This window comes from Centroberyx affinis, unplaced genomic scaffold (genome assembly GCF_046629955.1).
Source record: "Centroberyx affinis isolate AG114_WGS23_722 - 3 ecotype Tasmania unplaced genomic scaffold, CSIRO-AGI_Caff_v1 ptg003533l_1, whole genome shotgun sequence".
Classification (NCBI taxonomy): Eukaryota; Metazoa; Chordata; class Actinopteri; order Beryciformes; family Berycidae; genus Centroberyx; species Centroberyx affinis.
Window position 1 is genome coordinate 237,031 of NW_027281476.1, and position 140,604 is coordinate 377,634.

The 140,604-nt window shown below is 44.1% G+C and overlaps 11 protein-coding genes and 1 non-coding gene across 13 annotated transcripts in view; 6 read left to right on the forward strand and 6 right to left on the reverse strand.

Moving 5' to 3' along the window:
* The first annotated feature begins 1,631 nt into the window (after window positions 1-1,631).
* On the forward strand, window positions 1,632-17,913 carry triobpb (TRIO and F-actin binding protein b). Its single transcript, XM_071539936.1, has 13 exons — window positions 1,632-1,996; window positions 4,427-4,483; window positions 5,023-5,091; window positions 5,373-5,462; window positions 5,759-5,868; window positions 6,641-7,091; window positions 7,748-7,991; window positions 9,122-9,233; window positions 10,739-10,898; window positions 13,169-13,282; window positions 14,512-14,598; window positions 15,714-15,914; window positions 16,872-17,913. Exons 1-12 carry the CDS (start codon window positions 1,991-1,993, stop codon window positions 15,873-15,875), a joined length of 1,662 nt encoding a protein of 553 aa, XP_071396037.1. The 5' UTR covers window positions 1,632-1,990; the 3' UTR covers window positions 15,876-15,914; window positions 16,872-17,913.
* Window positions 17,914-18,160: 247 nt separating this feature from the next.
* On the forward strand, window positions 18,161-19,823 carry ndufa6 (NADH:ubiquinone oxidoreductase subunit A6). Its single transcript, XM_071539961.1, has 3 exons — window positions 18,161-18,328; window positions 19,179-19,294; window positions 19,598-19,823. The coding sequence occupies exons 1-3, from the start codon at window positions 18,190-18,192 to the stop codon at window positions 19,727-19,729; spliced, it is 387 nt and encodes a 128-aa protein (XP_071396062.1). The 5' UTR covers window positions 18,161-18,189; the 3' UTR covers window positions 19,730-19,823.
* A 455-nt stretch (window positions 19,824-20,278) lies between these two features.
* On the reverse strand, window positions 20,279-21,614 carry LOC139661509 (essential MCU regulator, mitochondrial). Of its 2 annotated transcripts, none has more exons than XM_071539963.1 (3): window positions 21,456-21,614; window positions 20,912-21,076; window positions 20,279-20,505 (listed from the first exon to the last, which is right to left on the reverse strand). In XM_071539963.1, exons 1-2 carry the CDS (start codon window positions 21,606-21,608, stop codon window positions 20,939-20,941), a joined length of 291 nt encoding a protein of 96 aa, XP_071396064.1. In that variant the 5' UTR covers window positions 21,609-21,614; the 3' UTR covers window positions 20,279-20,505; window positions 20,912-20,938. The 2 variants fall into 2 exon arrangements, with proteins under 2 accessions (XP_071396064.1, XP_071396063.1); XM_071539962.1 differs by having other exon boundaries at window positions 20,936-21,076; window positions 21,456-21,608.
* Window positions 21,615-21,845: 231 nt separating this feature from the next.
* Window positions 21,846-31,831, reverse strand: fam234b (family with sequence similarity 234 member B). The gene is made up of 13 exons (XM_071539959.1): window positions 31,766-31,831; window positions 29,794-30,342; window positions 28,789-28,902; window positions 28,353-28,520; window positions 27,113-27,228; window positions 26,139-26,289; window positions 25,446-25,587; window positions 24,397-24,600; window positions 24,184-24,262; window positions 23,888-24,055; window positions 23,556-23,676; window positions 23,131-23,357; window positions 21,846-22,598 (listed from the first exon to the last, which is right to left on the reverse strand). Exons 1-13 carry the CDS (start codon window positions 31,800-31,802, stop codon window positions 22,596-22,598), a joined length of 2,079 nt encoding a protein of 692 aa, XP_071396060.1. The 5' UTR covers window positions 31,803-31,831; the 3' UTR covers window positions 21,846-22,595.
* Window positions 31,832-33,597: 1,766 nt separating this feature from the next.
* On the reverse strand, window positions 33,598-33,750 carry LOC139661511 (U12 minor spliceosomal RNA). The gene has a single exon (XR_011696595.1). It is a non-coding gene; the product is annotated as a U12 minor spliceosomal RNA (small nuclear RNA).
* Window positions 33,751-34,200: 450 nt separating this feature from the next.
* On the forward strand, window positions 34,201-41,443 carry poldip3 (polymerase (DNA-directed), delta interacting protein 3). The gene is made up of 10 exons (XM_071539943.1): window positions 34,201-34,342; window positions 35,434-35,534; window positions 35,719-36,173; window positions 37,134-37,178; window positions 37,392-37,469; window positions 37,608-37,829; window positions 38,879-38,956; window positions 39,091-39,220; window positions 39,485-39,551; window positions 40,177-41,443. The coding sequence occupies exons 1-10, from the start codon at window positions 34,275-34,277 to the stop codon at window positions 40,391-40,393; spliced, it is 1,461 nt and encodes a 486-aa protein (XP_071396044.1). The 5' UTR covers window positions 34,201-34,274; the 3' UTR covers window positions 40,394-41,443.
* A 671-nt stretch (window positions 41,444-42,114) lies between these two features.
* On the forward strand, window positions 42,115-44,336 carry rrp7a (ribosomal RNA processing 7 homolog A). Its single transcript, XM_071539960.1, has 7 exons — window positions 42,115-42,184; window positions 42,406-42,548; window positions 42,726-42,851; window positions 42,969-43,092; window positions 43,497-43,594; window positions 43,685-43,892; window positions 44,145-44,336. The coding sequence occupies exons 1-7, from the start codon at window positions 42,121-42,123 to the stop codon at window positions 44,228-44,230; spliced, it is 849 nt and encodes a 282-aa protein (XP_071396061.1). The 5' UTR covers window positions 42,115-42,120; the 3' UTR covers window positions 44,231-44,336.
* A 459-nt stretch (window positions 44,337-44,795) lies between these two features.
* LOC139661500 (zona pellucida sperm-binding protein 4-like) lies at window positions 44,796-50,897 on the reverse strand. The gene is made up of 13 exons (XM_071539951.1): window positions 50,820-50,897; window positions 49,346-49,487; window positions 49,038-49,162; window positions 48,223-48,343; window positions 47,772-47,906; window positions 47,408-47,580; window positions 46,946-47,025; window positions 46,647-46,780; window positions 46,333-46,516; window positions 45,613-45,757; window positions 45,392-45,461; window positions 45,147-45,281; window positions 44,796-44,944 (listed from the first exon to the last, which is right to left on the reverse strand). Exons 1-13 carry the CDS (start codon window positions 50,895-50,897, stop codon window positions 44,796-44,798), a joined length of 1,671 nt encoding a protein of 556 aa, XP_071396052.1.
* Window positions 50,841-55,457, forward strand: wbp2nl (WBP2 N-terminal like). Its single transcript, XM_071539938.1, has 8 exons — window positions 50,841-50,954; window positions 51,505-51,613; window positions 51,798-51,936; window positions 52,235-52,327; window positions 52,557-52,751; window positions 53,188-53,298; window positions 53,818-53,894; window positions 53,986-55,457. Exons 1-8 carry the CDS (start codon window positions 50,896-50,898, stop codon window positions 54,040-54,042), a joined length of 840 nt encoding a protein of 279 aa, XP_071396039.1. The 5' UTR covers window positions 50,841-50,895; the 3' UTR covers window positions 54,043-55,457.
* A 1,202-nt stretch (window positions 55,458-56,659) lies between these two features.
* On the reverse strand, window positions 56,660-61,731 carry LOC139661510 (heme-binding protein 1-like). The gene is made up of 4 exons (XM_071539964.1): window positions 61,592-61,731; window positions 58,275-58,413; window positions 57,248-57,428; window positions 56,660-56,837 (listed from the first exon to the last, which is right to left on the reverse strand). The coding sequence occupies exons 1-4, from the start codon at window positions 61,667-61,669 to the stop codon at window positions 56,660-56,662; spliced, it is 576 nt and encodes a 191-aa protein (XP_071396065.1). The 5' UTR covers window positions 61,670-61,731.
* Window positions 61,732-63,349: 1,618 nt separating this feature from the next.
* On the reverse strand, window positions 63,350-65,721 carry fmc1 (formation of mitochondrial complex V assembly factor 1 homolog). Its single transcript, XM_071539958.1, has 2 exons — window positions 65,554-65,721; window positions 63,350-64,054 (listed from the first exon to the last, which is right to left on the reverse strand). Exons 1-2 carry the CDS (start codon window positions 65,680-65,682, stop codon window positions 63,851-63,853), a joined length of 333 nt encoding a protein of 110 aa, XP_071396059.1. The 5' UTR covers window positions 65,683-65,721; the 3' UTR covers window positions 63,350-63,850.
* A 33,662-nt stretch (window positions 65,722-99,383) lies between these two features.
* The window catches only part of grin2ba (glutamate receptor, ionotropic, N-methyl D-aspartate 2B, genome duplicate a), a 77,972-nt gene continuing 36,751 nt past the window's right edge, over window positions 99,384-140,604 (forward strand). Inside the window, exons 1-4 of the mRNA XM_071539929.1 lie at window positions 99,384-99,578; window positions 133,766-133,909; window positions 134,716-134,986; window positions 140,295-140,487. Of these exons, the coding sequence (XP_071396030.1) occupies window positions 99,384-99,578; window positions 133,766-133,909; window positions 134,716-134,986; window positions 140,295-140,487 (803 nt within the window). The remainder of the gene's footprint in view (window positions 99,579-133,765; window positions 133,910-134,715; window positions 134,987-140,294; window positions 140,488-140,604) is intronic.

Consider the following 140,604-nt stretch of genomic DNA (forward strand, 5'->3'; position numbering starts at 1 on the left):
TTTTTTTTTTGAGCTGCATTTATTGATCTGAAATTGCTCTCAAAATCCATATTTTATAGGAGTAGCTTTGCACTAGAGAAAAAACAAAATCTCCAGAATATTTTATTGGATTTTTGAGAATATGAAGTGGAGAGAGACAGGAGTGGGAGTAGAAAGAGTAACAACAGTATAGCAGGAGCTGGGATATGAACTCATGCAGTGGTATGAGCATTGTATTTGCATTACATGATTTTGTGAGAGTTACCTCACAGTTACCCCTGTACAATTATTATAACAAAATGCATTCCAGTGGAATTAGGGCTTGTTCTTGTGGTTGCTGTCACCTGCACAATATGTTAATGTCTAACCACATCTTCCACATACCATACACCAGATTAAAGAAATCCTTTGTGGATGTGAAACTCAGGTGGTTTCTATATTTGCTCATTCAGACATTGAATATGTTCATAACTACAAGCTGTTTCTTTCCAGAGGTCTGGTAGTCCCACAGTAGAGGAGGGCGGCTCTTGGAAAGGTAATCATCACAGATCTGAACAAATGCAGGTATGTTATACAGCTGGTCTGTTTGTCTATGTGTGTTTACTCGCTGTGTGTGTGTGTGTGTGTGTGTGTGTGTGTGTGGGGAGATAGGGACAGAAAGTGAGAGTGAGAGAGTTTCCATATTTTCGCTTCCCATTCTGCCATGCGTAGGGTCACATTAAAGGCCTCTATACAGCAGATTTATCTGTTTAATGTAAATGAACATCATAAACCTGTAGCACAGATGTTGCATCACACACGCGTTCAAATAGGCAGTACAGCAATAAACATGTTTATTGCTGTACTGCCTATTTGAATGCTTCTGTTACATATTGACTAGACATGTTGGCAACATGTCCCGTCTACATACGAATCCCATCTATTAATTTCAAAACTAGCCTGCTGGCATACCTGACCTATATTCAACCTATACCTGTTTTTTTATTCTGTTTTAACAGCTGGTTGTTGTGTGTCTATAGACTTCACCTACACCCTAAAGGCATTTCATAAGACTGACTGAGCTTTGTCAATTGTGGTCTGCTGGGGCATGTGTTGAAATTCCTGAACTGAAACCAATAGCTACCAAGAGAGGATTTGGGGGGGGGGGGAGTGCCACTTTGTTTGCCAGCATAAAGATATTCAGTCATGAAAAATATTGTATTTTTGTTCTATATATTTATACTTGGGATCTTGTCAGTTTTGCTGTGCATATTTTTTTGCACTAAACATGAATATTTCACTATGATTTTTTGGGGTAATGACTGGTAGACTTAATGCAGGAGTTCCCAAACGTTTTTCATGTCAAGGAGCCCCCAAAATAGCTTTTAGAAAGGTTTTGTCCCAGGAAAGATCTTTGTTGTCTGCCTGTACTGTAGGTGTAGAGATAAAAGGAGAGAGTGACACCACTGTTCTGAAATGTCATTTTTACACATTTTCCCCTTGTGCTAACGTCTCGTGGGTGAAACTAAACGAGATTAAACTATTGCTCCTTTTGCTTCAACGACCCCTGGAGGTCCCTGGACCCCAGTTTGGGAAACAACCGTGCGGTTAGGTAGGCTTGTTTTCTCAAACGATCTTCGCGGATCCGCCCAGGAAGTGGCAGACAGGGCAGAAGAGAGCTGAGCGAGCTGCAGCACTCGCGACTTGTCAGAAAGTTGTGAAATTCGTTTTTTTTTAGTCCTACCGGCAGTTTATCTGTTAAAGGTTCAGTCGAGGGAAAACACTTTATGCTTAGGGCTTAATAGAAAAGCAGCTTTGAACGGCTGTTTGCGGTTCGCTGATTAAACATGGGGAGGAATGGCGGGGTTTTATCTAATTTTGCGTAACGTTAGTCTCCTGCGAGAAAGGGACGTTTTTTACCCGAAAGGATTAGCTAGATAGACAGTTTTGGGGCAAGAAGGCCTTGTCTTTGCGTAAGATAACTGTACTTTTCTCTTTGCCTTTATATTTTTGCACTCTGGATTCTGTTATCATGACGGTAAGTTGTAACGTTACCTACCTTGATAGCAGTTTGTTCTCCCTGACTCTCTGAAAAGTGTCTCTTCTTCCTGACTTTATCTCAAATGAACTCTGGTCCAGGAGACAGTCAATAATATAGCAGTTTGGTTGCAACGTTTAATAGTTATGAATGTGTTTCAGAGAAATATAGTGTTTTAACTGACTCTACCCCTGGTCTGTGTTGTTTTGGTACCAGGGTGTGTGGGCAGATTTGCTTGTGACTCAACCCTGAAATTTAAATATTTCTTTTGTTGGTTACCTTGTGTTGTGCTTATGCCCATGGCTATGATTTCTAAATTGCTTTTCGGTTGCTGTAACAAATCTAAAACTCCATGCTAGTTTCCAGGTTGGAGCTTCATTGTTTACCCACTGTTGTTTACAGTAGTGGGAAGTGTCATTAACCACTACGTGTCAGTTTTTACAGCCAGCATTGTCTTGCACATGTTCCGTGTTTGCACATGCATGCACACAGCCAAGACAACTAGAAATTATTTTTTAGACCAACCTGGAGATACCTGACTCACTAAACCACTGTAAACCAATAACGCTGATCTGACACAACCAGTACAATGCACACATGTATCATCTCACTCAAGGGATTCTCTGATTCACATTGTATAGTGAGCAATCCGTTTAAAAAAAAAGAAACAAGTAAAGATGAGGTTAAAACATGGCCCAACAGGCCTAAAGGACAAGGGAAGGAATACCAGACAATGCTTTGTTATAGTGATGGGTGACAGAAATGAAAAAATGTCGTCTCAAACTGTCCCTCTTTCCTCCAGGGTCACTGATCTCAAAGCACATGACAAGGAAACACACTGTTGCATTCGCATTTGGTTCATTGAGAATGCAATCCTTTATAGCCTACTTTTTTCCCCAGTGGCTGCTCCCTGACCTCGCACATGGGCACACAGTGACTGGATAAAATAAATGTATGAGGAAGTTGAAATATATAATAGACACTGTTAGCCACAGACATGGAAACTATGCCAGTCCTCCCAGTTTAGTGGAGGAAGGAAAATAAAGGAGGAAAAAGCAGTCACTGCTGATTAATGTTCTTAATCTCATCTTTCTCAAAAACAAAAAAGCCTCTCAAACAAAGTTTCCTATTGCATCTGTCACTGACGCTCTCTCTGATGATCCAGCTGTTAATTGTGCACAGGATTTGTGTGTGTGTATTTGTGTGTGCGTGCATACCAAATATTAATCAGAAATTCTCTGAGGTGTTTTCACATGCTATTATACAATTAGGTCTACACGATAAAATTAACGTTAAATGGCACATGGGGCTTATTAAATTCAACTGTGTTCACAGATACCGTCTTAATAAGGTTTTTGAAAACTCTGCACTCATTACATTATTCCCATTCCACAGTCTATTAGCAGTCTCCAGACCTTATAATGTGTTAGTTTGAGGAAGAAAGACCAGCAGCGTGGATAAGCTACACAGAGAAAGCTTAGGAGTTACTGTGGTTTACATTAAGAATACAACTGTGGTGCCAGTAAGAGAACAGAGATGGAGAAAAGGGCTAGTTGAAAATGAGAGAACAGACACAGAAATAAAGATGATCGGGAGAAAGCAGAATGAATGGACAGAGAAAAAAAAGACAAGGGACAGAGTTGCAAAAGAGAGAAAGGTGATGGGAATGAGAATCCAGAGAGAGAAAGGGATGAGGAAGAAAGAAAGAGGTTTAAAAGTGAGGAATGTGCATGTCAATGGAAGAGAGATAAGGGAGCAAACTGAGGAATGTACGGTGGGAAAAATTGCCTAATCTTAATCCGGGATCATCTCATCTTGAGGTACCGAGCTGCATGTTTTCCTCTTCCTGTCAAATCCGAAAACGCGCTATTCCTGGAAATGACGGTAGAGCAGTTACAGGTTTTCATTAATCTACCGCCTCGTTGACACACACAGTTGAGACACACAAGCTATTACACAATGTGAGAGTCTTGAGAGATGAACGGAGGAGGTAGTGTTACTGTAGACTCCACTGTTCCCACTGTAAATTTAATGAGTTTCCAAATCTTTCCTCCCATCTCTAAGGATGTGCTGCTCCAATTCCTAATCTCTCTCCCTCTCATTGCCTAGCTGTTTCTCTCTCTCTGTCTTGTCTTTTGACATGTTTTCTGTGCTCATCCTTCATACGCATACATATTATGTTTCCTGTTATTTTTCACACCTCATATGTGCCTTTCCATGCCATCATTGCTTTTTTTTTAGCATCTGTCTGGTATAGAACAGCCTGTCGAGGTAAATGTTGGTTTGCTGATGTGTGTGTGTGTGTAATGTGTATGTGATGTAAACATCACATACACATTGCTCCTTTGTTCAACTTTTGTACTTGTAACATTTCTTTTAAACCTTCAGACAAAGGTCAGTGAACATAAAACTGTCTTCTTTGCCTCACAGCCTGACCTCCTTAACTTCAAGAAGGGGTGGATGTCAAAGCTGGATGACAGCGGAGAGGTAAAAATCCTACAGGCTGTGTTCTTGTACAGTTAAGCAGCGTGTCTTACTCCAGTCAGAAGTCAGAGGCTATCCTCCTCTCCCTCCTCCCTCATTGGCCCTTCCCTCCATCCCACTTTCCTAATGAGAAAGGTTGTGTGTAAGGCGATAGCAGCAGATTATCCTTGTTATCACAGTAATAGCTTGGGGGCCGGAGACGCAACAGGTGGCTCCTCACTTGCATGATCCGCTTGACTGGATGAGCTTCTCGGTTCACACATCACATAAGTTTACAGTGCCATCCTTGAGGGGTTTTTTTTTTTTAGTTCACGCTGTGCAGTTGCATGCAGCCTTCCTGTTTCATTCTGACCTTTGTCATTGCTTTTGCAGATGTTTTATTCTGCAGAACAAATGTTTTTTCATGTTTTTCAAAATCATTGTCTCAGATATTGTAATCAAATACTGTCATTGCAATGTGTTTTAATGGTTGTTTGTGAGTGTGACTGGTTGTTGATCTGGGTTCAGTCCTGGTTTAACTGATGACCTGTGTGTTTCTTTAGTGGAAGAAGCATTGGTTTGTTCTGACCGATGCTGGGCTGAAGTACTACAGAGACTCGGGGGCAGAGGAGGTATATTCTTAACTAGACACATTCATTTTAAATAGTGACTAAACACACTCTTCCACTGTTCTGAATGGATGCTTGTTGTAATTTAATAGTCGGTAACATGATTTCTGGCTAATGTTATTTGAGAGTCTTTGTATTTTCCTAAACAAGGCATCCATTCAAACTCAAGCTTGTGTGTAAACATTTAACCTCCTATTAATACCACTGTTTAACAGAGTGGAACAGAAATCTATACTGTGTCTGATAGCTGTGTATGAATGGGTGTTCTTGTGTTTTCGGTACAGAAAGATGACATAGACGGGGAGATTGACCTAAAATCCTGTGTGAAGGTGTCCGAGTTTGATGTGGAGAAGAACTATGGATTTCAGATACAGGTGAATATCTCTTTCACGGGTCAAGTTCTCTCATAGATTGTGTCTGTGACTGATGATTTTCTTCTTTATATTCGTTCCTCCTTTTCCTTATCTGCCTTACCACACCCGCTCTCAATTTCTGCAGCATTTTCTTGTTATTCCAATATCATAACTCTCATCTGTGTCAGAATATCCTCTCACCTTTGTACAATATGTATTCAATACCTTGTCTTTTCCTTTGTCTCCTCCATCTTATCCCCATTCTACCGCATCTTTCTGTCTCTCCCCTTAACCTGTTTTTTTCCTCTGTTTTCCAGACACGGGAGGCGGTGGTCACTCTGTCTGCCATGACAGCAGGGATCAGGAGGAATTGGATCGAGGTTTTGAGGAAGAGCGTCCGGCCCAGCAGTTCTCCAGACCTCACACAGTGAGTTTTAGCCAGTAGGGAATTGTTCAAATGTAACAAGAGGGATTGTGGAAGGTAAAGCAGTGTTTTCCCTTCAAATTTATAGTTTACAAGTTGGATACATTTCAGAATTTGCTCTAGGAGTGCGATGGATCTTTTTTTTATAGCGTGTCCAGGCTACAATACTAAACCGTATCCTTTTCTCCAGACCTCACACACTGAGTTACAGAGCTAAATCTAACATTCATGCTCTTATGATCGTAAAAGAAAGCAGCATTAGGAGGTTGTACACTGCCATTCCAAAAGTTGTAATTTCATTTGCAGTACCATTTCAATAATGTTTGTGAAGACGTTCACCTACACTCACATGCTTTTAAAAGAGAGTTACCTCATTGCTCTTGAGGCTGTGCCTCAGCCTCGGCTAAATACAACCAGATAAGAGGTTCTGTTCCTCACATGCACCAGCAGCTTTGCCCTTGGAGAATTCCTGTAGCTGCATGCTTGGCCATTCAAAGATTACTCAAAGATTACTCAGTTTCACAAATTACTTGGAGGGTTACTGTATGCTCTGCTTACATAGTGACTCATTTCCAGCCATGCCTTGATTGCTCATGGTGAGGTTGTGTATGCTGCAGCTTCACTTGTTTCATCAACCTTGACGAATTTGTGTTTGATAAGTCAGTCCATGACTTGATAGCTTTATCTGGTCAATAGGGGATGCAAGAGGTTATCAGATAATAGTAGCAGAAATCACGGATTGATCAATCATTTCTTGGTCTCTCATTTTCTCTAGACTGCCTGACAGCAGTAGTGACAAAGAAAACTCCCACACTCGCTCCCTGTTGTCCTCCCGTCGGTCAGCTTCACGTCATGGCGATGCCCAATTAGAAGTTCCAACCTCCGCGCCTCCCACTCATCGCAGGTTTGACTACGTTGAGCTCTCCCCGGTTCCTGCTTCCTCCAGCCCTCTCCCAGCCAGTCAGAGAGAAGCAGGGGAGGGGCAGGGCAGGGAGCACAGCCAATGGCAGGAGGAGAGGAACAGAGATGCCACAAGTAGCCAATGGGAGGCTGTGCTGTCCAGGAAGGGGCCAGGCTTGGGATCGAACCAAAGGCACCGAACGGAGGATGAAATAGAGAAAAAGTGGGCGGAGTTTGAACGGATGCCATTAAAGGAGATGAGGTCCTTACCAACAATGGGATCACGGTCCTCCAGCCAGTCAGCCAATGAGGCGCTGCAGAGGGAGGTAGTGCGTGGAGATGATTTTCCAATTTGCAAAGTTAAAGAAATAAAATGCAAATTAACCCTTCATCTGTCCAGATGAAGTAATCCTGTTTCCTGCCTGTTAACACTTAAGTCTTGTTCTGGCATGCTTCTTGCTCTTCAACAATGATTTCCAACTAAAATACGCAGGTGGCAGATGTTATCTATATCTGTTCACCTGAGCAACACAATTAAGAAACACTAAAGATTCGCCTCTGGGGATGTAGATGGTGCTAGTGGAAATATTGCTGAAACTCCTGTTCTGTTCTTTGTGTATTGTGGTGTGTGTCTATGGTTGTGTCTGTGTGTGTAATCTCTAAAAGTGCCCCTATTGTATGACATGTTGGCATTGGGACACCTAAACTGATTCACTGTGTTGACTATAATGTTCCCTTAGTTTACTCTGTAATGAACTAAATGAGTCTAAATGAATTGCTCCTATTGTTGGTTAAGCACAGAATAATCCCTCACCAGTTGGCCATTCAAAGGCCTCCTGTTTCCTCATATCCTTATCCTCATTACTACTCAGTTCTCACTGCCAACACCAACACTCGTGTGCCATCACATTTAAACATCCCATTTTGTCACCCTCCCCCTCCCTCAGTGAGCTTTACCTCTGTCTTTCTCTTCCTTTCTCAGGTGGCGTCACTGAGGCAACAACTGGAGCAACTGCAACGAGGAGGAGGAGGAGGAGGGAGAGTGGGGGGTGGTGTAGCGGGTGGCTGTGGCCCTGAGGCCCCCTGCGGCCGTAGCCTGGCAGCCATGGAGCGTGCTCACCGGCAGGCGCTGGAAGAGCTGCAGAAGCAGCATGACCGCCAGACCAAGGAACTGGAGGCAGAGAGGGACAGGCTGCTGCTGGAGGAGACCAAGGCCACCGCACAAGGTCAGGAGACAGGACCGGCTATTGTAGAATAAGAGGATATAGTATACAAGAGTATGAAATTAATCATCCAGGGGGGTTTGTGGGAAATACGTCATAGGCCGCATATATTGAAAGAATTTTGCACGTCAGCAAATACTGAATATTGACACTGTCGGGTGAAAACCTTGTAGCTCTAATTTAGGTGATTTTCAAGTTTTAACATCAATTGAAGGATTCTATACTTCTCTATGGGTTGAGACAATTCTGCAACCCTTGGTGTTATGAAACCCTTTCAAAACCCACTGGATAAACTCAAAAATGCGTGGTGGTCAAGCTAAAAACAAGGCTGTTTTTCTTAGCTCCTTACAGTTGACATTTTGGAGATGTGAGGTTTTCACCTGACAACAGCGAAATGTTAGATGTCTAAAGAAACAGTGGGAGGTGAGGGTAGGTATAAGATAATTTGCTGTAGATGTAAAAAATAAGAGCAAAAGAACTCTGATTATACCATTTTGTTAATATGCCTTAATTTGACAAATGAAATGTGTAAAAAAACAAAACGAAAAAAACAAGTACAATAAAAAAAACAACAATACAAAATATAAGCTTTACTGAGCCATTTGAAGTTTGTCCAAATGGCTTAAATTGCCATAGGAAGGTCAGTCAATGAGAACGTGTCTCATCAACAGGGTTGACAGGGCTCACTGATCACTTGAGTATCAACATGAATTGTTATTGTTCTTCATGTTTTGTTTTTAGTCAAACTACGCCCTGAGCAAAAATGTATGAAAGCATTATACAAAACTATGTTCTAATGCAGGTTAAGGTTGAAAACTTTTGAGCTTGTTACTGAGTTGTAGTGGGTTATGGGTCACCATACTGTTGGTTCTGTTTCCAACTTGCCAATGCTGCAATAAACTTTGATGATTGACCACTCTTAAGATGTGTTTAATGTCAGGTCATGTGATCAGAAAAATCTTGTGGTCCTGTTTTAAGTTCATAGAGGTTTTGTCACAGCTGCTTGATTTACTGTTTAGCTGTGAGAGAGGTCAAAGGTCAATGTTTGCCAGCGTCATCGAGAGCAGCTCAGTGTTTGGTGTTGAGATAGTGTCTTGCCAGTTTGTAATGCTACTTGTGTGTTTATGTTTTAGTGATGGAGGCTTTAAAGAAGGCCCACAAGGAGGAGCTGGAGAGAGAGGTGGAGAAAGCCAAGAGGCTAAGCAGCGGGGTGGCGGACTCACAGACCTTGCGAGCCCAACAACAGTAAGTATTATAAGTTCAGTCTTTTCTAGTGTGGTAGATACACACAGGCCGTCTAGATACTTGTAGGTACAGGAGACTGGCTAGCAATGCTACCAGTCTGCCTTTATGCCTGTTAGCATGACAATTTTTAATTCTTAACTTTTTACTCAGCATTTTACTGTTGACACCAGAGACAGCCAACTATGAAAAGTTGACATCATGACTAACCAAAGTACAAAATAATGTTCCGAGTTGTTTCACTGACAATCTAAAAATATGTGGTTTGGATGGGAATCAGGGAGTAGGGGATGGGTGTGAACTGAGTAGCTTGGTGGTAGCTGGGCAGAAGAATGTGGGATGCACTGATGTCCACATAATATTATGTACACAAACAAACAGTGCATATTCATGTCTGCCTGATTTACATACAGGAGATCATCATCTAAAAGCTTTTATTTTACTCTTCTTCACTAAAGGCTGAATTACACATGGGTAACTTTCTGAAGTGAACAAGATTTTGACAGACATCAAGCTTTTTTCCCAAATAACAGAGTGTAAAATAACAATGGTTGCTGTCTGTCTTGGAGTGGCTGTTAACCACTACAAGGATTTTTATTATGAAAATTTCCACTGTTTGGACAAGTCTGTCTTGTGTGAGCCTTTGAAGAAATGGCATGCCACTCTATGTAGCCTACTTTCATTATTATTGGCAAAATTACCAATCCACATTGTCTGAAATATAGTGCTTGTTTGTGGCATGGCCCTCAAGTCTCTGTATAGAAAACATTGGTCATTTATGTGAATAGCTCTCTTGTGCTTTTAAGTGGGTGCTAGTTGGCCATAAAAGGGCTTTCTATGAAAAGAAAAGTAGAATTTGGAGACTCCACAACAATCCAGGATTCCTTGTGTAAGCCGGGCCATTACCGCAGAGGCTACTGGCTCTTGTTAGGCACTTTAGGAATGTACAAGAATTTGGTCATGGATTAGTTTTCCTTTGTCAGCTTCCCAAGGCCTTTGACACGGCGCTGTCTCAGTGGCAGCTACTGGAACCTGCATTTCAGAGTTCATCTGTCACCTGCTCTGCGTTTTTGCTCTTGTAGTGATTGGTCATGAGCAGAAAAAAGCCTCTGTTAACCGCAGTAGGAAATATTTGCCTCATCAAAACAGAAATAAACTCTCTCTTGCGCTTTCTATTTTAGAGCATGTCAGTGGTGTTAAGGGATGTAAACATGAATCACACCCACCTGTTGCTTTAGAAGTGCACAGTCAGTGCAGAGCAGAGGAGCATTTTCATTGGCTGTCTGCACATATTGTATAAGCAACAGTCATCCCTTCCAGAACAGTGCTGTGACATAGATGAAAGAGCTTGCATCTAAGCCTGCATTTGGTTACTTTGCATTTTAAATATTTGATGTTCTCACAGAACTTACAACATTGCAACTGTTTGGTCTGCAATTTAGCCCACCAAGCCACAAGACCATCAGTACTCATACAGATTTGTGAACGTCATGATGCCTTTTCCCCAGGGCAGAAACGCAGACCCTGCAGAGAGAGCTGGCCGGCTTGTCCGAGCGCTACTCTCAGAAGTGTCTGGAGCTGAACCGGGCCGAGCAGAACAACGCGGAGAGGGAGAGGGAGATCAGCCGCAAGGAGAGAGACATGGAGCAGCTGAGGAAGGAGAACCAGGTGAGCTATCAGTAGATTTTAAAAAAGGTACGCAGGGTAAGAAGACAAACAATGGAGTAGTCTTTCATCTTAAAGCCATAGTTAAGTCTAAATGAGTGATCGTTCCAGACGTTGACCAGTATATGCCATCAGACGTAACTCTCATATATAGCACAAGAGATAGTGACATTCTGTGTAATGGTAAATGTTTCACTCTGAGAAAACTTATATGGTCGAAGATCTTGTCTTAAACCATCACTTTATCCCTCATTTGATTGTTTTATATACGTAGGGAAATCTGAGAGGGCTTGATAGCTATTGGCAACATTACAGAAATTTCAGCTATTCCCTTAGAGGGGGAACTTTGATTGTTTCGGTAAAATCCTCTCATTGGGCCTCATTCACAAACAGTGCGTACGCACAAATCTGTGCTTAAACCATGCATACAAACGTTTTATGCACAAATCCGGGATTCATCAATATTTTCTTACTTGAATTTGTTCGTACTCGAACAAATTTAGAACTGCCTCAGACCATGCGTACGCACAAATGATGAAGGCCCGGCTGTCTTAGAAAATAGAAAACACACACCTTTTAACTAAATGCATAGCATTTTAAAACTGCATTCATTAAAAAAGGCTTTAATAGACAACAATATTTAAAACCGCTAATTTACTAATTCATTGGCCAAATGTATTAAATAACCATGAAATTGATGCCCTTTCATCCTCATCAATTATTGTCATAATTAAAATATTCAACTATAAAAACTGAATGTCCCAGTCCTAGCTTACAGTGGAGTATGAGAATGTCCATATTGAAATGTAACAGTTTTGGTTTTCATTGTTTTTATTGATTTTGGCCTATAATAATCGGCTACTCCTACCAATTTCTAGTGCCATGAAATTGGCATATGTAGCCATTGTTAATTGGTAGCCAACTGGTTAATTGGTAGCCTATTAAAAGGCATGCAGGGTATATAAAAGATTCCGATTTACCTCCAAGCAAGTGTTAAGATGGCATATCTAGCCTTGCTGGAAGATATTGCAGCCCGTGCCTTCAGGAGAGAGCGCATCTTCAGAGTCCCGCCTTGTCTCCTCCCAGAATTAACTACGCACATGACTATAAATACGCCCCTCTTGTCACCTTCTTGTCAAAAACGATGGTGAATGTGCCTGTGTTCAGTGCTTCCCTCTCCAAATATGTCCAATGTGCTTTTACGCATGCAGTGTTTTTGTAAATAACGGTAAAATTGCACAATTGAACTGATTCAAAGAGTAAAAACAAAACCGCTGCCGCTCCAAATATGGCAATGTGCTTTTCCATTTGTGGCATTTCTTTCTACACTATTTTTTTTTTTAGTTTCACGCACGGGTTGCCTTTCCTTTCTTACTGTTCAGTCTCGCGGTCAGCGCACAACTTTGGTTTGGTGGTTTGTGTGAGCAGGTACTACACACAAATCGTTTGGACATCACACAGTACTTATTCCGAGTGCATCTGCCCACCCGACACTGTGTTTTCTTCCCAGGAGAGATGGATCTGTGTGTCATGGATCTCTGTGCGCCTCGGCAACTGTACAGTCCCCTACGTGTGTTAACATCTCCATGTCACATAAACAAAGAAAACTGCCCATTTTACTGGTGATCTTGGTTTTGGCATTGCGAGTTAAGGCCTGTTATCATCACTTTCACCCTCATTTCTTGGAAGTATCCCACTTATGGATGCTTTCTCCATGATACACCTCTAGGCAAACGTATTTCCTTATATAGAGAAATGTGGGCGTGGCAGTATGCTGATTGCAAATAGCGGGCACGTGCCTGTCAATTTAGAATGATTCTGATTCACTAACATACGCACGGTGGTAAGATCAAAATTGACCGGTGCGCACGTGTCATGTATCCGATGGTAATTTTGCGTGCGCACTTATTTTGTTCGCAAAGTAAGAACATTTCTACGCACATATTAGTGAATGAGGCCCATTGTCTCTTGTCATTTTCCTACCACATAGGGGCTTATTTAGCTGTAAGGTTAAAAAGGCTGTAAAAAGTAAACCATTGGAGCTATTGGTTGTGTACTACTAATCTTGTCTACCACAAAACTTCAGTCTGGTCTGTCTGGTCTTCACTAACCCATCTCTAATTGGCCATATTTGTTATTGAAACAAATACCAAGGACATATACTGTATATTTTTAAATTTTATAGGAATCAACTAGGGTCTGTGATCCACCGTGTGTGAATTTATGTCAACTCATGAGATTCCATAGACATCATTGGATATTTCCCTCTTCAGGACTTACAGGCCCGTTTGATGGACGAGATCAGCCGCATCCGCTCTACCATCACAGGTCAGGGGTCAGAGGGCATCTCTAATGACAACAGAGACAGGACGTCCTGTGAACTAGAGGTAGGTCATGGAATGAGAAGAGATATTTTCACCTGTCAAGCCTCTCCAACCACACTGCTTTAACTAGACCACGAGTCATAAACTGAGTAATATGAGAGGTTTGAAAGTGAACTGGCGTCAGGTTGATATGTAGGGCACGACATATGAATTTGTATCCCAACAGCCTGTGAGCTTTGGCATAAATGTGCTGTATACTTCACCTTTATCTGAGAAGTCCGCCCTGTAGTGGGCTTCATATCCCCTGCCTGAAAAATGCTTATGATTAGGGCTGCAACTAACGATTATTTTCATTGTCGATTAATCTGTCTATTATTTTCTTGATTAATCGATTAGTTGTTTGGTCTATAAAATGTCAGAAAATGGTAAAAAATGTCGATCAGTGTTTCCCAAAGCCCAAGATGATGTCCTCAAATGTCTTGTTTTGTCCACAACCCAAAGATATTCAGTTTACTGTCACAGAGGAGTAAAAAAAACAGAAAATATTCACATTTAAGAAGCTAGAATTTTGACTTATTTTTCTTAAAAAATTACTCAAACCGATTAATCGATTATCAAAATAGTTGGCGATTAATTTAATAGTTGACAACTAAACGATTAATCGATTAATCGTTGCAGCTCTACTTATGATTTCCTTGATATAAATAGCTGCTTAACAACAGCAGAGCCAGTGGGTGTCAAAACAAAAATCCAGTCAGTGCTAGGAGTACAGTGCCTGAAACATCACCAGCAAGCCTGTTTTCATTCCTACAGTTGGAGTTACTCCTTTTTTAAAAATGTAATAATGATATAATACTTTATTGATCCCCTTAGGGAAAGGGTGGTCATGGTAAGCTCTTACATTTAGCAAAATATGATGATGTTTTAAGACGACTTTCTATTTACTGAGTTATTAGTAGCATGTATTGTAATATAGTTGTACATTAATAAAGAGAATGTCATCTTGAATCCAACTCTCTGCTTGCAAAACTGCATTTGGCTTAGAATCAGTGGGTGTAAATTGGCCACAAACCCAAGTTATGATTGCATAGAAAGCCCACTGTGTTTGTCGGTAATGAAGCACCAGGACACAATTACATTGACATCTTTAGTGGACAAGAGGTTGATTTTGTCCAGTTGTCTTTGTGCCTCAAATGTTAATTATAAGGATTTCGTTTAATTGCATGGAAGCTTAAATAGATGTGTTGCTTTTGGCAGCAAATGATGACCACCCTGTATTGTTTTTCTCCCAGGTTCTTCTCAGGGTGAAAGAGAACGAGGTGGAGTACTTACACAAAGAGATCAGCTGTCTAAGGAACGAGCTGCAGTTTCTTAACACGGTACTGTGTGTGTGTGTGTGTGTGTGTGTGTGTGTGTGTGTGCGCTTGTGTGTCTATTGATCCATTTTTGCCAGTGTGTGTGCTTTTTCTGTGAACCCTACACCATTAGATGAATAACTTGGAATGTTAATCCTCACATCTATGAACAATGTCTCCTTAAGTGTCTTATAGCCTGGAGGCTTTCAGAAAATGCAGTGCAACAAGTTCCCAGGATTTTCTGGATTATCATCAAAACATTGAAGTAATTAACGTTAAGTTCATTTGCCAGGTAACCAACATATAAACCGTGGGATAAATCTGTACCCTCTGTGCTTATTTGTGTTTGGCTTAGTTTTGGGTATTCTTGCAACATTGCTATAATTGAGGAGAAAACCTGACAAAGCCTGGTGGCACAACGCGTCATTTGCTTCAATGTACTTCGCTACAAAGAGATATTCAAGTAATGGAGCGGGTTTGAAGCCTTTCAGTGTGTGGTAGAATACTTAAATCACTGCATCAGTATTGCTGTTCAGACCAGCAGCTGAGAAGATCCTGTGATTACTATATGTGAATTTGACAAACTCCAGCTCTGCAAGTTGCTGTGCCATCTGTATAATGACTTTGTCCCATCTTAAAGGAAAAATCCACCATAAAACAACAGCGCAGCTACAATGGAGTTTGATAGCAGAACCATTCTCAACATCTAAAACATCAGTAAATGTCAGGTTTTGGTGTCAGTCCCTCAGAATCAACGAGAAAGGGCTTTCTAGACTCACCATTTAGCATTGAGGTTCAACAATCATACAGGGAGAAATCAACTGTGGAAGAGGAAGAGATACCAATTTCTCCACTGACAGTTGCCTTAAAAGACCAGAATGCAATACAGCCACAAGATGTGTTGAGTTTACTATTGCTCTCTCCACCTACATGTACTGAGTGCAACAAATTTGCTTACTGAAATAGAGGTAGATGAGGCAGGTTGAGGGAAAGTATATACACCAAAAATTACAACACATCACAAAATAACATCCTGGAATGCACTGACCATCACAGATTGATGATATATAAAAGTGTGAGAGTATCAAAGTGTGGATCTTTCTTTTTAATACTGCTCTCTACTACACCTCCTCCTGCAGGAGAAACGGCTGGCCTGCGAGCGATATAAGGAGGTGCACGAGGAGCTGAGCGGGATGAAGGGCCGGAGCGAGCGGGAGATCCAGAGTCTGAAGGAGCACCTGAGGCTCGCCATGGCTGCTCTGCAGGAGGGGCAGACGCTGGGCAACAGCCTGGACCACTGAGACCCAGCCGCTGGGGCTGATGCTCTGACACAGTGACAGGTAAGGGCTAATGGAAAACAGGCAGGGGGGGAGGGATGGAAGGAGGGAAAGACAGATTCTGGGCAACAGCCTTAACAACTGAGACCAGACACTGGGGCCAACGCTCAGATAGACACAGGAGAGGCAGAGAGGGATGGATGGATGGATGGATCGGTAGGAGGGATGGAAAAATAGATGCTGGACAAAAGCCTGTACCAAAGAAACCAGCCACTATTACTAAAAATCTGGTAGACACAGACATGTATTACCCTAATGAAGGGAAATTGTCTGTAAAGCCACATTTATGTCATATCAGATTTACTGTAAATATGAGCTGCTGACTGGGAAAAAATGTTGTCAGCCTCTGAGTAGTAAGTAGTACATGTGGGAATTTTTTCCAATATCTCCCACTTAGTGTCAGTGTGTCAACACAAGCAGCAAACACAGCAGCGAATCCACCAATGCCGGCAGTCCAAGGTAATACAAACCTAAATTAGCAGTTATATTAACACTAATAGAATCTACTACTTACAAAAAAGGGAGCAATATCTGCTGCAGTTAATTTGTGGACGATTTTAGATTCATAGATAAAAATGGATTTTGGATATGGGCGTTCCAAGGAGTTAAACATGTGAACGCTTCCAAGTTGTGGCAAGATGTCATTTTGTTCTACTTCTTCTTGTGATATGACGTTAATGCTGCATAAAGGAAAGGCAAAGGTGGGAGGGGCTTACTGTGTGAGAGAGATCTACGGAAAGCTGGAGGGAACAATTTAATGGACTGTGAATGAGAGGAGGCAAAGCTATCAGCATATGGTGTAATGCATGACTTGTTGTATTCAGTCTAACCTTGGTTTAACTGGGACACAGAGTAATACAAATAATTAATTAATTGTATCTTTTGGCAAACTTGTGTAATTGTATTTGTTGTAACTGTAATGTGTAATTGTTAATATAGCTGTATATGTTTGTTTTCCAGCTGTCTGCGGTATGGTGACTGAAACAGAGGAGGACACAGTGAGGCAGAAGAGACGATTGCTGGACTGGGATTAGTGGACATTTCTGGCTATTCGGGGACCATGATAGTGCCTTAGCTTTCAATCATTCTGCCAATGAGCAGCATAGACTAGCTATTAGCTGATCGGTTTAATTACACTGGGCCGCGCATGATATATGAAACTGCACTTTTTATTATGTTTTTTATTTTTTACTTTTGTGTGTGTAAGAGAGAGCGTGTGAGTGCACATTTGGTCTTAAAACTGGAATATTTGTTGAAAGACAAATTTTGTATTATCAGGTGTTGGCATGACATGAATCTTCACAGTCTGTACCGTATTTCTCTGCTTTTGTTTGCATAAACTGCTCCTATTCGCTGGTGTGTGCTGCCTGAGTGAGACAGCAGGAATGAATGCACCATTACAGAAGCAGAGCTACCGTCATCTCAGTTTTCCATTTTGTACGGCCTTGAGTCATGTTTACTCTGTGAAAATAACATACGTTTGTTCAGAAGTGGGAGCTTAAATCAATTGCTGTAATTATTTTTTACCCTGAAACGTATGTGCTTCATCTTGAATATGAAATACTGTATACAGACTCTTCATGGGGATCAATACAGCACAAAACAGCAAAAGTTTCTGATTCTTGGGGAGCTGAGTTGGAAATTGATCCATGATTGTATATAAAGAAATTTGGGATCAACTTTCGATGGGGACCCTCCTAAAAGCTGTTGATTGAAGGTTGTCTTACATCCAAGAATTATTCATTTTTTAAACCATGGCTCAGAAACTGGACCTCTATTGAAATCGAGCCCCCAGGCTCCCTTAAACATTATTTGGCATTTATGTGCCACTACCACAGCAAATGACAAGTGTTGCGTCAATGAGCCAATTTTTTTATATACCATGTGTATTGTGATAAAATGACAAACTTAGCTACCTGTCTTTTGACAATGTTTTCATATTTAATGTACTATAGAGCATGTGACATCTTTGTAAATTATCCACATTTTTGCAATCAATAAAATAAGGTTAATAGAAACACCTCCACGTGATTCACATGATGCAATGACACACACCTGCAGACTAGAATCACACATACTTAGAGGCTACACCAAGAAGGTTTTATATTAACACAGAACAATGGTGACAAGACTGTTCATGTGGGAACGGCCGTATTTTTGTGTCCTGTCATGAAACAGCCTCGACTCTAGGTGGCAGCACTATCTCTGCCAACATTAACGTCCCATGTAGTCACACTATCGAAGAAGTGCAAAGGAAACGGCAACAGGGGCAACAGTCATGGCGTCCACAGCGGCGAGCCGAGCGGCGGCTGGTGCTACGAAAGTTGTTAAACCGATTTTCAGCCGGGACCTGGATGAAGCCAAGCGCAGGGTGCGGGAGCTGTACCGGGCCTGGTACCGAGAGGTCCCCAACACAGGTATGGCGGTCTCCTGTTGCACGTGAAAGGTGCACAGAAAGGAGCGAGAGCGTCAAGGTCGCGTCTGTTGCTAACGTTAACTTGCATTAACCTCACCGGCCAGCTCATCTTGCATGATCATTTTTCATATTTAACACGATACTGTATCTTGCAAATCTATATATCAGTATCTACTGTGTCTAGCAAAGTATGTTTGTCCAACCAGATCCGTGGATAAACTGAAGTGTGACTATGTTTTGGTGTCAGATTAGCATAATATGACTTGCCCCAGCTACTAGTAGATAGTTGACTAACCTTCATTTACCAAACGTATTTCATAATTTGATGAAAACATCGATGTTGTCACTTGACTGCACACATGAGGAGCTACCTAACGAACAGACCTTAAATTGCAATATTTGCTCTATGCTAGCCAGTTGTTTTTCTGTGTGTTTATACCTTGAGTTGGCACGTCAGACTTTTTAACGAGATAGACATTGTGAAAGAAAACATTGACACCTGAAGTCACTCATGTAGCACACACACACACACACACACAGTCAAAGACCATGGACAATATGGATTTAATGGTGATTATTATGACATCTTTGATGTCTTTTGTCTTTCCTCATAGCTTGTGCTTCTGTCTACTGATGGTGAATATGTGTTTCTTCCACTTCTTTAAGGCACTGTCATAATTTGTTCCGACAGGGGGATGCCGTCCTCCTTCAACCCCCCTAATCACTTCCTGGATATATCATAACCCAGTGTAGCGGTCTAATACGTACTTACTAGCTTTGTAAACAATGTGAACGGGTCATGTTGACGTGCTGGAAACACAGAATGACATCATGTGTCTTTTCCTCTGCAGTGTCAACATTTCAGCTGGATATCACAGCGCGTCAGGGGAGAGACAAAGTGAGGGAGATGTTCGACAAAAACAAGCACGTCACCGACCCACGTGTGATCGACATGTTAGTCATCAAGGTAGAAACTTCATTCACTGCACCCTGAATCACATCAGCTATAAGCATGTTCACATCCCAGTTGAACTAACTAGTATTAAGTCTGCTTCTCTATTATGCTGCTCATGTAAACATGAAGGCACCTGTCTTTTGGGCCACTGCTCCTCAAGGACGGCTCATACCTGAAATGTTCCAATATAATTCCCAGGTTTCATGGATGGAAATAGACTTAGCTTATCTAGGCTGATGGATGTTGGCTATTGCTGTAGAGCCACATGTGTTATTTGTAATGAAACATTCTCCCTTTGTGTTATTCAACTCTCAGGGGAAAATGGAGCTCCAGGAAACGATCCACGTCTGGAAGCAGAAGACTCACATGATGCGCTATTTCCACGAGACCGAGGCACCTCGCCCCGCTGACTTCCTGTCCAAATTCTACCATGGTCACGACCCATGAACTCTGTATCTGCCCCCTTACCTCTGACCCTTCTCTGCTTGTGTCCAGTGTGGCAGATGTTCCCCTTAACTGTAAATACACACATTACACTCAAGTACCTAAGGTTGTGCCTAGTGATCATTTATTCCTTTTTAAAAACTTTTTGGGGGGTTAATGTAGGATGGTCTGGTTTGCCTTGAAGAAATACTGTCAGGTATTTCATGCACCTGCAAGCAAAGCCTGCACTGGTGGCTGACGATGCTCCAAGGCTTTTATCTCCATTCGCTCAACTTCAAATCGCTCTCAAAATCCAAGGCTCTTACAGCATGAGGAAGCTAAAGCCAGTATTTTCAAGGCCAACTCACAACCTGTGTATGTTTATTATTTATTCACTTTGGGAGTGAATAACTAAAAGTGACTTGTTTTCACTTTCCTATCGAAAATATATTTTATCTTAGTGGCGGTTCATACAAACTAAACCTTATACCGATATACCTCATTAGTCTAGGAGTATAACCAAGTTGCATCAAATTCCAATAACTGTGCTGCAGTTTGCAATTGACATTTGCTTTATTAAGACTTATCAGTGCATGCAAATACAGTACGAGATCACCAGTACAAGATTTTCTGTAGCGGGTCAGTTAAAACAGTTAAAACCCTGAATCCAAGGCAGGTAGAGGTGGCTGGAGAACACAGCAGAGGGAACTGCAGGAAGGCATAGCTGAGTAAAACATAATTGATTTGTCTGTTCAGAGGCTTGTGGATTCATCCCAGCGGTTTTGACAAGACAAGGTGATCTGTGGAGGAAAATAGAGGGTGAATGGTGCTTATGGAACATTTTATATTTTTAGCCTATTTTAAGTAGCATATCTTGCTCTCCAAAAAAGCCACAAACTATTTCTTAATCCTAACTCTAGAACCAGTTCCACAGCAGTTGTACAAATCATTAAATGAAGCATACAAGGGTGCTGGTAGGACTTCTAGGTCCCCTGATGTCACATTGGACCCCCCTAAACCCACCCCAGTGCATCTAATTTAGTACAGTATCACCTTGCCTGGTTAACGGCCCCCCCCTTGCTTGGAGCCCCCATTCCCCCCTTCGAGTGCCGCCCATGTACAATTATAACATTCTGCTCATTCTACATACTAGACTGAGCATCTGTGTGTGTGTTTGTCACAACTGAAACTGAACCACATTGGTACCTGATAACCAGAAAGCATACGGACCCTTCAGTCATCATCGTCATCGTCCTCGGGGACGAAGATGTCATGCTCCTCCAGCAGCGCAGCAAAGTTCTTGCTGATCTGAGTCCCCACATACAAGAAGGGCACCACTACCAGACCGATCCGGACAAGGCCGAAGGAGGTCTGCTCCCCAGCGTCACACACCCCACCATAGAGACAACTAAGTTAGTTCATGTGAAGAAGCCTAGCCATGGTTGTGTGTATATCTGTGAGAAAGACTGTAATAGAGCTGTTAAGATGAATCTAATATGCCTTTTACATCTTACACACAGATCAGTTAGGCTCTCATGTGTTGTAGTCTATTGTATCTATTATGTCAGTGTATGTGCAGTGCCTCTATTCATGATGGAGTGCAAGGTGCCGGATGCCTTCTGTGCCTGCCAGCTTATTCCTCAGAGGGAAAACTACAGCAGCAGCAGCAGCCCCCCCCCCCCCTCCCCCCTCCTGTTTCACTTCATAACGGACCTGTCGTCTTGTTCGACCGCACAAATTCAGCACTCACCTTCTTGGGTTTTGGCAGAATGGCACCGGACTGCTTGCACACGGCTGTCCGGCACGGCGTCACGGTGCCTGACCCGTGTGAGAGGGTCAGCTGGGAGATGCGAGCGCTTCTAAACGCCGAGCGCCCGGCCAGGCGACCGAGGGCCGACGCCATGTTTGCAGCGCGTGAATGCGGCAGCAATGCGGAAAACGGAGATAATTTTGGATTTAACTACGCCAGCGCCACCCTGCGCCGCTCCGACACCGGTCTGCTCACTATTTAGCTTCACTAATTAGCCGGCTATCCGTTACATGTCAATTAATATAAAACCTCGATAAAAGACACTTAATTCAAAGCTGAAATCGACAAATCACCACACAACACGTAGCAGTAACAATTCATTTTCATACTTTCATATTTCCCCTTGCAATATTTACAGTTGCCAGTACAGCCGCAGTTTACATTTAGATGCCATAACTTTTAGCAACCAATTCTGACAAAAACAAAAAACCAAGATAAAATCTAAATGTTAAAGCAAACCAATAAATACTGTACAGCCATAAAATATTTACAGACCTATACTACATGCCTTGGTAATGAGCAGAAAGGGCATTATTAGTGGCTTAATGACAAAATGCATGTGAAAGGGGAATGACACCACATTAATGAACTGGCCTTGTTATACTGGTACATTTGTATGAGAGTAATACAGATGCATAAACACAATTACATGTTCTTTCATCAGCATTATTGTGCTTCATTGTCAGAAGTAATAAACTGTGAAGTTATTCTGCTGCCATCAACCCCAAACAATTATAAACATTCAATTAAATATTGTAAAACCCTTTCAAAAAAATGCAAGTTAAATAATTTAAATAAACGCTTTCATTGTATAGACACAGTATAAAACAACCAGGAAAAACAAAACCAAAACAAAACACTTGAGCTACAAATAATCCTTTACAGAAAATAACTCTCAAGTAATGGAAATTAAATTCATACTTAGTGAACCAAACAGATGTAAACAGCTTCAAATGAATTCCCAGTGTCCTCTTGGTGCAGTGTTATCACCTTATCCTCAGGTTGTGTCCCTGTCATCCTCAGGCGGGTCCCTTCAGCTGCACCTCTTGTGACACAGGACATGGTAGTAGTGGTGGCTCCTCACTAAACAAAGGAACAACATGAAAGAGATATTTATCATTGACTGTCACAAATCAAACAACCGGCCAATCATCACTTCAGGTGTATATGCAAATTACAGTTACAATGTCCTAACATAAAGAGAAGACTGGAAAGGTACTAAACCAATGTTGATTTAGGATTTGCTTGTGCGATGGAAAAATTTGTTTTTATTTCGTAGAGTTTTGAAACAAGATAGGATTGTCAGCACTTTATTATGTACGCCTCCCTGTTTACGCAAACAGCTCGTTGGTTCCTGGAACATGAGTGACTTCAGTTTACTCTGATGGCCTGCAGTCCCCACATCTAAACCCAATAGAGCACCTTTGGGATGAGGTGGAACGGGAGGTTCTCAGCATGAATGTGCCACCGAAAAATCTGCAAGAACTCGGTGATCTATATGGAATGGTTTCAGCACCTTGTTGGATCCATGCCTCAAATACTTCAGGCTGTTCTCGAGGCAAAAGTGGGCCCTACCTGGTATTAGCTAGGTGTGCCTTATAAAGTGAATGCTCACCTGACGTTTGAAGGACAGACGCCTGAAGAACTTGTTGACCTCAAACACACCAGGTTTACCGGGTCCCCCAGCCTTGCTGCTTTCCCCCAGCCTCACGACTTGTCCTTTTGTGATAGCGGCCCTAAGGCTCAGGCTCTTGACTATCCGGGCCCCGGGCTCAGATTCAGGTCTAGGCCGGGATGACACAGTGATGTAGGAGGCATCCTTCTGATGCTCTTGGTAACTCACTGGGAGAGAGGACATATGAGAAAATAGGAGATAGAACTTAGTTATTTACTGTGTAATTACTATGGGAATCACATTATTCCTCAACTTATTTTATGATATATTGCAGTCCAGTTATTACTGTTTAATAAAGCAGATATTATTCTGTAGCATCTACAGCTACAAGATACTAAATGCATTTTAACTATGTTGACTTTTACCTGCAGAAGTGACAGCAGTGTCTGTGGTACTGGTGAGCTGCAGAAGGATTGTGGGATATTGAGGATGCAGCAGGAACAGTTTTCTGATGAGCGGCTCTGCTGCAGCAACACCCGGTGCCACCTGTAGTCAGTGTAGACAGTTTAGTGGCTCTAGGTTCGAGGGCAAACTCAGGGAAAGACAATGAAGTGACATAAGCTGTACACATGATACATACAGAACAGGAGTTTTCTTATATGGTATTCACTTACACACTATACTCAAAATAACAAAAAATCAACCGACCAGAACTGATTTCCCTCAAAATTCTTCCTGTACTCTACAGCAGACTCACAGTCGTCTTGGTGACGTTCTTCTGCGTTCTGACTGGCTCACTGGCCCAGAAGAGGAAAGCTGATAGGCCAGTAGAGGTGGAGATCGAGGAAGCGTCCAACACAAGACGAGGACACACGAACTCTGCTCTCCAGAGGTGGTGCCCAGTCGCCCCATCGACAACCTGCACCTGAGAGAGAAAAAACAGCAGTTTCATCAGCATTGTTGTGCAGCAAGTACGCCCTGTAGAAATGACTTAATGTAGGGTTTGCACTATTGTAAGCCTTGAACAGTGCATGAATGGATCATATATCTTACCTTTGTGATGCCATTTGCTGAATGCTGAATGAAAAGATCTGGGACTCCATCGTCATTAAAGTGTCCTGGGGCTGGTTGACTGTGACAGAAAAGGGATTGTTTAAGGTCAGTTTCACTAGATTAAGATATAACTTTCTCATGTCTTACGAACGTAATCTTTCTCTCTTTTAAATCAACGTAGTGCTATTGGTAATGGCTGGGGCACCACTGTACCTGTGAATGACAGCTGATTTGAAGGTCCATTCTTTGTGCGTGTCCCTCTCTCTTAAGACGGACAGCTGACTGACAGTGCTGGAGCCATACACCAGCACCCAGTCACTCTTGGTGGAGTTCAGGTTGGAAATGGTGTCCAGACTGTTATGATTGTTGCCAAAACCAGCCACAAGAGGGAGCAGGTATTCCGCGTGTTCAGTTCCACTAGGGAGAAGAGAATAGAGATGGGGATTTTGAATTATTTCAGAGCCTTCAATCTCATGTTATCTAACCGACTAGTGCAAAAATAGAGTGCCCCCCACAAGCAGATGTCATTGCCAGCTCTTTTATTATGTATGCCAAAAACAACCAACCCCTATACAACCCAGGCGGCGGATGATGATTTTTCCCCTGCAAGTTTAATAAAAATAAAACATGAACTGTTAGTTTGTATGTATATTGATTGATCATGGAGATTTAGTGCTTTGTTTTGGCAGTATGTATGGACACATAACATGGACATGGACACACATACCAGACGTTGGACCAATGGCAAAAGAAAATCAAAGCTATTTGATAAACATTGATTAAGAAATGTAAGAATATCTTCATAGGTGTTATATCAGTAAGGATCTTGTTAATATTCCATGTAATTTCTGTAAGCAGGATATTTCAAATCACTCCTAAAATATGACTAAGCATTTTAACAATGAAGTCAACTGTCAGACCAAACATCAGCAAACACTGACCTGACGACTGCTGTTAATGAGTAAACGTTTAAGTGATAAATTGTCTTTTTTTTTTAAAAAGCTTACATATTAAAGAAATCTAAACATCTGTGTTCAAGATTCAATTATGTTTAACAAGTCTAACATTTTTTATTTCACTTAAGCAGGAGTACAGAGCTAAAATAAATAAATAAATAACAGCATACATATTTCAAGTATCACCACTTCTAACAGGTTTTGTACCTGTGTCTCCTTTATGCCAACAGATGAAGTTAACTATTTAATAGACAAAGAAGCTTTGTAAAGTGTAACCAGAGCAACCTGCCAGTCACTGAAGCGCACCTGTAGATGTGTATGAGGGTGGAGTTGATGGTTTCCTTGCGTCCTTCCCAGCCAGGGTCCTTCTGTCTAAGTGCTTGGTTTAGGGGCCTTTTTCCAGTGGCACGAAAGTAGATATCATGCAGAGAGACAGCCTCTACATTGCCTTAGGGAACAATCACAGATACAAAGCATTGTAAGACTATAGGAAAGAAACATTTAGCTGTATGGAGAGAACAGAACCGGTCGCCTAATAAAGCTATTTATAAAGCTAATAAAGCTAACAATTTTTGAGGATAACATTCATCCATAGTTGCATGGTTGACATCTATTGGTTGAGGACATCGCAAATCTACAGAATATACTCAGAAGATACACGTGACAGCCTGAATGTTTGCTTTCTCAATTTTAAGCAACTATATGTGCCTCATCTATAGCTGCATCCATACTGTATGCCATGCTGCCTGAATACACGTGGTGATTGAATGTTCAATGTATGTTTTTAGTGATGTGTATAGTCTTCTGTTTATTGTATGTTTTGCGCTGAAGTCCTGTAGTCCCTGTACTGTATGTCAGTATGTGCTGTGCAACTAGATAAGGTGTCAATGTATCTGTGCACAAATGCCAACAGGACAAATTCCTGTACTTGGTGAATAAATTGACTGTGACTCTGATCATTGGCTCTACGACCTTCAGACCACGAGTTGATTCCTTTACCTAGTCCAAACAGGATGTAATACGCCCTTTGTTGTGTCTCATGCAGCAGGGGACCTATCAGCTTGCCCTGTCCAGTGAGGTTGAAAGGCACGGGATTTCCCAGCTTCGCCCCAGTCAGCCCAGAGATCAGGATCAGGGAGAGGTCCATAGCCTGGAAATGAATGAGAGAGAAAAAGGTATACAGTCACTGAATGTGAAGGCCTGGAAATATAATCTGTAAACCATCAGCTGGTAGTTACATCTTTGTTATGCACAACACAAGTGTACGCGTCATTATTTGAAATATAAACATTAATTTAGAAATTAGCTGGGCCATCATCACAGCTGGAGACATCATCAACATTCAGCTACTTTGTTGCCACTTGCAGAAGAAGAATCAGTTTGGATAGCTGTCCAATGTTATCACAACAGAAATCTAGAAACAGATTGTTTTGTCTTACTGCCGCCTTGTACAAAAAGCACTGTGGGGAAATGAGTTTATTCCAATTTATGAGTTTATCATTTTATTCTAAAATTATTCTGTTAATTTGATATAAGTTCCAAAAACAAAACAAGTGCTTGGGTGCACAAACATGCGTTAAAAAGCACCAGACGTTTCAAACTTTTTTGGCACTTATGTTGAATTAAAAGAGCATACATGCTGATTTATATAGCCTTTTTTGCCCAAAGTAGATGGTGTGCAGGTTGTTCTACTTTTGATTCCTATGATGGTCCCAAGTAAACCCCCTGAATTCTTATCACTACCATAGCCGCAGCATCAAAGTCTTTCTGCTACTTAAGCATCAGTGAATGCCATGCACGTATCTAAGGATGAGAGTTGTCTCCAAAACGAGTTCAGGAACATGCAGGTGAGGAATTGGCTTTCTTTGCATATTACTACTAGATGTTGTTGAACATACTGTACATACTGTGTATGTGCAATGACTGAACTTAAATTAATATATGGGAGGAGATTAAGCAGGTGGCTGCCATACCTCATCCGCCGGCAGAGTGGCAATCAGCAGATCTGGGACTTTGTCTCCCTGGAGGTCTGGAAGTGACACCGCCTGGGATTCAATGTTCTTAAGCAGAACCGACCACAATCTCTTCCCTGAGGAGTGAAAGAAAACCTTTTTTGACCCTCTTTTGAACACTTACAACTTTGTGTGCTTGGGGTGGGGTGGCCCTGACTGACTTGTTTCTACAGGCCAGAAGAATTGACCACACTGACTTGTCTTTCTTGTCTGGATGGAAAGTCAGAGGCTGTGAGAGGTGTAGCCTCACCAAAATGTAACATCTGTGTGCTAATGTACATGTCCCTCAGAACGTGTTTAGGAAGATGAATGTTAAAACTGTGGCCACAAGAAGGTTATGTTTGAACCCACACTCATTTAGGATATTATTTTACTGAGCTGAAAAGGAGGGGGAGGGGTTAGGCAAGGTCTACACCGCCACAACCTGAAACCTAACCCACCTTATTAACACCAGTGATGATGCAACATGCAACACCTGGAAGCTAGTCAGGACTTCCCTCATGCTTCCCTCATGCTACATTCATATTTAAACTGGAAATATTTAAATGTATGTTTGTGCACATAGGGGTGTCAAAATATAATATTTCAACTGTAGGCTAAATTCCACATTGGTCTAGCAGAATACATCACAATCTAGAACAACAACCATGTATCATCATCAGCCCTGGATTGAGAGCAAAGGAGAAAATTCAACAACTAACTTGTGTCAGTATTCTTTTTTTTTTTTAGGTAAATTATTGTTCTGGCAATCCCTGGCTGCTATATGAGTAGTCTCTTTCGTGTTTATACTAATAATAACATAATTACAACAAACATTATTTGTATAGCACTTTTTGTAAGAGAATGTGAGAGTCAAATATGGTAAAGGCATAGCATAAATACAAGTCTATAAAAATAGGTTTTAAGAAGTACTTTAAAAGATGATACTGAGTTATTCCAAAGCCTTGGGGCCCTGATGGCAAAAGCCCAGTCACCCCTCATCTAAAGCCTAGAAAGCCAGAGGGGTCCTTGTCTGAGGATCTGGGTCTGTGTGCTGGCTCATAGCGGACCTAACCAGTGAAGAGATGCCATAATTGGAGTGATGTGATTTTGCCTGTTTGTACCAGCTGGAGACGTCAAAGAGACTTTTGCCAGAATAAAGAGAGCCACAGTAGTCTAAATGTGAATAAATATTACTAAGCGAGACAAATGGTCTTCTGACCTGTGGTCCCGTTGACGGCCATGAGAACCGATTTCCCGATGAGGAGACACACAGGTGAGGGGGGGGTGTTGTACCGCAGACCGCACTGGATGTACATCACAGACTCCCGCATGACTTTCCTCCACAGCACCTGGCCACTGACCGCAGACAGGGCCACCGCACTGTAAACTGAGATAAGGAAGGAAAAAGGTAGAGGGAGAAACGGAGAGAGAAGGAGAGCAAGAGGAGCATTAAACAAGGAGGCAGGCGGCATATAAAAATTAGAAAGATTAAAGAGGCTGCAACAGGACGAGATAAAGTGAATTTGGGTTTCATTGCATATTTCAAATCAGTTGGCTCAGCAGTTTAGTGGGACTAGCAGGATTAGATATGTGGATTAATGTTACACTGATTCACTGATTGCTCTAGTCTCTCCAAAAATGGATTCCATACATACTTTTGTTCCCTTGTGTGGGATGGGTGTCGTTGGTCCACTCTGTGACGCCCAGCAACACATCTTCCACTGAATCACCATCAACGTCCCACAACGCCAACGCCGGGGGGGTGACACCTAGACGGAGAAATCAAAGCAACGATGGAAAATGAAAACCACACACCAGCAGAATGCCAGGAAACATTTGGCTGAGGCTTGTCAGTTTGACAACTATCATTTGAAGGTTGTTTTCTATTATGAAAATCAATTTGACTGGTAGAGTGATTGGATGATTAAAGTGTCTGGTGAGTAGTAGTTTGTTTCTTGCCCTGGACACCCAAACATTTGAAACTGTGGAGATGGGAACTGGTAACTGATAAAAAAATATGTCAATCATAAAAAGAAGTATAAAAGTGGTTTATGTGGTACATCTTTGTTTTCTCAAACTACTGCCTTTCTGCCATGGTCCTTACAGACACAATATAGTCCTTCATTTTGCTGCTAATCTGCAATACTTTAGCAATGCATGCTGGAGCAGAACATGTGGTACCGCGATACTAACAACCCTGTGTAATTACAGTTGGCTAATTAAAGGGTGAGTCGGAGTTGTCTAGCCACAGAGACTCCTAAGTAAGTCTGTTGAAGTCAGCATTATCGGTGGCGCCTCTTTTTAGTGCAGCACTCACTTGTACGCATCAACAAAGGAGTGTTGTGTGAGCTCATATTATGCATATCCTTGGCCAGTTTACAGTATCAACTATCTGCCATCATTCTTTTCCCTTATTTCCCTTTGAATTTCCCTTCCATTAAATGACAGGTTATTCAGAACCAGAGGCCTACCTGCAGTGAAAGTCCACTACAAATGCTTTTTGCCCTGAATACAGCTCTGCATGGTTGATAATCCTCAACCTCATCATTCATTTTGTCACTGAAAACGTAGCTGAGTGATGTCAGGAACCATCATAGACGTACTTGGTAAATTGAGGATTTGACTATAATGTGACAGTAGATTTTGATTTATTCTCTTACCTCCTGCATCTCCCAGCGCTCTCTCCCATTGTGGCCGCTTGTCCAGCTCCCCCTTCTGGCAAGGTATCAGAAATGCACACAGCAGCACAAGCATTGTGGCAGAGACCAGAGGCACGATGAAAAACGCAGTTCGGATGGCACTCCTCACCCTCATCCTCTTCTGATCGGCGTTGGTACCGTTACCCCCATGCCCGGTGCCCCCCGACGCCCCGGGACCCCCTCCGTCCTCCAACGCTCTGTCCCTTCCTGATTCCCTCTGGCTCCAGTACTGCATGCCTTTCATATCATCCCTGTCCTGCCTGGATTTGCTGGGCAGTCGCTCTCTCCACTCGTCCTCCTCTTCCTCCTCGTCCTCCTCCGCCTCGTCTTCACCCCCCACGAGTCTTCCGGATCTGCCGCCCCGCAGGTCTGAGGAGCCGGTGCCGAGGCAGTTGCCCCTGCCCAGGCCGTTTCGGGGATAGTTGAGCACCAGGTCATCCTCCTCGCTCTCGTCCTCACTGTCAGCCTGGGTGAGAGGGTCGTACTCCCCCAGCTCCGAGCCCTTCTTCCCTGTAGAGACACACAGACAGCTGATGAGGAATTTACAGCGATTTCAGTTGTCTTGTGCGTAACTAAGTCAGAACATCAAGGCCTAATCCCAAAACAGGAATATTCTTTGGGCCTATTTGCCTGGGAAAATCAATGACGGTTCCTGTTCACTTAACCTTGAAGAGACTCGTAGGAATTTAACTGTTTACAGCATGGTGTTGGCATATTGCAACAACTGCTTTCTTCAAGACAATTATTTTAGATTCTCATTAGATTATTCAAGTGTCCAATAATGTCCTTTACTTGATTCAGATCCCTTTCTTTAGCTATCTGCGGGGCCATTTTCCCTTTGCTGCAGAAATAGTGTTCTAAAAGTGCTTTGATAAAATAATACTCAAACATCTTTCCACAATAAAAATTCAAACTTAACTTTTTTGAAGTCAGGAATCTTAGCACCACTAAAACAAGTGTACGGGTTACCATACATGTTAGAAAACCTTTTTGGTACATGGAAACAATTGTTTCAATTGTACAGTTTTGACAGTTTACAGAATTACTGTAGTCTGTAATAAGATTAAAATTGCTTTTTGAAGTTATTTATTTAAGCCTGCAAGACCATGCATTAAAGATTTTGATCATTTTTGTATATGTACAGATCATAAATCCAGCTGGGTCCACTGATGCCTTTTGAAACTCACATGGTCAATTGACGTTTATGTTTTTTAAATGGTTGTCTCATCTTATATATAACATCACTGAGCTGCTCATATAGGTTAGCATGAGGAAGTACATTTGTGAATACCTTTTTCACTCACACTCAAAAAAACAAAACAACAAAATAAATGTACTGACAATTATTTTGTGACAAATTAATTTGATTAATGCGTATTTAATTAGCCTAGGCTAATTAAATACGCATTACAGATGCCCATCACTGGCTGTTTCATAAGCAGTGCAGAAATAAAAGGATTTCGCTGTGCTATAGGCTATAGACGGGTTATTATAAGGTGGCTATGTTTGCTGGGCTTGTTCAGGCTCCAGCAGGCCAGTCTGTGTTGATGAGGTTTTAACCGGACCAGGCTGCAGTTAGCCGGCTAGTCTAGCAGCTAGCTAATGGATAACACCAAGCTGAGCTGCTTTGGCTCTGGCAGCAGCATGTAAACATGTCACTCAAAAAACACAATAAAGCCACATATCCTCGCGCGACAAATGCTTTGGAATACATACAAATTACACTGGCATAATATGAGACAAACGCATCGGTATTTGTATAAATACAAAGTGTCAATTATGAGTAAGCTGAGCTACGACTGCAACAACCCAGTCACGGCTGATGATGTTTCAGCCAGTCGAGTCATTCAGTAAATGATCTGTAACACACTGACAGGAGATACTTCACATTTTCATCTATTCATCTAGTCGAAATATCTGTAGCGCATCTTACCGGGCAGTTTCAGAGCACGGGACAGAGCTGCAGCCATTACTAGTTCTAACGGTTCGCCCACGGACGGCGACGTGAGGCAGATGTGATGATGAAGAGCGCGAGGGCACCGACCCTGCAGGTTGGATCGGCTGCTGCAGAAATGCATTCTGGGACTTGGAGTTTGTTGGGCGCCGTTCCAATACATATCGTTTGTGGAGTGTTGCACGGTATTGCAAAACTAGATCGCCAGCGTTAACCTATGATACAATTTAGAGGAATAATACAGGCCTAATAGGCTACAAATATACGTTTTCTATTGATCAAGTGAGCGCCATCAAAACTCCGTTAAAACTAATTTCACGCGTATGATTACTTCCATACTTTTTTTCTGTGTTTCTCCTTGCGGTGTACGCCGGGGAAGGAAATCAAAATAATTTCATTTTTTGTGGATTGTTTTCCTGTCGCTGGTTTATCAAACAGTTAAACAACGTTTGAAAACATTTTACGGGATTACACAGAATGAAAGTCACAGTTCATTTGCAGTAGGCTACTGAAAGTAAACTGTGAGTTTCATTCTTTGTAATCCCTGCCTTTACTGTAGTGCCTTCCTAGTTTCCATAATGTATGGAGATCACACTTGTTTGTGATCTTATTATCGCAAACCACAAGCATGCAGTGGCACAGCAACAACAACACTGAGGACAAAATGAGGTCAAAACACATGGAAAACATACACATAGGTTTTTTCCAAGACTTGTTTACTGGACTATCCTCAATCCTATTATTTTATACTATACAATACTGCAAGGTAGCCAGTAAGAGGAAATGTGAGATGAGTGCGTGCATAAAAGCGCATCCCAGGAGTTCCATGCAGCAAATTCAAAATAATTGAAGAAATCGTCATGTTTATACTTCGTTGCTGTTTATTTTTTAGTTGTTTTTGGTGATGTGCCTGTAATAGTCTATATAATCAAGTAAGTATGCCTACTTTCCCACCATTGTTATATTTTAGAAATGAAAACACAGACACTGATTTGGTTGTGTTATTTTTTATTCAAATGATAAAGTTTTACAGCATGACGTTTTATTTCCTTTGCTTGAAGAGGGTTCACAAATCCAGTATCACATTTCTCTAGTATAGCTTTTGCACCTGAATTCTCCTATACAGGCATAACTATACAAAAATCACTAAAATAGTGAAATGATCATTTGGGCCTATATGAATGGGAAACTATTCAACTCTACATGGCTGTTGTTTTTGTTGCATGATAGACAAGGTTGTCTGGTTCCATGGTTCCAAACTTTGCCTTCGAGTTCAAATGTAGTTTTCAATTACTTTAGTGTTGCTAATATATATATTTATCAATATCTGATAGGGGAAATGTACAAAATAGGCATAAGTACCCATATCAAGACATATTTCAGTATCTGTGCATTCCGGGGCTAAAACGCAACCAGCGTGGTCACAAATGAAGATCTCGCGCGTTTTGCAGACGTACTGCTGGCGAGATGCAACTGTCATGGATGTGTACCTAGCCAACATACCGGCAAAACAAACAAACAAAAACATACATACTGGCACTGTCATATACAGTATATACGTATGTCTACGGGACCTCACAAATGAGGGCATGTAACAAACGCTAGACAATCCATGTCACTTTATATGTAGCTACATGCATTCAGCAGTGAACAGCAGCAGGTATGATGGTGGCTCACCTGGCTTTCGATATACAGGTGATGTGCTAGAAGAGAAACAGTGTCCAAGTAATCATACTTAAAATCAAAAGTTGTGGTAAAGCATATATAATGTCCAGCTGTTTACTATTTATTTTTCTTGGACAAATGAAGTCGGGGCAGATCCTAGTCCCACAAGGCATCTCACAAAGTAGGTGAGTCACCTTAGCAGGCGGACCTGTGCCCGTTCAAAAATTCATCTCGAAATTGAACGAGGACACGGGCGTCACCCCGCGTCGTTATTTTCCTTACTCATCAGTTTAAGGCATAACCTGTCGATCACCGAGGAAAAGGGTAGACACTGGGTGCAGGCGTTCACTATTAGGGTGCTCATTGTGGCGGCACTTCCAGAAATAGGGGACTTTATTTTTGATTTTCTACAATAATTACGTCAGTAGCAACATTTATTGAAACTAATATTATGTTAAACGGTGTTTTAAGTTAGCGTAAACACACTTTCTACGCAAAACAGCTGCATTTATGAACATGTTGTCGCAAAGGCTCATGGGAGTTTGGGTGACGTAACTTATTTACATTTGGCGAAGAGTAATCGATAGTAGATGGTTCAGCTATGGATAAGACAAACGATTGACTGTATTTAAAACGGCGAGTTATCTTACTATTTTCGTACGGCAAGTACTTGTAATAAGGGAAAAAGAACATCATGGAAGACACAGTTCATCCAATGCAGATGGTGTGACTGAGGGAGGATTGCATTTTGGCCCAAATCGGCAGCCGTAGTCACTGCTAAAGCAGCTCACACACGCACGCGCATGAGAGGCGGTGGAAGAAAATGGCAGACATTTCTTTGGATGAAGTGATACGACAACGCGGTATCAACACCAAAGTACCAGTTAAACGGTATTTAAACTATTGCTATACAGCGGGATGTGCATCTTATAAATAAAATAGTGACTCAGACTAACATTTTTGATTGACTACATTGAGAGAAACTAACCTAGCTGTTGTTGTTAGTTGGCTAACTAGATAACAAAGCTAACGTTAGCTAATGTAACGTTAGCCAGCCAATAAATCGGTTAGCTTTAGGCCTGTTCGTCCTTACTGAGCATTGCATCTAGGAAACCTATGTTTGCTGTTTAACTTCGTGTTTTGCATTTGTTATAATTTCCCTAGAGCTCAGGATATCGCATAAACTTAAACAGCTAACAACTGTTAACGTAGCTGGCTAACGTTGCTCCGTTCATTACAGCAAATACCATCGTCCAGTGTGGTCAGGTTATGGTAGCTAGCTAATATTTATGTTGGCAGCAAAAAATAGTTCTTCCATGCATTTATTGAATAGGCAGCGCGCTGGTATAACTAATTTATATAAACAGTAATGATTTCGCATTTGATTGTCTTTATTTATTGTTTTACTGTTAAAACGTGGATACTTGGCCGAGTTAGTAGCAGCGTTAAGTCGCTGCTGCTGCTAGTCTGGACCCCAGAAGACTGGTCTGGTTTATTACCGGGCCCTGCCGCAGACACTAGAAGACGCTACATTACTACTATCCGTAGTGTTGTTGCCGCTAACGTTGCCATAAAAAGTTGTTGGTTTTTGGCATTTAACTACGTCTACCTCAAGTAACTTCACTCACTTCTCTCTCAGGTATACAGCCCCGCTTTTACGTTTTTTACTTTGTGGTTGAGTATCCAGTATCCAAGATATTTGAAGGAAAGGAATGCTTGATCATACAGTAGGTACTCAGGAGGTGAATGGGGGGGGGGGGCTGATGGAGTGGAGTAGACCGAAGCAGTTGGCCGGGCAGGGGAGAGAGAGGCTTATAGAATTTCAGGTAGACATACATTTGAAGGACAGTCTATGGATATAACCCCGGCATCGGCCCAAATGTTGAACAGCCTGCTGGGAAAACTGCTGGTGCTCCAGATGGCCAGTCCGCTATTGGTAACTCTGATGAACTGATATAAACCTTGCTTTCTCTCTCTCTCAGACCAATGTTTGGACGGGGCGGTGGAGGGGTGGGGAGGGGCTTCGACGCCCGGCAGAAGATTGGGGCCAATGATGTCAGACAAAGGCTTGGAGGAGGAACAGGTAGGGGTCACCATCATTGCCCTGACAGCTTAAATGTATAAGCCTACACACCTATTGCACAATGATCGTATGTTGAATACTGAATAAAGACCAATAGTGCCGGCTACAAGAAATATGTTCAGAGAGTACTGTGCTTTGTGGATTAACGCTGTGTGCCCTCATTCCTCTACCCATCTCCCCTCAGGATTTCAAGTGAAAGATGCCAGAGAGAAGCTTGGCCAGAAAGATGCTCGCTTCAAAATCCGTGGCAGAGGAGGAGGAGGAGGGGGAGGAGGGGGAGCAGGAGGAGCGGTGCAGGATGCCCGACAGATGATCAACTCACGCAAACAGGGGCAGAATCAGTTCAGTGTCCCTTCACAGACCATACAGAAGACAGCAGTGACACACCACCTACAGAGCCAGACACATGTGCCGCAGATACAGATCCACACTAACAACACCACTGCCAGTGTGAACAATAGGCAGTTTACACCTAATATACAAGGACTGAGTATAAGGGGTGGGGCGATGCCGCAGCTGGGCGGTATTCCCAAGAGGATGATGGATGCTCGTGATCGACTGAGCCTCAAGAGAAGCATTGGAGGGACACCGACACAGGCAGCTGCTGCAGCACCTTTAAAAATAACCAAGACCATCCAGGTAAGGTTGAAAGAGGTTGCTGGCTCTGTTCTTAGAATTGGCCACGCAACCTGGATCTGTGCTCACGTATTAGGGATGGGACGATGTGCTTATCTCGCTGAACGATGCAATATGGGGTTCACAATTCGATACGGCCACAATACGATGTAATAAATTAAAGTTCAATGAACAAAGTATGACTGCAGATTTATGTTTATTTCTGAGACGCAGATCTTTCTAGTGATGGCATTAGCTTGCTCAAATTTAAAGCACAATTTAAAAAAATGTCATTACAAAGTACAAATAATATAATTTTGATGGAGAGTAGGGCTGAACGATTTTGAAAAAATATCTAATTGTGATTATTTTGACTGATATTGCAATTGTGATATCATTTGCGATATTAGAGGGAATGATAATTTTTACATCATTATTCTCATTTTCATTGAAAAACGTATTAAAATGATTATGGTGTGATTTTTTTTTTGCGGGGATCTGTACCAAACAAAGATGTTTTCTTAAGTCTGTAGGATATGATTTGTAGGCCAGGACATCTCTGCAGCATGACAGTATTTAATTTAAAATGGTATTTTGACACACATTTCGCCTTTAACAAATATTGCGCCTCCTGCGATTTGAAAATTGCAGTAGGCCATATTGCGATTTCGATAAAATTTCGATTAATTGTTCAGCCCTAAGGGAGAGCTTGTGAAACTGTGATGGACAAGCTGTCTCATTTGTGATTACTACAGCAGAATAAATTGTAGCCAATATTGAGACTCATTTTCTGCCCCACGATACATATTGTCACGTTTTTGTATTGCAATATATTGAAGTTTGATATATCGTCCCACCCCTATTGCATTAAAGCATATTTAGTTTCATATGTATTTCTGGCTGCTTGTGAATTTACACATTAAAATATTTCATTGCTTACAGTTTGCTAACCATACTCTGATGTATCAACATGTCTTTTCACAGCAACGTCCAGTAGGGATGTCAAGTGGGATACGTTTGGCTTCACAGGTAGAGGCATTTTTCCTATGCATATCTTAACATGTTGAGCGATAAAGAGCAATTTAGGGGTGTGTTTTTGGGGACACCCCTAGAGCAATTCTTCTGTGTAGCCAAAAATGTTTCTTTTAAAGCAGACCACTGTGTTGTTTCCCTTGTATTACAGCTTTGTCATACAATGAAACTGATATTTAAGTGCTAAATTTACTATTTTGTCTCCCGCAGTCTGTCTCAGATGGGCATGATGGCATCCCCAATAAACAAATGAAGATCACTACCAGTAACAGTATGCTACAGTCACGGGTAAGCCATGCCTGAGTGTCCTGAGTCACATAGGACTGACACAAAGGCTCAAACAATGTTCTCACGTATCAAGTGCCTATTATATTCCCTCTGATTAAATTTAACCATCTTTCTCTTCCCTTCCATTGTCTCTTACAGCCTGGCACCATGGGCTCCCCATTCTCCATGTCAGCCCCAATCACAAAGGTGGTTAAAAACGATGCTTACACAGCCCCACGTCCCCCTGTCCCTGTGGCCCCCACCAGGCCCAACCCCAGTACGGCAGCCCCCCGGTCCTCCACTGCAGCCTTACAGCCCGTCTCCAGGACTCTCCAGCAGGCCACAGCAGAAACCAGTACAACACCTCTCACTCCCCCTCAGGTTGGCATCCTGACTTGCATCTACAGTTCAATATTCACTCCTTTCCTCCCTTTCTAACGAAGTCCTAAGTTCCTGTCTGTTACTATACAATGAGATGTGTATTTTATGAAGGATATAGTGACTCAGAGTAACATTGGTAGTTGAGCATATTGAGAGAAACCAACCAAGCCACGGTTAACCAGTGTTCTATTAGCAAGCCAGTTAATTATAGCCACTTAGCTTTAGGTATATTTGTCTTTACTGGCTGTTGAATTTAGGAAACCCAAGTAAGCTACATAACAATGTGTTTTCTCTTTATTAAGATATTGTATAAGCTTAGAAAGCTTCTAATCATTTAGTGAACAGCTAGCTGGCTAACATTACTGGGCTCCTAACTGCAAATAATCACTGACGAGTAGTCAGGGTTAATGTTTACATGAGCAATACAATTAGCTCTTGCATCCATTTATTGAGTAGGTAACTTTAGCCAAAGGACCAGTTACAATTTTTAAAATGATTATGTCTTAATCAAACTTTTACTGTTAAAACTTGATAACACATCATTAACAAACCAAAACAATGCCACATTTATCTCTTCCCTCCTTTCGTCCTTTTACACTCACATGCCTCCTTCCTGCCTCAATCCCTTATGCAAATAAGATAAAATTGCTTCTAGATGCTGATCTAATAAGTTTTGTTATTTAGCCTGAAAGTTAAATGTCAGTATTTGGTACAGGTAGGCTGATCCCTGTTCAGAGCTCAAAGGAAACTTTAACCCAGACTCATGATGCTGCCCAGTACTGGAGGGCTGCATTACATAAAGTCATTGCCAGAGGATTGTGTTGGTAGTGAGGCCTGGAGAGCCTCAAGTGGTTTCAGGTGGGAAGCAAACACTTCATGGTGGTGACAGGATTGGAATAGCTGCGTATGTTAGGAATGCAAAAAATTTGTCAGGTTGGGATATTTGTCACCAATGTTTTGCCTTACCATCTCAATTGTACATGCATTTTTGTACACCTCATTTTCATTGCATATATTTGATCTTGTGGTCTTGTCACACTGCTTTATAGCCTGCTTTCAGTCCTTTGGAGGGGACGAAGATAACGGTGAACAACCTGCATCCCCGGGTCACAGAGGAAGACATAGTGGTGAGTAAATCACACTGCTGTTGCTGTTTGCTAATATCCTTTTATGCTTATGTTTGAGATTCAAACCATGAGCTGTGTGCTGTTCTGCCTATGATGACTCATTGTGTGTGTGTGTGTGTGTATCTCGTCCACAGGAACTGTTCTGTGTGTGTGGTGCCTTGAAGCGAGCGCGGCTGGTGAAGGTGGGGGTGGCTGAAGTGGTGTTTGTTCGTAAAGAGGATGCTGTGAGCGCCTACAGGAAGTACAACAACCGCTGCCTGGACGGTAAGCGCCACTGGCAAGGACGCACACATCAGATGGTTCCCTGGGTTTTGGGCACTGGGTTCTGTTTTGCATGCGGCTCACTGACTATGATACTGATGATATGATGGTTGGGTACATCTTTCTCTCTTTGTGCTGAAACAAAGTGTATTTGTATCATTTGAGTAAAAGGGTCGTCCAATAGGATTTGATGAGCATCAGTGAGATCGTCAGTAACCGGAGTTGTTTCTCATGTCTTAATTGTCTTTTCCTCTCCTCTGCCCCCAGGCCAACCCATGAAGTGTAACCTTCACATTCAGGGCAATGTCATCACTTCTGATCAGCCCATTCTATTGTAAGTGAGCCTGCAGCGTTTCATTCCCTCCATTTCAAACTGATATGTAGTTGACTGCATTTACATGCACTTACTTTTATTTTGAATAATTCCAATAAGCTGTTTATATACATGGCAAATAAGTAATATACAGTAATACTGTATATTCCCATTTTCATGGGGTCTCACACTGATTATTAATATGTAATTTGCCCCCCTCCTTCTTGACTACAAATGATGTTAGCCATTTATTTCTCTTTTCATTTTGTGAAGTGCTGACTCTTGAGGCATGAAATTTGTTCATTATCATTTTTTTATCAACCAGTCAAGTGTTTGTCAAGCTACTTGGTGGTACATTGAGCTACCTTTTGAAGTAGCAGTAACCCAAATAACAAATTTTGTGATTCAACAAGTTCCAAGAGATATTTGTAGCTAGCCAACACAAGATGTTGGTCGTCCGAATCAGCTATTCAGCAAAAAACATGGTGACATTTGAACATTGACACGATCCAATATTGGTAATGGAAATTGCTCCGTGTCATGGGAAAGTCATGGAATTGGATCACCAAGCAGTGTTGGGACCCTGCGTGTGGGTCTATTGCTCTGTGGCCTTGTGAAAACGTGTCGCTCCTCTCTCTTGTCACAGGAGGCTCAGCGACACTCCCGGTGCAGGCAGCGGCTCAAAGAAAGACGGCCTGCCTCCCTCCTTGTCTCGCCCCGCCGGTCAGCGCGCCTCGTCTCAGCCCACCCCAGAGGTGGACCCCCAGACCATCCTGAAAGCTCTGTTCAAGTCCACCGCACAGTCCACCTCAACCACTGAGCCCTCCAGCTCACAGGCCACTGCCTTCCGCATCAAGATATAACTCATCTCCTGTGTACGCGCACACTCAGTTCATAGTCAGTTCATACACATACTACTGCACTCTCAGCGTTCGCATACAAACTCCGGTCTTCACCTTGTCGGCAGGCGGCCCACGTTCTCGTATATGAGGCAGGTTTTTACACATTTGACATGCGTGACTAATCTGAACGTCAATAAATGAATGGATACTTGCCATCTTGTTTTTTAAAAGGAAAACGTCTGATTTTGTGGCATCCAAATGTCATCCATGTGTTTCCGAGATGGACCAATGGAAAGAAGTTTGATGTGTGTATTTGTTGTTTTAATCATATATGGTAGGGGAAAGAAATTCAAACTGGACATATAGGGATTTCTTTTTTTCTTTTTTTTTGCTCTACTGAATGCCAACCCATTTGGACATGTTTAGTGTTTGTTTTTTGTTTTCTGTTTATTTACCCTTCATGAAAACTGAGACTCACTTAACGACTGATGATGTTAATACACTGAATTACAGGCTACATTCTCATTATTCAGTGATACTGTGAGTTAATAACAGTTATAATTTCAGTAAACCGATTTACAGTCATATTCCATTGACGCATTTTTGCCAGTGTGGCATTCAGATTGTTCTGTGCTATTTTTGTGACTGGTTTTACTTGGTTATCCAGTTTTGAAGTAGTGTATGTTCAAGCCATTCTAGTTTACTAGTCACTCAATTTATGTTTAAGGACTTTAAATGACTCTTTCTATTGCTCTCTGGTATGCCAGTCAAGAAGACAGTAGTGAGGTGAGATCTGTCTGTGAAATCCCGCCATTAAATATTTAGCTTTGTAGATGTTGTTTGAGATTCGTCTTTCCTATCTGCCACACACTGTATTTATTTTCTGTTGCAATTGGCAAAGCAGCCCTGTCTTTCTCATCACCTCAGTTCTAGATTTATCAAACATTAGTGCAGAAGAAGTAGGTTACTGATCAAAGGTGGATCATTGGCCAAGTCAGATGACCAGACAGATTTCTCTCAGACCAGCTTTTCTTAGAAACTTCATGCTCATGAGGATCAGTGGTCAGAACACATGACAAATAAAAATACAATTTGCACATCTCTGTTTTTGAGCAGTTTATATAAGAATGAGTCTTTCCCAGAGCAAAAAGCAAGAGGGCCAAGACCGCCAGCTCTGTATTAAGATGATGGGTTCTGTTTTAGATTTAATTTTACTTCCAAGAGTCAAAATAGTCTGAAATCAGCAGTCCTATTTTAAGATACTATTACATATACAGTAGGATCCCATTTTTCAAGTCCATACCGGACAGGTGTTAATTAGGATAGAATATTCTTGCAATTTAGTCCATTGTATTTACAAAACATTATGGTATATTTTTGTATAATTATACAGCCATAGTTTTAAAATTATATATAAATACTAACAGTTAAAACAGTTAAAATTTGCCTAGGTTTTCGTACGGAAGCGTAATGCATTCACTTGAGAAAAAAGATTGCCCTGTTTTTCTGAATTAACGAGATCATTATCTCAGAAAAACAGCAGAATTATTTTTTTTTCTATGAAAACTCTTCTCAGAATTCTGAGATAATTATCTCGTTAATTCAGAAAAACAGGGCTTTTTTTCTCAAGTGAATGCATTACGCTTCCGTAATTTCGTGCTTAATTACTGACTCTGTAAAAAAACCGTCAAAACTACCGGACGACATTCCGTTCTAGTTCTACTTCCGCTGTGAAAGGTCACATCAAAATGGCGCCGTCCAAGAAGAAACATGCCAGCGGCCAGACTTGCATTATTCCTGGAGGTTTTACAGGTAATAAAACACGAAATAAGTAATATTATTATCTACATTTTGCTTGCACACTGACCTTTCATCGGATAGAAATAACGTTTTTGGTCACTTTGCTTGATCTTTATCGTAGTCTCATCTAAATGTCTTATGTCAACAAGATGTGCGGTAAAGAGAGAGCTCGTGAAAGTATCTATAACTGGTTATGTTGTTGGCTTCATGTTTGTACCTGTCTCTCTTCGCAGTGCTGTCCTTACAGTTTAGCTCCGACAGTGTCGCGCAGCACAAGTTGTGTGTGAAAGAGCATAAAGTGCGAGCAGAGAAAACTTCACACAGACCCCTGGACAGAACTTTATTTGTCCTCAACATTCCTCCTTACTGCTCAGAGGTACACTTTGTTTATTCCTCCATTAATTAAAACACACCTAGCTGTTAATTTACCTAATGGTTGACGTCACGGTCCGAGTGGTCTCACGGGAGAGATACAGACTACAGACTCTTTCTCAAAGGTTTGTCCTATGTGTGTTATCTGTTGTCATACCTGACGTCATTTGTTTTGTTTCAGGGTGTGGTAAAGGAGTTATTCTCACAGTTCGGCACTGTTCAGTCAGTGGAGCTGAGAGACCACCCAGGGGCCTTTCAGCACTCTGGACCCCAGTTGGGCAAGTTCTTCAGACCAGCTGAAAAACAGGTTGGCCTGCATTGCTTACAGAGTATGATTAAACCTTTCTGCTACTTGTTAAATATATTTCAGGTCACAGACTTCATCAGTATTTACCCCCCCTGTGTCTATATCTGTCTATTCCAGGGTTTCAAAGTGGGCTACATCGTGTTCCAAAAGTCCTCCAGTATTACAGCAGCGAAGTCCCACCCCCATGATGTCCCTTTGGTGGTCTCCACAGAGAAGCGTCCAGTGGTCACAGGTGTACAGAGTGAGTGAAGCCTGTAGTAAGGCCAGTGAACTCCTATTAATACAGGATCTCTCCACTTTCTTCCCATTCACTTGGCTGTTCTCTATGTTGCTTAATACTGCATTTACTCTTGTAAGTCAGTGACTGAATTTCAGTGGAAGCCAGGTGTTTCTGTTATGCATAATCGAACACAGAACAATATATTTTACAACACTTGTCTCTTATAAAATGCATTTTCCCTCAGTTTCAATATTGTATGGAGCCCATGTTGTTTTTCATTGTGTCAGAGATTACAACACCGATTTGAGAGGATATTACTGGTTATCCTGTTGAGAAATGCATTACAGTGTAGACATACTGTAGCCCAGGCTCTGAACTAAAACACATAGGAATGACCCTGACAGTTTCTTGATTTCTTCTGCCAGAATGGATTCAGCAGTACAGAGACTCATTTATTCAGCCGGACAAACTGCAGCAAACAGTTGACGCCTTCATGCAAGACTATGACAAGCGGAAAGAAGAGGTGAGATTTCAGTAACTCTCCCTCCAGCCTCACCAACTCGACTTGTTTCCTACCTACAGTTCAAACTTGGATTTGTCTTCTTTGCCACAGGAAGCAGAGCAGCAGAAGAGGGAGGCGGAGGAGCAGCAGGAGGATGAAGAGGGCTGGGTGAAGGTCACGAGAGGAAACAAGGGCACCAAGGCCCGCCCCCACAGTGAGGCAGCCAACAAGAAGACTCTACAGAAGGAGATCGGGAAGAAGAAGAGGAAGGAGCTCATGAACTTCTACACCTGGCAGCACAGAAACACACAGAAAGAACGTAAGTTACCATGGAAACATTTAATTAAAACAGCACTGGTAGTGAGCCAATGGAAAAACTTTTTAGACAAATGATTTATTGTACTTTTAGTTTCTTCTTGCCACCCTCTTATCCATGGGCTGGAACCTCAGATTTGCTCTGAATTAGTTTGAAGGAGAATGAAAAGGGAGAATACTGCCATGAAAGCTTTGTAGAGCCTGAATGTTTCTATTATGGCTGAACCTGTAAACTGTATTTTTTTTTCTCTTTCAGACATTGCTGAACTAAGGAAAAAGTTCGAGGAGGATAAACAGAGAATAGCTTTGCTGAGAGCACAGAGGAAGTTCCGACCTTACTGAGTCAACAGCTACCCAGATTCTCCTTCGCTCACCCCATTGCTTTTTTTGTTGTCAGCTACAGTATAAACCTATCTGAACATTTTTGCCTTAATAAAACTATTATTCTGATTTGCATAATTTTTCTCAATTATTATCAAATCATCAGCGTTTGAGTGATCAGAGTCTCTAAATGTGAGATGTATGACATTGTACGTGGGAAATTACTACTGTTGGTAGTCGGAAATGGTGGATTCCCAGCAAGCTTTTGACAGATGGCGACATGCAGGAGGTGGCCCAGTTCAATGTCAACCCAAACATGCACCACATTTTCACAACATGATATTATGCCATGGCAATAATTCATACTAAACTAGCTTTGGAAACGGTTAACTGATATCATATATATATTTAGTCTGATGCATGTGGCAGCTAAAAAACAATTCCGTACATCAGCTCAACTTAAAACATTTTGGTGCTATATTTATTACAATATGAAGTGATGTTTGGGTCAGGACCCACTCATGGTCCTGAAATAAATTACAAAAGTATAAGAAATTCAAATACACATTGCAGTAGGTGAAATGCTTTATTGAGATGGATCACTGTCAGCTGGTGTGTCACAAGCTGGCTCTGCTGCTGGCTGACAGGTTCTGATGCTCGACCAGACGGTCAACAGCAGGATCAACAGCAGGGCGGTGCTGACAGCAGAGAGAGTGTACAACGTCACCTGAAACACTGACAAACAGACAGAAATGGGAATTTACAGCGATAATCCTATGCAAAAACAATTGTACCTTATACCTTTATTTTTGCGCTGCATCTCACATTTTCTGTATGATGCTTTTTAGATGCATACTGAACAGCCTTGCCATTGCTGATCTGCTATGTATGGATATTTTAGCACTGTGCTGGGGGAACATTATCCTGAGCAGCTTACTTGTATTCTGTTGAACACATGGATTCTCCTCCAGTTCGGTGCCGTTTTGTCCCAGCAGCAGAGGTCCTAAGGAGATCAGCTGGACCTGGCTGGACCCAGTCAGAGCCTCTCTCCTCTGCCTCTCACCCTCAGATGCTGTGGGAGGAAAGGGAAAGGTTTCGCAACACCGCTAGTCTACAAAGTCACGGCACACAAACACACAGATATACATTGTAGAGTGAAACATGAGAACATAATACACTCACAGATGAAGGAGCAACGCTGTGCACACTCAACATCCTCTGTGCAGATTTCCACCCAGCAGTAGAAGTACATCTAAGTGAAAGGTTAAGCAATTAACTTCTGAAAGCAAACATCCTGCTTTTAGGTTGGAAACTAAGCAGAACGTGTCCTGTTACACCACACCCTGTATATACAATTCTACAGTCTCTTGGATTACTTAAATATGCTGATGTGATAACCTTACTTCTTCCGCACTTGGATGGCCAGTGTGAGGGTCCAAGAAGGCGAAGGCCTTGACATCGAACCTCCTGACCTGGGAGTGGGCAGTGGTCTTCCCCTGGGTGTCCACAGGGAGGGAGCTCCTCATGTTATCCAGTGGGTTGGGACATCTGTCAGGGCCGAAAGGGGAGGAGAAATTAAACCAGTCAGTGGTTTGAGCATCTTTAAAATCAGCAAGAAGGGCATTAAGTAATCTATCATTTTTATCCACTTCTATCGGCGACCAAGAAATTGCAACAACAGGTCTCTGGCACTGCTTATGAGGGTCTATAATTGACACAAATAATAAAGCCGCATATTCAGAATAAAGACAGGTAAACTACAGCAGAGATCCAAGAGAAACGTCTAGTGAAGAGGTAATATATCACCAGGCTAAGTACTGCAATAATAATACTGCTTTGTCATCTGCTTTTTTGGCTTGAGAATGAAATGTTTTGCACCGTCCTCCAACACTGAGCAATTAAAAATATGAATAAATGAGATTGCCAGTTTGGAAGAGATTGGAAGTTTCTTGATATTCCCTATCAACCCCCCCATATGTATATTATGATCATGTTGTACTATGGGAGCGTAAAAATCTTACTTATTGCACCTTTAATATGCTCTCATTTGCATTCCCTAGATTAATTTGTGAACCACTTGGAAAACTATACAGGTTTTTCATCATCTAGTCCCTCCACCTCACCCGTCATAGAGAAGTGTCCACACAGAGTGTCTGGAGGCTGGGTAGGCGAAGCAGTCCCGCACACGCAGGGAAAGGCCGGGGTCTGGGGAGGGCTGGCCGATGGAAACCTCCACATACACAGCTTTACGCAGGGGGAAGGTCAGTGGAAGCTGGTCCTCAGGGAAGAAGGATGAGAAGGACGCATCTGGAGAAACACACAAGATCAGCAACACTTGGCACCAAGATGTTTTCACATGTTCCAAGAATGTTTAGAATATCCCTATTCTTGGGTAATTAACATAAAATAAAGCACATATTGCTCTCTATTTTCGTACCTGTGGCTATTTTCATCTGCACTCGGACGGTACCCAGTGCAGTCACAGGCGGTGGGTTGGTGGCTCCATATAAGGACCGCAAGTCTGCTGCATGCATTAGATCTGATGCCTCATACTCACACTGGACCTGCAGACTACAAAACCCAGCTTCAAGTAGCTGCACAAACCCTGATCAGTATGTTCTTCACCACCAGTGTGAAATAAAGCATTTCTCTCACCAGTACCCACTCTACTCTGATAATATGGCTTGTCAGATGGAAACAGCTCTACAGTAGTGTACAGAAGATGCGATATGGTACCTGAACGGAGAATGTTTGGTCACAGTCTTAGTCTGCAGCTCCTCCACCTCGACCTCATAGCTCATCACATCACCGTCTACCTAAAAGCAAGGCAGAGGACAGATTCAGATTCAGGCAAAAAGCATGTGATAAATTATTTACTGATATTCAAAATGTATGAAAGAGAGAGAGAGTCAAGGACATGATAGAATTCACGGTGGAATAGAGGAACAACATTTCAGTGGGGCAGTTAGAGCACTATAATGCAGGGTTTCATTCCAAAATGCTATGTATCAATTTTGGACTTCTTTATCCTATCTGAAATTCAGCCAATATTTAAAAACACATGACTTCATCCACAAAAACCTCAATATTTTGTAAGCGAAGGTTGTGCGATGACTCATAAATCTGATAGTAATCCCTCATGTGATTCAGTTCCATGCCAGCAATCACTTTGTAAGAGTAAGTATATTATTTTTATACCTTCATCTTTGCCCCACAGTCCATGACACCAATCTTGAAGACAGCGGTGTCTGCAGTGGTGATCACAGGTGAGCAGTGCGGCTGATCCTTCACTATGAGGCTGCTGGGACTGAGAGGAGGATCTGTGTCCGTTGCCTTTACAGAGAACACAAAGTGTCCATCCAAGGAGCAGGCTGGAGGGAAAAAATCAAACATTTTCTAACACCTAACCAGGCAAGCTGACCAACACATTCTTATTTGGAGCTAAGGCTGGGGAAGAAGTTGCAAATATACATCAAGTCATCTCAAATCTCTCATGTTTTGTTTCTTAACACCTTAACGCCATCTGTCACTGATATGGAGATAACACAAATACCAATCTCACCGTTGAGTCTGTAGTAGCAGGTTAGATCATGAGTATCGTAGCAGCATCCCAGTTTGTGGCAGGCATCACTAGAAATACCTTGGGGGCCACAGTCCACTCGCAGAGCTCTCTGGGTGCCACAGTTTCCAGGGAGTGCTGGAAACAAGCCATGTTTTTAGTGTCCTACATTGGCAAATAAGTAAATTGTGTCCTGCAGAAACCCTCTTATCTATTTTTTTTTGTTGTATATGACAGATGACATCACCTTCTATGTGTAAAAATGTTTCATGACTCTGGGATAAACCTGAATCATTTAAGATATTTCATAAAATGTCAAAAATACATGGATGCCAAAGGGAAAATGTGCCAATTCCTGAAAGCTTGACTTTGGTGAAATGAGGTATTTGCAAGACACTGATTCGGACAATATTGTGTGTATTGTGTATTGTCTCAGTAAGCTCTCTCCACTCACGTGTTGGGATGAGGCGGGTCCTCTCACTGTATCTCTTTATCAGAGGACAGCTGATGTTTACCCTGAACCACCGATCCTCCCCAGTCAGCTGGACCAGCAGAGGCACGACCACTGTGCTGCCCTGAGGATCAAAGGCTCATCACAACATGCATGTTAACAAGCCATGCATCCTATTCACATTAACAAGTCTACAGGAGGCCATTCAGACATGCATTATAGAGATAAATAAATAGACTTGTTAATGTGAATAGGATGCACATTTGCACATCATGTACAGGCAATTGCTGCAAACTCATATCTGCTTCCTCAGATTCACACGTTGCTGTATTTATATTTACTTTTCCATAATGGTGCCACTATTTCATACTGTATAAATATTGATATTTTTTTGACACTGTGTTTGTCCATACTTATATTTCTACATATATAGCAAATGTATTTATACATACTTTTATACACTACTTATTTGCCACCTTAAATATACAACATAATGTTTCATATTTAGTAATCCATATTTAAGCACCCAACTGAGACTTAACATCTCTAACTACTGTGAGTAAATACTCAGTAATCCATTTCTTTCCCCCTACAACTTTTACACTTAATGTGTTGAAATTACTGCATTATGTTTACACAGCCACAACTGATTATTCTATTTTATTGCTTTTATTGTTTTACTATTGTCTACTGCTTTGCATATTTTTACATTCTAGTAGTGTGCTTATATTCTACTTCCTTTTCCTTGCTGAGTCCTGCTACTGCAACAACCTAATTAAACAACCTAAACACACACACACACGCACACGTTATTTTACCTCAATCTGAGTATAGCAGCTGTCATATCTGCTGAGGAACGAGAGGCTGTGGTTCTTCTCTCTGCCCATTCTCACTCCGCAGGGCCCCTCAGCTTCAGGCACTGGCACCTTGGCCCCTGATCTGTCTGGGAAAACAATAACGCACACATCATTTCCATCTTCCATCTTCTTATTTTATCATTTCAGTAAAGTAGTAGATGTTGATAGACTATACTGGAAGAGAAGGATCGAGCGAACACATTCTCCTGCGCTCCTGTCAGTGGAAGAAATGTATTGGTTGTTAATTACAACAAACAAACCGGCCTTACCCTTAACATGTAGATTGCTTTGGACTAGCGGGCCGAACACAGCTCGGATCCGCCGGGCAGAGCAGGTGACCCTCGGCAGGGCTTGTTGTGTCCTCTGCTCCGGTGTTTTCCCCCTCTGGACGAGCGAGACGCACCGACAGGACTGACCCGTGAGGACAAAAATTAAAGAAATCAACCAGAGTTTTGCAGAATGATTATTCATTTCCTTATAGTTTGAATGTTTTGACTGATAGGGTCTTGGGCCAAGCAACACTCCAACCCTTTTTTTGAGTAACGTTTTTTTTTTTTTGACGCACCATAGGGGGTCACGTGACTTGTATTAATTAGTGTTAATTAGTTTGAAGCTTGCTGCCTCCTCTACCAGAGAGTGATACACTGACCTCTTGAATACATGTGTGCCTTTATTGGCTTCAGTGTGATTCAAAAGTTTAAATCACATCACCAAATTGCTCTGTATTTTCCACTTATGCACTTTTATTTTTTTTTTAAATATGTGTTTGTTTCGCAAGTTCTACGCAGAAGCTGATAGGAAAAGTAGGGCAAAATAAGCTGTTAATTAATCAAAAGGTCAAAGTTTAAATAATAGCCTACTCATGCTGTGTTTTTCCAGACGGCATGGCCCATTCTCTCCCCAGGGAGCCAGTAAATGAAATCATTGCATAACTCAAAGGCCTAGCCAACCTCCCCCTCTCTCTGTTATCCCTATGGCAATGCTTGTACCCACCTAATTATTACATAACCAATCATATAACCTTATTCTTCACTATTGCCTTGGTCACTCCGTCACGAATTAGTGTTCTTTCCTGTTTAATCTATTTAATGGCATTAAAAGGGCATCATGCCATCATTTTAGGCTGCAAATATTACCTTAATAGACCTCTGCTAACCATTAGAAGTCCATTATCATCATTAATTCCTCAAGGGCAGAGGTTTGGAATTAATGATATGATGAATTATTTATCAGCTGAGTCCTGTGACGAGGCTTGTTCTCATTAATTCTATAATTTCACCTGCTTGATACATGTAACTTGGTTTAGTGCAGAAAATGGATTTAATCAAATGAGGATTAGCAGTCTTTTCCATGACACATATTCTGGCTGGACATAATGAATTTCTGTACCACTCCCACTGCCTCCCACTCCCAAAGGATAGTACTGGAACATTAAACAAATGTCTGTCACTAAAACGACTCGGTTAAAACTATGATTGGACTAAAACTATTCTATTTATTTGGTCTATTTATTTTACTTGGTCTATTTATTTGACTATTATTTCCACCCAGTCAGGTTTCTTCCCATTTTCCAACCCAGTTATCCCAGCATACAGCATTTAATTACCCTAGTTTGGATGTCAAATGATCACAGACTTGTTGACAGGATTCTTATTGGAAACGGTTTCAGCAAAACAATTCTTTTTGCATGCTGATGTTTACTGTTGATCACGAGATGTCAAACAGCTTGTGTCGTGACGTAACGCTCTGACGTTTCTGGGGCATCCCCGTCGGGTTGACAGACTTGAGCTCAGGCAGAGCGAGAAGACGTCTGGTAAACATGGCTCTTAATCGAAACCATTCGCAAAACGGTGGCGTTTTGATAAACAACGGAGAAAGGTATGTGAACGACATAATGACACCTCGGTATCTGAACTGTCTAGCTAGCTGTTTCCCTTCGGTTTGCTTACCTAAATACTTTCTAGCCAACGTAAGCTAGCCGCTAGCTACCCTTAGCTGGCCTGCTTAGCATTAGCATAACACACCTGAGCCATTGCTAATGTTAGCTAGCTACGTAGATCATCTCAAGGCAAATCAGCATTTTATTTACTGATCCAGATTGGGGCTAACGTAATATTAATGTTGACTTAATAGCTGCCACGTAACTTAAACTTGCCGTTTACTCTAAATGAGATGGCTAACCTGTAGCTGGCCACCAAAACAGGAAGTAACGGTGCACTTTGGTTCCTGGATGTTGACAACTTGCAATCATCTTGGAATAATGCAATCAGTGGGTTACACTTTGTATCACACACACACACACACACACACACACACACACACACACACACACACAGAGAGAGACACAGACAGTGTGTGTGCATATCAGTTCACGTAACTTCATTGCCAGCCGTAATATGCTGTTTTGACCTGCCTCTCCTTTCCCCAGTGTGTTAAGGGAGTGCAAGAATGTGGAGCTGTCATTCAGTGATGTCGCCGGCAAGGCAGACCTACTGAGGGGGACCAAGAAGGGCACTGTTTACCTCACACCATACAGGGTACAGCCGAATCTACCACAAATGGATTTACATTGCTATTGGTGTCTTGTTGCCTGAAAAGTTGACAACATCCATACTCTCGCAGATCTTCTCATAACTCTCCCCACACAGTGTCTTTCTTACTACCTCTTGTTATTCATCTGTATCTCTCTGTCTCTATCTCTTACCTCATTGTCCGGTTCAGTTGGTGTTTGTGTCCAGTAATACCAAGGACTGCATGGGGTCGGCCATGTTCCCCTACTATCTGATGAAGGGCTGCAGCATCGAGCAGCCAGTCTTTGCAGCCAACTACATTAAAGGGACAGTGTCAGCCGAGCCTGGCGGTAGGTGGCCCTTTGTTCTCCCACTACTACAGTTTGGTGGAGTCAGCCTCTTGCCGCCTCCATTTTTTGTCTGTATTAATAGTAGCAAAAATGACAAATGTCAGGTATTGGACATATGAAAAGATAGAATAGCAGGCAGGTGGGTTATCTTTTCCAGAATAAGGGAATAGGGGTAAGCTTTACCTGCCGTTTCTGCTGACATATCCACAGTTAGAAGAGGATCTATCTTTCTGAGGTTGTTCTGAATGTATTCAAACTGTTGATTTCCTATCTCCTGTCTCGTCTCATCTCTCATCAGGTGGCTGGGAGGGCCAGGCCAGCTTCAAGATGTCCTTCACCAGTGGGGGAGCCATAGAGCTGGGCCAGCATCTCTTCAAACTGGCCACAAATGGTTAGCATGCTTGTTGTTTCCTTACTCATTGTGTCGCACATTCTATAGTGATAAATATACCTTTGAATGAACACTCCTTTGTATTCATCATATGCACAAATTCATGCATTACCAAGCTTTGATCAAATCCAGAATCCAAAATATATCTCTGAGTGATTGCACCGTTGTATAAGTTATATTGGAAAGTCATGCATTGTTGTGAGGGATCTTTTCTCTCGCTGTGTCTCAGCATCCCGTGCTGCTCCTGCCCAAAACGGCGCCGCCTCTTACGGCTATCCTTCACCTGGAATGATGAATGGCTACGGCCCTCCACCGGCTCCTCAGAACTATCCCTATGCTCCCCCTCCCCAGCAGAATGGGTTTTACCAGGGCCCTCCCCCTCCCGCAGCCAACATGGGATACCCCTATCCAACAGCTGCCGCAGGTATTGAATTCAGTAACTTGATATGTTACATTTGTACGTAGGATTCCAATGAAGGCATCAATGACCTAAGTGTAGTGTGTTTAAGTTGGTAAAACAATAAAGGTTGTTAAGTCGAGAAAGCCACTATAAATGCTGTCTACAGACTTTTTAAAATTATTTTTGAATTTCTATTGTATTGTTTTCCTGCATGTACAGTATTATGAGTGCACATATTCTCATATTTGTCAAATCTTCTCATCCTACACAAGTAAAAATGTTTACCTTGAAGTGGAGATGATGCTGCGATCTCTCTCCCTCTGTCAGCATTTTTTGTCTTTTGTCTTGCATTTTTTTTTAATCTTTGCTGTGTAACTAATTGCCCACACAGACTGGAACCTCCTTTGACCTTGAGCCTTTCTCTCTCACTCTCTCGCTCTCTCTTTCTCGCGTGTTCCAGGAATGTACCCGTCTGCCCCTGCGTACATGGCCCCACCTCCCCCGTACCCTGGGCCACCCCAAAATTGGGCTGCACCCCCCCAGAACTGGACCGCGCCACCACCCCCTCCAGGTCTGTTTCTGTCTCCGTCTCTCTGTCTCTTTGTCTCTCTCTCTGTTTTTCTCTCTGTACGTCTGTGTCACTGCACCTGTCAGATCTGATCAGTCCGCCTCAAAGTGAATCACATCGAAAGTGCGCCACTAAAAAAAGGGGTGCCGATGTCTCATCCACTACACATCAAAATTAGAAAGGATAAACAATCCCCCTCTTCCTCTCCCTCCCCATACCCTTTTGTACCACCTCTGGATTTCGGTGAAAACAGTCTCATCCTGCAGATGGGGTGAGCTGGGTACACTGTGCTGAAATGTCAGTTTGGTACGGCTCTATTTTAGGAAGAGCCTGAGCAGGAATTTTGCCTCTGTGCACGGTATATTTTGTCTTGAGGATTCCTGGCACTGTCAGTTTTTGTGCTTCGCATGACTAATGCTGCGCTCCTTACAGTATTACGAGCTGTAGCGTCTGTTCCTAAATATGTTTATCATTCATCACTGTCTGTCTCTCTCTCTCTGTCTTGTCTCCCTTCATGCTCAGGTAACTCCAAGGCAGCTGAAGCAGCAGGCAGCGCCTATTACAACCCCAACAATCCACACAACGTCTACATGCCCATGGTAAGCCGCCTTGTGTTCTCCTTAACAAGGTGACATGTGAGTTCTCCCGTGTCGGTGCTTACACAGTATCTCTCTCTTTATTCCCGTGCAGGAGCAGCCTCCTCCATATGCACCTTACCCCAACTCCCCTGAGAAGAAAAACAACTGAGGCTCAGGCACCATCACTTTAATTACCCCGTTCTCTCCTCTCTATCTGAAATATATTCTAAAGCAAGAAGGAATGATGTCGGATATGATTCTTATCATATGAAATGGTTTGTAATTGACAGAGGGTTCGAGGATGTCAGTGAAAATTCACAAATGAATGAATGATATTTTGGATACTGGAATGTCTTGCAAAGCAATCAGATCTTTTCAGTAATAGTTTGTTTTCCCTTTTTCCTGAAGTTCATTTTTAACTGTATTGCCAACTTGCTATTTTGTGACTTTTTTGAGACTCGTTATTAACATTCTCAGCGATGGGATTCATTTTCATTCTGTTTGAATTTGCAGTTGCCCGATAGTTAGGTAAGGGCATCTTGAAGAGTTGAAATGAAAAAGGCAGTATGGGGAATGTATTTTTTAAGACAGAGGTTTATTACCAAAACATTTTGTAGTGATTTATTGATTGCAATTCCTACAGTTATTAACAATAGCAAATTCTATTTTAACAGGCATTGTAAAGTATTTTTGCAGTCTCACTGCAAGTACTATATGTGCTTCCTTATACATTTCCACATTAGCTGTTTGTTATTTAGAGATTAGAGATGAATTATGATTCCATATACAATACCAGAACTGTGTTGAATAGTGTTATATCATAGCGCTATATCATTTCAGGTACATTGATTGACTCATTGAGCATGTCTAGTAAAATGGATAGCGTTTCCTTTTTTATGACCAACATGGTCATAAAAAAAACTCAACATCAGTTGAGTTTCATTAAGCTCTGCTAAGTAATTTGAGCCACTGTATGACCCAGATCTCACAATGTCCAGCATAATCTATATTAGAGTTATTGTTTTTGATTGAAGGGAGCAGCATAGTGTCTGAGAAAGAGGATCAGAAAGATTTCTTACATAATAAGTCTGTGCAATATTTCAACATCACGTAACACGCTTGTGGGTGAAAAGATAGCTGTGGTTACCTGAATAACCCTCTGTCCTAGTCCTAGCTTTTATTGTATTCATGTATGCAAAGCCAAGCTGAAACCGGAACTCTCCTCTCTCTGTAATTACACTAGTATGGGGTTACAAGGCCACACCATTATATCAAGGCCCATCAGTGTTTTGCCTGCAGTTGTACCCTCTGAATGCAAACCATTTATTCCTGATTAAACCGGGGCGAGGTGACTAACAGACCGTATAATTGCATCCCTTTGTGTGTGCATCGATTAAGACCTGTTTGAAGGACTTTTTGCACTAGTTTTAGTGGATTGCTGGGTTTGGGTTTTAGTTTGCTTGAATTAATCAAATGTCTGTATATTAATATCTTGTTTGCAATTCTTATTCCGTATATTGAATTCCGTCTATATCAATTAAAAGTTCTAATAAATGTCTATGTAAAAAGTCCAGCTGGTTTTCAGTTTTTGGAACCGTTTTGACTGATCTGATACCATCCATAACAGTATTTCATTAAATGTTTGAAAAATAGACAGATAAACAATTAGAATTATCTGTACTCAAATCATTTCTTAAGACGAATAACATATTTATTATGATATGAAACACTATCAAATATCAACAATATCTTCACTCTGTATTTTCACAGAAAATCACACTCTGTACAGAGGTATCTCAACACAGTTTCAAGAATCATAATAAATAACGATGACATTTTCAAAGACTCAAAGCACTAGAACACAAATTACTCACTACACACAAATGCTCTCTGGATCAACATGATATCATAATCACAAAGTTCATGATCAGACATTTTTTTTTTAGAATAACACCAATAAATATCTACCTAATATCCACTTACAGCTGTCCACCCATTAATTGATAAATAAAGACTAATTCTACTTTATGGCTCAAGTCCTATTTCTTTCCAGTTCCTTATTCAGGAAAAAGGATTTGTGCTTTTTACTGTCAATTATCTAATGTTAATTTTACAACTATACTGTAATAAATAAATTTAGTTGAAGATGTGCAAACTCCTACTTGATTTTCTTCAGGGCAGTAAGAGCTCTACAGGGAATGTACCAAGCCTTAAGGATAAACATTATGTAATTCTAAGTGGAATGAACAGTGAAATGGATTTAAAGTCAGATTAATGTGACGTTACTCCTAGAGCAAAAGGCTTCAACAGTTACTCTCTATTGAACTCTAGTCTAAACCACAAAGTATTAAGTTACCAGCGACTGACCTTTCTATTGCACGTCCTTAAGCCAGCAGCAGCAGCAGCGCAATGACTGGGCTTCCACCTTCCACTGAACCAACCTTTCTTCTTACACTAGTCATATGTATTTCAAAGTTGTATTAGATGAGCGGCAAACTAGAAAAACATGATAGCAGAAAGAGAAACCGCTACTGTACTGATGCTGAATTCTAAACTGACCCATCACCTGACTACTTTACCACAAGCGTTGCTATGTCTGAGAAGCAGAACATCAGATAGGTAAAGGCAACATGGGTAATCTCTAGGTTTAAAGGTCTAGCAAGTCACCATATTGCTCTTACCATTCAAATTCTGCTAGATCGACAGGACTATCAGTATTGTAAGGGTAACTGAGACTGAATGAGGAATTCATCATGATATTTGAGTGGGATGTGGTGGAGTGTAAGCTATGGCTCTTCCTGTAGAAACCACACCTCGTTGCGGCGTCCGTAAGGTTTGAGCGGTGGGTCGAAGCTGCAGCAGAAGTACTGTTTGCGTTGGTAGGGGGCCGTCTCACCCAGGGTTTTTGTCAAACGCAAGGCCTCCGCTCGGTACTCGCTCTCCCCGGCGAAGCCTCCGAACTGCCTGTGAACACAAAGAAGAAACAGAGGAAATAAAAACCAGTCCTACCCATAGACTGTAAAAAAAGGTCCTACCTACAGGAGCTCAAGAACACATTGCCAGGAGCTTTCTGTGCGTTAACAGACTAAACAGATTGAAACCCAATAGCTGCGACTGCTCACGGAGATATTTGAGATTCTTGGGCTCCTTTAGGCTTTTGTTTGGGTGTCAGATGAGGCAACTCTGTTACACACGGGGTTAAAAGTTTGGATTAAATAATGAGCATTGCAGTAGGACGCCCATGGAGAGACTTGGGCACAATATCCTAAATCACCCTAGCTTTCTCTCGTACACCGGGAGATATCGTTGACTATTGCTCGTTGTGCATCTCTGCCTGAAAAAACAACTGTAACTGAAACCAGGAGGACACCCACAGCGCGTAGACCGTCATGCCGGGCCGCTCTTCAATCCTGATGGCACTGTCGGTGGGAGGAGGGGGGCTCTGCTGGTAGAGGGTGGGGATGCGGATGGCCACTACCAAGCGGCGAGACAACACGCCGTCGTCCCGCGGGTACACTGTGATGGTGATGGGAGACGCCGTGCCCATCGCCTCGCCTTCAGAGACGGAGAGGGTGGGAGAGACAGAGGCAGAGTCAAAAAAAAAGAGAGTGGGAACGTAGAGGAGATGCAGTGCTGAAGCTCTGCTAACTCTAACCCCTAAAGCAAACGACCCAAATCTAAAGGTCAGGACTTGTGTGACAGCTGTGTTGAGGAGTATACATAATTTTGTATTATTTATATATTTATCCAGACACTGCAAAATAGGCCATGAATGAACCTTTTAAGTTCATTCATTCAGCTTTAGAGCCTCCTAAGATTGGCAACTATTCATATGATTATTAGCAGAGAACCAAACTAAGGATTCTGATTCCAAATGGACCATAGAGACTACTCTCAGGCCAAAGAAGCGTGTAACTCGTGAAAAAAAAATCACATAAACCAAAAACTAAATTCGGTTAAAAAAACGGGAAGCCTGTCACCAAGATGCTTTGAGAAAATCTGATAAAACAGATTAACTTCTAAAATGGCTGGGTGCTTTCTGGATAAAGACTGTGAGCGAAAAGATGGGTGCAAAAGCCTCTCGTCTAATGGCTTATCATAAATTTAATTTAAAATAGAGCCCAGTGTGTTCTGTTCCATGGCCTTCATCAGTGTATGAAAATCTCTCTATTATGACCATGTTCTCAAAGTGCTTTGGGTTCATGTTTTTGCTTATGCATGTGACTCAGTGACTTTTTAAAAAAAACAAAAAACATTTTGTGGCATTTATTAGATAGTGTTCTTGGGAGAGAAACAGGGAAGAGTCACGAGCCAGATTTGGACCTGTGATGTCATCAGGACAGGCTGTACGTATCTCGGCCCGCTGATCCACCTGGAAGCGTTGTTTTCTGGTTGGCTTACCTGGTTCGTTGCTCCCACCGATGTACATGAGCAGCCTCCTCACCAGCTCCCCTGTCACTTGGTCAAAGGTCCGCCCCTCGGACGGGATGGCGGCGTATTTGGCAGCATCGTACCTCCGTACCTCGTAGCCGACCCCGTCCTAAGGAGGGAAAGGCGGAGGGGAGGTCTTTGGCATCAACCACAGCCACCACCTACCCCCATCTACACACATGCAGGCACGCACCAACGGCCAAATGTAGCAATTGCTTTTGTGCACGCACCCACACACACCCACACACACACACACACACACACACACACAGAGTCGTTCTCATCCTGGGGACGAGCACAGGAGAGAGGTCAGGCTCGGCTGTGATTCACCTCTGACACATTCATGTTGACAATCTGCTCCTAGGGACAAAAGCCCTGAACTAACGTGGTTTACACTCCTTGGGGTTCAGCGTGTGTGTGTATGTGTGTGTGTGTGTGTTGGCGTGTGCATGTGCACACGTGTGTGAAACCGCAGTGGGCAGCCACATGACCCCGCTCTGGAAGAAGATGCAGATCAAACATATTTACGCTGATTTGATTTCCTCTTCTGCTCTGCTCTCTGAGCCCTGCAGGGTTCAATCAGCCTACAGAGAATAATGGGCCAGAGAGGCATGTTCTTACGTAACCGCATAAAAGGCAAAAACGCACACACACACACACACACACACACACACACACACACACACACACACACACACACACACAGGGTTAATATGATGCAACACTTTTACATTTATTCTGATTTAGTGGGGTTAATGTGGAGTGCAGTCACTCAACTATGCTGCAACAACAACCTTAATAGGTTTTGAAGGAATCTGGTCACTGTAGGGATCTCAGTGCAGAATGCAGGTTTCCTCCTCATTCTTGTATTGTGACTGTGTGTGCAGGCTTATTTCATAAGGTCAGTCAAGCCATTGTTATCCCCACTCCTATAGGTCACATCCACATTTTCAACTGACTACAAAGAATCACTTGTTGCTGAGGGTGTGAGATACATTATTTTGTAGTTTTTCTCAGCATGTTCCCCGCAGCAGAACAGGCCAGAATGGAAATACGCTGTGGACTGGGTTTTCACTGCATATTACAGTCTTAGTGTTTTCTTTCTTCCCTGAAGGAGAATTTGAACCCCGGGAAATATCAAACAAACGATTTTATGCCTTTTCCTTGTATTTCAGTAAGTTCTCTTGGTGCATTTTACTGTCTTTGGGTTCTTGAATGCCTTCCAATAGTCATAATTGAGTGTGTAATCCACAGAAAAAACATTTTAGACCTGTATGTTCACATGCTAGATAATAGTATGTTATCTTGAAGTTCTAACTTGTGACAGGTAACCAGGCGACTTCATAATTACAATGCTGTTGCTCTATAGGACTTGTCAGTGGGACCACCATTAACGTTGCATATGGGTGGCATACCGAGACAGCAGAGCCTGAGTTCAGTTAAAAAGTGCAATTAATCTGTCTGTGATGTATGTGTGTTTGTGTGTGTTTAGTAGCTGTCTTATACCATCTTATATAGCAATAATTACTCTGTTCCTGAACGGGCTACACAAAAGGTATTATCAACATGGTGACTATTAAATTACCTTGTCACTTCATTTTCTGTTCTAATAACCAACTGTTACAATCACTAACAAACTTCTGAACTATTGTTTTGCTTGTCCGTGTGTGCGTGTGTGTGTGTATGCGTGCGTGTATATCCTGCCAGGCAGTTCCTCTGTATTTTGTGTCAGTTTTAATTAAGAGTGTAGGGTGTCAGAGCCAGGCGGGCGCGCCGCAGATCGGGTGACACGCTCTGATTTCAATACCTGCCGTTTAGACATCAGTCAAGTCCAGAGATTTGACAAACCTTCAACTCTGACTTCTCCAGGCTGCTTAATGAACACTTAAGGCTGATGTAGTGAGTATCCAGTACCAGAGACTGTATTATTCATTCTGATCCTCTTTCTCCACCTTACAAACAGATCTCATTTAAATGTTAACCTTTTTGCACACTGAGCCCCGTAATAAAACACTTTATACAAGTAAATGTGAGGTTTAATTATTGACACTGTCATTTCTCTGGCTGAAAATCTGTTGTTGTACATGGAGCGCCGGCTGCAACAGTCTATTTTTGCTTTTCAGCTTCAGACAACAGTTGTTCGTATGCGGTGTCAGAACAGATCTGCCTTTCTGTGGCTGTGTGGATAAATGTGTCACTTTGGGTCACTTGATTCCCTGATTGTCTGGTCAGTTGAGCTGGAAGTCCTCTTTGTCTCTGGCTGCCTGCCTTTGTCTCCTGTCAAAAGTTAGCTGCTGTTCTAGGGATAAACACACAAAGCCACTTTCAAAGCCTGCCAGTGTGCTGTGACATTACATGGCTGTACGCATATTTACAGTAGTGTACTGTAGGTCAAGAGAGCACATGAGAATAACTTTGAAATGACCATTAGGCATTGCTTCGGTTAACGGCACACATCGCTGGCTTCACTGGCGCCCTCCCAAAGCGCATATATTGACTATACATAAGCATAGAGGAAAATGCATGCATGTAATACACACACACACACACACACACAAACACACACACACACACACACACATGGGGGTGTAGAGAAAGGGCATGCCCTTCCTTTTCAGTGAGGTCAGTTCTCCATATCACTCTCCTAATCACCAGTGGTCAGTGTATCAGAATACACCCTGAGGCCATAGCTGAGCTCATGGGTTAACCACAAACACGGACACACACGCACACACGGACACACACACACACACACACACCAATGCAGAATACAACGAACTGAAAACCATAAAAACTGGCAGGCATACTGTGCGTGTCAGGGCTGTATAGGATAGCAGTTAAAGCCTATAGACTCCTCAGCATCCACATCATGTCAGTCTTGCTGAGTGTCTGCAGAAGGCAGAGGGCCCCCGGCTGATTTGCCCCTTTGCCCCACACTGCGGCACAGCAGGCGCCTTATAGGTCACAAGCAATTAGCTGTCAGACTGTCAATCAAGGTTATAGAGAAACAGGGTCAGGACCATGTTGAATAAGAAAACCGCCATAACTTTAAGTCCTAAGCGCTGGATGAAATATTCATTAAGACGCTGCTAACGGGAGGGAAACCTTGCACCTTGACCGGACGGCAGGATTACGCACAGGTCAAGAGCGATTAACGCGGGAAATATCAACAATTTCCCATGGAGAGACGCGCAGTGGGGGAAAAAAAAACCTGCATCCGCTTTACAGCCATCAGAATGATAGTATATCTATAAGTTGCCCCCGACAGGTGTGCGCACATTGCCTACCTTTGTTTCAGTGCTGAGCAATTTATATTCCGTCTCCTCGGTGTTTCCGAAGAGCGAGTTCTTTATCATGCCAAACATGTCGCTCCGGCCGGGTCACCTCTCCTCGCTCCTCTCCTTTTATAACACACCTTTCAGGCTGCTGTTTCTCTCTCTCGTCCCCTTTTCGTCCCAAACAACTTGCGCTCGGCTGACAGCTCCCCTATTCAGTCGCCCAACTCCTGGTGAAACCTTGAGAAACAAATGGGACTATCCAGATGTTTCCGAGCGCTAGTTACTCCTCCAGAGAACGGCGCGCGCTTCGTTCTAGTAAAGATAAACCTGCTGTATCTCTATTTCTTCTATTGAATAAATAGACTGTATGCTAAGACAGAAGTGAAGTTGCAACTGCCGACTCCTCCGCTCCTTTGCCGATCCGAGGAATAAAACAGCATCCAGTGCGAGCAGCGGCGTGTCTCCGCCCTCCGCTTCCCCTCCTCCGCTCTTGCTTCTCTCTTTCATCCACTTCGCAGTCACATATGTCACCACCTGTCACTGGTAAAACTGTATAGCGCACACAGTATGGAGCATCATGGTGACAGCAGAATTTTTCCACGGCTTAGTGCATTTAATTGGCTTTAATTGATCCCCAATGAGTTCAGGTTGCACTGGCATTAAAAATACATTCACTTGAATAGGTAATGCAGCGCCTTGGTATGCGACGCAGGATGATGCTCCCTCTTTAAAATGTCCCAAAAAAATACAGAGAGTAACCTTCAGCGCCACTCGGCTCTTGTTCGGGTGTCTCTCTCACCCTGTTTGTCATAGCATGTCTGTTCTGGGATGCAGGAAACAGCGGGGTGTGGAGAAGCACGTTTACATTCTGCTTCTTTTTTTTGCAATATAAATTTTGGCACTAGCCCTTGGTTTGTCAGTATGCATTGGATTTTCTTCCCAGGGCTCTGAGTGTGTTTGTTAGTTCAGAGCTGCTGCATGGGTGCATGTCTTCCTCTATGTGTCACAGCGTGTTGCTTTGCTTTAGGGTAAGTCTATTTAAATTCGCACTGAAGGCAATGTTACTCACCACTGGAAATCAGGAGGAAACGGGGAGATTTAATGAGAAAAAAAGTGGGATGGATAACACTGGGGCGGTGATGCTACTGCATGAGAGGGAGCGGTGGATGAAGAGGATGCAGGATGTTGTGCGGTCCCTCCAGACAGACTGACAGGCTCTGCACCACACACACACACACTCACACACAAATAGGGTAATAGAAGAGTTTCCAGTAAGGCATCATGTGGCTCAGATGATTTACAATGGGAGAAGCTGTAAGGAATCTCACAGTTGCTTGTGGGATCTGCTTATGACATAAATTCAGCATTTTAAAGGTTTTGACCCATTTTGGCTTAATAATTTGATTAGAAATAACTTCCCTAATAAGTTGACTTACTACATTACTGTTTTATGTGCTATTTCTCCAAGACACTTTCCCTGTTGACAGCATTCAACCTCTGGCTAAAAGGCACAAGCCGCGAGGCAAGCTTTTTTGTTCTAAAGGTCAAAAAGCCACTCAATGAGCTCACATGGACACTAAATCTTTTAAATACCCGCACAAACTGCTTGATCCTTTCCATGACATCATCTGTCTGGCAACCTCAGAAACATGCCTGGTTGGATTTAATTATCCATTTCGCTGATGCATGAGCAGGATGTTTGGTAATGTTCAATTAGAACATCATTCTCAGAAGAGAAGAAACATGACAGAAATCCTAACAGTGATTCATACTTTAATGGGACAAACGAGTCAGAATGAAAATGTATTTACAATCCTTTTCAATCGTTGCTGCATTATAGCAGTTGGGGGGGCGGCGGCGGCAACCACACAGACAAAAGCAAGTGCGGATAGCCAGTACGACATGGTACATTTACAGCTTTAATCATAACTTATATTTTCACAGTTGTTGACACACTCTTACGGTCAGACCAGATCTTCCACATATCTTTTCCATGAATAATGGTAGAAGAATAAAACATTAGAAATGGCTCGACTTCTCTCAAAGCAGTCCATGATGAACCTCCAGTCTTCCACCGCCAGACGCAAGTCAAATATTTATCCTTTCAACCCCTTCTAGTGTTTATTTCAGATGAGGCTTAGGTGTTGCAGTTTTGGGACAAACCCACTGGTGCCACTGCATCAGGCCAGATGAACCAATCACAGTCATTCCTAAATCTGCACCCCACCGTTTTCCTCCCACTCTCCTCCTCCGCCCTCCTTCTGGTCCTCACTTCTCCCAGCCTTTGCCTCCCGGCTGAGTGGGCAGCCTGAGCCCCACTAAGCCGGCCACCTCTTCCGGGGCGCGCTCTCCCTTGCCGTGGTAGAGGTTGTGCAGGGCCAGGTGGTTCCTGGTGGAAGCCAGCAGACACAGGTAAGTGTGTGAGGCATGGAGCGCCTCCTGCTGGGCACGGCAGTACCTCTCCCCTGTCACCTGAGGGAGGGATGAGAGAGGAGAACAGAAGAATAATGAACCAGATGATAACATAATCAGATGACACTGACGATTGCAACCATTTTGTCATGTTTTTTTTAATATCTTAAATATTTCATTACACCGGAGTCATGACTGTGATCTTTTTTATTCTTCAATTAATCAGCAGAGAGAGTGATGAGTTTAGGATAATTTTATGCAGAAACTCCTCAAGGTCTAGCTGGTGGAGGACAGTGGAAGACAGTGATGAGTCCAGTGGTGCAGATGTAATAATCACACAACACATAAATAAATGCACATATATCACATGCTTTTCCACACTAAAGATGCTTTTTTCTCCATCAGCCATAGAGGCTACATGGACACTAAGCATTTGGTTCAGCCCCTATAGATTTTGACATATATAATGCCGCTGGGTCTTTTCTACGCTGGGAGAAACACAGACTGGTAAGCGAGAGTTCCTCCTAGCTATTTTGCTTCAGTGGCTGCACATGCGTTCAATCGCCCTGGTGAAGCATGTTCTCTGAAGCATAAAGAGTAAAGGCTGCAGCCTACATGTTTAAAACCCCAGGCCTTAATTTCAACAGACAGCCCTACCACTTTGTTTGGGTAAGCGAGCAACAGACAGATAAATAAATAAACAGACAGAGAGAAAGACAGACACACAAATAAACAGACAGGACCATAAGTAAACAGACATATATATAATACTATAATACAATACCCAGAGGTTAAAGGAAAATTAGTCAAACACATTAATTAGTATGGATATAGTTAGCACAATCCAAGGAATCGATAGATAGGCAATACATCTATATCTATCCATCTATCTCTATAAGTGTATATATCCATCTATATATATATATATATATAAAGATTTTTAGAGCTTCCTTGGTACAATCAACCCGAGATTCGTTGTAACATGATATAGAATTTATATCAACTCAGGGAAGCATTAGTGACAGCTGATGCTATCAATTAATTGGATTAGGGTCACCAATTGTTAACGTTGAAGCCAATCAACTGGGAATTTCACACAATTAAACTAGAAACAATAGGCTTAGCGTTGCGCATCATGTTGTATTCCGTTGTGTCTATGTTCGACAAAAGTGCATTATCAGGTTGAGTGGGCAGCTTTAATCTGCGACTCAACACTGTTAAATCAGCTAACTAGCTGCTTGCTAACGCTAGCTAAGCGTTAGCAGCACCATGCCTGTTATCACGGTCACCTTGCGTTGTACTGTCTTGAAACTATTACTAAGCTTACGTTACCTGCAACAGTTGATAAAAACAACATAATGTAACGTTGGCTCAACTTCCCACAAGCTTCATGAATGGCTTTAGTGAGGAACAACTGCTTTTATAAGCAAGTGAAATCAGTCAACATTTGCCTGGTTAGCTAAAGTTCTCATGCAGACTGCTACTACGTTAGTACTTCTGGGGGTTAGCTAGCTGCCACAGGCTAGGTCCAGAAGACACGCAGCCGGTTAGCAACTCACCTCATTTTTACGAAACTGATCCATAACATAGTTGTACGCCAATGATTTATTGTAACTTGGTCCTTGGATCGCACGCAATTCTTTCAATATTCCTCGGCAGACGCGGAGGGGCGATGACAGCGCCGCCATCTTTGAATGTTGTTGTGATTGCTGGCGCAGGCCAAAAGAGCTAGACACGCTCAATCCAACCTCGGATAATCGATCAAGTCATTCAATGACCACGAGGCGGCGACGTGACACTCACAACCATCTTGTCAGATATGTTGTCATCTCAAAATTGGTAACGCTGGCCATGCGGACCTAGCTTTCTCCCCATTGAAATTCTCGTACAGCAGTTTAGTGTAATGGAGATTTAAAATGTACAGAGAATCAATCAATGCATGTATCCGTAAATGAATGTGTTCATCATGCATAGCTACTGTACCACTCTCCTCACTGTCTACTTAACTTTGGACGAATCACTTGTGTTTTACTTAAAGAGATATTGTTTGATTTCTATTTTTAATCTTTTTTTAATCTACTTTTTTCATTTAGCTTCTGTTAACATGGTGGAACGTGACCCTCTACAGGTGAGATATATAGATACACCATAAGCATATGTCACTAGTTCATATAGGGAAGAGAGACCGTGCTTGCACTGACTTTGATGGGTGGGAAGTTACATTTTGTTTATGTCTGTACACCATCCAGGATTCATCCAACTTATCTCACCTTTCTCATCAGGTTCATACAGTGAGGTTCTGCATCATGCTGTCTCTGGAGGTGGGGGCGCCTGGGAGCCCAAGCTTAGAAAACAGGTAACAGGTGCTTTCCCTTCTCTCTATAATACTGTCAAAGTGTTCCAACCCACAGCTGCTCAGTGGCCATTAGGAGAGGGTAGTGGTTGTACTGGCAGCTCCCAGGTGTGAAGTTGTGTAAAAGGAGTAATGTGTAGCAGGACTGTGCTGGAAAAGAGCATGTGTGCTCAGCAACTTCCCTGGATAAATAAAGGCTAAAAAATGTTTACTGTAGACATTTGTCAGCCATATTGTCTGCTATTTTTTCTTCATTCATTGTTTAATTTCCTATGTGTTTGTCTGAAAATTAAAGGCCAGAGCACAGACTCTTGATTTGCCTGTATTAGTGGGTCCATCTGAAATAATCCTAGATGAGGGGAAAGATGTAATACCTGTGGGAGTCCTTGGCCACAGTGGGGCCTCATTCATTTGGATTCCATCCTCAGCTTCATTGTAAGGTAATTTCTCAATGGGCTTATGCATTATTCATGAATTCAGCAGCACTTGTCCAAAATTGTGCACCACTCAGTCTTACAGTACATAGCCTACCTGTCATTGCAAACAAAATTGAGTTTGAGTTTGATTGTGAGTTAAACAATTACCGCCTGATAAACGGGCCAGCAGAGGAGACAGCAGGGACTGTGGAGACTCCTAATCTTATTCCCTCTGTCAGCATCTCTCTCTCTCTCTCTCTCTCTCTTCTCTCTTTCCCTCTCTCTCTCTACTTAAAATAACTACGCTTTAACGTAGATGGAACATACATACACACCAGTACATACATGCATACATGGATGGACACGCAAATTGACTAATGGAATTCATAACAAAACAGCATGGTGTACCTCAGATTTCTAAATAACTACCCTAATGTAAATGTCTTTGTTTCTATGTCAATACAGTGAAATTGAATCATATGCATTTCCATAAATATTGGTTCACATCATTCCTGAAAGCAGAAACCGGGTCAACTGGATAGAAGCTTCTGTGGTTTTAGTATTTAAACCGATCCACAATGTACCTTTTGAAAGTGCTTTTGATGACTTATCTCTGCCTGCTATTAGCTTTGACTTGGCCACTTGGGAGCGGTGTTGTGTCACCATAGCAACGCTGAGTTTGGCTCAGGACAAAAACGCAGGAGGAGAGGATCAGTCCGTCTTCACCATTGAAATTCCTTTAATGCTTTGCCTGATTCCTTCACAAAATGGAGAGGGTAGAGTAAAAAAAAAAATAAAGCGGAGGAATGATCACAACATTTTATCACATACAGATAAAAAAAAAATACTGCTTTCAAATCAAACCAAAGCTCAAGTTATTCCATTTTACCAGTAAAAGAGAATATTTAATAAATCTCATAGGTATTGTAAATAGATTAAAGTAATACCATGCAGGGACTAACATTTTGCAGTGCCTTAAATATGTGAGCTGTGAATTCCTGATTGATAATTCAAAGTCTTTGTGTTTTGATTCACTTTCATACCTTCCTTATTGAAGGCAGTAATAAGTCAATCAACTGGCTTATTTATTACATTATTTTCCCAGTGTTTCCAGTGATCTGAACTGGGCCTAATAGTTATATATTGATGATTGACTCTAGGGGGAGCCAGTCTCTTATCAGTTTCACACACCGGTTTGGTTCCTCGACATTTGTTGGAGAGGCACCCCCCCCCTCTCTCCTCCTCCTCCTCCCTCTCTCTCTCTCTCTCTCTCTCTCTCTCTCTCACTCTCTCAATGAATACTAATGCAGTGAGTGGGCCCACCTCCCTTCCTCCCATCTTTTTCTCAGGGATGGGCGGGAGAGGGGAGGTAGAGAGAGAGAGAGAGAGAGAGAGAGAGAGAGAGAGAGAGCAATTCCAGCTCAGTATCCTTTCTCATGAGGCAGGCAGTGCTTGTCTAGCAGCAGCCCCATGCCTTTTTTTTTTCTCCACTGAGCAATATTGATGATACTGTGCACTGCTGCAACAATGTCTAACCTGTGCGAGTGGCATGTGAGAGCAGACCTGAGTTGAGAGAGAGAGAGAGAGAGAGAGAGAGAGGGAGGAAAGGACATCTGGCTCCTGCTTTTTTTTTGTCATCTGGATGGGAAGTCTTTTTTGGGAGGAGGAAAAGAAGAAAGCAGCAGGCAGCCGGGGAGGGGGAACAACTGGCAATTGCCAATCCCCCCTTCCACACATAGACTGGAGACAACGGAGGCCACTGGAGTATTTGCTTTTTTCTTTCGTTTTTTGTTCTTTTTCTTCCTCATCGCGCTGCTCGGAGGCGCCCTGTCCTTTCATTTGCTCGCTCTCTCGGTCCTCTGCCTCCTCATCTATTTCTCCATCTACCTGGTCTACAATTTCTTCTATTTATGAGCCAGACAAGCAAGGAGAGAGAGGCAGAGAGAGAGACAGAGAGAGAGAAAGAGAGAGAGAGGGAACGAGAGAGGAGGGGGATTTTTTGTTCCTTTTTTTTCGTTTTCTCTTTTACCCTTTTTATTTGTCTCATTCCCCTCATCCATTCTCCCTTCCCTCTCCATTGCTCTCACTTCCAGCCCTTTCCGTCCCTGTGCAGCCCACGCTCCCTCCTCCCTTTATTCGCCGCCTCCCCCCCTCCTCCTCCACCTCCACCTCCTCCTCCTCCTCCTCCCCCCCCCACCGCCACTCCACTCACTGTCCACCCTTAACTTTGGCTACTTTTTGAATCCACCAGTGTTTTGATTACCTTACTTTTTTTTTTTTTTTTTTTTTTTTTTTTAATTCTTATTTTTTTTAAAAACCCGAATAGACAAATTAGAATCGGCTTGTTCCTATTTTTCCATTTATGCCTTTTTCATTTTTGTACCTTTTCCTATTTTCCCCCTTCTCTTTTCTCCTCCTACCATCCTATGCATCTTTTTGGGGCGATTCTTAATGCTAACCATAGGTAGGTCGACTTAGTGTTTAGTGTCTGTCTCAAAGTCTTTGTTCCTTTTTCTCTGTGTACGCGTGTGTTCCGTGTGGGTGTGTGTTGCACATTCATCGAGCACACCTTGACACACATACACACACACATCTACACACACACACACACACACACACACACACACACACACACTAGCCTACAGTCTAGCTTGGTACAGGCATGGCTCCCCTCCCATCATGCTCTCTCTCAGCTGATTCTCGCCTTATGCCATGTCATCCTCACGTCACTCCCCCCTCACACACACTTCGGTCTGTGTTTTGTTGTGTCGCGTCCCGTCCGCCGCCAAGACCGCGGCGGCCCATCGAGCGAAGTCTTCTTCATGGATCCGCATTCTGACTGTCTGCCATTCCCCCATGTTGTTGCACAACAGTCTGTTCTCCTTATCCTGCCATTAAAACGTCTGAAACCTCCCCTCCCGTCCCTCCCCTCCCTCTCGTCTCATGTTCTTTCATTTACTTCCATGCACAGCAAGAGGCACACAGACATGCATAGAGGTGTGCCTAGCTTTCCTTTGTTCCGTGCATATCAGGTGGAGGTAAAACCGAGCGAGGCCTGATTTCTGAGCTAAACCACAATCTGATTTCTCAGCCGGCACTCGTCCATTCCACTGTCACCTGTGTCTGTACACTTCTCTCCCTCCCTCTGTTCCTCTGCCCTCTTTCTCTCGCTCTCTCCCTCTCTCTCTCTCCCCCCCCTTCTCTCTCTATCCTTCTGCTCTTACTCTCATTCCCTCAGACATACACACACAAGCACTCAAACAGAATGGACTAAAAAAAAACCCAAAAATCTGGCTTTACCTTCCAAAGGATTTTTTTTCCCCACTTTTTGTTTTTTTTTCTCCTCCACCATAATTTTCACTCGCTCCGTCGCTCCGCTCGGAGCTTTAATCTCTTTAATGATCTCGTACCTCATCTTTTTTTCCACCACCTCCACCCCCCTCACCCTTCACAATTGATCCACTTATTGATTTGTTCGTTGTTCCATTTTGTTTTTCATTTGCCATTTGGAAATTTCACGTCCCGCTACTCACTCCTCACTGACCTGCTTGCATTAGAGTGGAGCTGCTGTTCGTTTTAAGACCTTCCATGTTGGTGGAATCATTTTGCGTTTCATCCAATGGACTGCTGTCATTTACTGAATTACCTGGGGAAGATTATTCATGAATAATCTTTGGCATTTTAGAGAAATGGAAGATGAGGGGTTGCGAAGAATTAAGCTGATTGCAAACTAACAGGAGAAGTTGGTGTGTGTGTGTGTGTGTGTGTGTGTGTGTGGGCAACAGAGAGGCACAGCACTAGACAGATGCATAGCAAAGTGAAGCAAACCACACAACTCATTTCCTTGTCCATCTCATTTTTTTTTATATTTTCCCTTTTTTTCTTGAAGGAGATTTAATGCCTCTCCTCTGCATTACATGAAGATAATGGGAAGTGGGATTTTTGAGCAATCGTCACCATGGTAAAGGCGCTCTGGATATAGCTGTTTTCCTGTGGAATTACCCTTTAAATCCTGGATTGGATTCCAAATGAACAAAAAAAAAATTCAATTAACAATTATCAAAAACTGTGCTAAAATTCAGGACTCTTTTTTGATCTTTTTCTAACGGACTAAAGCTGATTTTAATATTTCTTTTTCAACTATTGAATCTTAATGGGATTTTACTGAAGGATTAAAGACTCAAGCAACATCTTTGTCTGTTAGTTGATGTAATAGTCGCGATTCTTACAATTTCTCCAGCCAACAAAATCAATTAGATTTAGTATTTCTCAGTATTGAGGGTTAAATAGGTGAGTACAGTGCTTTGGCTGCACACATGCTATCTCTGTTGCTTGTTTGGTTGTTAATGATATATGTGTATGTCATATATGTACATTCATCTAAATAGTTTTTATCTGTCTGTATGTGTGTGTGTGTATGTGTCTGTGTGTACGGGTGTGCATTCACACCATGTATGTGTGTGTTCAGTAAGAGAGGAAGAATTTGAATGGATATTGGCGGATTATCAGAGATCAGTAATTTCCCTCGCACTTCACCTCCATTTATCCTTTTGTATTTTTTTCCCCATGAGCCTTTAATTCTGTTCGCCGTTGGTTTTACTCCCATACATTGAGTCATGCTGCTTGAATCTGTGATAAAAACCTCATTCGCACGCTCACATCTAATGATAAAAATATACTTCACATGTTCAAAATTAATCTCCATACTTCCATCGACCTTCCATCTCCGGTGTTGGACTTGCCGCTCTCCACTCCTGCCTCTCATACCTCCTATCTGCTCACTGTTGTTCTAGACGCTTCTTTTAAAGCACGGAAGTGTGTGTGTGTGTGTGTTCCCTTGAGAGGAATGCATACATAGATCAATTAAGTAATCTATATATAGAGAGAGAGACTACAATGCCCTTTATTTTTATCCGTTGTTATTCCAAGTAACACAATGGTGTGTTGCAACGCACGCCGCTTCACAGTGAGTGGATGACAGTATAGAGCCTGTGTCTCATCCCGCTCTCCTGGTGGAGTGTGTTGGGATGAAATCCTTGAGTGTGTCTGCAGCAAGATCACTCACACTTTCTCTCTCGCTCTCTCTCTCTCTCTCTCTCTCTCTCTCTCTCTCTCTCTCTCTCACAGACACTCTTGTCCATCCATCCATCCATCACAGGTGCTGTGGCGATTGACCCCTTTTCTCTGATTAACTTTTCTATCATTTGGCTGACAGCGGTTTGGATTTATACGGTGTGTGTGTGTGTGTGTGTGTGTGCGCGGTCAAGGTTACAGCTCCATACGGGCGAAACCCACCTGGGACTCGCTCCCCTAACCCTGGGCCATTACCCATTCTGCTGTGTGTTCTTGCCACACATGTGACCCCTGCAGCCTACCTACAGATGGGCACTTAAGCCCAGGTAGTCTGTCAAAGCTGTCAGAACTGCCACGTAGCAAAATGGAGGTCCGGAGCGCGAACTCAGGCTCAGCGCTATCTTTTTTTTTTTTTTTTTACTGTAGTGATTACAGCAGAAAACAAACAGAAATGTCAGCTGAACAATGAGCAGGTGAAACATCCCCTCCGCTGTAATCGGTCTGATTGTTATTTTGCGGGACAGCGGGACTCGTGGGGGGATAGTGGCAAAATGGACGGTGATGTGAGCGCCGTGTCCCACTTAGCTGGGAAATTGCAGTTGATACAGCTGATTTCACTGGTATTACGCAGATGGTGCTGGATGCGTTTGCACCGGTCCTTTAGAGCGTAGCTGGGTGGTAGAGTGAGCAATCGCTGTCCAAATGAACAGTTAGGATGATGGATACAGTTGAGCATTGCTTCCATGCAAATCTAGAGGTGGTTTGTTGGGGAGCGCAGCGGGACACGGTGCTTTTTTTTTTTTTTGTCACGTTCTGGATTGGATGCATCGTTCATCGGGATCCTCTCCAAAGCTCAAAGTACTGATCCCTCTTGTCCCATACGCAAGAGCGATGAACTTTGCCTGATTTGCTTTTTCACATTTCTGATTACATTTTCCCAGCCAATTTATATTTCCCACTATTTGTCCTGCGATGAAAGTGTACCCACAACTTTGGTGCAGATGTTTCCACCAAATTCTATTGATGTTTTTCATGATTCGGGGGCACTAAGGCGTATTCCAAGCGTCCCGTCCAGTTTTTAGTACGACTTTAACTGTCGCAAACGAGAAGCCTACGTGAAGAAGAAGTCTGCCAAAAGAAATCTTCATACACAGCTTAAGAAAATGAATAGGCGTTGTGTTTGCAGTCATTAATGACCTGATAAATGGGCCAGGAGAGGAGACAGCAGGGGCTACGGAGATGCATAAGCTTATTCTCATTCAGGATCTCTCAGCATCTCTTTCTCTCTCTCTCTCTCTCTCTCTCTCTCTCCCTCTCTCTCCATGTGCTAGGCTACCTAATGAGAAGATAATACAACTCCTATGTCTGGGTCTGAGGGCTGCATCTGCCTTAATGAAACCGGCGATAACACTCCACTAGACAACTTATCTCTCAACTAATTTCTGCTCCGTGTCATCTAGGGATCGCCGAACATCGCCGTGTGCATCAGAATGTGAATATCAAACCGCGAAACGTTTTTCCGGCTTATGAAATCACTTTGCCCTCTCAACACTCTCGGAGTCACGTTCTTACGCTTCTCCGCCGTGACCTCGCTCCCGCCTCCTTTTCGAATCGGTCAGAGCCGAGCGTCCGTCTGAGCCTCGTCAAAATTCCCGCGCCGCGTCCGGATCCCGTTCGACCGTTAGAGCGCGGGGCAGGCTATGTGGGACGAGGAGACGACTTAAAAGTAGATCTCGATTTTATTGGCAGCGCGTTCACTTCAAGGGAGCGGAATATGGGTCATGATCTGATATAAAAAGGCTATTCAATAATTCATGGGAGCTGATTAAGAGGGGCCTCGTATCGAACACAGACGCCGGCCATGTGAGGGGAGAGCGGAACACAGAGTCTACACAAATGCAACATTTATGCCCCTTTTGTGGGATTAGGATGAACCAGGGAAGGAGCTAGAAGAGCCGGGGCGTTCCAGTCTGTGGTTCTTCTTTGATGTTTTAATCTATGTTCGCCCAGCTGGCTCGCGTGTCAACCGCGAGGCGACGCGTGTACGTGTGACGGGGCGGGTTGGCCTGTGATTACATGCTACATGTGTGTGTGTGTACATGTGTTTGTGTGAGGCCCATCGATCTATTAAATATAGAAAACTACAATCTGTTACCCCGCAGAGACTGGTTTATTATTCATCGACATATTTGAATTAATCATTTATTTACCTAAAGTATGGCCCCCTCTACCCCCCGAATAGAGAAATTCATATGCACTCATTTAGGGAATGCATTCATGGTATGTGAGTAATGTATAATAAGGATTAATAGAAGCTATTTATTATTCTTCTGATCTAGTGTATAGTTGGAGGGGGGGTGGGGAGGGGGGGGGGGGTGGAGGCAGAGACAATTTAGTACTACAGTACATTTGGAGGAAATGTATAATTTATCATATTGGGCTGGGGCTGATGTGGAAAGTTCTCCTCAAATCAGGGTGTTTTATGGCTCAAGTGCACACACTCTCACACACACACACACACACACACACACACACAGAGTTCACAAAGGGGAGGTGTGAGATGCATTTAGACAGATGAACGAGAGAGACACATTGTTTTTACAGAAGGGAAATGGCCTTCGAAATGGATTCGGACGGTAAACAATAGTACAGAACGAGCGAGAGAGAGAGAGAGAGAGAGAGGTAACCTTATTAAGTGTTCAACTGTGCATTATAAACTCTAAGGGGGAGAAGGTTGGAGGTTGCGTTAGGTTCACGGCCGTGCACGAACCCACAGTAGGTTTTATTCGTGTGTTGCAGATGGTGACCTGCTTCTAACCCCGCTCTCCTCCCTGTCCCCTCTGCACCCACAGCCTCGCAGACGTCAGACAGACGAGCGGCGTCAGGCATCTCCTCGGAGGAGAGAAGGGGAAAACAGACGTGAAGCTGCTCCTGTGGAGTGCAATTACCTCGAAATTGCTGCTTTACCCTCTCGACCCATTGAGGATTTTCCCTAAAACTGCTGTGAGTTTTTGGTGCCAAAAAAAAACAAAAAAACCCCACAAACCCTCATTCTCAATCAACGGTGAAAGGATTATGATGTGGAGAGGAGATAAATACTCCAGAACGCTGCCTCATTTTTAATCTCACCTCTCCATTCATGCACATCTGTATTTGCAGCAACAAACCCCTCGCACCTAATGAGGTGTCCTGGTAAAGAGGTGTAATTCAATTATTCAGCAACGCTAAAACATATTTATTTGATAAGATGCAGCTGGTTAGTGCAAACACACCTGAAAACGTTAAAGGGCTAGTTCACTTCCGCAACCGTTTGATTCTCCGATGTTTCCCCTTTCTGGGTTAATTAAACTCATCTTTCTATTAATGGACTAATGATGTTGGCAGATGGAATCATCCCCGCTGATTAAGTCTGCGTCTCCTCACATAAAATATGCCTCTAAATTTTAATATGTAATTATCACGATAAACCATATATCAGATTGGTGTGACTGCTTTGTGAGATTGCTTTGTGCGCACTATAGAACACGGATTCCAGCGAGGTTTTTAGTGGAATAATTCGGTTTAGAATGATTTTTTTTCAATTGGATAACTCTTTTGCTCATTTTCCTCCTAGTCTGAGAGATTGAGGTTCTGCCCATTTCAGTTCTTCTCATCATCTGTTGCCTTACAACTATTCAAAATGATTCTGAGGTGTGACAGCATAGTCTGAGAAACGAACTGATCTCCAGAAAACCTTGAAAGAAAATAGGTTCAACATTACACTAGCAATGGCTCTCCCTCAGGTACAAGCTAAAGAACAATACATGTGTTCAGCTGCACTGTTGAGTCCGTATAATGTCCTTCAATTATACAAGAACACAAATTAGAAAATATTTAGCTGTGTGTAATTACTAACCGTATTGACTTTTCTCTTGTGCTGGTCCCAGTTCACCCTCCCTCAGTCTGAGGCTATGAGAGGGAGAGAGGAGTCCCAGGCCACACCATCATGCTACTTCTGAGAAGCTGGGATGAGACTTTGGCTGGCAAAACACAAGGTAAGACAATATTGATGCATGGGCTCGCTCTACAACTCGAGGTGTTCTTACAGTTTTCGAGTGTTGTCCCTATGGAGAACTACCGAGACGACCTATCTTATCTCACCTGTGTGTGTTTGTGTGTGTTTGTGTGTGTGTGTGTGTGTGTGTGTGTGTGTGTGCGTCCACAGGCTCGCATGCCTTTCCTCAAGCTCGGTGATGGATGATCTAAAAGTCCCGAAGCCTTTTTTGCTTTGTATCTCACGCCAGGTTTGCTTGAGGGTCAGGATGATGGTTCAAGGTGGAGCCTACAGACGAATGGTTTAATCCTGGGTTTTAAGCACAATGTGCACTTTGATCAATGGCGTGCGTCAGCGCCTGGATGTTCAACCTGACCCAGCCCCTATTGACTATCGGGTTCATTTGCATGGCTCTACGAGTATTGATCAGGCAATTAAAGGATTTGTTGAATGCGATTTTGTGGCGAGAGCGTCTGACCGTTTGGACGTGTTTGCATAAGCGTGGCAGCCGCTCATTAGGTGTGTGCATGTGTGTATGAAAGAGGGAGAGGGTCGAACTGAGAGAGAGAGAGAGAGAAAGTATGTGTCATGCGATAAGATAAAGGAAGACATAATTCTCTCTTGTCCCAGGACCAAATTACACAGAGCAAATGTATTTGCCACAAGGGCCCATGAAGGGCCATTATCATATCAGCACATTCCATCGTCGACGCTTTCCCATGCAGTCGTCTCCTCGCTCGCTTCTGCCCTCGGTGCTAACTCTTTTTTTCCCCCTTTAATTCTTCCTCTTTTCCTGACTTTGGGCATACGCTCCCCCCCCCCCAACGACAAACCCCTCTGTCACCTTTCTCTCCTTCTTTTCTCTGCCTCTCTTTGTCTACCTCTTCTCCCCCCCTCCTTCTCTCTCTCTCTCTCTGTCCCATGCACTATTAATCAGCCGTGACGTTTAAGAGACTGAGCCGCGGTGCAGAGGAGCGAGAGCGAGAAACTAAATTCGTTCTCCTCTTTTTTTCTTCTTCTTTTTTTGGGGTGTTGATGATGGTGTAGGGGTGTTGGGGTTTGGGGGGGGGTGATGGACTCTGATGTGAGGAGCCGTACGCCGCGAACCGCCTCAGCCTTCTGTCGTTAGCTGAAAGTCACACAGCTGCCTCGGCGGATGCTGATGCTGCAGATTGCCTACTATCGCCCTACGTCATGATCCATTACCATATAGATGAATTAACGGTGCTGTTGAATCTAATTAACGGTACCAGCACCCCTAGCACCACCCCACCTTCTGCAAGAAACATTTAGCATTCATACTTTAACTCTTTTTCTTCTTTGATGATGAGTCTATTAGGCCTAATATTCATTTAACATTTCTACTCTTATATAAAGCTTTTTAGAGAACACGCCGGTTGGAATAATGGCTGGAATGAGGACATATCAGTCTAAATGCTGCAGCTCATGGATCTTTTTAAAGCCTTTTTCACTGCCCCTGTGTACCTATTCTAAAAGGGATTTTGGCCCCTCTCATTGTATCATGGCGGCTTTTATCGTTGCACCGCTCAGTGCCACGAATTAAGTGCAGCAGGGCTCGGCTTTCCAGTGTTTTGTCGTTTTTCCCTTTGAGTGACAGGAGAGAGAGCGGGGTGGTCTAAACAGAATCGAGAGCAGAACGGCAATTTGAACAGGCGCAGAAGACAACCTTTTTTTTTTAAATTGCATTTTTCTTTTTTCTTTTACCAAGTCATCAAAGCGGTTCAAAAATAGACTCTCGCATAGATTCCTGCGAGCCCACGTCATCAGTCACACCACACGCACAATATAGCCTACAATGCATGCAGCTACAACCTTTGATCTGTGAAAGTATAGTCTGAAATATTTTAGGATCACCATCATCACCCTCCGCCCCCCCCCCCTCCTGTAGAGAATCGAATTAATGGGAGATGAGAAAGAGTTACAGCTGCTTTTTTTTTTTTTTTTCCCTTGCCACTTTCTTGTTCTGCAACAATGAGAGGACCGAGGATCTCTCCGTGTGTGTCTGCCTTCCTCACACTGTGTTTCCTAGGTGTGGTGTTGCGTTCTGCCGCCGAACAGGCCGGCATGCTTATTTTTGGGAGGATATTCAATAATTGACACCGTTCTTCTTTCATGCCTTTGTTTTTTTTTTTTTTTAGTGAAGTGGAGTGGATAGAGGGAGAGTGTGTTTTTTTTCTCCCCCCTCTCTTTTCTTACTTTGAACGTGTCTTCATAAATTGGAGCAAATTCAAGAGCCCGGGAGTTAGGAGGCTTTTGATGAAGAAAAGGGATAGGAGAGAGAGAGAGAGAGAGAGAGGAAATAAGGAGAGAGGAAGAGAGAGATGTTTTGGTAGTTGTTTCTGGGGACATGGAGTAGTGGGTAGAAAGAGTGCAGCTGTGTGTTTTCTTAGGAAGACAATGACTTCTGATGTGCCTGTACTCCTGTCTCTTCTATTTTGTCACCATATGCAAGATTACACTGCGGCGTGTGGGCATATAGCTCATTAATTCAATAACTCAGTCTTACTCGAAGAAACTATTCAGGCACGGCAAACTCACTCCGCCACATTTTTTTTCCCTGCGTAATGAATTCTATTGATATTGTTTAACCTAGGCTTTACTGATGTTCAATTATCTCGTAATTGAATAAATTGGTAAGATGCAGCGGCACAATCGCACGGGGCGTCACGCAAGTTATTTATCGCGGAGTAATGCTATCAGTGAATATTAATTGGATCGGCGCCGCGGGATCACGTTTTTCAGCTTGACCCGAAAACACACGGCCGGGATCCCGTGTGGCAGCATCGATTGGGGGGGGTGGGGGGGGGGGGGGGGGGGGGTTGCGAAACAGCGGATCAATGCGGCTTCAGTCATCCTTGTCTCCAGCAGCGGGGCAGTAACATAAGTCACCTGGAAAACGGCCTGCAGATCCAGTCATTAGCTGAGCGCTGCACTTCCAACATTTGCTTTGGTGGCATCTGTTATTTTTTTTCTGGCGTGTCCTCTGACGCTGCTGTGAGGAGTCTTCAGGTGCTGCCAGTGTGCATGCTCCAGTTGTCAGATAGATCAATGTGTGTGTGTGTGTGTGTGTGTATCATGGTATGTTTCATGTATATGTTCATAATTATGTTTATGGACATTGTGTGTGTGTCTTGTGTGTGACTATTTATGTAGATCTGTATGTATGTCTGTGTCTGTGTGTGTGAATGCCTATACACAGTAGATATATACAGTATATATGCACATGCCTGCACAATACACACAACACCATGAGCATGTATATGTGCAGCTGTGTGTGCAGCTGACTTGTTGTTTTCTGGCCTCACCTAGAGGTTGTGTTATTTCACCGGGTGAATGATTTGTTTCGCTGTATGCCACAAGGAAACAGGTCAGCATCTTTACACGGCCACAATCGTCAGGGAACGACTCGTGCTCGTGCCTAGTGGGCTAATAATGCACAGTGTCAGTGGCTTTTACTGTATAGCTGGAGGAGATGATGAATGCATTTGAATGATAAACCGAACCAAATCTTCAGTTATATACTGTGCAGTCAATAGCAGAAGCAGAGGGGCAGTGAGCTTACGTCGCTCTTTTTAGCTGTCATTAAAGACCAGAAGGTGACAGTTTTCTTTTGTCTCATATTCGTCTGTGAAATCTATATTACCGAGCTCAGCAAAACAGACCCCAAACCTTCTATATGGGCTGTGTTACTCAGCCTAACTCTGTACGACATACTGCATGTTACCGCTGTCACCCTTGATTTACTGACAAATCCACAGATCCAGCTTTAATTCCATATAATAACACCTGTTTCATAGCCAGTGATTAATGATATACTTGCTGAATTTGATTAATGTCTTGTTGTGCAGAAGCTGCAGCTAAGTAATGTTATTTAAACTTCTTTTTTTTTTTTTTTTTTTTTAATCTCCGCTCGACCAAGCTATGTTTTTCTTACCCATTATGAAAGCTGCGGTGGACGATAAATCAGTCTGTACCGGCAGAGGGATTGTTTTCCCAGACGCAGCATTCTACCAGCAGCGAGTTAACGCCCCTTTTAGCGTGAGATCGGCCCGGCGTAGCGCATCATCAACTGAGCGAGAGCAAGGGAAATAAATCTCTACAAAAAAAAGAGCCTGTTTTGCGATGTTGCAAAGTTGAAACGGTCAAGTATGGGCAGTGACCCTCGGCAGTGACCCCCGGGTGCGCTGTCTCATTCGAGTACGAGTGGAGACCACCCGGCCTCGCTGCAGCCTCTCCCGGCCCCGCCGCTGTTGAAATGTCATAGCTAATGTGCACCTCGCTTCGCTGACCCCCCTCCGAAGCGGCCACACAGCCGACCCGACTCCTCAGCCCGCCCGCCAGCCCGCCCCGGCCTCTCAGGGGCCTCGGTCTGGCCTACAGGCTCCCGCTGCCTTTGCTGTGACTCTATTTGCCAGTAGATAATATTAGAAGTTATTGATTGGGTTGTGTTAAGGAAAAATGCCCGCCAGGAGTTCAGCAGAAGAAGTCCCAATAGGGAGCTAATGCCCCCCTGAGGGACTTCCATCCACATGCTGTCAAAATCTGTGATATGTGGCAAGCAGAGAAAGAGAGAGAGAGGGGGAGAGGGAGAGAGTGAAATAAGGAGAAAGAGAGAGCGAGGGGGAGAGAGAGGGAGAGGAAGACAGGGGCGGAATAAGAGAATAGGTTGTATGTGCCAATCTATCACACAGATGAAAGGAGAACAGGAAGACGCTGTAATGCTTCCCTCTACACCGAGCAACATGAGCGAGGGAGACAGAAACAGAGAGAGAGAGGGGAAGAGGGGAGAGATGTGATGTGAGCTATTGTAAGGGATACAAACATAATAGGTTTGTCAAAGTCTGACTGATTAAACTCAATACACCTGAAGACGGTGCAGCTCTCATACAACCGTTTAACCTCTCCTGTGTATTCAATCAATTGTTCCTCTTTGCAACTCGCATTGATTTCCAAAGCCAGAACCAGAGTTTCAGAACTATTGAAAATGATTTAAGCACCAGGCTGTTAAATTGTGAAAAGACTTGACAAAAATGTCTTGGCATGAGATGTTTCGCACTTATGGATTAATTAGCGGTGGCTAGTTAGTAGTTTAGTGGAACTGCAGTGCTTTATAGGGAATACGCTGTTACTTGTGTCATTGTCCACCATGATGAACTTGGTGGGAAAGAACTGGTGGATCTTCTTATGTTCGTTTGTCTGTTCATTCTTTTGTTCGGTTGTTTGCTGTTAATTTTTCTGACTTCTTCTATCTGTGACAGTGCTGACTGGATTTTGACAAAACTTGGGGGAATGATGCATCTCACCATTGCATTGTGATTTTTAAAATGACTGTGATTGGGCCAAATGGGGCTCTGCATCGTTTCTTTGTTTTTATTTCTCACATGATATCTCAGACACAGCAGATAGGATTTTGATGAAACTTGGGGGAATGATGCATCTCACCATTGCATTTTGGCATTTTCAAAATTACGGGGGGTGCTACAGTGTTACAGTTGTTTGTTTGTTCATTTGTCCATGTGTCATGCACAGTATCTCAGACACCACTGATCATATTTTGATGAAACTTGGGGAAATGATGCATCTCACTACTACATTCCAATATTTTCAAATTTACACTGATGTGCTCAAGGGGGACGTTATAATTACAGGTCAAAACAACATGACATATTTGTTACTGATTGGATGTGAATGGGATTGCAATTTGTGGAAGACAATATATTTACTGTTGATTTATTTCTTATTTAGTTACACCCTCACCCCCCCTACACCACCAACTTTGAATGCCACGCAATTTCAAACTCTGGGTTGATTTTACAATACTTTCAGTATTCGATTCAGACTTTATTCCGTTCTCCTGCCGTGTTTGTGGGAAAGGAAACTTAATAATTGTCAGGACATTTTTAGAATATCACCTCTTAAATCGCTTCCGCTCAGCTGCCAAAACAGTGAATTCCAAGCACATCAGTTGGATGCACTCAAACATTTTCTGGTGCAAAATCTCCCAAATTAGGCTAGGTGGAGCTGCCAAGAGATGAATATAGGTGACCTGCTTCACTGTTTTCGAGACAGTCTCCTCTTCCATGAGGCGCAGACAGAGGAAGCCATGATTCAGCCAACCCGAACATCGTCATTAGTATCTTCTGACACTTAACTCTTTGGACCCTTGTCGCTGTAGGTCTGAGGCGTGCGCTGCGTGGCTGTGTACATAAAGGGAATAACAAGGGGATCAATGAGTGTTTGTCTCCGATACAATTGGCAGCGTATGACAACAGCTTGCCAATTAATTAACCATGACCAGAGATCGGGCGTTAGGGGCTGAGGGGGCGAGATGGGAAGGATGACAGGAGGAGAGATAGTCAAAGGGTAGTGGGTGTGGCTCAAGGATACTTTTGGGGAGGCGAGTTCTGTAAATAACAGCCCTAGAGGAGGACCGAGTGTTAAATTAAGCCTCGGCCCAAGAATGTGCCACCTCGAAAGATGAGACAATTAGGACACGGTCACCCAGCCGGACCCTGATGACACCCTCATTAAGTTTGTGTGTGAGTGTGTGTGTGTGTGGGTCTGTGTGTGTGTATGAGAGAGACAGAGAGAGAGGGGGAGACGGATTGCCTCCTCTGTTTGAATAGTTTCCGATACTCATGCTGAATGATGATCAATAGGCCTTATCGGGCTTGCCACCATCTTGAAATTGTAAATGAAGCTGGGTTGAGAGAAACCAGGAAGTGCTCCAAAGCCTTTATGTTGTGACTCATGAGAACTGTCATTTCAAAATAAAGTGTCAAAACCATAAAAATGACACAGTAAATGACAAACATCTTCAGGCCCCAATAAAAGTTATAACAGGGTGAATGAGTTCCACCAACCAATCACATAGAGTCATGTGTCATGTGAATGTCATGTGTGTGACTCGTAAACCCCGGTGTTGCAAATACATGGTATGCACCCCAGCCTGTGGAGTCACCGAGATGCTCCATTAAACTATAGTTAACAGTATTATAAGATTCAATGGAGGGTAGAGAGGCAATTGGGCTTAAAATGTCCCGCACTAGTAGGCCTATAGGATGTGTACACTCTATTAATAATCAACTCCGAGCAAAGATTCAACATCTTTTTGGTTCTTAGGTCTCTCACAAGTTGTAAACATAACTATAAATCCTTATAAGGGTTTATCTCAGGTTTACAACTTGTATTATGCTGCGCTGTTTTGGTCATTATGTTGATAGTGGTTGTGATTAAGCTAAGTATGGGTGAAGATACATGGGCAAGTGTTTGAGGCAACAAGGATGGGCAAAATTGCCTTCAGCAGGCATGGGAAATGGCAATATGGAACCAAATCATTGTGGATAACATTGTAAAAATAAAATGGAAACAAAAATGGAAACAACAATTGGAGACACAAGTTACAATTGAAAACAGTCTAAACAGTGTTATTATTAGCAATCATGCAACTTTTAGTAGTTGTGAAATATGTAAAAAAAATATGCTAAAAAAGCATATGTGGTTTTTTGGATACGTGTTGGTTTTCATATGTGACCATGTGAAATTACCCATTTCCTATGTGAAAATGACATTTTCACCTGTGAGTTGTCTCTTTGCATGTGAAATTATGTTTTCACATGTGAAACAAATATTGTCATATGTTATGGTAGGTTTAAACATGTGAAACAAATGTTCACATGTGGGGAAAAAACACTTTTCACATATGAATTAAATTTTCATCACATGTGATGTCAGAATACAACATGAAAAAAATTGTTCACATATGAAAACCAACATGTGTCCAAGAAGCCCATGTGCCCTGAATTCGCATGGGGGGTTTCATATGTGACTTATTTGTTAGGGTTGAAAGTCTTGTTTTGACATCATGATAGCTTGTCTTCAGTTTTGTAATATACTCCCTGCCATGACTGTTAGCAAAATCGCCCTCTGACATTATCTGTAACTGTCAAGGTGGGGAGAGCCAGCCAGGCACCTTTCATCTTCACAGTGATTGGGCTTCTTTGAGGAGCAGCACTGGTATCTCCTCTGAAGCAGGGAAACCCTCAGGGTGACATGAGATACTTTCTCCCCTGTGGCTCTGTGGGCCACGAGCTGCCAAGCCCCTCATCTACATACCATGTTCTGCTGTAAGTGTGTCTGCTGTGTGTGTGTGTGTGTGTGTGTGTGCATATAAGCGAAAGAGAGTGAGAGAAAGAGAAGTGTGACTGATACAGTGTGTGTCTGTGTGAGTTAGAGAGAAAAGAAGGAAGACAAGGTGAGGATTTTGCATTGATGTGTGTTTGTATACACACAATTGTGTATCATGTGGTATAGACACATTATTGAAGATTGCCTATACTTACACATGGACCATCTTGGAGCTGGTAGGATGCTTAATTCTTATTATTTTACACTCTGCTGACAGTGGAGATAGACAAATATGAAAATGGATAAAAAATAAATAAATGCTTAGATTTGAGTCAGTCTAAAAATAGGCAGTTTGGATGGTTATAAGCGAGGGAAAGCAGTATATCCAACTAGTATATTATTCTTCCTGCTTAGCTGTGCCTCTCTCTGTGTCTCCAAGTGTATATCATCTGAGAGAGATCAGTTGTGTAATTGAAGAGGTGGTATGGTTATGGTTGAATGGATAAGGTTGAGAGACAGTGTCTGCATGTTCATTACTTAAGATTGAGGCCTTGTGTGCCTCATACATAAATGGATTAATTCATAGTATGTGTATGCATCATTGAAATTGATGTAGCCTTCTCTCTATGCGCTTGGGTGTATGTGTGTGTGTACGCGTGTGTGTGAGTGTGTGTGTGTGCTTTCACCGTGGTTTGTATCGTGATTGCGAGTGTGCCAGACCTTAAAAAATCAATCAGTGAGAGTGACAAAGAATGGGAGATGCGGAGCACAGAAGGAGGCAAACACAGATGCACACACACACACACACACACACACACACACTCACACACTCTCACACACCACACACACGCACACCTACAGAGTGAAGCAGGAGAAAGTCCTAGAACACTGCAGTGAGCCATTGAAAATAAACCCAGGCATAAGGAAAATAGAAACACACTGTACTTTTCCATTTTCACACTGCAGAATGAGCTCTTAGGTTCCACTTATTTCCCTCTCACTCCTGTAATCACTCTTCCCCTCATTCTGTCCCTCCTGTTTCTTTTTTTTTCTATTCTCGCCTCCTTTCCTCTCTGCATCATTGTTCTGATCTAAAGCTCCTTCTCTCTCTCTCTCTCTCTCTCTCTCTCTCTGTCTGTATTTATCTCTCCTTTCTCTCTCTCTCTCTCTTCCACCATTTTTAATTAAAATCTCTCTGTATCGAGGGATTCCGTTATGCCGGTGATTTAAATGGAGGGGCTGACATAAACTTAACATTACTGTCAGACTAAAGCAAATTCCATCAGCCTGGTGAAATTTGCTGCGCTGGCCGTTTACCAAAAGCCTGTCTATTCTATACAGCCAATATCCATACAACCACCTTTTTTTTTTTTCCTCCACGCTATCTTTCATTTTTTCGCTTATCTGCCCTTGTCCTATCTTTCCTTTTAATGTATCTGGCCAAAGGCATGAAGTGTTACTGTTCACACACACACACACACACACACACACACACACGCGCACACACACACAGTTGTACGCACACAGTACCGACCACCTTGCTGTGAGAAACGAAACACTTTCCTTCCTCATGAGTGTTTGACCCCCCCCTCTCCCTCTTCTCCCCACCCCTCCTCTACAGTAGACTCACTCTCTCCCTGGTGGATGGGAGCCTATGGTCGGGTCTTCATAAATCAAGATGTTACCACCGGCGCTATAAGGCTACTTTTTAATTAAAACTGTGAATCAGTCGGCCCTGATTATGAATTGTACTCCGCTGCCACTGAATAAAATATACAGGGCTCACTTCTTCTCCCCCTCTGTCTCTTCCTCTCTCTGTCTCTTTCTGTCTTTCTCTGTCTGCTGCTCTCTCTCTCTCTCTCTCTCTCTCTTTCTTTCCCTCTCTTGGTCTCTGCTCAATTTTCCACCAGAAATTGAGAATGTCCAAAGCAGGCCGAGCCGGGCAGCCATGCAGAGCTACTGTGGGCTGACAGCGTTGTGAAATAGTTGAGGAGCTTAGCGGTTGCATAAATATAATAACTCAACATGGAGGGGTCTGGCGCCACTGGGGTCAACACCATTATATCACACAAAACAGCCAGGAGGACACAAACGCACCACTACAGCTACTAGACCAGTCGGCCCTGTTTACCGCACACTGCTACTTTAATTATATCATCCTAACGGAGATTTGTTGTTGTTGTTGTTGGGTTGGTTGACCGTATCAAAGCACAGAGTGGAGAGATAGCAGCCACTATTATGATGGTAACAAGAGGAAGCTTTGTCCACCGGTCATGTTGGATGAATGATGAATGCATTTGTGCTCGGATATACAATAAAAATGGGGCTTGTTTCTCTGCCATTCATGAGCAGAGCGATGGCAGGCAGAGCGGGGCCAGAGAGGGAGCAGCGCAGCTTTTCTGCTTTTCACTGTCAAGGGGGCAGCGGCAACAGCAGCACTACTGTCAAATGAAATAAATAAAACCCAAATCTATGAATATATTTATATGCAAAACAGTGTGTCTTTAAAAGCTCCTCTTAGGAGTACCACCAGGTTGGGGCTTAACAGCATGTCTCCTTCAAGGGGCCCTATTGCTAATTTATGACCTTTTCGTGTCTTGCAAGTACAACTGACACCGTCCCAGGGAGATATGGGGATGAGCTGGGCCTCCGCAGAGCAGAAATTAGCCCAATGGAGCGCGGCGGCGAAGCCGGAACGGAGCGCGCAACGCTTTTCCGCCGCGCCGCCGCCTCCGCTGCCTCTCTTTACTTTATATCAGCAGGCGAGTGCAGGGAGGAAGGACTAACTGGAATTCAATCTTACAGCTTTGCACAAACAAACTCATGAATGATAATAGGTTGCTAATTGAAGGTACTGGAGCGATTCACTCCGCTGACTGTGGCGCTGCAAATGGAGTCCTCCGGGTAGTCATGGCGACAGGCACAGAGAGGCTCTGGAGGCTCCCGACCCGAGCTGGAGTCAGATCACCTTTTACACGCGCTCCCCGTAGTCAGTGCCACCATTTGGTTACATTTGCATTCATGAATATTTATAACTAAAGTGTTTGGCAGTTGGTGCGTCACTGAACTATTTGAAAAGTTAGTGCATCTGTTGGGTCGCCTTTGTATGGCTGCATTTCAGATGCAAATACCTCAGAAGAGTTCAGTCACTCTCCATGTAATTGCATGTAAATTCAGGTGTTACTGCACACTAATAACAACTTATTACAATGACAAGCATAATGGCGAAAAAAAAATCACCAAGGCATATTCCATGTAGAGCTAGACATTTTATAGTATTGTGGATTCAGTGGCAAGATGATACCTAATCATGTTACCAATGATTGGGTATCATCCCTTGGTTAGTGCGTATTGGATATAGCAGTCAGTCAGTCTGTTTGGTGCTGGATATCTACTGGTGTTTCAGACTGTATTTTTGTCTACCTGGTGGTCTCTATTGAAGTCCGTACCAGCTACGTTTCACTGATGATGAGCAACTTAACCGAACATGACATGATGTGACAGCAGGCTGGCACAGTAGGGACTGAGGAGACTGTCCTTCAACTTGAAGACCAGGGTTCAAGCTCCTGTGACAGTGAGCATCTGCCCTGCTGAAGTGTCCTTGAGCAAGAAGACACTCAATCCCTACCAGCTTCAGGGCTGCTGACCAGTCGCTCTGACCTCCCAGTGGAGAATTTCCATACCAGTATCACAAAAAAGAAGCAAAAATGTCCTTTGGTAGATACTTTTATCCAAAGTGCCTTACAGTACAGTGTGCACACATTTTCAGCATAGGCGGCTAAATGGGAACTTCCAGCATCGCCAAAGCATGCTTATGTATATTATAATAACAGCAGACATCCTATCCTACTGTCCTAAGATTAAGAAAATAATCTTAGTTTAGTGGCTGCCTGGTTTGTTCAGGTGTAACAGTGTGTTTGTGCCTGTCTGTTTCTGTTGCTGCTGGATATTTATTGGTGAGTTGGCCGGTCTGACTACCTGTCTCTCTGTGTATCTCAGCCGTTGCTGCCTGTCTGTTGGTATCTGTGTGTAATGTTGCGGCTCCTCTCCGCGGCGCGCGTCTCTCTCAGGCTGCGAGTGCTGGGTGGGATTAAATCTGGGGGACATCCGTTGGAGAGACGCTCTTAGATGTCATTATCCCTGTGGGGAGTCTCATCATCATCCCGCAGCAGAGAGACGCTCGGCACGCCAGCCCGGGAAGACTGCTAGAGAGACAGCCGTGACAGCCTTACGTCTGCAAGAAAATTGTGATGATCATGCGAAAAAACAACACCCGAAAAGAAGGAGATATGCAGAGCCTCTCTGTGTGTGTGTGTGTGTCTGTGAGTGCATTATGGGCTCCTACTGAAACCACTGAAAATGTCAGTATCATAGCCTCAAATAGCGAAATCCTTCTAACTACACCTTCTAATCATGGCACGCCCTGTGAAAGGATACCTGGAATTAATTGAAATGTGTAAAATTAGAAGCAGAATTGATAGCTGAAAATGAAACTCATCAGTCAATATTCAGCCTAAGGGGAGATTGAGGAGATAGCTTTCCTACAGTGTGTTCGCTGAGGTAATATGAATAAGAGGCGTCTGGGTAACTAAGGATGGGTGATTTTACACCCCTTTGTATTCTTACATGTGGACTCAGTGATACAATATTTTACCTATAAGTATTTTATTATTTAGGGAGAAAACCGACAGGGAGCTAGATATTCAATTCATATCTGTGATATGTAAAAAAACAAAAATTATTTTGTGAAGTCCTACGCTATGAGTGCCACCTTCCCTCCAAAATGTAATTATTGAGCAGCGGTCAAACACTAGAAAAGCTAGGATCAAGGAGGGTCAAGAATGACACTTGAATTATTCAAAACGTAACCATATCCACCATGTGGTTCTCTAAGTTGTTTTTTCTGTAAAAGTTCCTTGAATTTAATAGTGAATGAATTTTATTTACTTTTCCTACACTGGGACTTTTTCCACGCTCTCTTTGTCCCGCGCCTTGTGCCGGGTTAGTGTTGTATGTGCATTGTATTGGCAGACACGGGCGCCACAGTACAGTAGCGGATTAGGCCGTGTTCTTGCCTAAGCATATTTCAGGGCTTGGGTTTTGATGTATCCAACCATACCCATGAGATGTTGATTTTCACTTGAAGAGGCAGATTTTGAGCATGCAGCCACACTGTATTCCAATATCTTCCTTTAAGAAACCAATGTGGCACAACATCCAGTTGAGACTATTTTCCCCCCACAATGGAATTGAGCAAATACTGTGCTACAACCTTGTTGTTTCTTACTAACACATACACACAAACACACACACAAACAGACAGCCACACACAGCCACATAAAGGGAAAAAAACTCTGCACACCTACTAATCCAAAAAGGCAGAATCCTGGTGCCAAAAATAACAGCTTGGAATGAGATGGATGGAGGAGGACAGATTATTGTGGCTCTAATCTGTGAAAAGCTGACAATAAAACACATTTAAAGTGATTACAGCGCTGTTATTGGCACGAGGGTCACTCAATGCGCCGTGCTCTCGTCTCCCTGGCTTTACCTATCAAAAGATAGTGTAGCCCGCTGCATAACGCTGCACATATAAACACACCCCTGTAAAGGTCTTTCACAATGACACATAGACTGAAGCGCTATTGTTGATGTAAGGCAGCAGAGCAGAGAGAAGGAAAGGACACACAATAAAAAGAAAGGAAAGGAAAGGAAAGAAAGAGAAGTACTGAGAGAAGGGAAAGAAAGAAAAAGAGAGGGAGAGAGGGATTTGGGTGTTGAAGCCACAAATCACGGGGAAGATTAAGCGTCTCCTCTCCGAGGCAGAGTAGGTGTAAATAGATACGTGTCCCTGGGAGAGATCCTAGAGACCAAGTGCTTATCTCCATGACTGGTGTCAAAACACATTTGTCAACCTGAAGTGTTTAAGTGCCTTTTTTGTCTATAGGAGGCTTGATATGCAAAAATAAACAGCTGTTATCAGATGGTAGATGGTTGGCGAACCGATATGCAAACACACACACACACCATCTGAGCACAGACAGAACATTTTCTTCTCCGGTGTGACCCGTGGCTTGGTGATACTCCCTCCCCACTGCTTGGGAATGAGGGCGTGGAGGAACAAGTTGATCAGGCATTATCCCACTGTCTGGCTCCCTCAGCTGCTGGACCACCACATCATCAACCAGCCGCAGGCGGTCTTACTTGTTCAACAGCTGCCACATCGGAGGTGAGAAAACATTTCACATCGTGATGTGGCAGCTCACCTGTTTCGACCCGCTAGAGGTTGCCTTGCAGAGGATGATTCGGCGGGGCAGCAATCTTCGAGAACTCCGGGACAAACATCCGATGGTAGAAAGAGAGTAACCTAAGAGAAGAGTTACCCAAGAGTAGACAATGACGTCATCTTGGTAAAGAAGTAGATATTCGTGTACCTTATCCCCTAGGCAGTGCTGCATTAGCTTCAGGGGCGATGCACAGCCCAAAGGTCAACCTGAAGAACTCATAGAGGCCTGGTGGCTTGGTGAATGCCGTCTTTTTCTTGACCAGCGGGAGCCACTTTGACTTTCCAGCAGCCACTCGCAAAGTTCAAGGTAGAATACCTCTCTACTGGCTGCAACCCACTCAGGGACTTTTATGTCTTAAGCATGGGGAAAGAATCCTTATGAGTAACAGCAGTCAAGGCTTTTTGCTGCTTTCAGAGTGAGTCAGGGTATCTCCATGGGGTCCTCCGTTTGATTCTCTCCAAACCAGTGCTGAAAGAGTTTAAGTTCACAGGGTTACTTGAGAGCCAGTTTCCAAAACAAAGGGATTTTTAGTCCTGCTCACCATTACCTCCACTTCAGGACACCGACCAACAAAAGAGGGCATATCTGGGACACTCTGGGGCCCACCATCACCAGTCACTTGCAGTGGTCGGGAAGCTGGAAAACATGTGCCTTAGCTTGTTGTCGAGGGCAGTCATGCTGTATATGCCCAGTTTTACTACAATCCCGGCATATAGGGCAGCCCTGCTTATCCCATTGAAAGGGTCGTGCCATGGGGGGCAGATGAAAAGGCCTGTTGCATGGCAGGCAGTGGGAAGCAGATATCCTGCATGATGGATTTACCTATCTGAGCCAAATGGTCCTTGATTTAGTTCAGCGTGAAGAGACTCTTTGTTGTGTCCGGCAATGCTTGATTAGTTGAGAGTGCTGTGTAAGCCTGGCAGGTCCATGCCCCCCTGCAGTTGCCTTCACTCTCCAGAGCCTTGGCCTCTACTACCAAACAGCGTCAAATGTGGCCTCTGGGGTTCGGTGTAGGTGGTGCTCCAACTCCAGTTTTAACAGGCTATCATATAGGCCCTAAGTAAACTGGGCCTTCAAAACTTTTCTTGAAGAATTACAGGATCACTGCTGCACCATCTTGAAAATAACTCACACTGACAGAGAACTAAGGCCTCACCTCCCTCCCCTGCTTCCTGCATAGTCAAAGAACTTTGACTGGAGGCCAGCTGCAGTTTTATGATCCTCATAATTTTGTCAATTCATCAAGGATGGCCACTTCAGACTGTCTTCTAGATGGGGGGGGGAGCAGAAAGATTTCTCTATGGACATACCTTCCAAAGCATCTAATAATCTACAGTGTTGGGGCTTGGGCCTTGTGTTGGCAAGTATGACTCAACTTTGTCTCGCCATATACTGAAGTCAGTTCCTAACCCCTATACTGTAAATGTTGGGACCATGACGCACTCATGAACAATAGTATCATAACTGTGCTCACTGCTTGCCCATGACTTCTATTCTCTTGGTTTCTTCCTGCATACACTGTGCTCTGTTGGTTACACTCTTCCTGGGGTTTCTCTTCTGTACAAATACTATTGTGCTTATTGGGAGCCCTGCCAACAACACCAGATCAAACCACAGGTTCTTTGGATCCCCAGTATCACCACAGCAGACAGTTATATAAAAGAGAATACCTTTATTACAGAAGATTCCTAATATATCATTCCTTAAAAGCAGAGGTAAGAGACAAGGGGGTCCACTAAGGAGAGTCCAGGCTGCATAGGGGCATATTACAAATCGTGGCTTACAGTGCTGAAACCTGGCAACCCAGTGAATGCTCAACACCAGCAAACAAAATATGAATATAGGATCCAGGCAGGATTTAACCATATATATTCACTAGTGATCTCAATCCACAACAGTGATCCATAGCAACCCCTCCTACAAATTAGGAAAAAAAACACCAAACAAAATAAACAAAACAAAATAACTGATATAAAAAAATAGGCCTAAATGGATGGATAAATAGCAAGAAGAAACAGATCGAAAATTATTCAAAATCAATTGTCCGTCCCAACTCACGCCTGAAGCGCATGTTGCTCTTCTGCCAGGGTGAATTGGAAAATTAAGTATAAATAGACCCGTGGATAATATTGATGAGCGGTCCCGAGCGTCTCAGTCCGGGTCCTCTCACCGGGCCGCAGCAGCTGGAGAGGCAGACGGATGAGAGATTCACTTTTAATGGGAACTCACACACACCTTGCCCTGTCAAAAATGGATTAACATAACTTTAAGGCAGGGTTGAGAGCGGTGGGTAAATAGGCTATCTCAGCGGGTCGGCGACGAATCCTGTTCTAGTTTAGTCAGGCCGGGTCTTGTCCCGTTCAGATGCAGCGGGGCCACAGCAGCGGGACAGACAGCCAGGAGAGCGGCAGAACACCAGCTGGACAGCGACTGGAGGACACTACAGAGCAGATCAGGTTACACACACACACACACACACACACACACACACACACACACACACACACACGCAATGACTCTCGCACCGCAAAGTGAGTAACAAATGACCGTCCCTGTCCTGGGGAGCAGCGCACGTTGTTGTGTGCAGGGGTGTAGCTAATAATTATGGGCCCTGTGCACAGGAGGTGACTCTGGTCCCCACAGCACCATTATTCCATCTATGACAAAACATCTTTGTCTACCCATCCACAACTTAAACGCACCTCCACACTTTCATGTACTGATCAATTATCGGACATATCCCCAATTGAAATGATGGTTTTTTTTAATTTTGGGGTTTTGAATTTTATTTTAGTGTGCACAGGAAAAACACAACAGTTGATGTATTTCAATTTTATTTGGCAGTTTTGTAGATTTCAACCGAACCCTGCTTCAAAACCAGGACAATGTGAAAAGTATAAAATATTTGTAAATGTACGCTTGAGGACCACAAAAGGCATTTTAGTCCAGACACTTTAAGGGCCCTCTCTCTGCTTGGGACCCTGGGTAGTCAATACCTCTATTTCCCCCCCCCCCACTACGGTGCCATAGGTTGTGTGTGTGATCAGCCATCTTCATCTCGCTGCTGTCTGGTCAGAGAGATTGTCCAGGTAGCGTCTCCTTTTAACACCCGTCACCACCTGAGGGTGCAGCCCTGAAACACAAAGAGCACACAAAGTGGTCGAGCATAGATACTAGTCAATAGCTGTAGGTGACAATGGTTTTACGTAATGCACAATTTCTCCAACTCGTGCTCCTTATTCTGCTGCGGCTGCTGATACATGATCCCCTCCTCATGACATTCTCATTTCAATTAAAAGGAGAAATGAAGCCACTGCAGCACGCCTGACTTACCGGTTAAGATAATGTACATTCACCATAGACAATTTCAAGTCATCCAGAGAGATAGAGCGCGATTGTCTCTCCATGCCATCCTCTGCCGTCCCCCTAAATATCAAACCAGGCAATAAATGTGAAAGATTGCCAGTCGCCTTTGTCCTCCAGTTTTCATGCAAATAACACCATTGACAAACCTGACACTTACCACATAATGAGAAGAGAGAGAGAGTGCAAGAGAGAAGTGGGAGAAGAGAGAGAGAGTATTGTTCGAACAGAAAAATTGATACAACGGAAAGAGAACGAGATAAACAGAGGGAAAGTGAAAGGAAGACGGGAGAAGGAAGGGGGGGAGGAAGAGAGCGATGAGCGCTTCAGTGTCCCCTTCTCTCTGGAAATAGACACCGTTATGCCAGTAGACGGGTCCTGGAGCCTCAGTGAACATGTGATCGTAATGCCTGGCTGGCCCGCTTTGGTGAGGGGGCTGTGAGTGGCTGCTGCAGAACATCACGTACAGACACAGGTCTAAACACACACACACACACACATCACCAACACTCACACACACACACCTTCCACCCCCACGGCAGGCAGCACAGACAGGGTATGTGAATATTTATCGCAGCGGTTTATAATAAGTTCACACATTAGACCAGCGTGTCTTTCATATTCTCACATACCATATCTTTGGCGGCAATTCCAATATCCAACTGATTTCTGCTCTAATCAGTATGCAGTGTGGTGACCTGCTCTGCGGCCCGGTCACATCCCCGGGGCAGAGGACCAAGGACTGAAAAATTTGTTTCATATTTTCATGTGCCGTCCTCCATCGAATCAATTTTACGTCAAAAGAAAAAAAAAACAACCATCTTATTGCAAAGATTTAGCACTGAGGTCACAGTTTTTTCTATTGGCTTGCTTTGAACAAAAAAGATTATGTCAGTACTAAAATGCTTTTGGGGCGGTGTGACCAAGCCAAAGCTAGTACAGTTCCCAACCTTACAAATCAAATTCATCAATTACACACACATACACACACACACACACATATACACACACGCACACACACACAAACCATTTTCGGCAGTAATGCATCCTGTCCTGTATGGATTTATTCCTCCAGAGCAGAATATGTTGTCACTGGAACGGAGCGTTGTTCAGTCACATATTTCAAATAGAAAACTGGAGCAACAAGGGGCCTGTTTGTTCACCTGTAAGTGCAAGCAAGGTATTTTGATTGACTGGATAGCCAATTTTCCTTTGTGATTGTGTGTGTGTGTGTGTGTGTGTGTATGCGTGAGCGTGTGCAGTTAGTGTTTGTTCCATGCGAGGCTACAACATGACTTACCCTCTAATAGCTGGTCTGCATTTGACACATGCAGAGATCCGCCCTGGACTCCCTGCCAGTTATAATTGCGTGATTTATAGCTGACAAAAAAAGAGAGAGAGGGGGCCCAATTACAGGGCTTTAATGCCTGCGCCATGCCTCATATCCCCTGCTCTGCCGACTCTCCACTGCAGCCATATGAGCCATGGTAACCCCGACGTCCATTAATGACTATTACCCCGTTTATCGTCCATTTGGGCCCACTTAGTACCTGGTTTTGTTTGGTTGAGGTGGGTAACCACCTGAAGCACTGTGTTCCTTCCTAATTGGCCGCTGCCTTGTTGAGTCTGTACAGTAACAGAGGCTGAGGTAGTCGAAACTCTCTGCAAGGAGGGATGAAGTACCGCAACTATTAGAGCATAGAAATGTAATTTGCATAGAAGGCATGTCTAAAAGAAGGAATTCATTCTCACAGTAGCTACTTCCTAATGCTTGCTGTATTAGTAAGGAAGAGTGGTTAATAAAGGTGGCTATATCTCTAAAGAAGTAATAAATTGTAATATCTCTAAGTACTCATTTCATCCCATTCACCACATGCTGTAAAATTAGTTTCACTGGGTCAGACTGAGCAGATCAATTCACTGCTATGGATGAATATCCTATATAGTTTGACAATGAGACACATTTTTATTGTCATCAATAATTACTCCAGAGATGTGCTACCAGTGTGTGTGTGTGTGTGTGTGTATGGCAGGTGAAACAATTAGCATGGACTGAGGAAAGTTACCACATCACACCTGTGACCTGAAAGTCTCCCTTTTAAATGTTCTATGGGTGAACCTCATGCTATAATGCAGCTAATATGAGTAACACGCTCCCCACCTTCAACTGTAGCCATTGTGGTGCCTTTGAGCAATGCACTCAAATAGCAGAAAACTGTGGTGTGTGGAACTGTGTGAATGTGAAGCAGAGTGTTGCTGAAATAGGAGCATGTACAATCAGCCGAATTCGCCTGGATAAATAAAGGTTTTTTTTTTAAAACTCTGCGTATAGGGGGTTTGGACCTCGGGGGTATTGGGCTGGTAGAGGCTATCTGCGGTCCACCCGTGTGTAACTGATACGGCTGCTGTGTGCGCTGGTGTGGCTAATAGAGCAAATGGTGGGTGAGACGCTTCCTCAGGGGCTGGCTGATGGGGAAATGGGGTCATTTAGTGTCATAACCTAGCTTGTGTAATCTACAATTTAATACACCCTTTTGTGTTCTTTATGAGACATGCTTTGAATCACTATGGGACTTTTTAATGGCCTCGTCTTCCTGAATGATCGTGGGAGTTACAGTGTGTTGGCTAATATAATCTGTATCCCGGGGGTGGGCGCGTCGTGTGCCCCTGTGTGTGTGTGTGTGTGTGTGTGTATGTGAATTATGTGAGGCTGGAGGCTACTGTGTGTGTGCGTGTGTTCGTGTGAGAGGGAGAGCGAGATTGTTAGTGAGTGTGTGTGAGAGAGAGAGCGAGTGCATGTTGGGTGTGTTAGTGTGTCAGAGGTTTCTATGCTAATTTGTGCATGAAAGGAATTGGTGTGTAAAGGATACATGGATTGCATAGTAGAGTGAACGGTGCGCTAGAGTACGTCCCTCTGCGTTTAAATGGTCAATGCTTATCGCAAAACCTAAGTGTGTGTGTGTGTGCGTGTGTGTGTGTGTGTGTATGTGTGTGTGTGTACTGGTGTGTGTGTGCTTGTGTATCTCTGTGTCCATCAACTGAGTTTGTGCGTGTGTGCGTGTAGGCCTATTTTAATTGTTGCCATGGAAACAGAGTGCTGCTAGAGAAGTCCAGATTCAAAGAGAGCATCTCTCTCTCTCTCTCTCTCTCTCTCTCTCTCTCTCTCTTCCTGTGCCTCCCCTCCTTCTGCACTTTGTCGGCTGTCGCTCCTCTCTTCCTCTCCTCGCCTTTACTCCTCGTCTTGTTCTTCATCTTACTTTTTTCCCCCTCCTGTCTGTCTCTCATCTTTCTTGCTTTTCATCAAGGTCCTCCTCAGTTCACACTTTCCATCTCTCTCTCTCTCCTCTCCTGCCGCTTTCTCTCCCGCCTCCCTTTTCTCTCTCTCTCTCTCTCTGTATCTCCACAAGCTTCTTATCTCTTACCTCCCTCCCTTCCTCCCTCCCTCCCTCCCTCCCTCCCTCCCTCCCACCTCGCCATCCTTCCCGGAGAGGAGTGTGCAATTCACTATTAACACAGGGACCTGTAATTAGAGCTGACGAACCTCCAGCAATTAGTTTCCCCTAAAGAAGTTGTTTTGTCATCTCCGTGCACCTCCCTTTATCCCTCACTCAATCTCTTCCTCGCTCTTTCTTCCTCTCTGTCGCTCCCTCGCTTATTAACTGTCAGTTTCCTCGGGTGTTTATTGTTTTGTGTCTTTGTTCTTCTTTGTTCCTTCCATCTGCCTTTTTTTTAAGTACAGACATGTACAATCACATGCAGAGACGCACACACACACACACACACACACACACACACACATACATTACTCACAATAGTTTATAAGCTACTGCAACTGCACCCCCACCGTCCTGGGTGCCTTACACCCACAAAAACAGAGCGAACATCTATTCCCACTGACTATACACCTACACCGACTATATGTGGTTAAACACAGAGAACACATGCCCTCCCACACACTCTGATGCAAACACACACACACAGAACACACACCACGTCTTTCTCAGAGGCGACGGCAGCTGCTCTTTTCAATTCCATATCTGTCTGTGTCTGTCATCCCACCTTTCCTGTCTCACTCCCGCTGTCTCGTTGCCTCTGTCTCAGTCTTTCTCTCTCTCTCTTTGTCTGTCTGTCTCTCGTCCGTTGTCCCTCTCTCCCTCTTTCTTTTTCCCTTTTTTCGCCGTCCCACCTGGTGCTCTTGCCCCTCTGCATCCCCGCTAATGAAAAGCTCTATAAATAAGCACGGAGAAGAGGGAGAGAGAGAGAGAGAGAGAGAGAGAAAGAGAGAGAGAGATGTGGTCAAGTAGAGCGTAGGAGGGAGGTGGATGGATGGAGGGATAGACAGCAAATGAGTGTGAGTGGTAAACTAGGCCAATGGGGTTGCAGAGAGAGAGGCGGGGAGTGTGTGTGTGTGTGTGTGTGTGTGTGTGTGTGTGTCGGGGAGGGGAGGGGGGGGTATCATATCAAAGCCTTGTCAGTTGTTCTGAGCGCCTCTGCCGTCAATCAGTTAATCAATTTCAGAGCCAGTCATCTCACTCCAGACAGTTTGTCAGTCAGAGTTCACGTACGGCCGTCTTTCTCTCTCTCTCTTCCCTCTCTCTCTGCCTCTCTCTCTTTTGCATTCCCTACATAACTTGCTCCTCGTCTCCCTCCTTTCCTCCCTCCTTTCCTTCCTTCTCCCTGTCACTCCCTTCCTCCCTCTCTCTCCCTGCCCTCCCTGTCAAGAAGCCAGTCTCCCATCCGGAGGGAGAGTTTATGTCCTCCATAATAAATACCATTATGCTGCTTCAGAACATTTCACATGAATTATTGATCCATGTGAGGTTATATGTATACTATACGCCATCATACCCCGTATTCATGTGTGTGTGTGTGTGTGTGTGTGTTTATGCACTATTTATGTGTGTCAAGTGCAACCTCTTCTCCCATCCCTCTTCATGTGCTTAGAGCCTCCTTTTCCGCAAGGTTTCCCTCTTTATGTTGTTAACTCTCTCTCTCTCTCTCTCCCTCCCTCTTTCTCTCCTTCCATTGCCCCATTTCTGTGGACTGACATTGATATGCACTGATTCATGTTATACATGTAGCCTCTTGGCAATTCACGTTAGGCAGTCAATGTTGCACAGGGCTATGTTAACCTCTTTATCTCCGTCTCTCTATCTCCCACTTTCTCTGCCTTTCTTTATTTTCTCTCTCTGCTTTATTGACTCTCTGCTCTCTCTTTCTTTGTTCTGTCCCTCCTCTTTCACTATCTCTCTCTCTCCAGGTGTTACTCTCCCACTCCTCCACCATGCCTGTCTGCGGCCGCCGCGGCCCCTCCTCCCCCCCTCCTCGCGACCGTCCCGGGGCCTCCTCCTCCTCCTCCGCCGCCCCCTCGGCCCCCCCGGAGAAAGAGAGACGGGTGCGACCCCTGCATCCGCCCCCGCCGCCGTCGCTCCACCGGCCCACCAGCGCCTCGCTCTGCCTCTCCCTGCTGCTCCTGCTGCTCTGCCTGCTCCACCTGCCGCCGGCCTGCCACTCGCGGAGAGACAAGGGCGGGGGAGGCGGCGGCCACTACGTCCCCATCCCGCAGCCCCCCCCCCACCACCTGGCCCTGCCCAACATGCTGCGCGGCCTCAGCATCGCCGTGGTGCTGGTGGGCAACTCTAGCGAGGTGGCGCTGGCCGGGGCCCGGGAGAAGGACGACTTCCTGCACATGGCGCCCAACGTGGAGGTGCTGACCATGAACGAGACGGACCCGAAGAGCATCATCAAGAGCATCTGCGACCTGATGACGGAGCACTGGCTGCAGGGCGTGGTGTTCGGGGACGACACCGACCAGGAGGCCATCGCCCAGATCCTGGACTTCATCTCGGCCCAGACCCACATCCCCATCCTGGGGGTGCGTGGGGGCTCCTCCATGATCATGGCTGCCAAGGTAGGACGCACAAAGTCTTCTGTTCTTAGTTACACTTTGAAACAGTATTAGTTCTGTGAAAACAGATGTTGTCCCCATTTGCAGTAATTGTGTGTGTGTGCAGGGAGGTACAGTGTGTGTGGGTGTCTGAGTGTTATATTATGAAGAGGGGTTCACCTTGGTAGTGGCAGCCAAGTGTTGGTCAGCACAAGAGTGTACTACACTTCTATGTGATCGCTGCCAGTGTAGGAAAATGTAATTTGAAGGTTGTCGCAAAAAAATAAGCCAATACTGATTGTGCATTTTTCCACTCAGAACGTCAATCTGGATGTGTGTATGTGTCATTATTGCATTTTTCACAAAATCAAACCAAACCACACTTGTACTTTTAATTCATTCAATTTAATTCATTCATTAGTTCAGTCTCATTATTAATTTCACCATAGTTTGTCATAAGAACTGGGCCGAGTTATATCATCGCAGCAGTAGCTGTTTGGGTTTTGGTTTGGATTCAGCATGGCTCACCTTCATGGTGGCAGCCAAATAAAAGCATGTTTCAGTCTGTGGTACATTTGTGTGTGTGTTTGAAAGCGAGAAAAATGCGCTTTAGAAGTGCCTTGCATATTTAACTCCAACCGCTCTCTGTTGCATTGTCTCCTTGAAAACAATAGTCTGCTAAAAAAAAAAAGAAGTAATTTTGAGTTGTTTGGGTGCAACAAAGGCTCTCTCATCTCATTTCTTACCACCATACTGCATCAGTATTAAGTCTGGGTGCAGACAGACAGGCGGGCTAAGCTGGGGCAGCTGGCTTGGAAGACAAAAATGCCAGCAGTGGTGGCGCCAGAGACTGGATCAGTAGGAGATAGCACCAGAACAAGAGCTCGGTCTGCGCCTATTCACTCCCAGCCTTGCCTAATGGGATAAAGCAATCTGCTCTTGCTTTATCTGCGTCCGCCTGGGATCCAGGCTTGGACTCCATACCGCTAACTCTGCCCACTGCTGCTGCTGCTGGACTTTGGACCCACTTCCGGTTTATTTATTTACAGGATAATCATCTTTTTTATTTGGTAGGCTACTTGTGAACTTGTGAATAAATCCAGCTGCATTAAAAAAAGATAAATGAAAGAAAAACTCACTACTACTCACTTCGGCTTCGAACGCCAAACTCTAACGAAGTCGCTGACGACAGCGGCCGGGCCCCCGCTGTCGGGAACCGGCTCGTCGCGGTTTGATTAGGGGCCTCGGCGGGATCGGCCTTATCTCAGCTATCCCTGTCTCCGCGTCATCCTCGGCCGCCCGTTCGTCCGCCGACCTTCTGTGTCAACAGGTCGCTGTACCAGCAGAGACGTGAGTCGCAGTGACACGGCGGGGCCAGCGGCCACCACTAAAGCTCTTCTCCCTGTTCCTTCTCATTAGCGCGCCGAGGAGAGAAATGGCAGGGAACCGTCCAATCCCATTTAGACTCGCTCCTCCAAGCGGGCGCACACACACACACACACACACACACACACACACAGACAGACACCCATGCACAATGGCGTATACATGTGCACACACAGATACACACACACAAACACTCCTTCTTTTCCACTTCCTCCAATTTCCATTCCCTCTGCCCCGGCGCTGCGGCCACACATGTGTCACTGACCCCCCCCGCCGCCATATATCTTAAAAGCATATAAATCTTTTACGGCACTCCAACTGCCCTCCTGGCGTATGGCTACGCTACATGTGAAAATTTATGTTTGTGTTTTATTGCTCATAAAGATGCAGGGATGTGGGGTGGAGGGAGGAGGAGGAGGAGAGGAAGGGAAGGGAAGGGAGGAGAGAAGGGCCAGAGGGGGGTGGTGGTGAGGAATGTGTGTGTGTCTCTGCGTGTGTTTGTGTGTGTGAGTGCATGCAGGGAGGCATCATTCATTAAGCGCGCGTGCCCCAGAGTGCACCAGAGTGCACCGGGAGTGCGGCGGGAAAAAAGAGAGCGCCGTTTTGTGGCAGAGGTTTAAATGGATTTCCCAGGCCACAAGCCAGAGTCTCGCCTCTCCTGAGAGCCTCCTCCTGGCTGCACCGAGGGCCCAGGAGAGAGAGAGAGAGAGAGAGAGAGAGAGAGAGGGAGAGAGACAGAGAGAGAGAGAGGGAGGACGGATGGGGCTGCACTGAGGCTCTGTCTCCAAACGGATTTGTGTCTGCCTAATGGGCTGAGACAATGGAGCGGCGGAAACACGTTAGAGGAGGATCAGAGGGAGGGAGGAAGAGAGAGAGAGAGAGAGAGAGATGGTGAGAATGTGATCGGGAGGAAGAGGCTCAGCCGTGAGTGAAAGAGTGGCAGGGAGGAGAGGGTGAAAAAAAAAAAAAAAAAAGACTGGACCAGTCGTTCAGGCAGGGGGTGTTTGAAGGGTTTCTGGCAGGGCAAGGGGCGGGTCAGGTGCGCTGGGGTTCAGGCGAGGCTGCCTAGGGTTGACGGACAGATGAGGGTAGAGGACGAGAAGTTCCAGGGCTGAGTCAACGGAAGCTGAGCAGACAGAGTTTGACACAGTTCAGACTGGGAGGGAGAGAGAGAGAGAGAGGGAGAGAGAGAGAGAAGAAAGCAAGGAGAGAGAGTTTAAGAGTGAGACAGAGAGAAGAAAGAAGAAAAACTTCTCTGAATGCGAGAGAGAGATACAGAGAGAAAGAGAGGAAGGAGAAACCTCTCTGATACTGAGAGCGGAGATAGAGAGAAAGAGAGAGAGAGTAATTGTGGAAGATAAAATGAAAGGTCGGGTTAGAGAGCTTAAGGAAAATTGAGGTATAGCGGGATGTATTTTTTATTTTATTTTTTTTATTTTTATTTTTTTCAGACTGCGCGGCTCAAGGAAATGGACAGACAGAGATGGGGGAATAGGGATTGCAATATGAGGTGTTTATCTTTCCGCTCGCTCCATCACACACACACGCATACACGCACAAACACACACGCGCTCACACATTCATACGCACGCACGCATACACGCATATACAAACCGAAGGCCAAACACTGCCATTGCAGTTGGCAAGGCAACCCTTCCCTTTTCATTACACATACAGAGGGGGATGATAACGGAGAGAGACACAGAGGGAGGAGAATACAGCATTTTGATTTCTGGTGCGGGCTGAATGGAACGGAAATAGGAGGAACGGTACAAGATAATTCCATAAAATGTACCCTCTGGAGTGGACGAGTGCAGTGTGAAGAGTCAAGTTGAATCAGAATCAGAATAAAAAAAATGTTCTCCTCACATACGCATCTACAAGGAGTTTGACTCGGTATTTATGGTGATGAGACAGCAGTACTGTAGTTATCGCTGGTGGGAGATGCGTCTGCAGTGGTAGCCATTGCAAAAAGTCCGCTTCATGCATTTATCCTGTATCTATCCGGCTTTAATATTGCAGACCACTCTTTCTTTAATGGCGTACAGCAGGAGCGAAGCAGAATATCGCAACGCAAAATGTCTCTCATGTCAATCAGACCGCTCCGTGTAGCTTCTGACATCTGCAAGGAGAACAAAACGGGCCTTTTCTGAACAGTTTCTCTTGGGGATGGAGCAACGCCGCAGCAGTTGCTCAGCAGTAAAAAAGTGGGACTTCTACAGCGGCGGCATCTGTACCAGTCCTGCTAGTGGGAGACAGCTATATAGTTACTGCTAGTGTGGAGAAAAAGTGGACTATGGGTGAGAGGAAGGGTGGTAAATGGATGAAGGGATGGGAAGCCAGGTGGCTCCGGCATTAACAAGGAATGAAGAAGAAGGTGGAGGGCGAGGAGAGGGAGAGGAGAGAGAGATGGATGGAGGGAAAGGGCACTCGCATCTATATCAATGAGCGAGATTGGTGAGGGGAGGTTGGGGCGGTAAGTAAGAGGATGAGTGCATTGAGTGCATAGGCCGCACGGCGGAGAGAGAGAGAGAGCGACGGAGGGAGAGAGAGAGACAGAGTGATGGAGAGAGCGGCGGCGGGTGGGTCGGCATCTATCCGCCGTAGCCGCCGTTACGTGAAAAGGAGAAGCTGCCTCTTTGCTCGGGGGGGGGGGGGGGGGGGGGGGGGGACCGCGGCGTAAAACGGAGGAGGAACGGGGAGCGAAGGAGGAGAGGAAAGATGGATAGAGCGCAGCTGTAGCCACATCTGTGAAAGACAGAGCGAGATAAAGGAGGAGGAGAGCGAGACGAGAGAGGGAAGGCGTCCAACAATTTCATGGGGTGTGTGTGTGTGTGTGTGTGTGTGTGTGCGTATATGCGTGTGTGTGTGTGTTGTTACCTAGCCAACATGGCCGTAGCTGCCAGTCTTTTGTCTGTAGTGGTTTCCAGCACCACCCTGATTGTTGCCTCTCATCATGTCTGTTGGACCACAGCAATCAGTGCGATCTAAAGCTTTGGCTAATGTTCATATTACGGAGACACGGCGAGCTGTTTCCCCCGGCTTGTCTGGAAGGTGTGGCTTTGTAGTGGTACAAATAGCTGTGTGTTGTCGCCGATCACCCCTGGGCCCCCCCGCACAATATGAACAGCGAGCTCATCTGTGTGTGTGTGTGTGTGTGGAGGCCGCCGCTAGACTGGGAGGGAGATAGCATCCCTTCCCGCATAGGGTTTAAATGTAAGAGCGTCAGCAATTAATGCAAACAGGAAAAAGCAGCCAACCCTGATGACCCGAGGCAAACTAATCCGATATGAATCACGTTTTGCACTCTCTCTCTCTCTCTCTCTCTCACACACACACACACACACACAGGCATAAACGCACACGTACCCATGCATTCTCATAAACGTATGACATGTGGTACAAGGACAATTAGCCTAATGTGTGAATATTAAATAGATGGCACTGTTATATAAACAAAGCTTAACAAGATCCATAATGAATTGCTATTGCAGCAACAACACCTCCCTCTGCCCTTCTCTGCGGATGCCAAAGCTCTCACTGTAACATCACACATGCACATGCAGATACATGCTAAGGTGAACACACACACACACGCACACACACACACACACACACACACACACAAATAAGGCCGCTCTCTGCCATCTTCTCTCCAGGCTTCACGAGGAGCAAAACAACAGGATGTGATCAATTAACTTTTGCCCGAATAATTCAGGCTTTCATTGTTTTAGATGTGTGTGTGTGTGTGTTTGCACGTGGGTGTCTAAGCCTATTGTAGAGAGCGAGAGAGAGAGTTTTTGTGTCGGAGCACAAGTGTTCCTTTGTATGTGTGTGTGTGTGTGTGTGTGTGTGTGTGTGTGTGTGGTCATGTTTATGTGTACACGTGTGCTAATTCTTCAGAGGAAATGGGCCCAATGATAGTGTTGAATTGGTGTTGAACGGTGTCCAGGGATAACTGTTGTGGAGGTGTATGTGTGTATGAGTGTGTATTCGTGCGTCGATGTGTGTGTGTGTGTGTGTGTGTGTGTGTGTGTGTGTGTTTTCGTGAAGCGAGCCAATTGAACCATTTAATCACGGCGCAGGGGTGAATTCGCCGGAGCAATTTACGGCCCGTGCCTCATTTTCCCGAAGAAGCATGTTCCCCCTGCATTCACGCTTCCCCTAATTTCAGGGGGTGGGGGGTGGAACGGGCCTTTTTTTTTTCTCGCTCTCACGAGACTCGTCAATTTTGGGTCCGAAAAGAAAAAAAAAATAAAGACTCGTTCAGGCATCGTTTCCTGTGTACGGAACACTCCCTTCCTCCTCTAAGGGGGTTTTGGAATCCAGTGAGTTGAACATAAATGTGCCTGCATTTATATTCCCAATTAATGTCCTACAATAGCACCTATTGTTGTACTAATCACCGAGGTCCTGTACTCTATTAATGTAATGTGCTGTTCAGCTTGGCAGCACCGCGTCCGCGCTAAAACATAGACGCAATTAGGAGCATTTGTAAACGATAAGAGAATTAAACGAGAGCGCCCGATGTTTCCTCTCTTTCTGTCCCTTTCTCTCTGTGTGTTTGGCTCGGCCTCTCTCTTTGTGTCTCTGTCTCTCTCGCCTTTTTGTTCCCCTCTCTCTCCCCCGATTGTTTAGTTGGTTCATGGATTTTGTTGTGTCCGGTAAAGGGCACTAAACCCCCGGTAACAGCTCTCTGATCCATCCTTTCATCTCTGATTTGTTCTCTTTGCTTTTTTTCTTTTTTTTTTTAAACTTTCCTCGCTTCCTTTGTTCATTTTTTCCCCCTGTATGCTTCCTTCTATCTGTCTGTCCCTCTCTCTCTCTTATTATGAAAAGTGTATTATTTTCTTTAAAGGACGGAGAAATTATCTTTGTGGATGTAATGGCTTAATTTATATTCAGTGATTTATTGAATTGATTTCGATTTGTGGTTGTCTTTGATGTAAACAATAAACAGTGTTGTAAACAGTCGATGTAAAATGTATGTATTCTCTCTCTCTCTCTCTCTCTCTCATAGTAGTTCCTTCTTACCTTCTTATTGTCCTGGTTTAGAAAATGTGACTGTGTGTGTTCCCCTTTTCTTAAGAGAGCGACAGAGAGAGAAAGAGAGAGAGAGAGAGAGAGAGAGAGAGAGAGAGAGAGAGAGAGAGAGAGAGAGAGAGAGAGAGAGAGGATGTAGTGAAAAATATCGAGAGTCCTAAATTTATGTGTCCTATTTTCCACCCCCGTCGGTCTCAATTTACTCTGCCCATTTAGAATGTGGACATTTTTAAACTCACCCCCGTAACTTTCTCTATACCTCAACCTCCCCCAACTCCCTCACTTTCCCTCCCTCCGTCTCAAATTCAGTCTCTCTCATTTTGCCCTGTTGCTCTCCCATTTTACCCTCATTCACTCCATCCCTCCGTCCTGATCTTTTATGCTTCGTCACGTTCATAACACCGCCTGTTGGCTCGGCTTTTTTGTTTGTGCCATAATACTGTTATCCAAATTGGAAAATAAATGTTCTTAATACTTTCCGTGTCTAGACACTGTTATGCATTCCTATGGACATTTTAACATACGCTGTTTATGAGCTTTTTTCCCCAGAATGAAAAAATACGTTTTTTGTTCCAAATGAAATAACCTGTCATTTGGAAAAAGTGACACCTATTTACAAAATGATTGATAACACAAAATGAAAACAAATTATGCCGCTTTTTAAAGGGTATTAGTTCACTGAAGTCCTTGGCTGACACTTTTACCCACTGCATTCTCTATATTCTATAGATATTAGATAATGAACAGCAAATAATGCTATTTTTCCCAAATGGATATATTTTGGAATAGAACAATTCAAATTCATTGCCTTTCGGTTATCTCCTGCCCTCTTTCGTTCCCTCATATCATCCTGCCATGCTGTCACACTCTCTACTTTGCCCTGTTGCTTCTCTTCCTTTCACCGCCTCTCTCTCTCTCTCTCCCTCCATCGCTCATCCCCTTGCTCTGTTTTGTTTGGTTTCCCTATCATTTCATTCTCCTCCTCCCTCCATCCACCCGTTCCTTTTGCTCCACTTCTCATATCCCCAATTTGTCCTGTCTCTCCCTGTCTTTCCTTCTCTCTTTCTCCCCCTCCCTCCTTTCCTCCTTCCGTCCCTCTCTCTCTCTCATTACGAATGTGGCTGGCGAGGTCTGGTTCATCCTGGTGGCAGCTCATGGGGGGCAGACAGACAGATTTACACCAGATGTACAGGTGTTAATCCACCCTCCACCTCCCCTCCTCCCTCCCCCCCTCCATCCCTCTCACCCTCACCTGTCCTCCCCCTCAGCACCCCCCCCCCCCCCCCCCCCCCCCCGCAATTCATCCTCCACCCTCCCCCTTTCTCCCCATGCCCAGATGCCACTGCTGTTTTGTCTTCTCTTGTCCTCTTGAGATATAGACTAGAATATAAAGGAATAGAATAGAAGAGTAGAATAGAGTAGAACTTGAAGAGAATTTGTCAGCAGTGCACCCTCCGTAAATAAATGAGACAAAAGTTCATTCGTTCATTGTATAACAGTTCATCCAGGTACTGTAATTCTCATCCATCCCCCATCCCCCATCCCTCCATTCCTCCATCAATCTATCCTTATGTCTCTATGGATACGGCAGCACCCCCAATGACTTCTCACCCCTTCACCCCTCTTGTCACCTCCTCTCTGGCTCTATAGCTCCCCCCCCCCCACCCTCCCTTTCCTCCCGCTCGGCCTCCTTTCCTTCATTCTCACTGTCTGTCCCGCTGGTACGGGACCAGCCACACATTCCCCCTCTATCCCGCCGATCTACTCGCGTCTCCTGACTCCCTCCGGATGAGGCCCTTGCCCCCCCCCCCGCCCCCACCTCCCGCACCACGTCTCCCTCTAGACACAGATAGTCTACCCCTCCCTTTCCCCACTCCCTACATCCCCTGGCCCCCGAAGCAGCTCCCCCCCCCCCCCATTTCCCCTCCTCTTTTCCCTGCCATCCATCCTCCCCTCTTATCCCCTAATGGACGCGGCACCGGCCCTGTGCTGGGACCCTTATTAGCCTTATCTCCCCCCGCCTCTGCCCTGAATCAGAGGTGGAGAGGGAATGGACCTCTATCTATTCATAGGCTGAGATGACTCAGTGCTTCTCTCCATAGAGCATACAGTATATATACAGAGAGAGAGGAAGAGAGAGGAAGAGGAGAGGAGAGGAGAGGCATGGGGCTTATATGGACAGGGAGAGTACAGATCAGGACTCTGGTTAATTACCGCCCCACTGCCCTTGCCATGAGGGGATCAGAGGCACGGTGCCCTCTGGGTCACCTGGACACCCACCTCTGGAACCATTTACACAACCATTCCCCCTCCGACTCTTTCTGTCTGTCCACTTATCTGTCTCTGTCTTGGTTACCATTTCTGCCATTGGAACATGGTGGAGGAGCGTTTAGAGAGACTTAAGCGAACAGTCACAGGTTCAATCCCGGCAAAAGCCAGCGTGTCCCGCGAAAACATCAGTAAGACACTGAGTCTTTACAGGCTCACTCACTGCTGCTCTGGATAAGAGTGTCATAACATCAATAAATCATGACCACATTCATTCTGAGACATTAATATAATGACCGTAAACAAATGAGACCATCATTGAGAAGCTTGGCAGCCTCTACCAGCCTCTAAATCTGCTGGATTGCTTTATGGCACAAAACGAGAAGAGGGACGCTGTGTTTTGCTGCGCCAACAGAGCTGAAGCTTCCTGAGTTTCTAGCAGTGGCAGATGGTGGAACGAGTGGGAAAAAAAATGGAGGTGACGGAAGACGCAAAGACAGGAAGCAACAGGGTTTATGGGAAATTTTGAGAAACACTAGCACTAACAAGACCAGTGGGGTGAGATGGAGGCTACCAGTTGTCTCCACCATGATCTCATTAGTTTACAGTAATTATACCAAGATATCACGATTAATTTTATCATGATATCTTGATGTTTAAAAATTCTACATACAGCATCTTTAAAGGCCAAAAATGTAAATATAAAGTAGGAGCAGAGTAAGAAAGTATTGTTGTTTATTCACATTCTCACTTTCTTTCTCTTTCTCTGTGACCATCTCCATCTCCCTGAATACACTGATCTTTCCAGGTGGTTCACTTTAATCTCTCCGCCCTTCTCTCACATCTCTAATATTTCTCTCCGTTTCCTACCTTTTTTCCTTCCCTTTTCTCCTACCCTCCCTCTTTCTGCCACGTCGTCCAAACTTTCTCTCTCTTCAGCCCTCCCTTCTTTCTTATTTCATCCTTTTCTTTCTTTCTTCTCCCCTACTCTTGTTTGCCCTTGCTTTGTCCATGCGCCGCTTCCCCCACGGCCTCCTGTGTGGAACATATATCGCGAGCCCTTTATCAATGGAAGAACGGAGCGTGGGGAGGAGGGGGAGAGAGAGGGGAAGGAATGGGAGGGGGGGGGGGGGGGAGAGAGAGAGAGGAGGGAAGGAGAGAGAGAGGGAGAGAAGGAAAAGAACAAGAAAGACAGGAGAGAGAGAGAGAGAGGTGGAAGGAGGCAGGGATGCGGAAGAAGGAAAGCATGAGTGAAGACCACAAGATGTGCTCGGTCAATTACTCACCAGTGCTGTGCCAAGCTGGCCCTTGTCACAGCCACATGCTGTGACACACGCGTGTGCGCACCCGCAACACACAAGCAAACACACACGCAGGCACACCCCCCCCCACTACAAAGCATACACACACACACGCACACAGTAACCTATACATCAGGCCAATATGCTCAGACATGTTCCTGCTGACCTACAGTGTAAGAATATTACAATGTAGACAGAACTGTGCTGCTGATGGATAGAGCCATGAGAACACACACGTCGACACGACACAGCCCTACACACACACACACACACACACACACACACACACACACACACTCACTCACAGCAACTCCCTACGCACTCACTTTGTCTCACACATATAGAAAATAATATCAGCTTCAACATCTGGGCACCCACACATATACAGTGCACACACACAAACAAAGCGCACACAGAAGCGTACCTATCCCAGGTGACGATCCAATCTATTTAGGTGTCGGAGGTTATTTCCATCTGAGTTGACCCTTGTTAGCACAGGTTTCCACCCTGAGCCAGACAGCAGGTGGGAAAACAGGCCCAGCACCCTATAGACCCACCAGACCAGCACAGACACAGGTGGGCTTTCAAAAGGATGTAAAGCGAAATGTGACAGTAAATGGATAGATGCACTCGCTCAGATGTACATTTGCACATTTTCCACTATGAGCTCCACTGCTCACTTTTCCAGTATGTAGCTACAGGAGTGGACTCACTTTTCCTTTTTTAATTTTTATTTTGTAAATATTTATTATTATTATTATTTTTTGCCATTTTATGCTTTATTGGACAGTTGCAGGACTCACTATTCCTGTGGCTTTATTCTCATATTAGATCAGCGACTTTGACATTTGTTTGAGAGTAGAAGAAATTGCATACAGTTATAATTTTGCTGATACTAAGACTTTTAATTACAAATAAAAGTGCCTTTTTTATTGTACCATTATCTGCTTTTTGACCCATTGCAGTTAATAGATAAGATATTCTACAATATGGTTCTCCAAAAGATTACAATATATTTGCTTTTGTTTGAAAATCCACCTCTTAGTGTTCACAGTTTCATTGCCACACAAGTGTTCCTGGGGTTGAATGAAAAAAAAAAAGAGAGAAACACAGAAAAGATCTTTTTGCTCAACCCCATTCTGTCTCGTTGCGTCTCTCCCTCTCTATTTTTTATCTCAACTGCTCTCCCGCTCTCTCTCCCTCACTCTCTCTCTCCCTCTCTCCTTCCCGTGTCATGTGAGTTGAGACGAGGCGAGCTCCTGTGATGAATGTAAATGTTGCCCCTCCCCTCCCTTGTTCTCTTCAATTAGAGCAAACACCACCTCCTCCTCACTCTTCACTCCCTCTGTCTGTCTGCAAATACCCACAACCCTGCAACTCGTCCCATTACGTCGACAGGCAGGCGCTCTGCCCAGCGCTCTCCATCCATACAGACACAAACACATAGAGATACAGTACAGACGTATGAGTCAGACATGACGAATGGACAATACTGCAAGGAAATGAATACACCTCCAGCATGTATGATGCTGATCTTACAGTATGTGAATGCTTTCACTGCAGTATGTAGGCTTAGATTGCAAACCTAAACACAAACACAGACTGAATACCTGTTTGGCCCATTATCTTTATCCTTGCATTCATCATCATCAGGGAGTATTTACTCTATATGTATTTGGTATATGTTTAATTACCTTTGTGGATTTCGCATTTGGCAGGACTGAAAAATGATAATGTAATGTCTTGTAGCAAGACACTTTTGGGAATGGTGTTTTTCTAAAATGTTAAAATGCTTTTGGCATTTAGAAAATGATTTACACATGTAAAACTATGTGAACCGTTCAGTGATGTCACACATATACTGAGTTTATTAAATTATAAACTAGTCACATGGATCAGTTGTGTTCTGGAGGTAGAAGTGCACCACCACTAGTCTTCTCTGTTTCCCTCTGCTTACAGTACACCCTAATACAAAACTATTTATCAGCCAAAGTGATTTCAGCTTGCAAAGTCAGCACAGAAACCGGCGCGCGTTATCCACAACGGTGGACAGCATACGCATTCACCAGCTGACAACTTACAGCAATCCGTTCAGTCTAGTAGTGCCAACTCAGAAAAAAATGAAGTGTACAATGCTCTCAGCAGTGGGCAGCATATAGAAACAGCTTTCAGGAGTTTGACAACATTCACACTATTCTGTTTGTCTGGGTACTTTATGCTCATAGCTGCTGAATAAAGCTGTACACCAAAGGCACTGAGTTCAGGTTCCTCATGCTTATCATTGAAGAGATGCATTGTGAGTCATTGAGCACGTTTACATGGACTGCAATATTCCGATATTAACCCGATTAAGACAATACTCTGAATAAGACACTGCCATGTAAACAGCATTTTCTGATTACCTTAACCTGAATAAGGTTACAGTCGGAGTAAGTAATAGTTGAATTAAGACATGGAATGTTCTGATTTTAGTTGCATTATTGAAGTGCATTGTGGACATGTATACATCTTAATCGCACTGTGACGTCCTATTGGAGTTTTCGCAGCATTTTGCCTCACGTACGGCAATCCAACTGCTTGACGACGCATGCTCTAGCTTCCAGTGAGTGTTGCGCAACTTGTTTACAGAAGAAAAGATGACTGCCACCGTTAAAAAGAAGTCCCAACATTTTGTCCCTACCATGGTAGCAACATGACAGGTTTCAGGTTATATTCCAGAGGGAAACTCGGATGTAGGACGTAGGGACGTAATGTGAGCGTCAGTCATTAATCGGACTATGCTCTGTAGCATGTAAACGGGAATATGAATGGAATATTCTATAAACAACTCATGTAAACACCTTGATCGAAATCTTATTTAGAATAAGGTCAATAGTCGGATTATTGCAGTCCATGTAAACGTAGTCAATGAGGCTCAAAGGGCAGATTGCAAAGGACGCCGTGTTGAAGGGATTTATACCTTCAACCCTGTCCATTTCCATGACTTTACCTTTAACTGCATGATGTAAAATCTGTATCTGAATCATACATCAGAAAAAAACAGTGTGAGTTTTTAACTTTGCAGTAGATAGGATTTGGTTAGTTTATGAACGTTTGGCCACAGTCTTCTCTTTATTTTGAAAATACAAAATAGATGTATTTTGATTTGATACATTCCTGCCACTATTATTTCGCTGTATCCCCATGTAACAGCTGCAAATTTTTTAGCAATCTCATCAACTTCATCATCATCATTATCATCACCACCATCATTATCATCAATACAACGACCCTCACCTTTGCCACTGGGAATTTTGTTATTTGCATCAGTTAGCAATCCCATTATCTTTATCACCATTGCCATCTTCAATATCATCATCATCATTAGCATCATCACCACCATCTTCATCATCATCACCATCATCATCATCAGCATCATTGTCATCATCAATATAACAACTCTATCACCACTGGGTATTTTGTTATTTGCATTAGTTAATGTATTTGTTCTCTCCCACATCAGTCCTGTGTCAGGCCGTTGTTCAGCAGACTGAAGCATCGGCTGCCTTGTTCTCTGCCAAAGACTGATTTGCATTAGCAAAGTCAAACAGGCTTAATAGACTTTTATTGGCATGAGGCGGCTGGGTGCTAAGGGGGGCTTTTAAACAATGCACTATGCTAATACACAGAACGCCGTGTACTAGGACAACAACTACCACAACAACAACAACAAACTCCATATATATATACGCAGGCAACCAAGACATAAGACCACGTATAAACCCATTCTCTCCATTTGTTTTTTGAATTTTTACAAAAATTATTCATATGGCATTTCATAAACTTATTATGCACCTTAGCCCACTGAGTCATTCCAATACATTTACAATCATTCCAATCAAGTGATAGATGTACATACACAGCCACAGATGTACAGACACGGCTGATACTGTCGTGGCACCGTCTTTGTATAGTTCCCCCAACTTACGCCAAGGTCGTTTTGGTAGATAAGAGTGTGTAAGTAATAGCTTTAGACTTCTGTTGTATTCTCACCTTGTTCTGGCTAAGGGCCAGTTGATAGTAGCACCTACCTACAGCGCACACCACATTTGATCAAGCAGATTCTGCAACACAGCTGAACTTTTATCTTAGAAAGTGATGCCAGCAACAAAGATAACTGCACTAAAAAAGAGACCCCAATTTGCATCACCTTTTTAAGAATATCTAACACTGTATACAGCATGATTTATGTGACCACACAAAACAAAATACTGAATATAGTGGACAGAATAATGGAAACACCAAACAATACAAATATCAAGTAGATAATAAGGAGTAGGGCCACATTTTGCCTTCAGAACTGCTTCCATGCTCCTTGGATTTCTGTCATACAAGTCCTGAACTGTGTGCAGTGGGATATTGAAGTGATGTTGGAGGCCATGGAAGGTGTTTGAGTTCATCCTGGTGTTCGTGAACCCACTCTCGAATTTGTTTAGCAGTGTGTGTGGGGGGGGGCTTTATCATCTTGAAATATGGAACATCATAAGGGAACAGCGTTCACACCGTGGGATGCACCTGGTCCTGTAAACTGGCCTCATATATCTCGGCCGTTGTGCGACCATTCAGAGCAATCATTGGACCAAATGGCTCCCACAAGATGGCTGCCCATGCCATTACAGATCCACCACCATGTTCAGTTGGCAACAGACATCAGGCCCTAGTTTGTGAATCAAGGGTGCGAGTTCATGGCGCTAGCGCACTTGGGCGTGACCAACAGATTTTTGGTAATTTTGTGACCAAAGATGCTAGGGCAGCAGTGGTCCCCCTTGTGGAGCAGCTGTGAAAGGGGTTGGATTAGAAGGAATAAATTATCAGAGGTGCGGTTGGTGCCCCCCTCCCCTGCGATCCCCTGTTGATTGTGTGTCCCTGTTGTTGACACAAGGACAGACCCTGCTTGGTGCCTGGTTGCAACGGAGTCCAAAATATGGAGGAGAGCCTCATTGCCCAACTCATGCTAAGAAGCTTTCTACTGAGTGAAGCTTAAATTTTTAGTGCCTAAACCTAACCCTAACCTTAAGCCTGCCTTTAACCAAAGTTGTTTTAGTTGCCTAACCTGAACTTTTAGCTAACGTTTTCATGTGACGAACAGGTGAAAATGGCGTGTCCAATTCATGCTACTGTCACATAATCATTTTGTGGTGGAACGTAATGTTCACACAATTCATGTCCATAGCATGTACTCTGTATTTCAGAGTTTGTGCTAATTTCACAAAGTTGTGGGTGTGTTGCGTAAATACCAGTTTGTGAAATTGACTGACAATTTGGCCTCTTCGGAACTTTGTTAGTTTGAAAACTTTGAAAAACTTTGTGTATAAAAGTGGCAGTTGTCAGATGTCTTTTAAAGCTGGCACAGCCAATTAGAATGCACATACTGCTAATTGGCCTTCGACTTAATATGATTCGCCCGTGTAGCTGCCTTTGTAATTGTGATTTAGTTACTTCAAAGTTAAAGTCCTTTTTAATGTGGTGTTTCTGTTATGTACACCCCCTGTTTATCATGTTGGATTTACTTTGAAGAGCCAAGAGACATTGATACCTCAGTAGCTTTTGAAAATAACAAGCAGTACCTTTTCAGAAAGGGGAGTGGGCAGTCCTCTCACCTTTGGTATTTTTGATTTATTTAGACAGTTGGACAGTAGAGTGTGAAAGAGAGTAGAGAAAGTTCTGGCAGGGTTTGATCCTAGACCGGTAGGAGGACACACAGGGCTTCAGGAGCAGCAGACTTAAAGGGCCTTTGACAGCTGATGCAAAACACCTGCTTTGACATCACTGGTTGGGGTGTGGCCAGAAGTGCAACATGCTGGAAAGTTTCACCACAGAACTTGAATGGAGAGAACAGTCATTCCCATTCAAGTCAACATTCCTGGATCGCTGGAGCCATATGTGAACCGTGGATTGCTAACGTGCTAATGTTGACTAGAGGAGCTAGAGAGGGAAGTACAGTTAGCTACATTAGCCTTGTCACTAACATTAGCTTTCAGTTGAGTTTTGACAGTTTGCTAACAGACACATCTGCACAGTTCTCAAGCAAGTGTGACACACTTTACGGCCTTAATGCCCAGTGTTGTCACCAATAGCAACCCTTAAAATTCCATAATCGCCATTTTATGCTGTACTAGCCAAATTACCATGACAAACAGCGTAAGGACCGTTCTATCCATTCAAGTTCTGTGGTTTCAACCCATAGAGTGCACTGCAAATCCACTTTTCTGCCTTATGTAATATAGTGTTGATTTGCTCTTTAACCACTCAACTCTCTCTGGGCACAAGCGTTACTTTTTACTTTGCTACAACCTCCAGGAGTCCAATCACCCTAATTCACCCTATATCTATGCTGTTTTAGTACTACAAGATTTTCCAAATAATTCCTACCAAACATGTTCTTGCTGACTTATACAGTAGTATAATACAGTGTCAACAGAACTGCCTGTGCATCTGTGCTGATGATGGATAGAGCCGTAAAACACACGTACGCACAGTTGAGCTTACCTACACACAACCCCCCTCCCTATCCACGTGCTCTGTCTACGTATAAACTTGCCTTTCTACGAAGGATATATACAGTGCCTTCTGTACATAGCAATGCACCTGACCCATATGGCTGTGAACCACTATGTATCAGCCCCATATATATGGGAGCAACAGTCTGTTCCTGTATGGAGAACAGCATCTCCCATGCCCCGGAGCCTTGCCGAGGGTCGGCAATGTGCTGCTGCCTATACTGGTATCAAGATCATGATCTCTAGTATCAGTGGCCTGATAACATGGAACCCTTAGCAGATGACCTTATAGTATTAGCCTGCAAGTGAATCACTGTGTATCCAGGCCATAGAGTTTGAGTACATTCTCACAAGTAATTCAGGCTGAAGGGAGAGCGACTGCAACCACTTTTGCATCGCGGAGCCTATCAGGGCTGTAGGGGATGTGAGCAAATGTAAATGTTCGCAGCGTGGGATTTACAGCGCTATATGAGGGATTTCATTTCAAAATGATATATATCAATTTAGGGAAAAGCTTTGGTACCTGAAATTCATCAGTCAATCTTTCAAAAACATCTAAATATAACCCATATAAGCCATGATATGTTTTATTTTCATATTTTCGCCAATACTTGAAGAGAATTTATGAGCGGTCAATCTTTTCAAATGGTCGATATTTCATTTTGGAATGAAGCGGCTTTAAACATTTGTTTATTTGGCTGTTGGCAATGAGGTACAAAAGGAATCACATTTTTATTTTGGGTTGAAATTCATAGGTTCATGAGACATAGGTTATGAGCAAGCTCTGTTTGGCTGTTTGGCCCTGCAGTGGAAACTAGGTTATTGTCTCTCATGCCCTGGAGCAAAGCAGAGAGTGAGCAACATGCCTGCTGCCTACAGTAATATCAACATGCTGTCTAGTATCAGGGCTCACAGAGTACATTTGTGCACATTACACATTTTAGCATTACACCATATAGGTTCTTTAACTTACTCACTTCGGCTTTTTCAGACCCAAAAGGAGAGAATTTACAGCCTACAATAATATGTAGCATTTCAGATGAGGCATTAGAGAGCAACAATTTCTCCTATGCTGTAAAGGCAAGCAGAAGATTAGCAATATGACGTCTGCCTACCCTAGTGCAGTCAACATGCCTGCTGCCAGGGGACGAGAAGGTATGGCATTATTCTACTTACTATTAATCAAGAGATGCACCCCCATATTTCACTAGGAAATAGATGAATAAAACAACCCCACTCCTTTTTTGCATCCTCCTCACAAAATATGAACCAGTCAACTCCTCTATTCTGTCAGATGCTGTTGAGCATCACTGAGTAATGATGCAAAGGGTCAGCAACATGCCTTCTATACCAAAGTATCATGTCTTCTGAATACAAGTATTAGCTTTAATAAGAAATAAATACATACATTTTCTGCCTATCCACCTAGCCTTTCTCTATGAAACTTGAATATTGTAGAAACACAGGAATGTTACTTCTGTTGTGCTGTTGCTTTGATCCTCACACTCCCTACTATCGGCTGTATGTAACATTGGCGATTTACAAATGGAACCTTTCTCTACTGTTGCTCTTATCATCAGCTGAACGCTTAAAATGTAAATGCCCGCAGAGGGTCAGCAGCGCAAGACGGGCACCGAAATATTACCGCGCCTTCTGCGTACTTAGCCGTCAACATGCTGTTCGGATACCGGTCAGAGGTCCGGAGAGCCTCCGAAGTCCACGCTCGGAGCTCGGAGGGCATCAACAGAAGCAATATGGAGGGCTGCTCGCCGCTCCTCGCAGTCTCTGTGCCCCGCGGCGTGATGGAGCCTCGCCGCTCGGCTCGCGCGCCGGAACGCCGTGACCCTCATATTGTATATAGGGGCCACGGTGGGATTTGATCTCAGGTGTGAGACAGATTTCATATGTGTGTGTTCGTGTGTGTTTGTGTGTGTGTGTGTGTGTGTGGGCAGTGCATGGGGGAAGAGGCAGCGTGATGCGGTGAGTGCGGAGGGTTGCATAGAGTTGCATGGAGGGAGGGGGGTCGTTTTTGTTGAGCGCTGTGTGGGTGGGTTTGTGTGTGTGTGTGTGTGTGTATGTATGCACGATTATTTTGAGTGCTTGTGTGTGTCTATTAGTGTTGTGGGATGTATGAATGCGTGTTGGGGATGGTTCCTTTTTGTTTCTGTGTGTATCAGTGTTCATCTGTGTGTGTGTGTGTGTGTGTGTGTGGTGTGTGCGCTACATACAAGCAGTGAGTGGCATTCTTTTTTTGTTCACCACTAATGGCATCCTTAGCAGGGCTGTTACGATGGAAACCACGTTGCCACGGAAACGCAGCCTGTCTCTGTGAATTAGAAGTATTTCTCTCCCTCTCTTAGCCTCTCTCAGCCCCTCTCTCACTTTCTCTGTCACCCTCTGTCTCTCTCTGTCCTCTTTCTCTTCCCCCATCTCTCTCTCTCTCTCTCTATCTGTCGCTTCCTTTCCGTTTCTCCTCTCCACCTGTCTCCCCCAAAACCTGACAGGGCAGAGCAGCTGATGCCAGAAGAGAGGTGTGCGCATTAAAGAACGAGAGACAGACTGAAATGGGAAAAAAGAGGAGGAGAGAGGGCAGGAGAGGGAAAGTGGAGGAGGAAGAGGGGTGAGGAGTGGGAGTGGGAATTGTGCGAGGTAAAAACTCTCTCCGGAAGAGCGTGAGGGAAAGGTGGGTGGAGGGACAGATACAGGGACGAGACGGAAAGGGTTGGAAGGTGGGAAAGGGGAGAATTAAGTGGGGCAAATGTTCCAGTAAAAGAGCAAGCAGCACTAAGGCGAGGAGGAAATAATGCCATCCTCACATTAACAGAAGAGAGACATTTAGAGAGAGGGGGATAAAATATTCAAACGAAAGAGGTCGATTAGAACAGAGTGTTGAGATAGAGAGAATTGGAGGAGGCAGAGAGTTTGAGTCCCGTTCCACATATGGGGGGAATGTAAAAGAGGGTGAGAAAAAAGAGAGCGAGAGAGAGAAGGAGGGGAAGAACTGAGAGAGAGAAAGAGAGAGAGATTGATTATGCTCTCCTAAGTGCTCTCGGCGTTATTGGAACTGCACTGTCCTCCCAATCCGGGCAATTTGAATTAACATTGCAGGGAGAGTGATTGAGAGAGAGAGAGAGAGAGAGAGAGAAATGGAGAAGCAGGACAAGGGAGAGATAGCGGGAGAGAGAGAGTGAGGGAAGGAGAAGGGGAGGAAGGAGGGGAAGGAGGGCGGACGGACGAAGGGGCGGGTTGGCAGGGAGACAGAGGGAGAGGGAGAGTGAGGGTCTGGAGGGAGGACAGAGAGATGGATAGAATAACTGGGTTCAAAAGTAGGGCAGAGAGAGAGATGGCAAGAGACAAAGACAAAGAGAGGGAGAGAGAGCGCGAGAGAGCATTCAGGGTTGGGAACACTATAGCAAGACGAGCCAAATTGAAAAAATCAACACGCTAAACTCCGCTTTATAAATTCCAACTGGGTAGCGCACATAATAATCCATTTGGAGGATAATAACTTTAGAAATTCCACTTTAAATATTCATTGTAAATGCTGAATCGTCAGAATAAAAATCCATTTGGGGAATAATAATAATCCAATCAGGAACAGGAGGAAAAGATAAAACAGGGAGAGAGAGAGAGAGGGAGGAAGAGAGAGAGGGCGTAAGTTGAAAGCGGATGGACAGATGGGTTCGGATGAACTTTGGATAAATTCTTTAAGCGGGAATGGCGTTGGATGTAAAACCAGGAGAGGTGGAGGGAAAGAACAGTTAGGGACATGCAAGCAAAGAAGGGAGAGAGAGAGAGAGAGAGAGAGCGCGAGGGTAACAGGATACGGAGAAGACGGAGGGCGGCAGGAACGGAGGGGATGGGAGTGACGGATGTGGGGGACGAGAGCAGATGGGAGGAGGGGAGATGGATCTGGAAGGGGGCAGAGCTGGATGAACGCAACGGGTGGCGAGAGGAATGGAGGACAAAAGTAATGTAAACTTAACAAGGTTAGGAGCATTTGTCTCCCGCACTTCTGTTACGCTCTCCCGCCTTGGCTCCCTCTCACTCTGTCATTCCTTACCCCCTCCTCTCTCTTTTCTCTCTCTCTCTCTCTGATTCTGCTTCCTCACCCCTTCCTTCCTAACTGCATGCCTCCTTTGCCTCCTTGCCTCCATCCCTCCTTCCCTTTTCCCCTCTCTCTCTCTCTCTCTATCCGCCGCCTGATTGAAGAGGAGTGACCCCTGCCATATCGACTGGACCGGGCCAGACAAATAAAGCAAACATTAAGTGACGCTTTATGCCGTATGTGGGATGCATTACTCCGAGGAGGACGGAGGACGGGGCGGCGGCCTGATTGAAATGAAATGTCAGTGATGGAGCACTTGGCTCTTTAGCCTAATGAGAATCCTGGTCAGGTGATACCGCGGATTTAATATCGTTGAGGAGGGAGAGAGAAAGGCGGAGGTGGATGGAGGATACTTTGCATCAGGGATGAGATTTTTTAAGGTTATTTCAGGATTACAGTTGTTTTTTTGTGGGCACACGACTTCCATTGATTTCTAATGGAGAATCCCTGTTTTCCCCACATATTATTTCATGTTCTGATGTCCCACCAGCATGGTACATGGTCTGCGGGACATTATGTCATCCCATTACGGTGGCGTCTCTCTGTCTGTCTGTGTGTGTAGACGCTGTCTTCTGAACACAATAACTCAAGGACAATACAAAATAGAAACTTCATAGTTAGACCACATGTTCCCCCTATAGAGTAGATGATCTCATTATATTTTGGAGCACCTTGCTGCATGAATTTGCATATTAATGAGGAAAAACTGATTTTCTTGAAACTACAGTACTATAACTCCTTACTGCTTTAAGATACGGAGTTCATATTAATACCACCCACGTGTTATGTGAAGACAAATATGTTGACAGAAATATTTGCTAATTCATGCATTAATTAGCTGAATTAATGCCCTCATCAGCATAACTGGTTAAGTTTAACATGTTGATTATGACGGGACGTTAGGCAGCTGAAGAGCCTCTTGTTTGTATATGCTGCTCCTAATTGCATCTTGAAAAGGAGTATACAGTATACGTGCATGTGCATGTGTATGAGGTTTGACTCGACTGTTACCTCACCTGACTGGCTGGACCGGAGCCGAGCTTACCTGCTCAGCAAAGACTCTTAGTCCACTAATCTTGAGCTTGTGATTGTGCAATACATTACGCTAGCTTTCAGAGTTCATTCCCTGAAAGTACTCTCAGAGGCGAGGTAACTCATCACGCAGGCCGGCTGTAATGCGATGCACACCGCCTTACAGTGCGGCGCTGCACCTCCATTACCTGCGGCGGGATTAATCTGGGGAACGTAGCCTGCCTGCACCGTCTGCATCTAATTCATGTTGTTCTATAGGTGCTGCTTGGGCTTACAGTTCACATGCATCTTACCTGCATTTCAATTACATGTGTTATCTTGGTAGTTTCGCGCAGCAGGTGGGAAACAAGGTGCTATGTATCAGCACTGTTTTAATCTCAGTATACAATGAGTGTGTTTTACCAAAGGTGTTGTGCTGTCTCTGTATGAGATCCTTATTCATTCTAGTATCAATCAGGTTATAAAACACTGGTGGCTAAGGTGCTAAATGGGTACAATATGAATGAGGAATATGTGTGTGTGTGCGTGTGTGTGTCTGTGCACATGCACCCCAGTGATACCATTTTCCAGCAGATATTTTTAGGATCTCTGCAAAATGAATTCATTATAATTAAGAATTCAGACTTTTTTGGATAGAGGAAGAGAGAGTGAGACAGAGAGAGGGGAAGAAGACAGAAGGATCAGAGGTCGGATGAAGCAAGAAGAGAAGGAATGAAACAACAGAAGGAAAGCAAGCGGAGAGAGAACGAGAAGTAGTGGAAAAAGCAAACATTTTAAATCTATTTTTTGTGCCTTCCTCGCTTGTCACTCCTTTTACATGAAGGCTGGATGATAAGTGTCAATATGTCAAAGAAATACCTGTCATTAAAAACACACAACAGCAGCTATTGAAACACAGTACCTTTAAAAGACAACTTAAAACTCATCTTTTTAGCATTGTTTTTAACTAGGATTTATTTTCTTCCTGGCTTCTTATTTTAACTTCTATATTTTTTTATTTTCCCCTCTTTTATCCATTATGTTGGTTTTATTTTGTGTAGTAATCTGCTTCAATTTTCTCCTGTTTTGTTTTTTTTATATTCAATATGTGAAGCACAAATGATAGATTGAGAAGCAAGCATTTGCCACTGAAATTCCTTAGCATCTTTGAATGTGTGTGTGTGTGTTTGTGTGTGTGTGTCACCAGCACAGTCTCCAGATGCAGGATTCAACTTGTGTTGTGTTCAGTGACACAGCATGCAGGGAGGCGAGGAGAGAGAGGAGGTGGCTGCCAGGAGCTGGCTTTAGCGCCACAGCTGGTGTGTGTGTGTCTGTGTCTGTGTGCATATGTGTGTGTGTGTGTGTGTGCGTGTGTGTGTGAATGTACCCACACAGGTGCACCTTACGTGTGTGTTTTTACTATATTTGCCTGCAAATGTGTGTGTTTGAGCATGATTGATTGTGTGTGTTGCGGCACACAGCCCGTCCATGTGCGTTCGTCCGTGTGTGTGTGCTCCTAAAAGTGTGCGTGTGCGCGCCGAGTCACAGCGAGGGAGAGGAAGAATAGCTAGCACCTCCACACTGTGTACTCTGTGGCTGCTGTTGCAACCAACTGTCAGGCGGAGAGGAGAGAAGAGGAGGGAGGGGAGGAGGAGGAGGGGGGGGGGGGATGGGAGCGAGCTGACTAGGTGTGAAATCATAACCAGTGCATGTGGATGTATAAAACCATATATCAGAGGTGTTTATGCGTGCGGAATCGCAGCCAAAGGGGTTAATCGGCTAGAAAAGGGTTTACAGCCAGGTTCCATTTTACACCTAGCTGTGAATCAGTGGTTGGGAAGAAGTGCTCGGCTGGATTATTTTTAACCAGCATCAGTCAGAGTGATCAAACCCTCCTCATCGCAATGTTTGATCCAACGCCCAGAGCTTGTGTAGTATTGGTTAATATCCTCATCCCTGGTGCTGTGTGCACCGCTGCTGGCCTGGGCTCAAACCCTGCCATGAGCTTCTCTACTGTATCTCCCCTACAGACTATAGCCTATCCCCTTTCAGCTTCCCTAATGTGTAAAGATACAAATATTTTCACTCTCTGCAGCTTGATATTTACACCAAACTGGATCTTAAAGGCTCAGGTCAGGTCAGGCTGAATTTTTCACATCATTTCATGGGGTTGGGTTGGGCTGGGGTTCAAAAACGTTGTGGAAGAAAATGCTCTTTTTAGCAATTTATCATTAGGTATCACTTCAATTTTGGGTTTAGTTGGGTTCGGGCTTGCAAAAAGCTCTACATTTGGACAGAAGTGTTTTAGGTTCAGGTTAGACCAGGCTCTAGTTTTCAGTCACAAATCTCTCTTTAAAATCAAAAGAAATCCTCCACAGTGACCTTACACATTAAGTATGAGCTGGGACGAAACCCCAAACTAACAATAAATACTATACTCTCCTCACGCTGAGCCTTCAAAAACATTCAACTATATGCTGATATCATAACAAAATGATTAGAGCTATAAACCACTAGGATGGGCCGTCCCTCCACAGTTCACCCCATTTATTTTCATTTTACACTGACAGCTCTGTCTTTATTGGAACTATGAATCCCAACTAGCCTGAAAGACAGAAGAGGCTGTTCCTCGTAGTTTTGCTTTGAACCATATGTGTGTCGGCTCTACCTCTCTCACTCTCCCTCCCTCTCTCTCTCTCTCTCTCTCTCTATCTCTTCCCCCCTCTCTCTCTTTCTCGGTGCCCTTCTTTTCACCGACGGTTCAAAGGTGAGCTTTATTGGCGTGACAGACGGGCGCCGCTGCCAAAGCCGCTCCGCTGCTGGATCAGCGGTGCATCACAGCGGCGCAGGCTCTCTCTCTCTCTTTTTTTTTTTTTTTTTTTATCGACAAGCCTGTTCCTCTTCCCTCGCATTCACGTTCAAAAGAAGCTCTATGGGCATGACGCGCTTATACAGCCGCTGTATACACTCACCGCTAACACGGCGCGCGAGTGCAGGACGCCAACCTTTTCTCTCCGTTCCCCTTATTAGGTCTGCCCGCTTTCTCCTTTTCAATTCATCTGGTTCCCTTTGTAAACGCGCTGTCCGGCGGCATGAAATCTGTTAATCGATTGTGACACTGATTGCGGTGCGCTGTTGTAGGGCGGCCGTGGTGACAGAGGGAGAGAGAGAGGGTGTGAGTGAAAGAGTGCACGTGAGAGGGAGTGTGCACGTGCAAAAGAGAGAGAATGGGAGAAACAGAAAGAGAGAAAGAAGAATGAGGGAGAGGGCGGATAAGAGAAGAAGTGAGAAAGAGAGAGAGAGAGAGAAAGCATGTGCATGAGAGACAGGAAGAGAATAATGGATGGGTGTGGAGGGGGGGAAGGGGAGAGGGGGGTGATAGTGAATGAAATATTCCTAATTGCCAGGCTGGAGGTTGCCGGTTGCTGGTTTTAACGGCTTGATGACTCTAATGGGCCATTGTGTGCCATTTAGATATTGTTGTGGTTAAAAAGCTTTGGCAGCCACAGAGGAACGCCTGTCACGGAAGCACGCAGAGGGAGAGGGGAGGGTGGCCACACGTGTGTATTAGAGTGTGTGTGTGTGAGAGAGAGAGAGAGAGAGAGAGAGAGAGAGAGGAGATGGGAGAGCAAAATGTGAGAAAAAGACAATTTCTCATTTTCATTTGAGAGACATAAAACAGAAAAAAAAAGGGGAAAAGGTAAGAAGGTGGGAGGAGAGACAGAGAGAGAAGGAAGTGGAGGCTGAGACAGACCGACAGAGAGAGAGAGAGAGACAGAGAGGGAGAGAGAGAGACGGAGGGTGGCAGAGAATCCTGGGATTTGGAGTGATATAGTCTGAAGAATTCATGAGTCCGATGGCAGGTTTGACGCTGTCTCTCCGAAAGCTAAACAACTGTCACATCTCCGGTACACGCAAGCCTGGCTCTCTGCTCTCTTGTCCTTTTTAAAGCTCCACTGGCTCCACTTTGTTTTAGCGGACACACACACACACACACACACACACATGGACACAGGTAACCACAGCACAGTGCAAGACGCGATCTGATGGTGGCATAATGAAGGAGTGTCTCTACGTGTTAGCGTCTTAAGAGACTGTGAAAAAGAGGGAGAGCGGTGAGGAGAGGGGGAGGGAGGGGTTTAAGTGCTTGTGTGTGGCTTTACGAAGCAAAAAAAATAAAAAAATAAAAATGAAAAAGAACAGGGTTAGTTAGGCAGGGAGGTAAGACTGGAAGGAGAGAGGTGGGGGGGGGAAGAGAGGAGCGTACAGATTGGCTTATTGTCTTAGCTCGTCTTCTAACATGTTCTGTTGTGGAAATACATACCCCCCCCTTCCCCCCCGTGTCATGCCAATAAAGCAGATTTGAATTTGAATTTTCATCACAGTGAATGAAAGGAGGCCTCACAGTAGGGGAGCTTTACTAGCGAGAGAGAGAGAGAGAGAGAGAGAGAGAGAGAGAGAGAGAGAGAGAGAGAGAGAGAGAGAGAGAGAGAGAGAGAGAGAGAGAGAGAGAGAGAGAGAGAGAGAGAGAGAGAAAACATAACTAATAAGTCTACATTTTCTCATTTTCTAAACCTATAGCACTTTTCCATAATACATGATCATTCTTGTGCTACAGAATATTTGTTCCATTTGTTCCAATATTTGTTCATACCTGTGTCAGTGTTTTTTTTTTTGCCTAAGTCTTTTTTTCAGTCTTTAGACAAGCACATTACTATTAACGGCCTGCAAATTTACAGTATTGGTGAACTATAGGATTTGAAGCTCCATCTACGGTGGCACTCGTGACATCGCTGTGGATGAGAGCGCCTGCTAAATGCCTGAGATGTAAATGTAAAATGGAGGGATGGGAGAGGGGAGGAGATGAAAGAGGAGAGAGATGGAGAGGGTATAGTCTCTGCTAGGGAGGGGAGGCGAGGCGAGGAGGGAGAGCGGAGATAGAGAGGGTGGTCTTGCCACTGACAGTGACTGAGAGCGAGCCTTTATCGCGTTGCCAGGAAAAGAACACAGAAGCACATATCAACTGTACTCTCACTCTATTTCCCCCTCCTCTCTCTATCCACCTCTCTCTCTCTCTCCTCCCTCCCTCCTGGCTGCATGTTAGGCGGTTTCACATGTTCCTCCGTGCTGAAGGCAGGGTTAAGGGTAAAGGATGACCCCGGCCTGCTCTGTTGCCACTGTGTATACCTCTGCACCGTAGATAAAATAAACTGAGGTGAAGAGACCCAGATAGCGAATTCATGTGTGTGCGCGTGTGTGAGAGAGAGAGAGAAAGAGAGAGAGAGAGAGAGAGGATGCAGTGTGAAGTGGCGAGACACGGCCCCAGCGTGACGGTGGCTCAGGGCCTAGAACTGACAGCACAGCACAGGTGCACCCTGGGATGCGAGATAGATAGAGAGAGAGAGAGAGGAAGGGAGGGAGGGACGGAAGGAGAGAGGGAGAGAGTTAGCGGGGGGGGAGGGAGGGAGGGAAAAAGTTGGAGAGGACGAGAGAGAAAGAGGGAGACGGGAAGGGAACGGAGGGAGAAAAGGAGGGAAGGGAGGAGAGAGCGAGGGAAGGAGGGCGGGAGGGAGAGAAGAGGGAAAGGCGGGAAGGAGAGAGGGTAGAGATGGAAAGGAGGGAGAAAGAGGAAGGGGAGGGGGAGCGAGAGGGATGGAGAGCGGAGAGCGAGCCAGAGCAGGAGATTGAAATCAGCAGATATGACAGGAGTGGGAGAGATAGCAGAGGACAGACGGAGAGAGTGGTAGGGGAATAAATGGATTAATAACATCCCTCTTCTGGACCTTACTCCCCCCCTCCCCCCCTCCCCTCGGCCTCTCTCTCTCTCCTTCTTTCTCTCTCTCTTCTCCCTACTCAACCCTCCTTCACCTTCCCCCTCCTCCCTCATGCCTGGAGCAGGGGGACAGGAAGAAAGATGTCTGACTACAGAAGCTTTCTCACCTCCCTGACTCCCTAAACCACTTTACAGCCACCTTGGGACAACCTTTGGTCTGCCCAAACCTCAGCTCCTCCACTGCCCCCCCCACCACTCTCCACCTCACCACTTACCGGGCCTCGTCTCATCCTCCTTTATTATTGAGGAAAAGGACAATACATTTTAATGCCCAATACTCATCCTGAGAGTTGTTTCTGCACGTGAATTTAAAACGAAACAAGTGAAAACTAGCTTAGCACTGCTAGCATACACTTAGCAAGGCTTTAAGGATTTAGCCTAGTTGCAACGAAGAAGTCCAAGAAACAGAATGAAAAAACGCGAATCAAACCATCTAATGTTGTAAATTGACACAACTACCTTATCAGGAAACCAGTCGACTTGACATGAATGACTGAAAATGATGCTACTAGCTAGCGAAATGGTTCCACAAGCAGTGGACCCTTTTCACAGCAGCCATTTTGACGTGCCATAGCAGGGTAAACACAGGTGTAACCAATAACATTAACGATTACATTCCATTTCCATTTCCATGCACAATACCAGGGCCAACGTCTAAATGGAATGGAACCATCATTAATGTTATTAGTTACACCTGTGTTTACCCTGCTATGACACATCAAAATGGCTGCTGTGAAAGAGAAGGAGAGGCAGAGATACCGATTTCTCCACTGACAGCAGCCTTAATAGACCAGAATGCAATGCAAATGTGTAAGGGCCGCGTTCATAAACACGCCCCAATGTTCACAAACTAGCTAGCTTTCTGTAGTTATAGAACCATACACTCACTTTTGACTGAAAGCAACAAGTTCATGCCCCCCTCTTTAGTCTCCTTAGCCTAACTCCGCCAGACAAACACACACACACAAAGTACTATTACCGTTCCACAAGGACCAGGGGACAAACAGGAGCAGCAGCAGGAAAAGCATCAGACTGCGGCGGCCCCTCGGTGGGTCGTCTGCTAAACTTAGAGCAGAAATGGGCCAGAGAGAAACGATCTGTGCGTGTGTGTGTGTGTGTGTGTGTGTGTGCGTGTGTGTGTGTGTGTGTGTTAAGTGGTATTAACTTCCATTCAGACACTGTCTGATTGTGTCAGGATGCAAAACAAAACACTTGTCCCTCTCCCTAACTGTGACTCCCTCCTGGTTCAATTTGTTCCCTCCATTTTCTTTTTCTGTCTTGATTTATTTCTCTGTCTTGGTGTCTTTGTCTCCTCTTTCTTTCTTTCTTTCTTTCTCTCTTTCTTTCTTTCTTTCTTTCTCCCTTTGTCCCCGTCCTCCAAATCCCTGGAAGGGTGCGGTGGCTGTGACAGCGTCGTTACGTTATAATCAGAATCATGTTGAGGCAAAATTAGCCAAATATTTTAATGAAGACCTGTGCTTTTTTAATTAAGGTTCAAAAAGTACTTAAAATAAGGTCATCGCTAATTAGGTGATGGTCTGACAAATGTGAAAGCTAATTAAGCTTGCATGTGTTTGATTAAAGATAAGTAGGCTTCCATGATAAGAAATGTGATGATGAGGCATGAGAAGAGAGAAGTGGAGGGAAAAAGACAGCGGGAAGGGGAAAAGGAGTGAGGTTTAATTGAGGTAGAGATAATAAGACAGTACGTGTGTGTGGGAGAGAGAGAGAGGGAGAGAGAGAGAGAGAGATCATCATCGATATGTAATTTCTGCACACGTGGTGATGACTACTCGTGCTCACAGGTAGCCATTCCCTTTTGTCAGAATAGAATGTGCTGCTCTGTGTGTGTGTGTGTGTGTGTGTGTGTGTGTGTGTGTGTGTGCGCCTGTGTGCCTGTGTGTGTGTGTGTGTGAACGCCTGTGGCAGAGTTGAGCTCATATCTCCTGCCCACCATCTTTTAAATTCACCATATTCAAGCAAGACCAGCTGTTTCTCTTTCCTCCGTCCTCACCTACCGCTCTACCTCCTTTTTTTCTCTCCATCCCTCCATCTCTATCCTCTTTCTCTCTCTCTGTCTCGCTCTCCCACTCTCTCTCTCGCTGGCTTCTCTTCCCATCAGGCAGTGCAGCAGCAGTCAATAGCAACCTCCCCCCCCCCCTTGCTCAAGTTCAAAGGAGCCTTTATAGGCAGGATAGAAATATGCATTGCCAAAAACCTCCCAGCAACAGACACCATCATCTCTCTCTCTCTCTCTTCCTCTGCCTCTCTATCTCTCTGTCTTTGTCTCTCCGCCGCTCACGCTCTTTCTCTCTGCCTTTCCCTCTCTCTCCACCTCTACTTCCAAAGTAAAAATTAGCTATATGCTGCTTTTGCACACACATAAAAATAATCCGTATAGAGTATAGACTCCAGCGAAAAAACACTTGGAAATCGATAGTGTTGCTAAGGGAATCGCAGCCAGGTGCTAGTGATGATGTACACCCACATTCACATCGTTACATCTTGCATAGTCCTTCTATCTTATGTCGGCGTAGAGAAAAAATGGTCGATGTTACTGTTGATGCTCATTTGCTTTAATGGTTTTTTAATGTAAAATCAGCTGTCGATTGCAATAAAAACACAGAGAAACAGGAGGATGACGCAGTGGATTGTATCATAAATGTAGCAGGTGACTGTTTCCCATGGTTACATATGAACATCTACAGTATGCGGCGCATGTAAATGCAAATCTCACGTTGTATGTACTTGACCTGTGAATGTGCAGAACATTTCGTTATTCTGTAAGTTCCCATGTTGCCGTGTACATGCCTTGTGTGATCGTTCACATGACTCACAATCTGAGCAGTGTTATCTCACCGATATGTATGCAGAGTGTGTGTGCGTGTGTGCTTTAGCATGCGTGTGTGTGTGTGTGTGTGTGTCTAAGTGAGCACCCTAGTATTTGTCTGTGACTGTGTGTCGGTTTGACAGTGTGTTATTTTGCGTTTTATAATGTGTGTGTGTGTGTGTGCCCTTCTCTTTGAGTGTGTGTTTGTGTGCATATTCCAGGGCAAGATTGGAAGTGGGTCTATTTCTTTTGTAGTCAGTGATGTGCCCCTGTGTGTGTAATTGAAATACCTGAGTTATTGACTCTCTCTCCCCTCCAAGTCAAATAACTGCTCCAGGAGTGTGTGAGTGCACTCATTTGAAGGCTCTGGGGCAGAGCAGGCAACTCTGGCAGGCCAAGGTCTCTCAACCATTGAGTGCGCGTGCGCCCACACACACACACACACACATATACACACACACACACACACACACACACACACACACACACACACTACAGAGAGCTCTACTGAGGCCAAATATTCTCAAATACAGACATGCAGACATCCACTTGAATACATGCAGACAGATTTAGAGGCACACACACACACACACACACACATGCAGGGATGTAGACACACTTGCACTGTCATATATACACACAAACTGCAGAAACTGACACATGCGCAGAAGCACACACTGACACACATAAATACAGACACACATACATACACACAGACACACATATACAGAAACAGCAGACTCATGCTATATGTCCTCATTTTTCTCTCTCTCTCTCTCTCTCTCTTTCACGCATGCAACATACACACACCGCCTGCGCATAGAAGAGGGCACACATGCGTCCCGTCTCCCTCTCTGACAGCAGCAATCCTCTGTGGTTGAACAACTCAGGCTTAGCCTCCTTCTGCCTAAATGGCTGGCTGACTGCCTGACGCGCGCACACACACACACACACACACACACACACACACGCACACACACACACACACACACACACCTCCTCTTGCCTGCTCCTTCACTGACTTCTGGCTCTCTGCCCCTTCACTGCTCACTCGCTCCATACAGGATCACAACCGTCTGCCAGCCTGCCCCCTTCCTCTCCATTCATCCTATTGTCACCACATTGTCCTCTGCCTCTGTCCCTCCGGAGGCTTCAAATCTCAAACTACATTCTCTCTGCTTTTTATACGTCTCTATCTGTTCTTCTCGCTCGCTTAATTCATTTCTGTCCCTTTAGTTTCTCTCTTTTTCCTCTCTCTCTCTCGCTTTCTCTTATCTGTTCCTCCCCCTCCCCGGTTTTATCTGCTCTATCTGGATCTCTCGCCGTATCTCTCCATCTCTCTCTCTCCCCTGTCTCCTCTGGCCATTCATCCCGCTGTATTGTGTGGTGTATAGTGTATTGTTGTCTGTGTACAGTACAGCCAGCGCTGACGTCAGCGGTAGAGCCACAGAGACAGTGACCGGCTCAGAAGTGTACTCAGTGCCTCGCTGCCTGGCTGGCTGTCTGGCTGACTGGCTCGCCGGCCCTGCTGCCCCCTCTGGGCACCTTAATACCCGCTAATCGATCACCTCGCGCCAGCAGAGGTGACAAATGTGGCCGGACCCTAATTATTGTCGCTGTGAATGAAGAGAGGTGTTTTGCGCTTCTTTTCTATTTTTTTGGGTTTCTTCTCCTCCTTCCCATCCCTCCCTCCCTCCCTTTTTTCCCCTATCTCTCTCCCCCTCCGTCTTCCTCTGCCCCTCCGTCTCTCTCTCTCTCGCTCGCTTCTTTTTGCATGTCTTCTTCTCAAAGGCTAATGAAAATTCCGCGGACCTCTGGCACTCCGAATGAGTGCGTCGGGCAGTACATTAATACCGGCTCTTAGGAAGAGGAGAGAGGGAGAGAGAGAGAGAGAGAGAGAGAGAGGGAGCCAGAGGATAAGGGGGGTGGGGGGGGGTGCAGGGTCGGAGAGGGGTTGGTGTATGGAGGACGAGGGTAGTGGGGGTTGGGGGGGGTGTGGGAGTCTGGAAATTCAATTATAACTGTGCCCTGGCAGTAATTCCACTGGTATAAATGGGACGGCAGAGCGGGAGAAGAGATGGATAGAGATGGATGGAGGGTGTGAGAGAGAAAGAGAGAGAGAGAGACCAAGGAGAAATGGAAAGTTGAGGAACAGAGATAAGTCGGGTTGAGGGTACTGTACTGTACAGATAGAGGGGGGAGCAGAGAGGGTCGGTGACGGCTCAGTGCAGCGCAGAATACAGTGTGTAATGTGTGCAAAACAGTCCATACAGTGCGATGCGTTCAGGCGAGCTCCGAAACACGACCAGAACACCACGGCGCGCATCATTATTTCATGAAACAATCCTGAAACGCACACTGGGCGTTGAACACGGCGTCAGATGCAAACGTTGTATACTTCATACTGCGCTGTATACATTTTCAGCCACACATTACAGTTGTTATGGTGAGGAGCGTTCGATCGATGTGGCGAGCGTGCCACATGCGCGCGTCAAGCACCCCTCTCAACATGCCACCTCAATGGTACAGCCCTGATCTCATTAATGCAGAAACAAGGTAACGGATCGACCCATGTGCGTCTCCTGGGAGGGGGAGGTTAGGCTTTGATGTTGAGTGAAGCACAGAGAGAGTCCTAAGAAGCCAGGGAGATTTCAACACCCTGCCTGGCTGTCAGCTACGGCTGATTTTACCCTCTCACACACACACTCTCTCACACACACACACACACACACTCTCTCACACACACACACACACACACACACACACACACACGCACATGTCAGCTTTGACACACGCATACATTCGAAGCACGAAAAAACAATACATAAATACACTACGTTGTGTGCACATAATCACACAGGAGTAGGACACTCACACAGATACAGACACACACACACACACACACACACACACAGGCACACACGCACACACATTCATACAGTACATGTCAGCTTTGGCACATGCATACATTCAAAGCACGAAAGTACAACACATAAACACATTACATTGTGTGCACATTATCACACAGGAGTAGGACACTCACACAGATACAGGCACACACACACACACACACACACGCACACACACACTAACTAGCTCACATCGTAGAACTGCAGAGTCTTGTCTAGACTAGCGTTTCTCACCTCCTCCCCCTCTACTTCTGTCCAGCTCAATATTCCATTTCAACTCTGGTGGCAAGGCGCAGGCTTGGATATTGGTCTGTATGTGTTGTTTATTGGGGTGTCTGTCTGTGACTGGACTGCTGTTTTGTTCCAAGGCACCGAGACAACCCGTGGTATTCTTGGCACTGTAAAGCTGTGGTCCGGGTTCAGTATCGCTCAGATTCAGATTTAGCTTCCCCACAGGAAGGGACTGAGTCAGATGAAAGTTGCCGTTTTATGTACCATGTCTCTAGGATAGGGAGAGGTGCCACATCTACTGTGTACAGAACAGAGTTTTTTCAACAAATGTGTATTTATTGTATAATGTCTGGTACTGTGCAAGCGTTGAAATTGCATTGGTATAACACAGCTGAAATAACAGCAAATGAATGAACATTGTAGATTAAGGAGAGCAGCTTTGAGTCCCCAGAATTTGCTCCCGTCACCCCTGTGTACAAGCACATTAAAGGACTCATAAAGGCAACTAATGAAAGTCATGACCGGTATCATTACAAAACCACTAGTGTCCCCTCGCCTCTCTCTCCTCTGTGAGTGAGAGACCGAAAGCAACTAAATTAACGCTCGCACCAATAACGCTACAAAGCCACTGACGTCCCTTACCCTCGCTCCTCTGTGTGTTAAGCCAGCTAAATTAAAGTTCAGGCCAATATTGTTACGTAACCATTAACATTCTGCTCCTTTGTTCCTCTGTGTGCTCCTGTCCTTTTCAGGATGACAACTCCATGTTCTTTCAGTTCGGCCCGTCCATCGAGCAGCAGGCCTCGGTCATGCTCAACATCATGGAGGAATACGACTGGTACATCTTCTCCATCGTCACCACGTACTACCCCGGTTACCAGGACTTCGTCACCAAGGTAACCTCGCGCAGCTGAGACCACATGCACGGTTCTCAACCAAGTGTGACAGACTTTACGGTCTTAATGCCCAGACTTGTGTTGTCACCATAGCAATTAACCCTTAAAATGTCCATAATAGCAATTTTATGCTGTACTAGCTAAATTACCATGACAAACAGTGGAAGGACCATTCTATCCATTCAAGTTCTGTGGCAGATATAGTAGTCCTGAATTGATAAATGTGTAAATAAATCAATGTTTGATAGAGGAGTAAATGTTTACTGATTAGAGACCAGTTTGCTAAGATTTGAGCATATGGATGCTGGCATTGCCCTGTGTTAACACTCTAGCAAGCCCAGTCATAAGGATTGACTTCCCCCACCATTATTCACCATTTTACTTCTGCAAAAATGGTGCTGCAGAGGTGCTTCATCTAACAACTTTGTCTTCATACTGCAAAAGTTACTGCAGGACTGTAAATGACAAAGTAAAATTATAAAACACTCTCTCCCCTACTCTCTCCCCTGTCCTATGCAAATGTGTCAATAAATGACTGAGTAGAATTATATACGCATACTTCCCAATATTTCACTTGAAGATTCTTGCTGGCAGGGAGGAAACAACGTCTGAAATGGTGTTTTGACCATGCGACGCAAAAACACTCCTTTGAAACCAATATGAAAGAGAGTCTTTTATGTGTGGTGCCAGCTCCTCTAGGTGCAACGCTGTATATTCAATGTTAGGAGAAACTGTGATATTAGCATAAATGAAAAGCAAACAACTGTCTTATAGCAATCAGCCCTCTCTTTCTCTCCCCCGTCCAGATCCGTAGCACCATCGAGAACAGCTTTGTGGGCTGGGAACTGGAGGAAGTTTTGCTGCTCGACATGTCTGTGGACGACGGAGACTCGAAGATCCAGAACCAGCTGAAGAAGCTCCAGAGCCCTGTCATTCTTCTCTACTGCACAAAAGAGGAGGCCAACACCATCTTCGAGGTGGCCCACTCTGTTGGCATCACTGGCTACGGCTACACATGGATCGTGCCCTCGCTGGTAGCTGGAGACGCTGATGTGGTGCCTGCAGAGTTCCCCACAGGTAGGAAGTCAGAATCAGAAAGAGGATCAGGATTGGGAATTTAATCTAAATTGGATCCCAGTTACATCTGGCAGTGGAGATAGAAGATGTTTGAATGTCTCGATTGAGCTCAGAACCATATTTAAACCCTTTGTAAGTACAGTAATAACATTACATGCAACATTTGGTGGATGTTTTACCCAAAGTGCGTTGTAGTACCATGAGTGCTTATTTTCCGCATAGGTGGCCCCAATTGGAATTAAACCCCTAATCCTCACAGTGTTAGTGGCTTGCTCCCTTAGTGCTTTGCTCCCATTGAGCTCTACAGGACCGCTACCTAGCAAGGATTATTATCGGAGGTCAGTCTAACATTTGAAGGTTACATCTCAACCCAAAGTGACACCTAAGTTGGGGTGCATTAGCCACCCACTGCCCACGCAACCTGCCAAGCACACCTGTAGACTGCCTTATCCAAAGTGACTTGCAGCACTTGGGGGGGCAGACATTTTTAAAAAGGCCAGCTCCCAGTGGGAATACACCGCTGGTGATGTTGCCACCATGAAGCAAGTAAACTGATGGAACTTTCCACAACTGCAGTCTCTTTTAGCCACCGTTTGGTGACTAAACCAAATAGCAGGTAGTAGATTTGCACCAGACATATGAGCCTGATAATTTGTTGGTGTTTGGCTTGTTGATTTACGGGGAAGGGGAGATATTACGCCGCCTGTCCTCAGCAGTTTCTGGGAAATGGTTGCCAGGCGGAACCTGAGATTGTTGCGGCGTTCAAACACCGTAACTCAAACTTTTTACCTCCGATCTCTTATTGGCATCCATGGATGATTTACTCTAAATGGGGGTTAGGAGTGTGTGTGTGTGCTCGTGTGCCTGTGTGTGTGCTTTGTGTCTCTGTGTGTACTGTCTGTGTATTTGTCTGTGAAATGTGTCATTGGTTCCTACATTAATTTGCGCAAGAAAATAATTGGTGTGTGTAATCAAATGGGTCGTGTGTGTGTGTGTGTGCTTGTGTGCATGTGTGTATGTGCGCCGATTGTAACTGTGTTTGTCTTTGTGTGTATTTGTTTCTGCATACACCCTCCGCATTAGGGTTCCACTCTATAAAGTTTGATATATTACCGTATCAGTTATGTAAATCACAATCTATTCGCTCTTGATTTACGTTGCCACGGAGATAATCGTGACCAGTTAATGTATTGCCTGGATGATTACAAAGTGGAGTTGGCAGAGTGGCTGTGTTGATGGGCACACAAGACTCTCCTTAGGTTCCTTTTGAAATATCATAGGATTAATCACACGGGACATGATGACAGATAGCAGGCTAATCACATTCACTTATATATTTATTTAGTGTATGACGAATAGGATTGGACCGAATGTGTAATATACATGGTACTCAATATATAACATATATTTAACAACAAAATGACAGATATTGACTAAATGAATTATATGCATGATATAATACAAATACACATATATAACATAAGTCACTCTTAAATGCATTACTGGATAAGACGGTGGAGATATATAGCAGAATATTTCAGTGAGAGTCAATTTTGGCCGCTGCCAATATGATGGAGGTGAGGATACAATTTTCCTTAACAGCTTCAGGGGCGGCAGTCTGTAAAAACCTGCAATGAAACCTGCCTCACCTGCCTTAATGAGCTGCTAACCCACCTCAAAGAACTTTATTACTGTGGGTTTCAACTGAGAGATTCAGTGTCCCATGGTGGACTAAATGCAGTTTCAGAAGCTTTTCCACCCACCGTGCCCAGAATAAAATTCGGGTAAAAAAAGCACTGAATGCTTGTCATTTTTTTGTGTTTTTTTCTGGATTTTTGGCATGAGAATTGGTCAAATTTAAATATACACAATATAGCCAGGATGGGAGGGGGGGAATTCTCTCATTGTATCTACAAAAGCAACATAATGACTTAATATTCTGAAATTTCCCAGCTTTGTAGGCATTAGGCATTCAGCTGGAGAACCCCCTTCAAGTTTTAACCAAACCCTCATCTCTGAGTTTCAACCTCAAAGTCACGAAAACCACACGCAGCCTTTAGTGGCGGTCAACCACACCGGCTCCCTGACAGAGCGACCGTGGCGCAGCATGTGACTGAGCGGCGGTGTGTGTGTGTGTGTGTGTGTGTGTGTGTGTGTGTGTGTGTGAGCTCGGGGTGAGTGCAGCGGGCCCAGGGTTCAGCGCAAGGTGCACACTAGCTGTGGGGCTAATTTGCTTATGAGGCACACTTAATACTTTTGCACCATGTGTGATGAAGAGCCTCCGATTCTCGTGGGTAATTCCGCTGATGCCTTCCTTAAGTGGCGCTCTGGGGAACCATCTCTCCTCCCACTCTACCTTCCCCTTTCCTCCCTTTCCCCCCCCCCCCATGCGCTCTGTCGTTCCCGCGCCTCTCCGTGTTTTCTGTCTCACTGTTTCTGCCTCCTCCTGACTCTCTCCCTACTCTCTCCACTCCTCGTTTTTTTTTTTTTTTTTTCTGTTTCTCTTCCTCTCGCCTCTCTGTGCTCTCAGTGTGCTTCTGTCTGTGCCGCTGTCTGACTCTTTCTCTCTACTGTCTCTCTCTCTCTGCTCCCTCTGTCCCTCTTTTTTCTCTCTCTTTGTCCCTCTCTGCTCTCTCTCTCTCTCTGCTCTCTCTGTCCCTCTCTCTCTCTCTCTCTCTCTTACTAACAGCCTCCCTGTCTCTATTCGTCCCGATCATAGTTACACACTACTGACGCACAGACTCTGCTAACGTAACCACCCAATCTGACATCACTGACAGTGATAAGCTGCTACCAAAAATACCCAATGATGTGGTAGTTCTGCTGTTACGTTCTCCAATCAGTTGCTTGTGTGTTGTCACTCTGTTTGTCTGTGAGTTTGTGATTTTGTGTGTATATGTGTTTATTTGTGTGTGTGAGACAGCCTCTGCTGTTTAAACACAGGCTGTAGCCAGTTTACAGGCTTTACAGCCACCACAGTGCTGTTCAGCTATAACTTTGCCAAATGACATATCTGTGTTGTGACATTTAAACACGTCCTGAGAGATATATGAATACATACACATCGGGCGACCCCTTCCTCCACAAGAGCATACACGCGAACAAGCAGTAGAAACACACACACGCAAAATGCACCGCACACACAAGACACAGCATGCACATACACCGCCAACACACACGCACGCCATCTTCCTATATAAGAATCATTCCCGGGAAAAAAAAAAAAGGAAAAGTGACTGAGTGTGTAAAAAGCAACGAGCAATGGGAGTGAGTGAGTGAGCGTTGAGGAAGTGTCAACAGTGTGTGACATTAGATGTGGTCCTGGAGGGCTGGAGCTGTCAGCGCCGAGGCCCCGCGAGGCAGGCAGGTTGCCAGGCCGCCTGTCTATTTTTGCCCACTGACATGGTAGTGGACTGACTGTCAGATAGCCACAGACCGACTGACAGACAGACCGATGGATGGAGATGTATAGACAGAGGGAGGGACAGACAGATGAAAAGTCAGGCAGAGATTCAAATAGACAGAAAACTTGTAATGGAGGCAGCGCTGCCACCAGGGAGGACTGTGTGACCCAGAGGGGTCCAATGGGGCCCATACACAAAGATCAATTATTGGCCATTTTCAAAGGGCACCAGTGGCCTAAAGGTTAGAGGAGAGGGCTTGTGACCAGAATTTTGCCAGTTTGAGTCCCTAGGCAAGCTGGAAAAATCAGGTTGGGGAAAGCGAATGAGCAACACTCCCTCCTCTCTTACAGTAACAACTGCCACTGAGCCTCCAACTGCTCTGTTGGATGTGTTCATTTAGCAGAGGTGGAAAGTAGCTAAGTACATTTACTTAAGTACTGTACTTAAGTACTATTTGAGGTACTGGCACTTTAGTTGAGTATTTCCATTTTGTCAGACTTTATACTTTTCCTCCACTACATTTCAGAGGGAAATATTGTACTTTTTCCTCCACTACATTTCAGAGGGAAATATTGTACTTTTTCCTCCACTACATTTATCTGACAGCTGGAGTTACTAGTTACTTTGCAGAATAAGGTTTAAAATGCAAAACATACAATAAGCTCATAAAATATGTTGCATTGTTAGAGTTTAAACTCCCCAACAGTATATGGAGCAGTTAGATCTACAACATTAAAACACTTCTTACAAGTTAATGCATCAATAATTTAACACTCTGAAGGGGACCGTTCTTCAGAATGAGTACTTTTACTTTTGATACTTCAGTACTACTGCTAATTAAATCTATACTTTTACTTAAACTTTTGAATGCAGAACTTTTACTTTTAATGAAGTATTTTCCCATTATAGTATTGCTACTTTTATTTAAGTAAAGGATTTGAGTACTTTTTCCACCACTGTCATTTAGCAATAGTGCAAGTGTGGTGGTTCTGGGTGCCTCGCAGGTGTGAGTGTGTGTAACTGTGTGAATGTGCAGCAGGGTGTTGCTGAGAAAGAGCCTGCATGCTCAGCAAACCTTCCCCGGATAAATAAAGGTTAAAGAACCCCGTAAGGTCAAGTTCTGTCCCGGGGACTTGGGAATACTTAAAATACCCATGGAGGATGGAGCGTCCACTCACTGACAGCCAGTCAAATGGTAATCAGTGACAGAGAGGGATGGAAGGATGACGGGAGAGAGGGAGGGAGGGAGGAGAGGAAAGAGGGGACATGCTGGCAAACAGTTGAATGGGCTGACGGATGGTTGGAAGGGCAGAGAGACAGGGAGGAAAACACAGAGCAGGACGCAGACAGACAGAAGGACGGACAGACAAGCAGGCGTACAGATAGTGTAAAGGCCAGCAGACGGAGACAGACAGTGCTTCGGAGAGACAGATGGACAAACACAGCAAGGTGATAGACGATTAGTCAGAGCGAAAGGGAGTGCGATTCATCTGCCGTCTGAGTCATCACATTGTGTGTGTGCTGTCTCTTGGAGTGTGTTCAGAACATATACACTCAGTATACCCTAACCCAATTATCCCCGTCTGTCTCTGTCTCCATCTCCTCTATCCGTCTCTCTCTGTCCTCCTTTTCCTCTCTCTGTCGCTACACTTCTCTCTCTCTCTCTTGTGCTTTTTTTATTCCCGACTCCTTCTCTACTCCTCTATTTTTATTCATCCCTTGCCTTCCCTCTGTTTCCCCTCTATCTCTCCTTCTCCACTGTCTCCACCATCCCTTCGCTACCCAAAACATTGTTTGACCTCCTCTCTCTCTCTCTCCCTCCCTCCCTCTCCCTCTCTCTCTCTCCACACACACTCATCTCTGATCCTTCTCTCCCTCCTGTTCTCCCTCCCTGTCTGTCAAAGGTCTGATCTCGGTGTCCTATGATGAGTGGGACTACGGCCTCGAGGCCCGCGTCCGCGACGGGGTGGCGGTCATCGCCATGGCGACCTCCACCATGATGATGGACCGCGGGCCGCACACCCTGCTGAAGTCCGAGTGCCACGGAGCTCCCGACAAGAAGACCCCCATCTCAGGCAACCCCAACGAAGTGCTCAGGCAAGTGAAGTGTCTTTCTGTGTGTGTGAGGTTTGTGCTGAACAGTTAAAGGTGCATCTTTAAATATCAATATGTCAAATTAAAGGTGATGCCTTGGTGTAATTACTGTAAATAAAT

Excerpts from the sequence above, each read along its gene's own strand:
- triobpb (XM_071539936.1), top strand. Across the intron at positions 7,092-7,747 it reads ATGAGGCGCTGCAGAGGGAG|GTGGCGTCACTGAGGCAACA; the intron begins GTAGTGCGTGGA and ends TTCCTTTCTCAG. Across the intron at positions 9,234-10,738 it reads ACCTTGCGAGCCCAACAACA|GGCAGAAACGCAGACCCTGC; the intron begins GTAAGTATTATA and ends CCTTTTCCCCAG.
- ndufa6 (XM_071539961.1), top strand. The coding sequence starts at position 18,190 with ATGGCGTCCACAGCGGCGAGCCGAGCGGCGGCTGGTGCTACGAAAGTT. Across the intron at positions 18,329-19,178 it reads CCGAGAGGTCCCCAACACAG|TGTCAACATTTCAGCTGGAT; the intron begins GTATGGCGGTCT and ends TTTCCTCTGCAG. Across the intron at positions 19,295-19,597 it reads TCGACATGTTAGTCATCAAG|GGGAAAATGGAGCTCCAGGA; the intron begins GTAGAAACTTCA and ends TTCAACTCTCAG.
- LOC139661509 (XM_071539963.1), bottom strand. The coding sequence starts at position 21,608 with ATGGCGTCGGCCCTCGGTCGCCTGGCCGGGCGCTCGGCGTTTAGAAGC. Across the intron at positions 21,077-21,455 it reads TTCTGCCAAAACCCAAGAAG|ACCTCCTTCGGCCTTGTCCG; the intron begins GTGAGTGCTGAA and ends GCTGGGGAGCAG.
- fam234b (XM_071539959.1), bottom strand. The coding sequence starts at position 31,802 with ATGGCTGCAGCTCTGTCCCGTGCTCTGAAACTGCCCG. Across the intron at positions 30,343-31,765 it reads CCGTGCTCTGAAACTGCCCG|GGAAGAAGGGCTCGGAGCTG; the intron begins GTAAGATGCGCT and ends GTGTCTCTACAG. Across the intron at positions 25,588-26,138 it reads TTACATCCTGTTTGGACTAG|GCAATGTAGAGGCTGTCTCT; the intron begins GTAAAGGAATCA and ends TTGTTCCCTAAG.
- poldip3 (XM_071539943.1), top strand. The coding sequence starts at position 34,275 with ATGGCAGACATTTCTTTGGATGAAGTGATACGACAACGCGGTATCAAC. Across the intron at positions 34,343-35,433 it reads ACCAAAGTACCAGTTAAACG|ACCAATGTTTGGACGGGGCG; the intron begins GTATTTAAACTA and ends TCTCTCTCTCAG. Across the intron at positions 39,221-39,484 it reads CAACAACCGCTGCCTGGACG|GCCAACCCATGAAGTGTAAC; the intron begins GTAAGCGCCACT and ends CTCTGCCCCCAG.
- rrp7a (XM_071539960.1), top strand. The coding sequence starts at position 42,121 with ATGGCGCCGTCCAAGAAGAAACATGCCAGCGGCCAGACTTGCATTATT. Across the intron at positions 42,185-42,405 it reads TATTCCTGGAGGTTTTACAG|TGCTGTCCTTACAGTTTAGC; the intron begins GTAATAAAACAC and ends CTCTCTTCGCAG. Across the intron at positions 43,093-43,496 it reads AGTGGTCACAGGTGTACAGA|AATGGATTCAGCAGTACAGA; the intron begins GTGAGTGAAGCC and ends TTCTTCTGCCAG.
- wbp2nl (XM_071539938.1), top strand. The coding sequence starts at position 50,896 with ATGGCTCTTAATCGAAACCATTCGCAAAACGGTGGCGTTTTGATAAAC. Across the intron at positions 52,752-53,187 it reads CTATCCAACAGCTGCCGCAG|GAATGTACCCGTCTGCCCCT; the intron begins GTATTGAATTCA and ends CGCGTGTTCCAG. Across the intron at positions 53,895-53,985 it reads ACAACGTCTACATGCCCATG|GAGCAGCCTCCTCCATATGC; the intron begins GTAAGCCGCCTT and ends ATTCCCGTGCAG.
- LOC139661500 (XM_071539951.1), bottom strand. The coding sequence starts at position 50,897 with ATGTTTACCAGACGTCTTCTCGCTCTGCCTGAGCTCAAGTCTGTCAAC. Across the intron at positions 49,488-50,819 it reads TGCCCCAGAAACGTCAGAGC|TCCTGTCGGTGCGTCTCGCT; the intron begins GTTACGTCACGA and ends CTCACGGGTCAG. Across the intron at positions 48,344-49,037 it reads GCTGCTATACTCAGATTGAG|GGCAGCACAGTGGTCGTGCC; the intron begins GTAAAATAACGT and ends TTTGATCCTCAG.
- LOC139661510 (XM_071539964.1), bottom strand. The coding sequence starts at position 61,669 with ATGTTTGGCATGATAAAGAACTCGCTCTTCGGAAACACCGAGGAGACG. Across the intron at positions 58,414-61,591 it reads TGCTCAGCACTGAAACAAAG|GACGGGGTCGGCTACGAGGT; the intron begins GTAGGCAATGTG and ends TTCCCTCCTTAG. Across the intron at positions 56,838-57,247 it reads GGCATGACGGTCTACGCGCT|GCAGTTCGGAGGCTTCGCCG; the intron begins GTGGGTGTCCTC and ends TTGTGTTCACAG.
- fmc1 (XM_071539958.1), bottom strand. The coding sequence starts at position 65,682 with ATGGCGGCGCTGTCATCGCCCCTCCGCGTCTGCCGAGGAATATTGAAA. Across the intron at positions 64,055-65,553 it reads ATCAGTTTCGTAAAAATGAG|GTGACAGGGGAGAGGTACTG; the intron begins GTGAGTTGCTAA and ends TCCCTCCCTCAG.